At 37.2% G+C, this 144,179-nt stretch overlaps 1 protein-coding gene and 1 pseudogene across 4 annotated transcripts; both read right to left on the reverse strand.

Moving 5' to 3' along the window:
- Positions 1-3,967: 3,967 nt before the first annotated feature.
- ZNF638 (zinc finger protein 638) lies at positions 3,968-76,504 on the reverse strand. Of its 4 annotated transcripts, none has more exons than XM_060168478.1 (27): positions 75,017-76,504; positions 70,321-70,382; positions 64,189-64,227; positions 63,154-63,446; positions 61,747-62,021; positions 60,229-60,375; positions 59,187-59,309; positions 43,278-43,336; positions 43,007-43,059; positions 34,953-35,003; positions 33,003-33,074; positions 32,100-32,186; positions 31,755-31,823; positions 31,305-31,345; positions 29,436-29,567; positions 27,412-27,540; positions 25,469-25,510; positions 24,836-24,970; positions 23,536-23,661; positions 19,155-19,192; positions 13,483-14,707; positions 12,827-12,892; positions 10,009-10,963; positions 9,091-9,195; positions 6,646-6,744; positions 5,786-5,904; positions 3,968-4,283 (listed from the first exon to the last, which is right to left on the reverse strand). In XM_060168478.1, exons 1-27 carry the CDS (start codon positions 76,325-76,327, stop codon positions 4,218-4,220), a joined length of 5,919 nt encoding a protein of 1,972 aa, XP_060024461.1. In that variant the 5' UTR covers positions 76,328-76,504; the 3' UTR covers positions 3,968-4,217. The 4 variants fall into 4 exon arrangements, with proteins under 4 accessions (XP_060024461.1, XP_060024459.1, XP_060024460.1 ...); XM_060168476.1 differs by having other exon boundaries at positions 3,968-4,550; positions 75,017-76,457; XM_060168477.1 differs by lacking the exon at positions 9,091-9,195 and having other exon boundaries at positions 75,017-76,446.
- Positions 76,505-102,941: 26,437 nt separating this feature from the next.
- Positions 102,942-104,657, reverse strand: LOC132531248 (ATP synthase F(0) complex subunit C3, mitochondrial-like; annotated as a pseudogene).
- Positions 104,658-144,179: the final 39,522 nt, after the last annotated feature.

Here is a 144,179-nt window from a genome sequence, read left to right on the forward strand (position 1 = left end):
AAATTCATGAATTCAAATTAATATTTAAATAAAAAGAATTTATCACGACCAGTGAATGCCAACAATACAACTTATTTTTTGGGGGAAAAAGGTAAATAAAGGAAAAGCATCAAATATGTATCATGTCTTTTTTTTTTTTTTTTTTTTTTTTGCGGTACGCGGGCCTCTCACTGTTGTGGCCTCTCCCATTGCGGAGCACAGGCTCTGGACGCACAGGTTCAGCGGCCATGGCTCATGGGCCCAGCCGCTCCATGGCATGTGGGATCCTCCCAGACCGGGGCACAAACCCGTGTCCCCTGCATCGGCAGGTGGACTCTCAACCACTGTGCCACCAAGGAAGCCCCATATCATGTCTTTTTTACATAAACCATACCCACCGAGTAACCAAACAGCAGATGAGGGGAAGTTCTCTTTTCAGACAAGTATCCTAGTTTATACAAGAAGAAATATAGAATTATAGTATCAGTGTTTCACAATCCCTAATGACCAAGTGCATCAAAACTCTAAGCATTAACTGCTACCAAAATCCCGAAGAAAACAGGTATTTTGTGCCTCCTGATCAGGAAGACCACAAGACGGTCTGAAGCAGTCTTGCCAAAAAGAAAGAAAATTCTGATCAACGTTCTGTATTCAACTATCAGTTTATAAGAGGAATGTTAGAATTCCACTGTACAGTTGCAATCAACAAAATCCAGGCTGTGTGAAACCCTTCAGCAGTGCTTCTCAAACTATGTGATGGATCAGTTTATTTTTCACCCCCTAATTTCCAATCTATCACAGACTAATACTTGTAAATATATTTAAAAAAACAAAAAATGCAAAAACATGCAAGCCCAATTTTTAAAATTATTAGATTCAACAAACAGACAAAGTCTCTGTCAAACGGCGATAAGGTTTCTAAACACTTTCAACTTCTGTACTAGTACCAGACAGTTCGTGGACTGGCACTAGATCCAAAGACCTCATTTTGAGTAGCATGGCTTTGCAGAACTGAATATCTCGTTTCTTCATTAAATAAATTACCAGAAGAGAGTCTATATATTAAAAATAGTTTAAAAGACCTACCAAGCCAGCAACAATGTATGGATTTTATTTTGATCTTGATGCAAACATAGTAAAAGAAAACAAAAATCATTTATGAGAGAGTAGAAAATCTGAACTGGATTTTTATTTTTTATTTATTTATTTTGGCTGCACTGGGTCTTTGTTGCTGGGTGCGGGCTTTCTCTAGTTGTGGCGTGACGAGCAGGGGCTACTCTTCGTTGCGGTGCACAGGCTTCTCATTTGTTGTGGCTTCACTTGCTGCAGAGCATGGGCTCTAGGCACATGGGCATCAGTAGTTGTGGCACACGGGCTCAGTAGTTGTAGCGCAAGGGCTTAGTTGCTCCGCAGCATGTGGGATCTTCCCAGACCACTGGTTGAACCCGTGTACCCTGCATTGGCAGGCAGATTTTAACAACTGCACCACCAGGAAAGTCCCTGGATTTTTATCTAAATAAGGAATATTTTTAATGATATTACTGGTTATTTTAAGAAGAATCCTTATCTTTTAGAAATACATAATGAAACATTTATGGGTAAAATGACATGCTGAGATTTACTTTAAAATAATATGAGAAGTGACGGGGCTTCCCTGGTGGTGCAGTGGTTGAGAGTCCGCCTGCCGATGCAGGGGACACAGGTTCGTGCCCAGTCCGGGAAGATCCCACATGCCGTGGAGCGGCTAGGCCCGTGAGCCATGGCCGCTGAGCCTGTGCATCCGGAGCCTGTGCTCCGCAACGGTAGAGGCCACAACAGTGAGGGGCCCGTGTACCACAAAAAACAAAAAAGAACAAAAAAAATGAGAAGTGAAAAAAGTAAATATATAAATTGATAACTGCACTGATAATTACTCAAACTAGATAATTAGTATATATAAATTACCCTATTCTTTTTCAAATGCTTGATACTTTCTACAATCAAACAATAAAATATTAAAATAAAAATTTAACGTTTTAAAACCTGACTCTCAACACATTTTTTTTCTTTTTAAAGAATTCAGAAGGAGCAGTTTTGGAGAGGCAAACTTCCACAGCATTCTATGCCAGAAAGGGTAAAAGAATCTAAATACCTTTATGGAGGTGTAGAACACAACCTTTTCTTGCTTTGGTGTCTAGATAATGACAGAAACTATGCTGAAATGATAAAAGCTGCAATCCAATTATATACCTTAACCAACTAATAAGCAGAAACTGCTATGTAAATGACATTCCATATGTGTAGTGTGAATAAAGGGAGGTAGGTATTTCAAGGTTTTCTGGAAAAGTCTAGAACACTTCTAAGATTATATGCAAAAAAGGTATGTTTATTTAAAAAAACGAAACAAAACAAACCTAAAAATCTTTTGTATTTGGAGTCCTAATTCCCAGTCTGAAGTGCAAGCAGCAGCAGAGAGGAACATTATTTACTACATACAGTGAACCATCAACATCTGTCACTAGGGTAAAACACACAAATCACCTCTACTATACTTTTATGCTTTAAGCAGTTCCTTTTATTTTAATTTAGAATCCCAATGTCCAGATAACTAATTTGAAGGAAGTAAGAGTTTCACATTTAAATTCTTAAGATTAAGGAGTTCCCAGGTGGTCTAGTGGTTAGGACTCGGTGCTTTCACTGCCGTGGTTTGGGTTCAATCCCTGGCTGGGGAACTGAGATCCCACAAGCCACGTGGTGTGGCCAAAAATAAAAAAATAAATAAAAATAAATTCTTAAGATTAAACACCAAGGTTGATCCAGGCAAGATTAAAGAAGTTCCTAACTTCTCTGGTTTTAAAAGCTTCAGAAGCAGCCCCAGGAAAAGATTCTTTAAGAGTCTTATTTACTCTACTGGTGTTTCTTTTTTTTTTGGGGGGGGGGGCGGGCTGCACTGCACAGCTTGTGGGATCTCAGTTCCCAGATAAGGGATTGAACCCGGGCCTTGGCAGTGAAAGTGCCAAATCCTAACCACCAGACCATCATGGAACTTCCCTACTCTGCCACCTTAACTTGCCAGCTCCTTATACTCCAACCTTTTAATAGCTCTTCTCCCTCTTAGTACCTCATTCACCTATATGGTTTTAATTACAACAGACTCTTGGCATTCACAAGCCATCCCTCTCCCCACCCCATTCCTTACTCTGTGGCGTGTAGTATTTTATCATTTTGCTCAGGCTGTGGCTAAGTGTGAACTGAGTGTGCAGTGAGTTTGGTGAGCAACAACAAAAAGATGTTGTGTTCTTCACTCCACTCTTGCTGACTGTGAGCTAACTCTTGTGCTGTGATGGGAGTAAGAGATCTAAAAAAGTAGTTGTTTTTTGTTTCCCTCCATTCACCCTCTATTGTTAATTGGTGCATTCTAATCTAAAGAGATAAAGAATCAGATACTAAAAATTCTCAGTCAGTAGACTTATGTCTGAAGCATGGCCTCATCTAAAACTTTACAGTACAGGGCTGTGTCCAGCACCTAACAATCCAGTGAATTATTTTTTTGTACCTTTACAACTCCCCACAAACATATTAAATAATAATTCAAGTGGTTTAAAAAGCAATTCTTGTGGTCTACAGAAAGTAAAGGCTACTTTGTCTTTGTAGTTTCAAGTTAATATTAAATGACTTGCTAGGAGCTACCTTAAATGGGTCCTGGCAAAAATAGCAGATGTTACCAGATGCAGAAAAAATGTCTTTCTAAGCCATTAAAAAAGTCAAGCAAGGTTTTACTCAAACCTACCTGAGCCAAACATGCTGTAATTGAATTTTACCCAGAAAAATTGAGAGTTTTAAGAAATCTTTGACCTGTACCATTTGAAGCAAAGTCAAACACTGTCACGCCTATGATTTCCAGTAACACAAGAAGAATCACCAAACATCCCAAGTCTCAGTGGTTGTAGAGAAGCCTGTCTGCAGAGGCCAGCAAGTCTTTAATAAATCAGCCACAAACACAACATGGTATTTTAAATATACAGTAGGAACATTTATTTTAACACTTCTAAAAGATATTTCTCCATGCCTGATGATTTGATATAAAAATCAAACCCATCATACTTTCCCCTTCAGTCTCTACATCAAGGGCAATCAAAATTTGTACAACATGAATATTTGCTTCTGAAACAAAAATTACAAATTAAGTGATAACAAAAATACACAAATCAACTGGACCCTAAACGAATTTCTAATGAATTTTTTCCCCTTTCCCCCAATCACCTAGAGCTTCTTTCTTCAGCCTCATTCTGCTCCTTTTCCTTTCTTTGCTTGGCCATGAACTTCTGTTAAAAGCAATTCATAATATAAAATATGTATTAGATGTTGCTTTGCTGTGTTACAAATGTATCTAATATATTTCACTGTATTTATAATTTAAAGAGCTTGATCCTACAGAATAAAGATTAGAAACACAGTGCCTTACATTAACATTCCTTCCTTCCATTTGTGAATCATCTGATATTTATGATATACTTATGCATTATCTTGATGCTTGGGGACTCAGTGGTCAAGAAGATAGATAAGGCCCCTTACCTCATGGAGCTGCCATTCTAGTAGGGGAAGAGAAACAATAAAAGAATAAACAAGATAATTTAGGGGGTGGTGGTAAGTATTATAAAGGAAAGAAAGACTGTAAAGCAAATGAGATTGACTGCTTTTTGGGTTGGGAGGAGTGTTCTACTTTAGCTAGGTCTTTCTTTGTCAAAGGCCTTTCAGGGGAGCTGTTACTTGAGTTGAGACCTAAAAGATGAGGAAGAACCAGCTATACAAGGGGGGCTGGGAGAGGGCAAAGGAACAGCAATATAAAGGTGCAAAGGCAGCAAAGGGGCCTTTCATGTACAAACAACAAGAGAGCCAAAAAAGCTGAAACACAGTGAGCAATAACAGCGAGGTCAGAGAAGTAGGAAAAAAATCAGATCATGTAGGGCCTTACAGACCCACAATAAGAAGTTTGCATATTATTCCAAGTGTAATATGAAGCCAGTGGAAGATTTCAAGTGGAAAAGTGACATGTTAAGAGCATAGGTAGCACAGCACAATGTTTAAGGGCATAAGCTTAGAATAAAACAAAGGTAGGTTCAAATCCTAAATCTGCCACTAACTAGCTATGTGATCTTGGGGATTAGGTACTCTTTAATCCTGTTTCCTCATCTTCAAAATTGGAACTGATAGCATCTACCTCATAAAATTGATTGGGGGACTGAATAAGCTTCCAGCAAATAACAGCTCAATGAATGTTAGATGAGTGTCTGTGCCACAAATTCAATACAGAGGATATATAAAGCAACTCTCAAACATTCAGGAGGAATCAGAACCACTGTTTCAATTATGGCTAATGATGATTCTCTAGAGTTCTAATCTAAATGTGTCCCAAAGCCATGTACAACTAAAAACAGGGGTGGTAGTAGTGAGGAAATGGATTAAATAAAGTTAAGTGGATTCTTTGGCTAGACAAGTCTGAAACTTTAACATGTTATGTGTCCATGACTCTGCAAGAGGGCATCAGAATATACAGTTTCCCACACTTTAATGGAGTGTCACATGGGACTAGTGATATACAAAATCTACTCTGGCAAACGCTGCCAGAGGAAAAAGAATAAAAACTAGGAGTTACTGGCAAGATACAGTGAAGGACATGAATAGTACTTTGAACTTAAGAGGAATAAACAAACCTTAAAAAGTTCTTCCAAAAGGAAAGAATGTACATTTTGTGTGGACACTTCAGTAGTTTGACTATAATACCACCACCTGAAGATTTGATGAGTTAAAAATAAGAAATATCTACCTCTGTATTTTGCTTATGACGTGTACTCCTGCAGTGATTTGTCATTGCTTTTTCACCTGAGTAGAAGAGGGAACAAATTGGACAGAAGAATCCAGCCTTCGGTACAAGAAAGTCTAAATCTAGAGGACAGGAAGAGAGAGGGGGAAGAGGAAGGAAAAAAATTAACGATAATTTATCTAGAGCTGTGTTAATTTATCTGAACATGATAAACATACTAAGCACAGTATACATTTATGTACAAACATAATACACACTGTTATATATCTAGGGATCAAGAGCAATTAAGCCTCTAATCACAAAACAGAAGTCTTTATTTTTAAACAAATTCTGTAATATTCCAGAACCTCCAGGAATGGCAGGGAATTCCTTCAGAATAGCAGTTCACTGGAAAAGAATCTGGTAGTCTTTGAAATAAACCTCTTAGGAATCCACTGTTAAAATAAAACAGGGAGAAGAGGCAAAATGATAGTCAACTGTCTGCGTGAGGAATACAATGGGTAAACAAATAAGGTGCCCCTTAGCTCATCTGAGCTGGCCATGAACAAAGTTTGCTAGCTAAGCTTTTCCATCATGTCCTACTCAACTGGAATTTCTGCCTGGGCAAGTATAACTCAATTCTTACCAGAGCAACAAAGAGAGTACATATCCCAGACTTCACGAGTGCAATAAAAATATCTTTGTCAGGTAAAAACACAGCTTAATAAACTGTTCTCAGAAATGCCAGTGTGCAAAGCTTGCTAATTTCCACTCTAATCATCTAAGCAAGGTCATTGCATTACTCATCTAAACAACAGAACACTTATTACGGTTCTGAATTTTTATTTCACATGGATAAGGAAAAAATGTCATTTTTACTTTACCTTCAGGGACATCAGGTGCCACTGATTTCCCCAAAGAGTCCTCAATCTTCTGGCGTTTTCTTTCTGGTTCTGAATCCATTAATCCAGATTCTTCATCGACTAAAGTCATTAAATTTTTCAAGGAAAAAAAAAGTTATTCAAAATAGATTTATAGATTTTATACTAAGTGATGTTATCTGAAGCTGACATCAGATAATCTCTGCCTTCAAAGATTAATCTATGAAAAAAAAGATTAATTTATGGATCATCTCTCTAAGTAAACCTTTCTTGGTTAATCCCACCCGACTATTCTTCCAAGAGTCTTTATATAAGGAATAAATGGGTAAATCTGTTCAACCTTATTAAATAGATTCAAGGATATGGGACTAAAGTTTAGCAGCATATTTTATTTACACATTGTTCAGGAAAAATTTTAAAGGTAATGGAAGAACTTCAAGTTCTATATTACTGGCAAGAGTTAACGTGTATATGAAAAAGTGCTGGGGTGGGAGAAGAGTGTGGATCGAGGAGAAAAGGACACGAGCAGAGAATAATTCTGCGGTCCTGTATTGAAACCCTTCCAACCAAGAAAAACAAAGCCTAAACTGATGGACTAAGACCCTTGTTAGACTGAATCACAAGTGAAACTACAAACATTCAAACTCAGCAAAGTGAATTAACATGTAAGAAGCACTCAATGTTATCAGCAAAATGCCTAACAGGATCTCGGGGGAAGACAAAAACAAAAACTGGTTCCAAGCAATTCTGGTTACCCTCAGCAGCTGAAATACCTAACTGTTGTAAAGCACTGGACAAATCTCCCTCACATACATATCATTCATTTAGCTTTTATCTCGTGTGAGACAGGCAGGTCAAATCATTATTATCCCTATTTCTTCACAGATGGAGAAAAAAAACCCAAAAGAGGTAAGAAACTGATTATGTCCAAGGATGCATAGCCAGTAAGTGACAGAGACTTGTGATTTCAAGTTCAGTGCTCTCCCCATGTAACTGGGCTACTCTTTCCCTAATCTGAGGGGATGGTTAGAAACTATGAAATCGTTATTTACTGTTCTCTTACTCCTTGCATTCTACCAGTCATCAAGTCCCAAAGAGTCGATTAAAAAGGCTGTCTCGCTTTTCTTGACTTGATGCTTAAAACAGCCTCCAGTGTCTTGCTACAACCCTCAACAGAGTAATACTTTCTCAAACACATTTGCTGCTACCACGCCAAAGGCACCTTTATCTAATAACAACAACAACAATAATACATATTATATATAATTACATAATTAAGAGATTAAAACAAATATTTTAAGTTTAAAATTATTTAAAAAATGACTTTTTCTTAAGCTAGGTTCTTTCATCAAATATATTGTCTATTAATGAAAATAAATGGTTACAAAAGCAGTAAAGAAATGATTCTTTTTCTGTTCTTCTGTTGAGATGAGGCAGTTCTAAGCAAGCTGGTAGCTGAAGTTGCCCTATCACAACAGAAATCCCGAGGGGGGAAAGCCCTCATGAAATTATGCTAGAAGCATTTGTCAGTTAGTAAAACCATTGACTATGGCTTGGTATCAAGGAGAGGTTAATGGAGAACAATAAACAAAGGAGGAGTACCCACTTAGCCAAGGGAGAGAGCATCAAGAAAGAGTACATAATCAACAGTAACAAATGATGCAGAGAAGTCAAATAAGACTAAATTAAGAAGAAAAAAACTTAATCCAGTATGACAACAAGCAGAAGGGTTTTAGGTTTTTATTACACCTGGTTAGGAAATGGGAAAGGAAGGAGGCCTAAATAAACTGTGGAGCAGCACTGAGGACCCAGCTGAGAGCTAGGTCAATGAGATTCCACTGAATCACAGGTGGTAGTTTTTCCTTAGAGAACATAGGATACAAAAGCAGGAGGGCAATGAGGGTGCTGTTTTCAAGAATGGTACTAGGGATTTAGGATTTTGCTATGAATATATGGACACAATGACAAATACTTGTTAAGTAACTGCAGTATTCTAGACACTGTTCCCTATTTCTTTCAACATAAACTGTATTAATGTTATTAAGACATCTTATTTAATTCATGGCTGCCTGCTTGGCAGCATCCACAAAGCAAGGGACCTGGTACACAAATTAAAGCTAGTTAATAAATAATTTTTACTTGATGCTGCAACATGGTCAGAATAACCTTTCACAGATCATTTCCACGAAAATTTGTCACATTCTAATAGGATCACATATTATTCTCTATTATCCCATTCCATTATGTTCCATTATCTCTATAATTGCAAAGATAAAAATCTTTATCCAGATCTAATCATTAATGGGCTGCCTTCCCTCACTCCCTCAACTCCCATCCCTGCTCTGTTGACTCTTTTTCAACTTTTCTTCTTAGACAGTAGATCTTTGGAACTTTAACCACCTCCTCATATTGTGTTACTCTCCCCCACTTCTATCGATCCTGCTTTACCTTCACTAATTTGGAAGGCCTCTTCATCTTTTGCTGGTTCTGCCGTAACAGCTTTTTCTGATGGTGGCGTTTTCCCAATTCTAACTCTCTTGGCTGGCACTTTAGCTTTAAAGAGAAAGTCTAATTTATTGCTACAGTAACAGTGTTTAAATTGCTTTTAACTCTGAATAACAACTTTAACACCTTTTTTGCAAACAAGATAGATATTACTCAAATTTGGGAAGGACACCTATTTCTAATATAAAATAGAAGAATTCTGTTTTTAAAAATTCAGCACTAGTCTAAGCATTCTCCTTTTATTTTCCCACTTATCCTGATCAAAACTCCACCTTCCCACCTGCTTTTCTCAAGGAGCCTACACACATTTTTCTATTTTGTTCAAGACTGTGGGACCTTGCTAGTATTTTTTATTCTTAGTTTGGTTAAATCTTTCAAGATTTTTGTATTTGAAATTATTTTGATCTCCCTAAAGTACTGAAAGTGAGCTGACCTATTATTCTATACCATCAAAATATTACTTAAAAGTGAAATGGTACCTTCACAAATTTTCCCAAATCCTAAGTCTAAGCAAAAACTAGGAGGCAGGCTGGTATAAACAGCCTTCTACTTATCAAAAGCTGTATTTTCTCAAAAATACAAACATATCATTTTCATTCCAATTCTAATCTGGGTATTTTAGTTTGCTTTCTGGCTTTGTTATCTTTTCTTGAGATACAGTAACTTGGGGTAGGGTCTGAACTAAGAGAAATTTGTGAAACTTGAACATATTTCTTTGGAAAGTATCACTTGGCCATAACTATCTGTTGGCTTCTTATGTCAATACACAGTGAAATTATTGGTAATGCTGTAACATATATTTAAAAAAATTTTTAATGTAGTCCCCTCATAAAACAAAAGCTACCACTTCTGAATATCTACCTGCTAAGTGTCTTTCAATCATGGTTTTCAGATCTTCTTCCATAACATTCTCATTTACTGGACCCACTTGGGACAAAGCTTCAAGTTTTGTCTTCTTTGTGTCCATAGCTCTCTTTTTTCTATCCCCTCTTTTATCGGTGGGATGGTCATGTTTGCTTTGTGTTAATTCAACTTTTAAATCATTGTCTCCATCTTCCTCCTCTCCAACTTCATCAACAGTAACAAAATTAAGCTCTTCTTTAAGGTTGTTAAAATCTGCCAGAGAGTCTTCATCCTCTTCAGTTACTTCATCTAATGTCACTAAATGCAGATCACTGCTGTCATCCTGTATTTCATCTACAGTAACTAAAGCAGAAGGGTCTTCAGGCATATGAGAAGAAATGAACCCAATGGAATCCCTTCCAGTATTTTCCTCATCTCCTTTAGTATTTAAAGCAGCAAAACTTATGTCTGCTGACTCATTTAAAGGTAGCTCTTCCACTTCTCCAATTTCATCCACAGTTACCAAGCGTTCCTGTTTGAGAAGATCTTGTTCTTCAGCCACTGACAGTACAGTAACATCTTTAGGTTCGCTGTGGGAAATGCAATCATCTTGATCAATTAACTCATCTAATGTAAGAAGTGAATTTGAATTTTTTACCATTTCTTCCATATTTATTTCTTCTTCATCAATTACTTCATCCACAGTGACTAGAGCTTGTGCTATATGTGCAGCTGCATCTTCTTCTTCCCCAATCTCATCCAATGTTACAAAAGATAATTCTCCCTCAACAACACGAGAAGCAGAGACTTTCCCCTTCTTCTTCTTCAAGTTAAGTTCAGAGGAAGGGGTATTTTTGAGAGCTTCTTTCCTTTTTCCCTTCAGTGGATTCTGCTTGGCTTGAAAAGGATTCACTTCTTCTATAACTTCATCCACAGTAACAAATTCATCCAAATTAAATGGAAATAAGGGTTCCTGTTGGAAAGGTAAAAAAACTCACAGAATTGTGAACAACTACTGATAACTGGCTAGATTCCATACAGTCTCAATAAATGTGCATGACATATCTATCATTTGTGAGAATTTCAGTATAGAGATGTTTCCAAAAGCTGAAATTAGTTATTTTTCAAAGCCCCACAAACAAATCCAAAGAGTGAACAATGCCAAAGGTAAAATCCTAACAATATCAATCTAATTCCACCTTTACTTAATTTCAGTAAGATTACAATTATTTCCTAAATGATGTGCGAATTGGAAATATGATGTACAAAAATACTACATTAAGAGCATTTATCAAACAATTAATATAATATAAAGAATTTACTATTCCATACGTTAAATGATATCTAGCAAGTGTTTTGGAGACTTCATGGACTACTAAAAGCACCTCAAATGCAACTAGAAAGTTAATAGCTAACTAGATTGTTCCATCAATCCATTTATATACATATTTTAAGATGTGTAATACTAAGATACAGGCACATTTTGCTTTATTGCACTTTGCTTTATTGTACTTTGCAGATACTACTTTTTACAAATTGAAGATTTGTGGAAACCCTGTGATAAGTCTAATGGCGCCATTTTTCCAACAGCACTTGCTAACTTCATGTCTCTGTGTCACATTTCAGTAATTCTCACAATATGCAAACTTCTTCATTATTATTATATTTGTTATGGTGATCTCTGGTCAGTGACCTTTGATGTTACTACTGCAAAAAGATTATGATTCACTGAAGACTCAGAAGATGGTTAGCATTTTTTAGCAATAAGGTACTTAATTAAGATATGCACATTTTTTAAAAGACACAATGCTACTGTACACTTAATAGAGTACAGTATAGTATAAACATAACTTTTACATGTACTGGGAAACCAAAAAATACGTGTGACTCACTTTTATTGAGATATTTACTTTACTATTCTGGTCTGGAACAGAACTTGTAGTATCTCTGAGGTATGCCTATATAAGATTTATATTTTGAGAAAGTTATATGGAAAATTTATTACTAAGACTTAATGACAAATATGACTGCACTTGAAAAAAAAACAGTATCTGTAATTTGAAAAATGGTGCCAATTACTAAAGAAAATAAATTCCTGGCAGGCCTCCTACACATTTAGTACACTATCAATGGTCAATTACTAGTAAATATAATAATGGCATTACAATACATACCCAGTAAATTTAGGGCAGGAGGGGGAATCTGTAAGCAACTGTACTATCAATTTATTAAGCCATGGAAGAACCATAATCCTTACTTCTGCTTCTTAAACTACTAACATTTCTCCTTGCCCTAATAAAACAGACCCAAATTTATGCCCTACCAGGGGAAAAAAGTAAAATAACTGAAAAAATATTCTGTGAATAACAGAAATCTAAAATACCAAACAGCCAAATATATTGTAACATGTTTATTTGGCAGCAGAAGTCAGTACCAAGAAAGTAAATCTTAAAGCCCGTCTAGTTAGGATAAATTGAGCCATACCAAAAGGATAACAAAATGGAGAGGACTCAAGTCAAATGTCAACCTCCTTTACATAGATGATTTTATTCTGTGTTACAACCCATTCCTACTGATGTGAGACTGGACGTGTCTTCCTACTCTAATCCCCTTTCCATCCCTGTGTAACTTTTTGCCCCACACCAAGAACAAACTATTTAGCCTAGCTCAAGGTCGGAAAACGAACTGGTGGTGGGGTCAAAAATATACTATCTCATTCCTGTCCCTTGCTCTATATCAAACTAATTATTACAGGAGAGACACAAATTACAAGGTGGACGAACTCTTTCATGGAATGATGGAATAGATGGGTCTGTGTTAGTAGATTGTTTCTTACCTCTTTGGGTTTGGAACTTCTACCAGTGGTGCTTTTAGAAGTCTTAGTGTTCTGCCCAGTCAAAGTCTGAAATATTAAATAAGAAATACAGAAAAACAGAATTTACAACTAGGTTATTAATGTTCTTTAAAACACAAAAAGAATTCAAACAGCAAATATTACCCAAACACATTCAATTATACAAATATTTAACAGGTATACCAAGCTAAGTCAACAATCATTTAACAGTATAGGCATCATCTCCATAAGTTGTAGTTAAATTCAGTTTTACTGTCTAAGTTGGGCCATCAGTAAGCTGATAAAGGGAGCTTCAATTTAAAAGAGAAAATTGTTTCCCACTTCAGGAGCAGAGTGCTAAATCACCTCAGGAGATTCAATGCAGAATTTTTTTTTTTTTAAATACAAAGTTTTATTTCTGACCACACTTTATCCAAATAATGCTTTCACACCTGTTAATAAATTATACACTTAAGCTTATTATTCTAAGTGTCTACTGGCTTAAATCAATGGAGTCATTTAAGAAAGGAAAAAGGGAGCTTGGGGGCAAAGGGAGTGAGGAGATGAAAGCATAAAACAAGATTACATCTCCTACTCCTTAGCTACAACAGAGATAATCACTTCATAGATTCTCTGAACATTCTTCCTACCCTCCTCACCTTATTGTTGCTGTCATCCCGTTTCATGGCAGAAGGTTTAGCCTCTGTTTCCTGAGACTGTTTTGTAATATCCCTGTAATCCAGTTTAGAATCTTTGCCTTGCAGGGCTGAGATCCTTCCACTGCCTCCTCTGGTGACACTGCTCTGAGTGGGTTTCAATTTACTGCTGTTTTCAGCCAAGCCTGATCTGGCACTTGTAGGTTTAAGGAGACCCAATTCCTTGGCTGAAAGTTTCTTTTCAGCATTTATTTGATCTCTGAGTACAGATTTTAGAAAACTTTTCTGGTTTTCAGATTTTGAAGCTGTAGCTTTTGCCTTTAGAGAAGAGACCATACCAGCCTTGATGCTTGATTTACTGCTAGATGCATTTGATGCAGGCAGCATACTAATTTTACTAGTTTCATCAGACTTATTGGCCTGAACCACTCCTTTATTTGGGCATGCCTTGGTCACTGAGTTTTCTGCAGGCTTTTCTTTCATTGCAGCCACAATCTTTTCCAACTTCTCTGCAACCATCTTATCATCATTCTTTTCAGCCTTCTCTATTCGTATTTGCAGATCCATTCTGGTTTCCTTGGTATTTAATTCATTCTCCTCCTTTTCATCCATATTACTTTTTGCAGAAATTCCCTTTGTGCTCACTGCCTGCTCATCCCCAGTGGAAATTCCAGGTACTAAGGCCACAACACAAGTAGCTGGTACTATTTCTGAAACAGTTTCATGTTTGTCTACTTCAGCTACAGCTTCTATCATAGACTGTGTAATCTTAGAAAAGAAATCTTCTGCTTCAGATGGAGAGTCTTCTAGAATTCCTTTGATGTTCCTTTCTTCTATAAATGCACTATCAGATGATGATAATTCTGTTTCAGGGTTAATAATTTCTGCCTCTTCCTTCTCAAAGTCACTGGCATACACCTGCTGATTTAAAACAGACTGCTCTCCATTTTCAGTGAATAAGTCAATACTGGCTGGAGTGGATGCTACAAGAGGAATTTCCACTTTGACCTCCTCTCCCTGAGTTTCAACTTCAAATGTTTCAATAGCAAAGTCAGAGACACATAGTGCTTTTTCTGGTTCTTCCTCACAAGGCTCTTCCTGTTGTATAAAAGTTTCTATTTGAATGCTGGGAATAGATTCTTCTTCAACTTCACTAGGTTTAACAGAGGGACTATCAGCTGCTCTTTGCACCTCACTTTCATCAACTGGACGGTTTTTCAAGTCAGGGCTAAAAGTATTTAAAAACAAAAAGAACACAAACAAAAACACAAACAAAAATCAAACTATGATGAGAATTCAAGCATCATAAATAGTCCTGTCGATGCTAATTGTTAAGACTTCCTGATACAAGAGCAATAAGCATTGGGAAATCCAGTCAATCAGCATTATAATGGTTAAGAAGTTTTGATGTAAATATACAAATAACATAAAATTTTAAAAAGATCCTCCATTGCACTAAAGATTTCTTTTTAGTTCAAAGGAAATTATGGCAATATTATGACCACTGATACAATCATTTTACTCATATAAGTTATAATCTTTTTTTTTTCCTTCTGTGTCAAGTTGCCCCTGAGACCAGAAGGCTGAATGTGAATTTGAGACATCTCAAATTATTATTAGGTCCTATCTCCCCAACAGTGGTAACTGAAATAATAAAATATGTTTATGGTTCGTGAAACTAATGATCCATGCATTAAAATTTACAATTTTATAAGTGAGCCTTACCTAAAAGGAACAGAAACTGATAGGCCACAGTTATCTTAACCACGTCACCTCTTTCTTTTGGATGTGAAACAGATTTGTTTTCAATTTCCCAAGAACTGTATTTATTAGTAATACTTAAAAGAAAACTTTCTTTGGAAATGTCTTTTAACTACTCTGTTGGAGATTTAAAGTTAGAGGCAAAGCTGATACCATCACCTTAACATAAACATGTATTCTTATTATAAAGTATGTGCCTTTGGCTATATCACAAGAAGAAATTTGTTAAAAGAAATCCTTCCAGTTACAGAGACTAATTTAAGATTCTAATATATAGCTTAAAATTTTAAGTAAAATTATTTAGAAGAAATGGAGGAAATACATGGCAAATACATGCAACTGATCTAATTCATCAAGGTCCTCCCAAATCCAACATAAAAATAAAAGTGTGCGATACAACTATTTTCACTGAGACAGAGACAGAATAAACGGTTTTTATATTAATGCTCCACAGATAAGAGATTATCCTGAATAGTAATAAGGAAAATCTTAGCTTCTGAAGACACATCCAGCACGCTGTCAACACAATAATGTTTAACAAATACATCTGCTTAATTACATTAGAAGGTACAGCTTGGAAAAAGACTCCAGAAAGTGATCCTGCCATATCAATATCTCAGTGTTGACTTTTTCCTCCTACTCTTCAAGGAAGGAGGGGATGAGACATCCCTTTTGATATGCTTCTCAAAGGGTGGCTATATACTCTTTAGTTACTGCAAGATGGTGTTCGTGTCCTGAGACATTAATAATATTTCAGAAGTTTGGCAAAAGTGCTACCACATCAGGGTCTAATCATATGAGCCAATAAACTATTCCTCCCTCCTCCAATGATGGTAAGTTTAAACTTCCAGAGGAGAAAACTTTTCTAAGAGATCAGAGAAACACCTCTTAAAGAAAAGCCATTAAGGCAAAGAGTTTGAGGAATTTATTTAAGTTAAAAAGTCAGTAACCATAGACCTTTATCAAATAATATTCTAGTCAACTGTATAAGCTATCCTTTGTATGCTGAAAGGGTTTAAAGGTTTGTATTTGAAATGATTCACATCCCTTATATTAAAAAATACCAATGGGGGCTTCCCTGGTGGCACAGTGGTTGAGGGTCCGCCTGCCGATGCAGGGGACACGGGTTCGTGCCCCGGTCCAGGAAGATCCCACATGCCGCGGAGCGGCTGGGCCCGTAAGCCATGGCCGCTGGGCCTGCGTGTCTGGAGCCTGTGCTCCACAACGGGAGAGGCCACAACAGTGAGAGGCCCGCGTACCGCAAACAAACAAACAAACAAACAAAAAAAACCAATGGCTGATTTTTGGTGTTCCAAATTCTTAGGAAAAGTAAAAAAAAAAACTTGCAGCCAAGCACAAGTATGACAAAGAAAAAGTTGTGATATTCAGTTACAGCAGTTATGTAAATATTATTTCTCAAGAAATAAGCTTTCATTTTTAAGTTACAAGACTCATTTCCAATAATGAACATTAAATTCAAACTCCTGCCTCAGTACAGAACTGCATATTAACCCTAAAGGCTTTACAAACTAGAGCTATACAAAAACACCAATTTACTGGGCTTGAGAAGGAGAACAATGGAGATTTTGATTCCTGGCTCTAGGATATAGCAAGTCCTCCCCCTTTACCGCATTTAAAGTTTGTCAGTAAATTTAAAAAGCTGTTATCTTTTATATAAAATGAATCACTATGCAGTTTCACACTTGAAACAGACAGCATGAACCTACGTAGGAAAATGGCTTAATTCCATATTTGTTCTTGTGTGCCAGTCTTTCCAAATCATAGTGCTTTCTTCATAGGATTTATTTTCCAAAACTTAGTACCTAGTTTTCTGGCTGACATGGTAAAAACCTTCAGTGTTCATCAAGTTAGCTTGGAAAGTCAGTTTGAGATGTCAAATAAATGAAATTATTAACACCAGAATATAAAAAACAGTCTTTTAAAAGAACAAAGAAAACAAAATCATATTCTGGAAACTGGACCGAAAAAGGATTCCAGGAAGGCTGGGTTCAGGATAGGGGTATCTAATTTCCCACTCCCCTGTCCTACCCCACCCCTCCATAAAACCAGGGTTTCAAAATCTTCAGAGAAGGTATATAGTAAAAGCTGGCCATGAGAACAAAGGTTAACACCATACCATACACTTTCTGAGAAACTTTAGACTGAGACATAACACTGAAGATCAGTATTTATTTCAGAGGGCCACTGAGTACTGCCCAACATTATTAATGAACTGGTGAACATTTCCTCTTGCACCCTTATTTGGAGCCTTAATCATATGATAAATAAATAATGTTCACATGGGGTTGGTTAAAACGGAAAATGTAGAATTTTATTAAATTATTAATATATCCATGTGAGATTTCTTTTAAAAAGGAAACAAATACTCTACATTAACTATAAACAAGAGGATCATGTTAACGAATTAGCATCCACAAGTGCTTAAAAAAAAAAAAGGACCAGTATTTTCTCAGGATCAGCTTACTCCAATAAAGAAATGTGACGTATTCAGCCACATCCCATGTCTTTTTTCTCTAATGTCATACAAGTCAGAAAAAAACTGCAAAGTGGGAATTAAGAAATTATTAGTGCTAGAACTTTAAAAATTAATAAGATTAGACTACTTGTAAATTCATTAAGACATATCTGATTTTAAAAGATAAGTGAAAACAATGAAAGAGAAAATGACCAAACACACACAATAACTATTCTTTTGGCCGTGAAAGAAACTGTCAAATGAAACATATAAAATGGATTTTTGGAAGAGCCTGCTTAATTACCAGCCAGAGTTACTACAGCCAAACTGCAGGTCTATCTATACTACTACATGCAGCATTGTTACTTATTCAGCCCTTTGCGGGCTTTTGTAGCAAACACTGCTTGCTGTTGGTTATTACTTCTTAGGCATGTAAATATAATTGGTATGCTGATGTGCAACTTAAAAAAGTCTGTGTGGATACATATAGCCAACCTATTGCTTAAAGTTACCGATATATTTTAATGTACTCATAATCATCTTTATCATTTAAAAGTCTCATTTTATAAAAATTAATTACTGAGAAGAAAAATCTATAAGACATCCTGTTTTTCAGGCATCTTATAATTAGGCAGTGTATCAAATAAAATAAACTTTCCATATTTAAACACTCAAACTCCTCTTTCAAACTGATAAGCTCTTACTCCACTGACTAAGAAATAAGGGTAAACCACTTAGTATGAAAGAGAGAAAGAATTCTCTATCAGTGATTCCCAATGAAGAACAGTAAAAGGGAGGTTATTCATTGGTGGGACAAGGGTGGTGATAAGTGTGGTATTCATCAGGATAAGGAAGTCACTACGAACAGGATATACTATATGTGGTCAAAAAAAGTTGTGAGTTACCAGTTTGTATAGACTCTGAAGAACAAGCTTTCAACCTCTGAAAATATAAAGCAGTGTACATAGTATTTTGTTTTATACCAAAATACACACTAAATATTATCTTTCTGGTTTTAAAAACTCAATGAAAATTTGAAAGGATTATACAAACTTAAAATTTACACTGTGCCTATTTTGGAACAGAAAAATCTAACAAGAATATAATACTGATAACAGAGTTGAGCTGTTCAAGAGTCTTAGCAAAACATATCATAAAGAAGGCAAATTTATATATTTAATTCAAACTGTGTGTACACATTCACTTCTCCTAAAAAAAAAAATCAGTAAATATCTGAAAGAGACCAAAAATAATAACAAAAAAAGCCCCTAGGTCAAACAGAGCCCTCCAAAAACCCCAAAACAAAAAACACCCTCATAACACTCATAAAAGATACAAACTTTTTGTTACTAGTGAACAACTACCATAAAATACAGAAATAATATTCAGTAATTAACTACGTACTATAAAAACTGTTAGCAAACTTAAAGCAACATACCTTTTTTTCCCTAGTTCTGGGTCTTTCTCAGCTTCAGCCTGTAATATAATTCCACATTTTATTAGAGGTTATTCTACTGGATTTAAAATATTTAACTCATCAATGCAGTGTTTTCAGTTCTTAAAATCTAAGCTAAAAAAAAACCCATACCTTAAAAATATATCAAAACAGATAGTTTTCAGTGTCCACATAACCATCAGCTTCTAGAATTTTTTTCCCATTTTTAGATAAAGATCTCTAAATAAGATTACACAGAATAAATGACACACAGAAATTAATGAGAAAAATAAGTTTCCATAATGTTTATAACAAATAAGAAAATTTTAACTTTAAAAGCCTGGAAATACCACCTTTTGCTAAGAATAAAAACAATCAACCTGAAATATCAACATATTTTTTGTGCAATTATTATTTTAAAAGACTTCTATTTATGAGAGACTAGTTGACTTAGAAAGCTTTCTACTCAAAACACATAGAAGTGCTAGACAAAATTTAACAATAATCCTTTTAAACATGAACCTGAACCACCAAGAAAGCAATGTCCTGGGGCCCAAAATGAAAGGAGGAATTAAAATTCAGTGCTTATGTACCAAGCACTGATCCAGGTACTTAGGATACATCACTGAACAAACAGCAAAAATATCTGCCCTTTAGAACTTACATATACTAGCTGAAGGCTTTTTCTGTGGGGAATCGTGTGCTGAGTTGAGAATTATCTTTCTCTAGATTTTCTCAGATTAAAAGCCGAGAATTATATTGTATAGAAACTGAATAATATTTCTAGAGAGGTTCCCGGTGGGGTGCTGGAGTCCCAGAGTAAAGACCTTCTTTACTAGGGTATCTGGTAAGGTATCCAGTCTACATTGTAATGGTATATAAAGAAAATTAAAGATGGCAGTTGATAAGTCCCATCCACAGTGCTTACAAGCGGTCTTCTCATTCACGGGAGAAACTTGTTAGAGGAAACTGAAACCGAAACCAACCTATATGATAGTAGAGAAAATCTATACCAGATACCTGTATTAGCTAACTTGCTTCTTTATTCATAAATTAATAGAAGAGAAAAACAAATGCACAAGAGAGAACAAATTAAGGATACAAAACTGACTCAAGATATTTCAGAGAACTGCTTTAAAAACAACTCTAAAGAATACTCTCTAAAAAATTTTTCTAAAAAAAAATTCAATAGGATATAGCATCCATAATATCAGTACAGGTGCTACTTCCAGAAAGACAGAACATTAAAATTTGAAGAGAAGAAATATTCAAAGATATAAGAGGAAAATTTTCCTCAGGTGAAGAAACACACTAATTTTTAGATTTCATAAATTCAATGAATGATCTAAGCAGGATATAGGAAGTAAGTCCCAAACCAAGTTAAAACCTTGCTCACTGCACTAGCCATACTGATCCTCCTTGGAATTCCCGAACCACCAAATATGTCCTTAAGGCCTTAGCTCTTGTTCTCTCTAAAAACCTCTTCTCTTTGATACGTTAGTAGAGTTCGCTCTCTTACTTCTTTCTTTCAGGTCTCTCAAATAACTCTTTCTCAGAGGGGCCTGACCACTCTAAAATACACATATCCCCCTGTACACCCCGCCATCCAGCACACTCTATCATTTTTTCTTGATTTTTCTCCACAGCACTTCATAGCACTTTTTACCACCTCACACTACGTATATATACGTGTGTGTGTGCATGTGTGTGTGTGTGTGTATATGTATATATATATATATATATATATATATATATATAAAAAATAAGCTCCTTGAAGACTGGGCCATTGACTCCTCTGTTTACCAATGTATTCCAAAGTCTAAAACAGTGCTGGCATAGAGAAGGAATTAGATAACAATTTGCTAAATGAATTAGGAATAAATGCTAAAAGGTTTCAAAGAGAAAAAAAAAATTACATAGAGGTAGGATTGGAATCAGCCTTCTCCTTAACAACACTGGTTAAGAAAAACAAAACAATAAAAGCAAGAACAATCTGAGCACAGAATTCTCCACCTGGACACACCATCAATGAAACATGTAAGAGAAAAATAAAGTCATTTCTAAATATGCAGGGATTTAGAAAGTTTACTGGCCATACATACTTTCTGGGAAAATTATTTGACAATATATTCTGGCAAACAGAAAGTAATCCAAGAGAGTAGGAGATACAGAGTCCAAGAAATAACAGAAGTAACTCAGAAGAGCAATAAAAAGAAAATCAAAGGTATATAGATGCTTTACAAAGCAAATGGCCATAAATTTAGAACAGGGTGTCAGAAGGATAGCTCTAAGAAGAGAGCATATTCTATTCAACAAATAGTAATTAAGTTATGTGACCCGAGTAACATGAAGACAGTCTTCTTTTTTCCTTTCGACAACAAAAAACAACTCCTTAACTGTACAGGAAAGCCATAACCCAAATACTGAACAAAAACACAGCATCATTTTGAGAAAAGACTGCGAGTATAGGAGAGTCCCTTCCAAGTGTGCAAATTACACGTAATTCTTTCTTTATAGAACCACTCTCATTACTAAATTCTGCAGTAAATATCTTCATAATCAAGATATCAAAAATGCAGGTACTGGGTTTCAGTACTTAGAATTATGCCTTCATACTCTGTATGCAAGGTAACTATAGTTATAGAATTAAAGGTTGTAACGTATTACATGTGGAAGTAACATTACAGGTAACAAATATGGGGGGAGGATATTGAACAGAGGGTAACATAGGATACTAATTAACTCATTATAAACATGGTAAATTAAAAACTGTTATTAAAAAAAATCTGGGGGCAGGATTTATTTCCACCTCATAGTCTAGCTTAGGCTTTCATTACCTCTCATATAGACTATTACAACACCTTGAAATTAGTCCACCTGCCTCTACTATCCAATTTATGATTTGTTAAATGGATATAATGGACATTATGTGACATGCTCAAGATTACAAGGCTAGCTTATCAGTGGTTGAGCTAATAAGTCTTTTACAATAAGTTAAATGTGCTCTTCAAGAATGAGGTTGAGTTAGGATGTGGGAAATAAAGCATTAATTTAGGCAGAAGTTTCATATAATTTCCACTTGTTTCATTTTCTTTAAGTCTAAGAATTTGGGACCACAATTCTGGAAGAAAAATTTCTGTGTAGTCTGTGTTTCCTGTAATTCTGAACATAGTTGAAAGTAATAACTTGAAACATACCACAACACAAAGTTTTAAAAATACAATGTTCTGTTAAGAAAAAAGAAAAGTTAAAAACTTCAAAAAATTTTCTTCTGAAATCAGGTTAAACAAGGCACACAAATTTGTGCTTAAGGACTTCCCTGGTGGCCCAGTGGTTAAGAATCCGCCTGCCAATGCAGGGGACACGGGTTCGAGCCCTGGTCTGGGAAGATCCCACATGCCACAGAGCAACTAAGCCTGTGCGCCACAACTACTGAGCCTGCGCTCTACAGCCTGCGAGCCACAACTACGGAGCCCGTGTGCCACAACTACTGAAGCCTGTGTGCCTAGAGCCTGTGCTCTGCAACAAGAGAAGCCACCACAATAAGAAGCCCGCATACCATAACGAAGAGTAGCCCCCGCTCGCTGCAACTAGAGAAAGCCTGCACGCAGCAACGAAGACCCAATGTAGCCAAAAACAAATAAATAAATTTATTTTAAAAAATAAATTTGTGCTTAAATCAGTATCATGATGCATTCATTTACTTATAGGTGATCTATTTAATTTGGATTTAGATGGTGGAATTTTCTCTTTCTTGAGCTAGCACAAGAGTTTGGCAGATTAACAAAAACCTGCAGACACCAAATATAAGGCCCTATTTACCTCTTGCTATTGAGATACAATGAAACTATTAGAAAGAGAAAACATCTGAGTTTCAATTTAATTCTTTCAAAGGTAAACTATTCATAGTTTTCAAAGATTATTACTGTGCAAGCCAAGAACCTGTAAAATCTTCTTTCTTATAAAAGAAGAGAGTATAATAATTTAAACAAGTAAAAGAAAAAAACCAAACTTTTAACAGGAGGAAGTCAAAATGGACTCAATCTAGAGCTGCATTCTGGAGATAACCATGCTATGTATATGGCATCACTCTGCACATATGTCCATAGCAAGCATCAGAATGAATATGCTACATTTTCTAAAATTACCTCAATTTATTCTCATTTATACAAATTTATACTGTTCCATAAACCATGAAAATTGGAATAATGATTGCAAAATAAATTTTTAAAAGAAACAGTATCTAAACTCAGAATGAGTTTGACTACTGTCCAAGAATAATTCTCGAAATCAGCTTCAGAGTGTATCTTCTAGCTTTGGGAGAATGATCTTTATGCTTTCCTCATATTCTAAAAGCACAGAAGTTGATACAAAATAATCTTACCTCTGATGAGTCTAGCTTTGGAGATAATGTGCAGATCAATACATGGTTACCTATGTTCTGTGGATTTTGCTTCAGAAAGCTGTACATTGACTGAGCAGATTCAGGACTATCTAACTGAAGAATTGCCTTTGGAAAAGACAGAAAAGTATTAATTACTAGTTCCTAAAAGAATTAAAAGTAGAATTACCATAAGATCCAGCAATTTCATTTTTTAGTATATACTAAAAGAATTGAAAGCCAGAACTGGAACAAGTATTTGTATACCCATATTCATACCAGTATTATTCACAGTCAAAAGGTAGAAGCAACCCAAGTGTCGATCAACAGACGAGTAGATAAACACATGTGGTACATGCATACAATGGAATATTATTCAGCCTCAAGAAGGAAAATTCTGACATATGCTACAACACATGCTGGAAGACATGCTAAGTGAAATAAGCCAGACACAAAAGGACAAAAATTGTATGATTCCACTTATATGAGGTATCTTTAGATACCACTTATATGAGGTATCTAAAGTAGTTAAATACAGAGACAGAAATTTAAGTTGTAGAATGGTGGTTGCCAGGGGCTAGGAAAAGGGGGGATGGAGAGCTGTTGTTTAATGGACAGGGAGTTTTAGTTTGTGAAAATGAAAAAGTTCTGGAGATGGATAGTGGTGATGGCTGCACAACAACATGAATATATTTAAATGCCACTGAACTGACACTTAAACATAGTTAAAGAAATTTCTTCAAGATGTCAAAGAAATTAGTATCTACTACTTGGTCGATTAGGTATTTTTTATGAAGCAAATACTGTCAACTTTGCTATAAAACCCTTTCTACCTTTCTAGGTAATACATGGTTGACCAAAATCTAATTTTCATGGACACGACTGAATTAAATAGAGAAGATAGAGGGCACAGAAAACGTAAAGGGATTTTAGAAATACCTGGCTGACATCCTTTCATTTTATAAATAAGAACTAAAAGTGTAAACTAACTTAGCTAAGGTCACAAAGGTAGTTAAGGCTAGATGAACACAAGTCTGCACTTCCCCAAAAGATAATGCTCTTTGCACGTATTACCCTTCTCCCTTGTGCAAGTTTTTATTTCCCCTTCAAAGTAAGAGTTCTTCTTCCTGCCAAAGCCCAGGAGAAAATATGATGGTATATCATAATTCTGCTAAGAGGCTGAATAATGTTTATAGGTGCTTCAGTTCAGAAGCTGAATTAAAAGTTACAGACCATAAGAATATAGGGTTCAATTATATATTCTTTACAGAACATACAGCGAAAATAGAAGGGACCTTGTTACCTTGTTTTTATTACTCATGTATACGTGGTGATCCACTTTTCCAAACTGAAGTCCAACACAAAGTACACACTGAAGTCCATCTTCTGGTAAGTTATCAAGATGTACAAATCGATCGTAAATTTTATCTACATTTGCCTGTAGTTTTTGTTTTTTTTAAAGAGACAGCACAGAAAAAGAGAAAAACAGCTAAAGTATCAAAGTGTAAAACACAGATTAACAATTTATTTTTCAGAGGTCAGGTAATGTCCTCTCCCAAGAGTAAGAAAATGACCATATAGGTAAAGATAGTGAGGTCTTAGTACTAGATGTGAATAATCAGTGAAACAATATACTAAAAAAGGAAGTATAATCTTTCTTCTATCAACATAATATGTACCCAAAACACTTAATATACCGAATATTTACCCAAGTCAGTTAACATGGCTCCAGAATCTAAAAAATATTGCACATTAGGACTCCTTTACCCTCTATTTCTTATTTTTACCAAGAGAAGACTCATCTGACATCTCCATCACCTCAATATTTTAAAACTAGTGCTAAGATTTTCTTCAATTCCTGACAGGTGAACAATAAAACAACCAATGTTTCTATCAGTTAAACAAGTGTACAAAAGCATTTAAATGCAAAACTCACCTCTGGGTCATTTTCTCTAATCAAGGTTGTAAATATAGCTTCCTAGAAAGGCAAACAGAGGAAGATTGAAGGTGTAAGCTATTTCTTATTTGTATATTTAATTCGTCAAGATTTACTGATATAATAATCTATATGAATAAGCATTAAGAACTATTTCATAAAATGAGAAGTAAGCAAAATTTCTGTTCCTTCCAATAATCTTTCCCTCTTCCTAAAACAAGTTATCTAAGTCCCACCCTACCCACAGACTTTAATTCTTCCTAATCCCCTAAGTACATTAAAGACTAATAAGGTGGTACCATTTAGGGGAAGACACTCAAATTCATATACAAGGAATAAGAGATTTAATTTAACAGACAGTAAGAGAATTCAAATTACACAACAAAAAGTCAGCTAAGCATAACAGGGGATGAGGAAGAACAGAGATGTAGGCTAGTAAAAAAAACATCACAGGGTATTAAGTGTATAGTGATTTGGTGCTGCTGAATTATATAAAGAGGCCAAGACTGGCACAACACAGGGATGTCAAAGCTGGGAGAAGCTAGCTGATAAAAGGCTTAAATGTCTGGAAAAGGAACTTTATCTTATGAGACTATGGTTCTTAAATTTTTTTTTCTCTTCGACACTACTGTATATAAGACCACCCCAGCAATTACATCACATTAGAATGATTCTCAGTGGAAGGCTTTTTCAAAATACATGCATTTTCAATGTTCATTACAGCACTATTTACAATAGCCAGGACATGGAAGCAACCTAAATTGTCCATCGACAGAGGAATGGATAAAGAAGATGTGGTACATGTATAAAATGAAATATTACTCAGCCATAAAAAGGAACGAAATAGTGACATTTGCAGAGATGAGGATGACCTAGAGATTGTTATACAGAGTGAAGTAAGTCAAAAAGAGAAAAACAAATATCGTATAATATCACTTATATGTGGAATCTAGAGAAATTGTACAGATGAACTTATTTGCAAAGCAGAAACAGAGTCACAGATGTAGAGAACAAACATAGTTACCAAGCAGAGGTCGTGGGGTGGGACGAACTGGGAGACTGGGATTGACATATATACACTACTATGTATAAAACAGATAACTAATGAGAACCTACTGTATATCACAGTGAACTCTACTCAATGCTTTGTGGTGACCTAAGTGGGAAGGAAATCTAAAAAAGAGTGGATATATGTATATGTATAACTAATTCACTTTGCAGTACAGCAGAAACTAACACAATATTGTTAAGCAACTATACTCCAATAAGTATTAATTTTAAAAAATACATGCATTTCCACCTTCCTCTAGAGATTCTAGCATCTCTGTTTCATGCCTCTTAGCAGTAAATGTTTGTAGGCCACACAGAAACAATGAAGGGTTTCTAAATCAGTTTAATTTGAAGAGGTTTGAATTGTATGCCAGTCTCATGACTTTGAGAAAAAGGTTTTGAGGGAGATAAAACTGAAGGTAGAGGATATAAAGAATAACTATTTTAGCTGGCATTTTAAAGAGGTGAGGCAATGGTGAATGGGATGAAGAGGGAACAAATTCCAGAAATATTCAGGAGTTAAAACAGACCAGACCTAGTGACCAGCTGGTTATGAGAAATGAGAGGAAAAAATTATAAAGGTAACCTCTGGAATTCCAATTTGGATGACAGATAATGGCAGTGAGATAAGAATAGGGTTCTTTACAGACTACCGTTTTCAACTTTTTTTTTCCATTCCAACATACATGAGGGATTGGATTCCCTCAATATGGAGGTAACTCTCAAACAATGAGATGGGCAACTATGGAGAAATATAGGAAGATGCTTTCTCAGTGTTTGAGAGAAAATATGTGACCCAAAGAAGAAAACTAGAAAACATAATGGACTATAATAAATCTGTTTTAAAAATTTAATAATATTCTAGTGAATAAGATGGTAAGTCCATTATTTACCTCGTCTTTTAAATTCATGTTGTCAGGAGCCATACTTATTGAGAGTTGATTCCCATCCAGTGATATTGGGAAGCAGGTATAAAATTTTACCATAGAATCTGCAGATTTTCTGTTTATTTCTATAAATGCCTTTTAAAATACAAATTATAAGAATGAAAAAATAAATCTTAAGTTACTTTTTCTTAAAAAAATTTAATACTTAAAGAGTCAAATGAATTGAATAACTTAGTAAATGTTTTTAAGATAAAAAAAGCATTCCTTAGAACATTACGACCATAACCAAGAAATAATGAATGACTGAACTCATAAGGCAATACTAAAGAGAAATAAGAAGGGACATTGTAGTAAATGACACTAGGGAAATTTTATTTATCTTATTCATCACTATACCCTTTGTACCTAGAGCAGTATCTAGCATGTAGCAAACATTTAATGAACATTTACTGAGTAAATAAATTTAATGATTGACAAAATATGAGAAATATGAGGAATGAAAGAATCAAAGAAACATGTAATTGTTACCAAGTTATTTTTTATTTTGTTGTTTTCATAAGTGTCAAATTGTAACTCCATACGTTTTGGTTTTAATTTTCATACCTGGGTAAGTAAAGAGATTGAACATTCTTCCATATGTCTGATAGTTAATGAGGTGGAAATAGTCCATATTTTTATTTATAGTTGTAATTTTTAAAAATAAATTCTCTTTATGTCATTTGCCAATTTATTTATTAAACTTTTAATATTTTATAGCATGTTTATACGAACCGTGTTTCTCATTTTACATAAATATTTTAAATTTTTAATTTCCATTTTGCTTTATGTTAATTTTAGTTTCACAAATGTTTAAAATGTTTATATGACTGAATCTGATATTTTTCCATATAACATCTAGAAAAATATTAAATCTCCAAATAATTAAATTAAATCTCCAAATAATTCTACTCAACTCTAATCAAAACTGGGCACAAATAATCTAGATTTTCTGTATTTGGACTCTATATTTATCTACATACACATCCACTTTGGTATATGATGCAAAGTATGAATTTGAATTATTCACTCCCAGGTTCCCACAATTTCCCCCTATTTTAATGTATCATCACATAAAATTCTTACATTAAAAAATGTATTCTTATTCTTGTCCATCTCTAAACATTACAAATAATGTGCTTTTTAGAAAACAGCTTTATTGAAATACAGTTTACATATCATAAAATTCACCTGTTTAAGTGTACAATTTAATGGGTTTTAATACATTTATAGAGTTGTGCAACCATTCAAATAATCTACTTTTAACATAAGGTAAAACTGCATATGACTACTTACACTTACTCTCCCCTCCTACTTTGTTTTCTTAAGCACACTTGCTTGACTCTCAAAAATCTCTAGTGATCATTAACTCCACTCCTTCCTATAGTAAGAACACTACTCCTCACCACTCTAACGGTGTTGTTTCCATTATTTAAACTTCCCTGAAATTCACCTCCTATAAAATACCTTCCAAAAGTTGTTCATTATTAACAATATTTTGTTTTGTTTTTAAATTACAAAAGCAATATATACTCATTATAGAAAACTGAAGACATACAGATAAATCTAGGTTGTTCTAAATACTGATGACTTCACTAGTCTGAGTCTGAAAATGGTTATTTCCCATTTGAGTATAACGGGTAAAAAAAACAAACAGAAATATTAGTAAAGAGTGCTCAACAAAATTTTATAAGTTGTTTAAAAAACTTTGTATTAACATATTACAGACGTAAAGTATTTTCTGTTAAACTAAACGTTTGAGCAAAACTTCAATGGGGAAATCCATCCTTCCCAACGTAAAACTACATCTGATTAGAATAATGTATTTTTAAAATAAAGGATTATCTGTGTTTTATATTTTAAAAATGCCTTAACTTGAGACAGCTTATTCTGAGGTGCTGCTCTTAAACCCTTTCGTCCTAGTTTTGTAAAGTTAATGTTTTTCAAAATGTGCTTGCGGACAACATGAATTCACAACTATTTTCAACTCTTACCTTTTTATGAGATGATAAAATCAAAATATCCTTTAAACCACCAAATGGTTTTACTAGGTTGTAAACTTCTTCAATAGAATATCCTTTATTAGGCAAATCAGAAATAAGTACCACACACATTTCTTCTGTTTCCTTCAAAACCAATTTAAGAATTGACATTAAAACTTAACTGCTGTTATATTTACTTAAATTTACACTGCAGATCATATGTTATGTTAGTATTTAAATTATATTTAATACTAAATCTGATTAATTCAGAAGGCTGGTCTAAACCACAAATTAAAAACAAAACAAAATGCACTTTTCCACTCTTCAAGTACACAGAATAATTCAGTCATACCATCTGTCATCTAGTCAAGGTCTTCAGTTCTCTTCTGCAACCACTGCTTAAAAATAAATTTAAAAACACAGGTTTGCCTGTCTCTGACTACAGCTCCTTCCTTTCATGTACTGTTGCCATTCCTGTGCCTTGTGATGCTAAGATCCCCATGCTCCAAATTGGTCCATATTCTTTTATCTTACTGAGTAAAATAATCCCTTGTTGGCAATATAAAAAAGCTTACCTAGTCTCTTAGGATCCTTACCCCATAACCCAATCCCCACTACAAAGTAAATACTTTCACTTCTGCCTTCTCTTCTCTCAGATCTATTTTATTCTTCAAGATCACTCTCATAAATGCCAACTTTTCCTTTAGTGGATGTTGGCGAAATCCCCAAAGGCATAAATGTGGCAACTTGCGACTTTTCTTTTGGTGGGGGAAGGTGGGAAATTATAATTTTCATAAGCTAGTTGAGAATGATTTTTAACTAGCAAGTAAATTGTGTTCAAAAATGATTCCTGGGCTTCACTGGTGGCACAATGGTTAAGAATCGGCCTGCCAATGCAGGGTACACGGGTTCGAGCCCTGGTCCAGGAAGATCCCACGTGCCGCAGAGCAACTAAGCCCGTGTGCCACAACTACTAAGCCTGTGCGCCACAACTACTGAGGTTGTGTGCCACAACTACTGAAGCCTGTGTGCCTAGAGCCCGTAGCTCTGCAACAAGAGAAGCCACCGCAATGAGAAGCCTGTGCATTGCAACAAAGAGTAGCCCCCGCTCGCCACAGCTAGAGAAAGCCCGCATGCAACAACGAAGACCCAACGTAGCCAAAAATAAAATAATAAATAAGATGAATAAGTTTATATATGTATAAAAAAAAGATTCTTTCTAAAGTGCAGTAAGTAAATCTAAGATACTCTACTGGTGTTTTACAATATTCTTCTTAAAACAAAACAGTAAGTTAACACATACTACTTACTTAGTTACTACTTGAAGAATGGAGCAACCAGTCTAAAATAAACTTACCCTGAGCACCTGAAGGATCTCAAGATCTTAACCAGTAAAGTCTAAATTAATGAAATCTTAATATATTCATAATAACAGATATAAGCACATGAAAACAATAAAGTGAACTTTATGCCCTTCAAATAGAACTGCAAACTCCACTTGCTCCTCTAAAAACACAAAAAATAAATGGTATTCTAAATACTAACATATCTCCAATTCGCTTCTAAGGAAAAAGAAATTTCACAAAATTCCATTGGTTCTAATTTGACAACCTGTTATCTATTCAAAAACCCAACTGGCCTAACATTTTCTTCTCAGTGAAAAGTAATCCTCAATAACATGTACATTTTTTGATAATCTGCACCTAAATTTTTGTCACTCAAGATTTTTTTTAACTCAATCCATATTTTAGAAGTCTCCAATGACCAGGATTTTTCACCATACCAAATCTGTGTATTTTTTACCTAGGTTTATAGTAAGAAAAATACATTGTGTCAAAATTTCTTAAGCTTTATAAAAATAAGTAAAATATAAAAGCTGACCTTGTTAACTGGTTCATTTTCTGTGGCCTCCAAAGCAGCTTCTTAAGATACAAAATAAAATAAGAATTCATGCAGATATACTTTATTTATCAAGATCCCACTTTATTCCACAATGGATTAAATAGTAGCTACTTGAAAATGTATACAGTGGGCAAAAGACTAGAGAATTTAAGTAGGACATAGCTACATAAGTAACACTGGCTTTTCAATAATACATTCAGCTTTATTCTTTCTGAGAGCACAATTTCAGACTAATCAAGAGACAAGGTGAAGATGTGAATCATAATACTCCTAATTTCACTTAGGTATGACTCTGGTATTGAAATATATATGTGTATATATATATATACACACACACATATATATATATATGACACAAAATTATTTTCCTAAAATTTAATTTTCTATCTTTAAACATAAAAGAACAAAATAAAATTTCTATTAACCTACCTGAAATAGTTTCTTTAGCACCATTTTCAGTGGCTTTGACTTCCACACTCGTCTTTATTTCAGAGTTTTCTGCATGAAATAGTCTGCTTTAATAGTCTAGAAAAATACACTAATATAATTAAACTAATGAATCTAAAGAGGAACTTAAGCTAGTTTATTTTGTTACTTCAAGTCTCCTTGGGCTGACCTGATTTAAGACAAAGCTAATACAAGTTCTCCTTTGAAACACCAAATAATCCTTTTGAAGATTTTTAAGCAAAAAATTTTATTTCAAAATATACCTAGAGTGTATACCAATAGGATTTAATGAAAAGAAAGCACTGCATGACAGCATTTCAAGCTTACCTGGTACAATCACAGGTTTACTGGCGTCTTTGTATTTGACAATTCCAGCCTTTTTGACTTCTAGAGACTTCTTTCCACTAGATTTTGCTTTTAAAAGTAGAGTTGAACCATTATTCTAAGGGTCTATTCAGTCATTTAGCATGTTTCATACTAATATATTAGTAAATAAGTAGTTCAACTTCATTATAAAAGCAGCTCTTTTCCACATATTTATTTCCATTTATTTTCAGTATCTGTTTACCCATAAGATTAAAAGCAAATTTAAACTGAGATACAACTTTTGTTGAGGGCTATTAATGATTCACAAATTATGAAATCCTCATGTGGCAAAAGTACACCATAATCACACACATAAAAATCATTATTTTATAACTTCCACAAAGATTCTTTAAAATTACATTAGTCAATTGGAAAAATATATTAATAAACGGATCATGTTATTTTCAACATGTTACAATTTAGTGTTCCATTTCTTTATTGAGGATACATCCTTGTAACATGGAAAGAAAATCTTTAAAGTAACAAGTATCAGAGGAATTTTACAAGCTGGGGAAGATAATATGAAGTGACAGCTCTAAAAAAATGAGTAAAAAAAAGATTAAACGGGGGGAAAGTGGCAGAGCAACCTATGATTATATGGCTGTCAGAAATGTTTCGTAAACGAAAATGTAACCGCAATGGCAGATACTGTCAAAGACCAAAGCATCAAAAAACACAAGTCATATGTGTGTCAGGTTCTAAATATCAAAGAAAATATCTTTGATATTTAGATATTTACTAAACTTTTCAAGATGTTATTACATACTACAAATTAAAACTTGCTTTTGCTATCATATTTATTACATTCTTTAACGCAGAATTAAGAATAAACTTAATATAACCTCTCTTTTCCAACAGTCTTACCTGTTTTGATTGAAGCTTTATTACCTTTAGCAGCTACTGTTACCACAGATTTTACAGAACCCGCTGATTTCCCTAAATCACAAAAGCTTAGTCAAAACTGATTTATTTAACTAGTATCAACAATTCCCAAAGAACCTCACAAAGAATATAAGAGCAACAAACTATATTTTATTCAAAACAAAATGCTATCATCTTTAGGGACACAGGTCATTTGCTGAATTAGAAATGATAATTTCTTTAGGAAGAAAAATATCATTGAAATAAGAATTCACCTCTCCTTTGGGGTACTTAAAAACAGCGTTCAGGCAAGTTACACAGATCTCTAAATGTGTGTATCAACTTAGTAATTAGAAGCAAAATTACTAACCTCAAGGATATAAACACAATCCCATGATGCCTTTAATGGCTCCAAAAGCAGTTATATTGAGGACCTCCCAGCTCATGCTTCCTTGGCTCCCAGTTGATTAAAAAGCACTTAAGAATACCTACATCATTGTCAGGCCACATAAAGACTATTTTGACTCATTCCTAATGGGCCCTATCTGAACAGGATTATTTAAACTGTCTGAGCCTTCTTTCTACATATGTATATTACTGTTGCTTATATTCCAAAATGATGCTGTTTATAAAGACTGTGATCATCTAAGTGTCACTAAAAAGATTACCAGAGTCAAAAACCTCTGCATTCAGAGAGCAACAGGAGGTTTAGCTCTGAAAATTAGGATGCCCAATGAGCAAGGTAGTATAAGGAAAAAGCCCAGGATCACAAGTCAGTGAATTCAAGTTGAATTCCAAGTCAAGGTGTGAAGGCTGGGGGAATTTACTGATTTCTGTGCACGTTTCCCCATTTATAAACCAGGGTGGTAACTGCCTTAACTACCTAACAGGACCTTCTGTGAGAATATGACCATGCTTTTGAGGTTATTAAACAAAAAGAATTACCGACATCTGCAAAATTTAATCAGAATAGTTTACAAATCCACACTTTATATCCAAAGACAGACCTTAATTACTGCTCATAAAGAGAAATACCAATCTTTATAGATTGTCACTCAACCAGTCATTTCTTAGCAATTCCCAAGTTTTGTCACACTGCAGTAACCTTAGCCCCATGAGCTCTTAAGGTGTTTCTTTCACTATCCTGTGTTACTACCACAAGTCGATTCACTTTACTACTTCTAGTTGGGTACCAGAACTTAAGGAAAAAATATCTAGAATTAATTTCCAACACTCAAGGGGGAAGCTACTGGTTTTAGCACCCACTCCCCCAGATTTCCACCAATGACTCCTATAAACTTACTATTAAAGTAATATCAAACTGTTTGCTAAATAAGTGCATCTTCAAAACATGTTTTCTAGCCACACCTGACTCCCTCAGATTACTGCTTCTAAGAAACTACTATATGATAATTATGGATCTGCCACCAACAGTGGTTCAAGACCGCCTCCTTTCCTTCCTACCATTATAAAGACAATGTAATACATTGATCTCTATCCTCTTAAAAAGATGACTCTGAATTAACCGGCATTTCGCAGAAATGGGAGGAAAAACAGAAATGGGGATAATGCTAGAGGAAGGAGAAAAAAATTAATAATTACTTTAAAATCCACTATAGCCCATAAAAATGCAAAGAGAACATAATTTGCTGTAAGTTTGTTTATAAAAGAAAGTAAACAGAGAAGACCTCAATAAAAGAGAAAGACGGAAATATCGCCAATATTCATCATGAGAAACAGTTTGCCAGTTAAATTATTTTATTTTGATAATCACTGCAAGGAAAGAGCATTATCTACTAAACTTGCTTTCTCAAAACTTCTAGATGACTATAAATTTCACAGATTGGTATATACTCAGCACACACTGTGTCACATGAGATCCAAAACTACTGATAAAGACTGCTTAAATAATTTAAAGTTAACATGTTTAGGATCCTAATATAGAAAACATACCTGAAGATTTATTTACTTTGGCTGCAGATGTCTTGGTTTGTCCAGGTTTGGCTAAAATAACAAGAAAAATATATCAGTATCACATTACAAAAAACATCACTTAGATTTAGGAAAGAGCTAACTTAGCATAATTTTGGTAAAAACACTGCAAGAAACATCCTTACACTCATCTTTGTATGCCCATGGAACTATAACTATAGGCAAATTCTTAGCCATGGACTTGCTGAGACAAAGGGATAGATTTAAATTTTAACAAACATGAAACTGTCCTCCAGAAAGGTTGTACCAATTAATATTCATCAATAGTATACAAGAGTGGGGCTTCCCATTTCCACACAAACACAGTATGTAAAAGAAGTTATTAATCACTCCAATCTGAGCTAGAAACTAGTATGATTTAATCTTTGTTTCTTAAATTTTAAGTAAAGCTGTGTCAATTTTCATATGTGTAAATTTATCTCTATTTCTTTGTGATCTGTCTATTCTTAATATCTGCCAATTTATCTTTTGGGTTTTGAGGATTTTCTTATTAGAGTTCTTTATACATTAAAATTAATTTGTATCATATAGGTAACAACCTTTTAAATAGTTATGAGAAATACTTATACAAAAATATTTTCGTGTAATCAATGTCTTCCTGATAGGGGAGGACTTTCTCATTCTGAAATTAAAAACAAACCAAAAAACCCTCCACATTTTCTTTCAATACTTTTAACTACTGTCTATGTATCATGTTAAATCTCTGATCCAGCTGTAATTTATTTGTTTATTTATTTGGCTGCGCTGGGTCTTCGTTGCTGTGCGCAGGCTTTCTCTAGTCGTCGCGAGCGGGGGCTGCTCTTCGTTGAGGTGCGTAGGCTTCTCATTACGGTGGCTTCTCTTGTTGCGGAGCACAGGCTCTAAGCGTGTGGGCTTCAGTAGTTGTGGCATGCGGGCTGCAGAGCGCAGGCTCAGCAGTTGTGGCGCACGGGCTTAGCTGCTCCACTGCAATGTGGGATCTTCCCGGAGCAGGGCTCGAACTCGTGTCCCCTGCAGTGGCAGGCAGATTCTTAACCACCGCGCCACCAGGGAAGTCCCTTGTAATTTATTTTGATACTATAAACTATATACTTTACAAAGAGGTTAGTCAATTTAATGAATAATTCATCTTTTCCCTGCTTATCTGAAATATTACCATAATGATTTACTGATATTCCATATGCTTGGGGGAGTATTCATGGAATCTATTCTGTCCTACTGATCTTTTGTCTATTTATGCAATTATATGAAACTATATGAATCTTTTAACTTTGTAATATATTTTAATATCTGTTAGTGCTGTTCTGTCCTAATTACTCTTCCTTTGCAGAATTTTCTTGTCTATTCTATGTATAAACTTTATTATCAGCTTATATAAATTCAAAAAATCTTTACTGGTATTAGGTTCCTAATATTTACCTTTTAATATAAGAAAAAAAGGCATATTATAATGGTGAAAGGCTTTCTATCCAAAAATGAGCTGTTTTCTCATTTAAGTCTTATTTTATGCCTCTTAGTATTTAAAAGTTTTCATAGCTTCTACCTTTTTTATTATAAATGGAATATTTTATTAGTATATTAATATTTTATTAGTATATTAGTATGAATGGTTCTTTTTTATGTAATAAAGCAATTAAAACTTTATAGTAATTTAGAGAATTAAGATGGCTAATTATTTAATAGCATTTCAATAGATTCTATTGGGTTTTCCATCATACGTATATATTTGCAAACAATAATGTTTTATCATACGTTCCAATTTTTATGCCTCTTGACTTGTAGTGCACCAGCTAATGGCTATTAGTTTTAAAACAATATTTATTTTAACTCATAGAAGTGATGTTGAGTATCCCTTGTTTTGGTCCCAACTTTAATGGGAATGCTTCTACTGTTTAACTCTTAAGCATATGCTGGCTTTTGACTTGATATATGTGTATTTGTTATGCATATAAATAAATAAAGTATGTACACACAAACACACTATCATATTAAGGAAGTAGTCACCTACTTTAAGAGTTTCTCAGCATTTATCTCCCTCTATTTAATATAGTAAATGGAATTGACAGATTTCCTAATTTTGAACCATCTTTATACTTCTGACATGACCCTCGTCCCCCTCTTGGGCATACTATGTTATTCATTTAATATACTTCCAGACACTAAAATTTTACTTAAAAACTTTACATCAAATATTCAGAAGTGAAACTGTTCTATAATTCCAATTTAGTATGATAGCTTTATCAGCATTTTAAAACATTTCTCTAACTTTTAATTTTGAGATTACTGTATATTCACATGGAGTTGTAAGAAATAATAGGGAGAGATCCCATATACCCTTCACGGACTTTCCTCTAATGGTAATATTTTGCATAACTAAGTATTATATCATAAACAGGAAACTGACATTGATGTAATTTACAAACATTCCAATTTCCCCAGATTGCATGCGCGTAATGTATATTTAGTTCTATGAAATTCTATCATATACGTGTAGATTATGGTGATCATCAGTCAAAACAAAGAGGAGTTCCACCACAAGTATCTTTCCTACTACCCATTATAGAAAGAGCCATCTCCTCCCTCCCCTAGAATCCCTAACAACCACTAATCTGTTCTCTATCTCTTTAATTTTATAATTTCAGGAATGTTATGTAAATAGAAGCTTACAATACATAATTTTTTTAGATTGAGTTTTAAAAATCAGCACAATTGCTCTGTAATCCATCCAAGTTGTTGCATGTATCAATAATTCATTCCTTTTAATTGCTAAGTGGTAGGTATTCCATGCTACAGACATAACACGGTTTATTTAGTCAGCCATTCACCTACTGAAGGACATTAGGGTTGCTCCCGGCTTTTGGCTATTAATAGAGGCTATAAATATTTGTGTACTGGTTTTGTGTGAACAGGTTTTGTGTGAAATGTAATTCACTTGCCTGAAATAAATGCCCAAGAGTGTAACTGCTGGGTCTTATGGTGAGCACATGTTTAGTTTTGCTAAAAAACTACAATACTTTTTTCGAGAATGGCCATACTATTTTACATTCCCACCAGCAATGTTCAAGTTTCTCCACATCTTCAATAGCATTTGGTATTACTATTTTCTTATTTTAGCCATTGTGCTAAGTGTGCAGTGTCTTTGTCAGCATTCGATGTTGGTATTAGCCTGTTTTTTCCTTCCTGTTTCCCCTCCCCCTCCATACTCCCTTTTAAAGAATGTTTTCCTTTCCTCTGCATGCTATGGAATAGTTGAAATCATAACTAGAGTTATTACTTCCTTTAAGGTTTGCTGGAACTCACATGTGGGAACTATTTGGGCAGAGTGCTTTTACTGGGGAAATAACTGACTTAAACAAAAAAAGTCATTTTCATCTGGGAATTGAAAAGATAAAGAGGCATGCACTTAAAAAAAAAAAAAGAGTCCGCCTGCCGATGCAGGGGACACGGGTTCGTGTCCCGGTCCGGGAAGATCCCACATACCACGGAGCGGCTGGGCCCGTGAGCCATGGCCGCTGAGCCTGCGCGTCCAGAGCCTGTGCTCTGCAACGGGAAAGGCCACAACAGTGAGAGGCCCACGTATCGCAAAAAAGAAAAAGGAAACCAATAAAATCTTAGAGAAGAAAAAATTCATTAATTCAAGAATGACAAATCAGAAAATTTTGGTTCACTATGTGTTTTTCCAAGGGTTCAGTTATTTTTTTTATTGAAGTATAGCTGATTTACAATGTTGTGTTAATTACCGCTATAGAGCAAAGTGACTCAGTTATACAAATATATACATTCTTTTTCATATTCTTTTCCATTATGGTTTATCACAGGATACTGAATACAGTTTCCTGTGCCATACAGTAGGACCTTGTTGTTTATCCGTTCTATGTATACCAGTTTGCATCTGCTAATCCCAAACTCCCAATCCATCCCTCTCCTGCCCCCCTCCCCCTTGGCAACCACATATTCTCTATGTCGTGATTCTGTTTAATAAATAGGTTCATTTGTGTCATATTTTTGACTCCACATAAATGATATCATATGGTATTTTTCTCTTTCTGACTTACTTCACTTAGTATGATAATCTCTAGTTGCCTTCCATGGGTTCAGTTATGACACTAATACAAATGTGATTTGAGTATCCCTATACTCTTCCTCCAGCAAATATTTATTCATTAACCCTTACACCACATTAGATATTAGGGTACAGAAAAATAAAACTACAAATATTCCCTTACCCAGCCAAGTGAAAGAGACAGACTTATTAACAACCTATTAATACCAAGTAATTTAACGTACACAATACAGTATTTCTAGAAGGGAGTTGGGAGCATTTAACTGCCTAGGAGTCAGGGAAGGTATCACAAAGAAGCTTCATCTGAGATGGGCCTTGAAAGATAAATTAGAATTTGCCCCACCTCGACCCTCCAAAAGGAGTCTTAATTGACTTTGTATTTTCAATACCTTGCACGAGGCCTGGCACCTACTAAATAGCTACTTCATAAGCGCTTACTAAGTGAAGTTAACTGGAATTTAGACAATGATTCCACACAAATGGATAGCATAAAGACCCGAGAAATGAAATAGCACAGCTGGAAAATAAACCATTCTGAGTAGCTTAAACATAATATACAGTTGCGTGACAAGAGATTGAAAAGTCATCTGGGCCAAAGGGGAAGGGGTCGTTATGAAGAATTTGGGTTTTCCCCTGTGGGTCACTAGGAGTGGAATGATCAGATCTGCTTTAAAGTGACCTCAGGGCAAGAGTGTTAATACCCGAGCGGAGCAGAGTAGAATAAAAATCGCCAGTCGGGAGGCTACCTTCAAAAATTCAAATGTGAGTCTAAACTAAAACATTTACAGCTGTGTTTTAGTTTAGTAAAGTCTAAACTAAAACATTTACAGCTGTGATGTGAGATAATTCGAGGTATATTCAAGAGAGAACTAATTTGAATCAGCCACCTATTGGATGAGAAGAGGAAGGATGTTATTTAAGTTTGAACTGGATGGGACAAAAAAGAAGACAAGACAGGGTAAAGGATTACTAATAGATTCCTACACTGGATAACTAGTGGTGTTGTTAGATAATATAAGAAAATGAGGCATAAACTTGAGGGGGCAGAAGAGGTTTATGTATGTATGGGAGATGTCACTGGTCCTTAAAGATATGGAAAGGAAAGAAATCAACCAGCAAGAGAAGTAGGACATGAGAAGAGGAACAGACATTTAGGGAAACAATGAAGGTAAGATAAAAGAAGAGCAATCAAAGGAGATATAGAACAAGTTTTCATTCTCAGAGAGGTACTTTAGTATAGGTGAAAAGCCTGGGAAGCATACAGTTTTGGGTTTGAATACTAACTCTTCCATGTGACCTTGAGTAAGTCATTTAACCTCTCTGAATCTGTTTCCTCATCTATCAAAGGAGAACAGTATGAACTATACTCATACGGTGGTCTGAAATATTAAGTGAAATAACAAATTGCCTACTATAAATAGTGTAACCATGGCAAGTTTCTTTCCCTTGTTTTCTGTCTTCTGGCACAAGTTAAACTATAAACTACTTAGAAATAACTCTCTGATGTATCCTAACCACTTTATAAAACGCATCTAATTATGGGCATATAGCCGAGTGCTAAGTAAGTAATTAGCACTGGGTAAAAGTTCTAAAGTTTCCCTTTCTGATAAAATTAGGCTTTTGCTCCCTCCCTGTACTTTCCTACATCCTTTTAGATTTGTGCTTATAACCAAAGTTCTCTTTGTTTTTTAAAAGTAAATTTATTTATTTATTCATTTATTTAATTTTTGGCTGCATTGGGTCTTCGCTGGTGCACGCGGGCCCTCTCTAGTTGCAATGAGCGGGGGCCACTCCCCGCTGCGGGGCACAGGCCCCTTACCGCGGTGGCCTCTCCCGCTGCAGAGCACAGGCTCCAGGCACACGGGCCTCAGCTGCCACGGCACACGGGCTTCAGCAGCTGTGGCTCGCGGGCCCCAGAGTGCAGGCTCAGCAGCCGTGGCGCACGGGCCTAGCTGCTCCGTGGCATGTGGGATCCTCCTGCACCAGGGCTCGAACCCGTGTCCCCCGCACTGGCAAGCGGATCCCCAACCACTGCACCACCAGGGAAGCCCCCAGGGAAGCCCCCAAAGTTCTCCTTAAAACTACCCTGACTTCCTATCCCTCTTCAATCTGACATTGCTGATCTCAAAAAGCTATCTTATCTTTCTCACCTGACACTTTCTCAGCCTTGGGCTCCTCTCTTTCTTTCTACATTTATATTAGAAGGGAGGAAGTACTTAACTTGAAGCACTTCTCCCCCTACGCATTACTTTTATTATGTTAGGGCCATTCCCAAAATTCAAACCTTAAACTTAACAAAAAATTTTCCTAAGTATCCCACTTTCAATGCCATGTGATTGACTATATGATATCTCCCATAGATATTCCTTGATACCTGATATTTAGCAATGTTCTCCCCCAGTTCAAAGAAATCACCGCAGTTAAATTTTATTATAATCAACATTACCACATTCGTATAGAAAACTCCATCCGGCCTGAAACCTTGAAATTTTTAAATTATTTTTTTAATTTTTATATATTATCCACTAAAAAATTCTGTATAATAAAAATTCAGATTTTAGCATCCCAGATCATTTTAATTAACCTTTTAATATCAGGTCCTAATTACCTGAAAGTGAATCCCAAATGTTTTCTCAATAGGATTTTTCAATCACTCCATGTATCCAATCTACATGAGAATCCTAAACAACTAGTGGTTCTTTATTCTCTAAGGAAATTTCCCAGAGTTTGTACCAATTATTACTAGGTCTTACACAGAAAAAATGGGGTGCACTTATCCAAGCTTTGGAAACAGTGGGTTAAACAAAGTTAAATAGGTTTCTTTCCTGCAGGATTTCATAAAGTGAATGGGTTTGTGGATTATTTTTTAAAGGAAAAAAAAAGGTATAATACATATCCTAACCTTCACCTGATCCAAAACATGTTCTATGAATAAGTCTTTCACGCAACACATTTTGAGAAATGCTGTTAATGGGGTCAAATTAAAAAACACCCCAGCACTAATCTTCAAGGCCTTTCTGTTACCTTTTTTACGTCATCTGCCTAACTGAAGTAATCTTCTGCCTCTAAATATTATCCGTTTACACGTTCACATTTAAAACTTTAGTAAAAATTTATTGCCTTCCAGAAGCCACTCATAGTCACCTCCACTAACTTCCAATAACTTTAGGACACTATCCAACTAAACATTATGGAAAATTGAGATATTCTACACAATCCAATTTTCCAGTCACTTGAATATTAGTTCTAATACCAAAAACTCTTTTATCTATTCTGAATATAAATCCATAAACTACCTACCTTTCAAAAAGATAACATACAAAACACAATTTAAGTTTCCTAATATATTGTTTATGTCTTGTCCTTCACTATCACACTGTTTACTAGATTCAAGAGTGTATGTTTTGGCAATAACTTTTTTCTCTCGACATTTCCAATCCTAAATGGACTGAGAAAAAAATAAATAAACTGGGTTTAAAATTGTATGCAAAATTCATTTAGCTAGATTCATAATAAAGACCTGAAGTATTTGCCTGTGTGTAAAGAAATAACACATGAGTGTAATATCATCTATTTCTGTTTAGTCTTTTTTGTTTACTTTTTGGTTCTTAGCAGACTTTCAAAATCAAAGGGGACCACACAAGCAATCTCAACATACCTTTATGTTTTGTCTTACCAGTTTACTGGGAGGGAATGGAGACAGACACTGCAAAATTAACCTAAATAGCTATTAACTATGGAACTATGATAGGTACTTTGCATACATTATCTCATTGAGTCCTTATATTTATTCCAGAAGAGATTTCATAATTAAACACTTAACATTAACCATTAGCTTAATACAGGAGCCAGTGTGGGTCCCCCTTCTCCTAAAGCACAATGAATAATGTTTTCCTAGCATCATCTTACAAGAAGTTTCTAGTCATCTGACAAAACATACTCATTTGGAGGAGTACTGAAAGTAACAACTTACTAGCAGAAGCTGAAGTCACAGTTTCAACAGCCTTGGAAGCATCTGTATCTTTTCTATTAAAAGGAGAAAAAAATTTAGCAAAGAATAAAATTCTAACTTCTAAAGATGCAAAGCTTAAATCGAAAAAAGTTTAAAATAATTCAGTTTGAATGATGCCCCATTTAAACTGGAGTCAGGATGATAAAATACATTAAAAATGTCATTGTAAAATTTAAAAATTTTAATTCATATGCATAGTCATTCTCACATAGGAGATGATGGAATTACTTACTTTAAAGTAGATGCAGATGTTTTCTTTGAATCTGATATCTTTTTCTTCACCTCTTTGTTCTATGAAAGAAAAATATTTTGAAAAATTTAGTTTCTTCCCCAATTATAAAAAACCATTTAGAAAATACACAAAAGCATAAGAAACACACATGTACATAAATCTAAAATATTCCTACCCTAAAGTATAAATGTTAATCACCGTTTTCTATTTATAGATAGAAATTCTTCAATTTGTGATCATACAGTGTAATTTTACATCCTGCCTTTTATCACTTATCTACATTTTCCTATCACTACCTTTCAAAAACATTATTTCAAATAGTGCTATACAGGGAGATCAGCTCGGAGCTTTGTGACCACCTGGAGGGGTGGGATAGGGAGGGTGGGAGATGCAAGAGGGAAGAGATATGGGGACATATGTATATGTATAACTGATTCACTTTGTTATAAAGCAGAAACTAACACACCATTGTAAAGCAATTATACTCCAATAAAGATGTAAAAAAAAAAAAATGGCAGTGCCATGAGGGCAGGGCATTTCCTTTTTTGCCAGTACTGAGCGTCCGCGGTCTGGTGCCTAGCATAGGCTAAATACACGGCATTTTTGTGAACAGAAGCCGGGATTCTGGCTGTCATATTTAATGAGGAATTATAGTCTTATTATTGGGGGGGAGGGGGTGTAAAAAAAACACAAAAAACAAACAGTGCTATAATATTTCCGATGTCTAACTGCTATCACTCTGGTCCAATCTTTTCCTTTAATTACCGTAATAGACTCATAATGGTCTCTGCTTCTGTCTTTGCCTTTTCACCCACCCTCACTCCATTTTAAACATAGAACCAGATTGATCTTGCCATTCCTAAACTCAAAACCTTTCATCACACTCAGAGAAAAAGCTAATACTTAAGCGTTTACACCACACATTCCATGCACTCTCTACCCCCAAACTACCACATACTTCTCCCCATCCTCTACTTCCAATCCTAAAGCATCCTTTATACTTCTCAAACAAAACAAACTACATAGGCATGGACCTGAGAAGCCTTTTGCAGTTGCTGTTCCTTCTCTCTGGAATGCCCTCAATCCAAGGAACAGTTTGCTCCTTCACCTCCTTTAGGTGTCTGTTCAAATATCACCTATTCAATGAGAGCTTCTATAACTACCTTATGGAAAGTTGCACGGCTCCTCATTCCCCAAAAAGAGCACTTCTATTTCCCTTTTCTGTTACTTTTCTCCACAGCACTTGCTGTTAATAGACATAGTATATATATATATATATGTTTAATTTCCTTGTGGTCTTTCTCCTCTTCACTATCACTGGTGCCTAAAATCATGCTTGGCAATTAGTGAACATTCAATAAATGTGTTAAACTGATCTGAACTTAACAAAAATTGTTGTCATGTTATTTTATGTTTTCTGTTCTTTTGGGGCAACCTTGCCATTTCCTTTTGTTCTATATGGGATTTTATCCCAAACATCTTCCTCACCCCAATGGTTTAGAAGATAATCATCCTCCTACTTTTATTCTACTAATGGGTATCTTCAGTGTTAAAAGAAACGTGAATCCCCTGATTTCTTCTGTATAAATTTAAAAGCCCTTACACCTTGGCTTACATGCCACTTAAAAAAAAAATTTATTTTAGGCTGCGTGGGGTCTTTGTTGCTGCGCGTGGTCCTTCTCTAGTTGTGGCGAGCAGGGGCTACACTTTGTTGCGGTGTGCAGGTGTGACTTCTTTTGTTGTGAAGCACAGGCTCCAGGCGCACAGGCTTCAGTAGTTGTGGCTTGCGGGCTCTAGAGCGCAGGCTCAGTAGTTGTGGCACGTGGGCTTAGTTGCTCCGTGGCATGTGGGATCTTCCTGGACCAGGGCTTGAACCCGTGTCCCCTGCATTGGCAGGAGGATTCTTAACCAATGCACCACCAGGGAAGTCCCCATGCCAATTTCTGATGACATATTTTAGACCAAAATTATTATTGTTTTTAATTTTAAGTAATTTTTTTTTTTTTTACAATTTATGTTATTTTATAAAGATACGAACGACTATTTGGATCTTACTCTACACTTAAATGGTTTCATTACTCATCACCAATCATTTTATATCATAACTTCTCCATTTCTTAAGTTGTTCATTTTGATAGCAATATTCTCGGAAAGATAGACTGATGAAACGTTCTTCAAGCCCATACGTGTCTGAGAATACGGTCCTAACATACAACTTGGGATTTGACTTGAAATGCATGTACTGCATTACAATCAATCTTTTTTTCCACTCAACCTTGAGAATGTGTTGCTTGGCTATCTAAGGCTAGTCTACTTTTTACGTTTATACTGTTTCTGCCTGGATCACTATAGCTTGCACCTTTATAACTATGAAAATTAACATCTTTACCAGTTTTTAAGTGATGTTCTCTTTCTGAAATTCCAGTTATATGCAGATTGGGTCTCCTAGACGTATCCACCATGCCTTTCCTCTTAATCATTTTAGACTTTTTAACCTTCCTTAATAGACAATAAGTTCTAAGAAGAACGGAAGCACATCTGCCTCGTTCATCACTGCATCTTCTGCATGTACCATAATGCCGGACACATAACAGATGTTCAAGAAATAGTTTCTGAATTAAAGTAAAACTGAACTCTCTTCTGAATTGCTTGTATCTCTGCAGTTTTATCTCTGTTATTCATTAGATTTTCCATAACACTCAAACCACTGTTCACTGCTTCCCAGCACTGCTTTTGTTTCCATTCAGTCTTCTTAAATCTAAGCTGGCTGCTTGCTCTAGGTTTTAGATGTAATGTCCCCGTGAATCTTGCTGAAAACAGTAAATTAAAAATTTTAAAGTCTTGTTTGTTTTGTTTTTGCAAAGGGTTGACCTGCAGCACTATTTTATAATTACAAGGGTACTGTTTGTTGGAAAATCTGATTCTACTTTTTTATCAAGGGCTCCTGCTCCTTTAAGGAAAATTTTCAGTATCAACTTGTGTCCATTTCTCTGGAAAAGAAGAATGCTTGCTTTCAGGAGATTGGTTAAGAATCATTATTAAGGATTGAGGTCTATGCTGGCTTATGATTAAAAACAAGGTTACTGAGTTTGGCAGAGTTGTGCAGACCCATATTTTAATCTTTCAGGCTTAAATACAGGGATGTAGAAAATTTTAACCTTTTCTCTAACATTTCATTATTGACTCCAAAAAGTAGCAAAACGAAGAGAATGTTCTATGAATCACAGCCAGAGTCCAAGGCTATCCTAACATGAAATATCAAACGTGGGCAGAAAAGTTTCATCGTAGTTTTGACTGTTCATGCCAAAATTAAGATGTGGATCAAGAAAACTTTAGGGCTGCCCTTTCTTTTCTAGTTTGAGTTTCAAGCCTATTTTGGGCTTGCTCTATTAGGAAAACTTAATGTCTTCCCCTGTGATAACAGGCCAGGAAGATTGTCCCATATACTTCTAATCTGAAGAAGCCATAACCAGTATTCTGTTGGGGATCCCCTCTGGTCAGTCACAACACAGAAGTCAGGAGTTAGCATTCTAAGGCTTCAGTTCAGCACCATCCAAACCATATTTAATTGAAGAACATCAACGTTTTTGACAGGTAGATGGCATGTTTTCTAGTTTCTAGCGCTGATACTTAGCCCATTCATTACCATGAAAATCAAAACAGTAAAATATGGGGACTTCCCTGATAGCGCAGTGGTTAAGAATCCGCCCGCAGGGGACACCGGTTTGAGCCCTGTTCGGGGAAGATCCCACATGCCGCAGAGCAAGTAAGCCTGTGCACCACAACTACCGAGCCTGTGCTCTACAGCCCGCGAGCCACAACTACTGAAGCCTGCATGCCTAGAGCCCGTACTCTGCAACAAAGAGAAGCCACCACAATGAGATATCCACGCACTGCGACTAAGAGTAGCCCCTGCTCTCCACAACTAGAGAAAGCACGTGCACAACAACAGACCCAAAGCAGCCAAAAATAAATCAATATGATTGGGCTATCTGACTTGCACTGCTGCCTTACCAAACTTATCAATAAGTCACTCTAATACCCTAAATGTATCCTTAGTCACCCATTTTCCCAGATTAAACGTTTTAGAATTAAAGAAGACTATCTCTCCAGTTCTCCAAATTTAATGATCAGCCAGTCTTGCTTGAGAGTCACTGGTATAAGCTACTTCTCCTTTCTATTCTCAAGGTTACTATCTACCCCAAACCGTTACTATTATTAGTAACAGTCTGGCTGGCTAGATGAGCACTCTAACTGGATCAGTGATCTTTCTCTTCTTTCCTTTAATCAATTTGCTAAGCTTTCTTTGCCTTCAGAGTCATTTGCCCAACTAATTCATTCTGCAGATCACTTCCTGATGAACCTTTCTAATCCATCCATTTCATTATGTCATAGCACTGCTGAAAACCTTGAGTAACATTTAACTGTCTACAGGATAAAGTTTAAATTTTTAAATTATGCATTCAATTCTTGATTCCCCTTATTATCCTCTGCAACTAGACATGGCCACGTGTCACAGTTCTGGTAAATCAAATGTAGATTAAAGTTGCTGGGGAACTTGCTCTTCCTGGAGGGGTTGGGGGGGGGATAAAAATCCATTCTGCTCTTGATTTTTATTCCTTTCTTTCTGCTTGGAAGACAGAAACAATACCAGAAGGTACAGCAACCATCTTACAAACCAGAATGAAAGGTACACACTAACGATAGTGGAGGAGAAAACCAAAAAGGCTGGGTTCCTGAAGATAGTATGGAGCTGCTGCACCAGCCATGGACCGCCTGCCTGCAGATTTCCTGTTATGAGATAAATAAACCTCGGATTTGTTTAATAAAACAATGGTGAAGTTTTCTGTTAATTGAAAATGAAAGAAATTCTAAATTGGTAATAACTAGGGTCACCACGTAATTCATTATTCAAATCAGGACAATGGGACAATGGAATGGGCATGTATATAGCGGGTGTTAGTAAACTAGGACGATGCGTTACTCTGGTAGTAACTAACCAGAAAACATAAGAGAAAAAAATAAATAAAAACTCTTTTATCTAATAGCAATTGAAATAATATTTATGATGTATATAAATAAATATAAATAAAAGTTAAGTTTAACACTTCCTCCAAAATGTACATTATGGAAACACTACAAAAGAATGTCATGGAAAACAATGTGGGACTTCCCTTGTGGTGCAGTGGTTAAGAACCCACCTGCCAATGCAGGGGACACAGGTTCGATCCAGGAAGATCCCACATGCCGTGGAGCAACTAAGCCTGTGCACCACAACTACTGAGCCTGCCCTCTAGAACCCACGAGCCACAACTACTGAGCCCTCGTGCCACAGCTACTGAAGACCACACACATAGAGCCCATGCTCTGCAACAAGAGAAGCCACTGCAAGGAGAAGCCCGTGCACCACAACGAAGAGTAGCCACTGCTCACCACAACTAGAGAAAGCCCGCGCACAGCGATGAAGACCCAATGCAGCCAAATATAAATAAATTTATTTAAAAAACATGTAAAACTTGCTGAGGGACACTAGATGAAACCTAAATAAATGGAGAGATAAACCACGTTTCTGACAGAAAGATTTAGTATTGTAAAGACATCAATACAAATTCAATATAGTATCATTTAAACTCTCAATAAGATTGTTCAGAGAACTTAAACTGATTCTGAAACAAATACTGAGGAGTAAATGTTTAAGATTAACCAAAATAAATTTAAATAAAGAACAAAGAAAAAGGATTCTATTAGAAAACTAAGCAAATATTATAAAGTTACAGTTGTTATAATAATTGAAACCATACAGTATTTGTAAAAAATAAACAGACTGAAACAGATCTGTGTGTATAGGATAATTTATACACATAAAGACAGCTTTCCAAATCAATGAGGAAAGACAAATCAGGCATAAATGGTGTTCAGTTAATTGGTTACCCATTTTGGAAACAATATTGATACTATTCACACATTATACCACAAATCACGGATTTAAAACATAATGGAAGCATATCTTTTTGGCACTGGTACAAAGGTCTTCTAAAACAAGATAAAAGAAAGAAAGCAAAAGCCCTTAAGAGGAAAAAAGGTAATAAACTTTAGTACACTGAAATTACTTAAAACTTTATATATGTATACATACAAGCAATAGTCTAAAAGAAAATACTTCTCATTTATAACACAAAGTTAGCGTCTAGGATAATGAACATCTTCAGATGAAATTTTTTTAAAAGACAAATAACCTAAAAACAAAACAAAACAAAAAAGACAACCTAACAGAACAATGTGAGAAGATATATACAACAAGTAATAGAGACAGCTAGTAATTATATTAAAAGATGTTGAAGTTCAATAACAATCAGGAAAATGCAACTTAAAACTAGATACCAGATGGGATCAAACGGTGGAGGAGTTAAGACGTGGAATTCCCACAGGTACATCAAAAATACATCTACTATAGGGCTTCCCTGGTGGCGCAGTGGTTGAGAGTCCGCCTGCCGATACAAGGGACACAGGTTTGTGCCCCGGTCCGGGAGGATCCCGCATGCCGCGGAGCGGCTGGGCCCGTGAGCCATGGCCGCTGGGCCTGTGTGTCCGGAGCCTGTGCTCTGCAGTGGGGGAGGCCATAGCAGTGAGAGGCCCGCGTACCGCAAAAAAACCCCAAAAACCAAAAACCAAAAAACATCTACATGTGGAACAGCTCTCACAGAACATCTACTGAACACTGACAGAAGACCTCTGACTTCCAAAAGGGCAAGAAAATCTCCAGGTAACTGGGTAGGGCAAACGAAAATAGAAAAGAAAGAAAGGAAGAATCTGCCTGCCAATGCAGGGGACAAGGGTTCAAGCCCTGGTCTGGGAAGATCCCACATGCTGCGGAGCAACTAAGCCCGTGTGCCACAACTACTGAAGCCTGCGCACCTAGAGCCCATGCTCTGCAACAAGAGAAGCCACCGCAATGAGAAGCCCGTGTACTGCAACGAAGAGTAGCCCCCGCTCGCTGCTACTAGAGAAAGCCCGCACGCAGCAACAGAGACCCAATGCAGCCATAAATAAATAAACAAACAAACAAACAAATAAATAAAAATTTTAAAAAAAGGAAAGAAAGAAAGAAAGGAAATCGGGACAGGACCTGTGCCTCTGGGAGGGAGCTGTGAAAGAAAAGGTTTCCACACACTGTGAAGTCCCCTCGCTGGCAAGTACATCTTTCAGATGGGTAGGCTTCAGAGGAAAGCACAGCAACAGGTGTGTGGAGTGCAAAGTGCGGAGAGACCTGCACAGAGGCTCATACCGACTGGCACTCCCCAGCCCGAGACGCTTGTCTGCTTGCTCACCTGCTGGGATGGGTGGGGGCTAGGTACTGAGGCTTGGGCTTCAGAGGTCAGACTCTGGGGAGACTACTGGGGTTGGCTGAGTGAAGACAGCCCTGAGGGGGCTACGGTGTAATGCACCACAACTGAGGAAGTCCAGGAAGAAAGCTGGGCCCACCAGAGAGGCAAGGCACCACTGTTGTTGGGGGGTACGCAAGGAGGAGGCTGGCCCACCATAGGAGCTTCTTTCTCTGTGCACTCGCAGGCGGCAGGACACTGCCTACACAAGCTCCAGGGTCGGGTGTGCAAGCCACTGCTGATGCCAAGGGCCCTGTGAGTGGGTGCAGGTCACTGCCCCCACCTTCCCAGAAGCAGGCACAGCCCACCACTGCTGAGGGTCCCATGATCGGGGCCAACTGCCCTGGGAGCGTGCATGGCCCGCCATTGCTGCTGAGGGTCTCACGACCCAGTGCCAACCACTGCCCCCACCTCCCCGGGGGTGTGAAAACCACCACTACCACTGTGGAGTGACCCACAACTGGGAGCCAACCACTGTCCCTGCCTTCCTGGGAGCTTGCAGGAGCTGTGCACCTGTGCAACCCCTATCAAGGGGATAACAGCCAGCACATGCTAAGGAAAGAGACAGCAAGCATCCAAACCAAAAACAGCCCTCATGCCAAAAAAATATTAAACCCACACCAGCTACACAGGGACGCTCCCACTTATAAATAGCTCCCCAAGACTACAGTAGATAATTGTTTCCCCTACACTCACAAACTAAGAGATACATAAACAAAATGAAGAAGCAGAGGAAACACTCTCAGTTAAAAGACCAAGAAAATTCCCCTGAAGGAACCAACAACGAAACAGACCACTTCAGTCTAATAGATACTAAGTTCAAAAAGGAGGTAATGAAAACACTGAAAGAGTTACGAAAGGCTATTGACAGAAATGCATATTACTGTGAAAACGAATGAAACTATACGGAGGAGCCAAGAAAAATGAGAAACTTCATTTGCTAAGACAAAAGCTGAGCTCAAGGCAATGAATAGCAGAATGAATAATGCAGAAGAAAGAATAAGTGACCTGGAAAAAAGACTAACAGAAATTACACAACCAAAACAGCAGACAGAAAGCCAAATGAAAAAGAATGAAAGCAATATACGAGACCTAAGGGATAACATAAAGCGGGTCAATCTACACACAATAGGGATTCCAGAAGGAGAAGAAAGAGAAAGGGAATTGCAAATGTATTTGAAGAAATTATGGCTGAAAATTTCCCAAACTTAAAGGAGGAAACACATATCCAGATACAGGAAACACAGAGGGTCCCAAACAATATGAACCCACAGAGACCTACTCCAAGACATAATAAAAGTGGCAAAAGTTAAAGAGAGGATTCTAAAGGCAGCAAGACAAAAACAAAGAGTTCATTACAAGGGAACCCCCATAAGGCTATGAGCTGATTTCTCTCAGAAACACTGCAGGCCAGAAGGGAGTGGCAAAATACATTCGAAGTCTTGAAAGAGAAAAATCTGCAACCTAAATACTCTACCCAGCAAGACTATCATTTAGAATAGGAGGAGAAATAAAGAATTTCTCAGACAAGCAAAAACTAAAAGAATACAGCAATACTAAACCTATGCTAAAAGAATACTGAAAGGTCATCTCTAAATGGAAAAGAGGCAAGAAGAAATAGGAGGGAGGAAATCACAATTGGAAGGTAAATCACTTAAATTAGCCAGTATACAGATCAAAAAGAAAAAAACAAAACAAAACAAAACACCCCATTTGTGAAAGCAATGATAAACACAAGGAACAGCAAAAGGATAAACATGAAGATATAAAAAGGGACATAACATCATAAAATGTGGGGAAGGAGAGTAAGAAAATGCAGATTTCTTTTTTTTTTACAATGTGTTTGAGCCTATCTGACTATCAGTCTAAAGCAAGCAGACATAGGAGGGGGTTAACATACTTGAAAAACAGGGCAACCACAAATTAAAAACATACAATAGATTCACAAAAACCTAAAAGAAGAGAACACAAGCATAAAATAAAAGGAAATCATCAAACCACAAAAAGAAAAAGAAAGGAACAGAGTAGAAACAAAGAATCAACTGAAAAACACCATTTGTAATGGCAATAAATACATATGTATCAATAATTACCTTAAATGTCAGTGGACTGAATGCTCTGATCAAAAGACATAGAGTGGCAGACTGGATAAAAAAACAAGAGCCTACAATATGCTGCCTTCGAGAGACCCACCTTAGGGCAAAAGACACACATAGATTGAAGGTGAGGGGATGAAAAAAGATATTTCATGCAAACGGAAATGACAAGAGAGCGGGAGTTGTGATACTCATATCAGACAAAATAGACTTTAAAGCAAAGGCTAGAAAGAAAGATAAAGGACACTTATATGATGATAAAAGGATCAATACAGGAAGAGGATTTTACACTTATCAACATATATGGACCTAATATAGAAGTACCCAAATACATAAAACAAATACTAACAGACATAAAGGGAGAAACCAATAGGAATACAATAATACTAGGAGATTTTAACACCCACTCGCATCAATGGACAGATCTTCAAGACAGGATCAATAAGGCAACAAAGGCACTAAATGATACAACAGAACAGTTAGACTTAATTGATATTTTCAGGACACTACATCCAAAAAAACCAGAATATATATTCCTTTCAAGTGCACACGGAACATTCTCTAGGATTGACCACATCCTAGGTCACAAAACTAACCTCAACGAATTTAAGAGTATGGAAATTATTTTGAGAATCTTCTCTGACCACAGTGGCATGAAACTAGAAATCAACCACAGGAAAAGAAACGAGAAAAAAACTATTACGTGGAGACTAAATAACATGCTAGTAAAAAACCAATCAGTCAACAAGGAAATCAAAATGGAAATTAAAAAATGCCATGAGACAAACAACAATGGACAGAAAACACAACCATACAAAATCTATGGGACACAGCAAAAGCAGTTCTTAGAGGGAAGTTCATAGCGATACAGGCCTTCATCAGAAACAAGAAAAATCTGAAGTAAACAACCTAACCTACCACCTGACAGCATTAGAAAAAGAACAAGAAACAAAACCTAAAGTCAACTGAAGGAAGGAAATAATAAAGATCAGGGAGTAAATAAATAAAATAGAGATTAAAAAAAAATCAACAAAAACAAGAGCTGGTTCTCTGAAAGGGTAAACAAAATTGACAAACCTCTGGCCAGGCTCACCAAAAAGAAAAGAGCAAGAACCCAAATAAACAAAAAAAGAAATGAAAAAGGAGAAATCTCAACTGATACCGCATAAATACAAAAAACCATAAGAGAATACTATGAACAACTATATGCCAACACATCTGACAACCTAAGAAGAAATGGACAACTTTCTAGAAACATACAGCCCACCAAAACTGAATCAAGAAGAAATAGATAATTTGAACAGACCGATCACTATAACTGAAACAGAATCTGTAACAAAAAAACTGCCCACAAACAAAAGTCCAGGACGAGATGGCTTCACAGGTGAATTCTACCAAACATGTAAGGAACTTATACCAATTCTTCGCAAACTCTTCCAAAAGACTGAAGAGGAGGGAACACTCCCAAAGACATTCTAAGAAGCCCACCATCACCCTGATACCAAAACCAGACAGACACCACCAAAAAAGAAAATTACAGGCCAATATCTTTGATGAATGTAGATGTAAAAATTCTCAACAAAATATCAGGAAACCAAATTCAACAACACATAAAAAAGATCATACACAACAACCAAGTGGGATTCATCCCAGGTTCATAAGGATGGTTCAACATATGCAAATCAATCAATGTAATACACCACATTAACAAAAGACAAGTCAGAAACCACATGATCATCTCAATAGACGCAGAAAAAGCATCTGACAAAATTCAACATCCATTCATGATAAAAACTCTTACCGAAGTGGGAATAGAGGGAACATATCTCAATATAATAAAAGCCATTTATGACAAACCCAGAGCCAATATAATGCTCAGCAGTGAAAAGCTGAAAGCCTTCCTGCTAAATCTGGAACAAGACAAGGATGCCCACTCTCACTCTCTCTTCAACATCATATTGGAAGTCCTAGACACAGCAATCGGACTAGAAAAAGAAATAAAACATATCTGAATTGGAAGGGAAGAGGTAAAATTGTCACTACATGCAGATGACATGATACTATATATAGAAAACCCTAAGGACTCTACACAAAAACTACTAGATCTAATAAGTGAATTCAGCAAATTAGCAAGATACAAGATTAACATTCAGAAATCGGTTGCATTCCTTTACACTAACAATGAAATATCAGAAAAGGAATGTAAAAAAAAATAGCTTTTAAAAATTGCACACAAAAAATAAAATACCTAGGAATAAACCTGACCAAGGTGAAACACTTATATGCTGAGAACCATAAAACATTAATAAAGGAAATAAAAGAGGATTCAAAGAAATGGAAAACTATACCATGCTCTTGGAATGGAAGAATTAATACTGTTAAAATGGCAATACTACCCAAAGCAATCTACAGATTTAATGCAATCCCTATCAAACTACCCATAACATTTTTCACAGAACTAGAACAAATAATCCAAAAATTTATATGGAACCATAAAAGAGCCAGAATTGCCAGAGCAATCCTGAGGGAAAAAAAGAAAGCAGGAGGCATAACTCTCCCAGACTCAGACAATACTACAAAGCTACAGTAATCAAAACAGTGTGGTACTGGTACAAAAACAGGCATACGGATCAATGGAACAGAATAGAGAGCCCAGAAATAAACCCACACACATACAGTCAATTAATCTTCAACAAAGGAGGCAAGAATATACAATGGGAGAAAGACAGTCTCTTCAGCAAGTGGTGTTGGGAAGTTGGACAGCTGCATGTAAATCAATGAAGTTAGAATACACCCTCACACCGTGGACAAAAATAAACTCAAATGGCTTAAAGACTTAAACATAAGACGTGACACCATAAAACTCCTAGAAGAGAGCACAAGTAAAACATTCTCTGACATAAGTCATACCAATGTTTTCTTAGGTCAGTCTCCAAAGGCAACAGAATAAAAACAAAAATAAACAAATGGGACCTAATCAAACTTACAAGCTTTTCCACAGCAAAGGAAACCAGAAACAAAATGAAAAGACAACCTACAGAATAGGAGAAATATTTGCAAATGATTCGACCGACAAGGGCTTCATTTGCAAAATATACAAACAGGTCATACATCTCAACAACAAAAAAACTAACTGAAAAATGGGCAGAAAACCTAAATAGACATTTCTCCAAAGATGACATACAAATGGCCAATAGGCGCATGAAAAGATACTCAACACTGTTAATTATTAGAGAAATGCAAATCAGAACTATTATTATTAATTATTAATAGAGAATTATTAGAGAAATGCAAATCAGAACTACAATGAGGTACCACCTCACACCGGTCAGAATGGCCATCATTAAAAAGTCTACAAATAATAAATGCTGGAGAGGGTGTGGAGAAAAGGGAACCTTCCTATACTGTTGGTGGGAATGTAATTTGGTGCAGCCACTGTGGAAAACAGTATGGAGGTTCCTCAAAAAACTAAAAATAGAATTACCATATGATCCAGCAATCCCACTCCTGGGCATATATCCAGATAAAACTGTAATTCAAAAAGATACATGCACCACTTTGTTCATAGCTAACTGCTGGACAACGATCATCAAAAAAATGTTGGAAGCTACCAAAAAAGATACCCAACATCCAGAGACTGAGAAGAAGCCACAACGAGGGGGCAGGATGGGTGCAATCGCGATAAAATCAAATCCCATTTGATTTTTTTTTTCTCCCATTTGTGGGAGATCCACAAACTGGAACCTGAGCCCCATGTCAGGCTTCCCAGCCTGGGGGTCCAGCAACAGGAGGAGGAGTCCCCAGAGAAACTGGCTTTGAAGGCCAGCAGGGTTTGATCACAGGAATTCCACAGGGCTGGGGGAAGCAGAAACTCCACTCTTGGAGGGTGCACACAAAGTCATGTGTACACCAGGACCCAGGGGAAAAAAGCAGTGACTCTATAAAAGACTGGGTCAGACCTACCTGCCTAGTATTATAGGATCTCCTGCGGAGGCAGGGGGCAGCTGTGGCTCATTGCGGGAACAAAGACTCTGGCAGCAGCAATTCTGGGAAGTACACACTGGCATGAGCCCTCCCAGAGGCCACCATTAGCTCCACCAAACATCCTGTAGGCTCCAGTGCTGGGTCGCCTCAGGCCAAACAACCAACAGTGCGAGAACACAGCCCCACCCATCAGCAGACAAGTCTCCCTGAACACGGCCCTGCCCAACAGAGAGACAAGACCCAGCTCTACCCACCACTAAGCAGGAACCAGCCCCTCCCATCAGAAAGCCTGCACAAACCTCTTAGATAGCCTCATCCACCAGAGGAGAGCAGAAGCAAGAACTACAATCCTGCAGCCTGCAGAACGGAAACCGCAATCACAGAAAGTTAGAAAAAATGAGACGGAAGAGGAATATGTCCCAGATGAAGGAACAAGATGAAACCCCAGAAGAACAACTAGGTGAAGTGGAGATAGCCAACCTACTAGAAAAAGAATTCAGAATAATGATAGTGAAGATGATCCAAGATCTCGGAAAAAGAATGGAGGCAAGGATCAAGAAGATGCAAGAAATGTTTAACAAAGACCTAGAAGAACTAAGGAACAAACAAACAGAGATGAACAACACAATAACTGAAATTAAAAATACACTAGAAGGAATCAGTGGCAGAAGAAATCATAAATGACCTGAAAGAAAGAATGGTGGAAATCGCTGCCACAGAACAGAATAAAGAATAAAAAGAAATGAAGACAGTCTAAGAGACCTCTGGGACAACATTAAATGCACCAACATTCACATTATAGGGGTCCCAGTAGGAGAAGAGAGACAGAAAGGACCTGAGAAAATGTTTGAAGAGATAATAGCTGAAAAATTCCCTAACGTGGGAAAGGAAACAGTCACCCAAGTCCAGGAAGCGCAGATAGTCCCAGGCAGGATAAACCCAAGGAGGAAAGCTGAGACAAATAGTAATCAAATGGACAAAAATTAAAGACAAAGAAAAAATATTAAAACAAGGGAACACCCATAAGATTATCAGATGATTTCTCTGCAGAAAGTCTGCAGGCCAGAAGGGAGTGGCATGATATATTTAAAGTGATGAAAGGGAAGAACCTATAACCAAGAACACTCCACCCAGCAAGGCTCTCATTCAGATTTGATGGAGAAATCAAAAGCTTAACAGACAAACAAAAGCTAAGAGAATTCGGCACCACCAGACCAGCTTTGCAACAAATGCTAAAGGAACTTCTCAAGCGGGAAAGAGACCAGCAACTTAAAACAACCTTGTACATATATAGACTGCTATATCAAAACCTCATGGGAACAGCAAACCCAAACACTACCACAGATACACACACAAAAAAGAAAAAACAACCCAAATCAAAACTAAAGATGATCATCAAAACTAGATACCATTTTTTACATACTGGATTTTAAAACTGCAAATATTAAGATGTCACTGATAATAGAGAAACACCAGTACTCACATAAATTATTAGACTATAAATTATTAGTCATTTAACAGGCAATCTAATATTATTTCTGTATACCCTATAACCCAGCAATTCCACTGTAGATATCACCTTAAAAAACACTATCATAAATGCATTAAGAAAGGCCTGTGAAAGCCATATACAAGGAAGTTAACTTAAGTCCTATTTATAGCAATTTATAGTAAACTAGAAATAACCTAAATAGCAATCCATAAGGAACTGGTGAAATAACTGTGGTATATTCATAGGAAGTAACACCACATATAACCTTAAAAGAATAAGGAAAATCTATAACGTACTAACATGGTTTGATCTCCAAATCAAATTAGTAATTGAAAAATGTGTGCTCCAACGCAGGCATTCTTCAGTAAATAAGAAAATAAAATAAAAAGAACACATATACACAAAGCAAAACTTACTGGATATTTTAAAGTACTTCTATAGACATTATCTATGGATATATAAACTAAAGCAAAGAAAATGATCTACAAAGACTAAACTCCTAAACGTTGATACTTCTAAGGAAGCAAAAGGCCCAGAAGAATATATACACTATGATTCTGTTTATAGAAACTTCAAAACAGGCAAAACTCAAGTACGGTATTAGAAACCAAGGTGGGGTTACACACTCCCTTCTGCCCCGGAGTCAGTATTCAAAAGAAGTATGCAAGGGGCTTCCAGGGTGTTGTTAGTGTTGTAGTTTGTGACTTAGGTAGAGGTTTCACAGACTTTTGCTAATTCTGTTAAGTATTTTCCCCTAGTCTATTGCTTATCATTCAATACTGTTTACAGTGTGATATATATATGTATGCATAAAGATGTTGCTAAGTTCAATGTATTTGAATTTATACCTAATCTGTGGAGTGAACATTTTTGTTTTATGCCTTTTTCTGTATGTGCCATACTTAAACAAAAAATTAATCAACAATGAATCACATAAGAACTTAATTCAGTTTACCTGTGACTTTTTCTTTCCTGGAACACATACTTTCACACTTTTCCCATTTATCAGAAGTGGTGTTGTTTCAATGTACTTCATGACTGCAGTAATTGCCTCTTTAAATTCCATTTCCAAGTAAGCCTAAAATGAAATGTATTCCACTTTTAGTCAAAAAAATCTACCTTAAATTTCTCTGTATGACCTAATATAATACTTCTTTGTGGAATATAAAACTGAAATTACCTCAAGTCCTGGTTGCTTTCACCTCTTTTTGTTTTGCTGAAGTGTAATGTGATGTTTAGGATGTTTTCACACATGAAATGGACACTTAACCTTATAGAATTTCTATACCATTACCAAGGTAAGAAGGAAGCATGGGTCCATGGCAGGATCATGGAACAATAAGAAATGGGAAGGAGGGCTCACTGAACAATCGAAGAGAAGGCAGGATCTGGTCTAGCTGCTGTAAGTCTGACCTTTTTAAGGGTTCTTGCAACAAAGAAAATAATACCAACTATGTTCCTTTGTCTTACCTCACAATTTTTTACGTTCTGCTTAACCTAGGGTTTGTAGTTCTGGTGAACTCTACTATGTGAGTTATAGGAATACAACTCATATGTAAAAAAATACTGTACAGATAAAATCATTTTTTTAATATGACCTTACTGGTGTACTAAAGCAATGAATGGCAAACTATGGCCGGCCACCTGTTTTTGTAAATAGTTTTTTTGAACACAGCCATGCTCATTCAGTTATATATTATCTAAGACTGTGTTTGTACAACAGAGTTGTATAGCAGAGTTGAATAGCTGAAATCCTATAACATGCAACGCCTAAAATATTATCTGGCCCTTCACGGAAAAAGTGTGCTCTTCTAAGAAAACAGTGTGCTGTTTGAAACGATATAAAGCAGTATTTAGGGACATTGTTCATTCAAATCCGAACATTTACATAATTCAATTAACAATTGTGTATGCAGGAAAAGCAGCTAAAAGATCCAACAACAGTCTTTATAAAATAATGACTTTGTATGAATTTTAGAACAGACTAAATAACTCACTTCCTTTCTATATGGAACAATCAGGACATCATTAACTTTTCCAAATGGCTGAAATATTTTTCTAATATCTTCTTCAGTACAGCCATCCTCTGGTAATTCAGATATAAGAAGAACGGGACCATAATGTGAAGACTGATCTTTCCGAAGCTTTTTTTGGGATGAAAGAAAATTAAACCAAATTAAGTGACAAAGTACAGTAATAATAATTCCCAATATAATTTCTTCTACCATTAATCTTAGTCCTTTAAGCAGTCTTTTCAACATATTTTAGCATATTTAAAAAAATTTTAAAGGCCAAAGAAAAGTAGTAAGAAATATGTTTTACATTTTACCACTCAAACCCAACAGTGGTCAGTTTATGGGTAACCAATCACAGATGCTCTTTTCTGTTTAGAAGCATTTTGTAACAAACAAGACCTATGAAATGAAATGGTCCAAAACTATTAAACAGTATTTTTCTATATGAATCTGCATGGCACATCACTAGTGAAGCTGAAATTATAGCTTTATTTACTGTGTTCTAATAATTAAAAATGTTATCTAGATAGGCATAATATTTTTAAAGATTTATACTACATACAATTTGAATATATTTTATCAAATTTGCCACCTATGTTAAAAATTGACTCAAAAAAAAAACTTTTTAAAAGTTCCACTGCCACCATCTAGAAGTCTAGAAACAAAATGAAAGAACGTTACAGAATAATTAAGCCTCTTTGAGATTAATTCCCTGTACTCAACATTTCTTCCTAATTAATGCTCTTCAAAATCCTGTAATTGCAGGTTGATTATTTTAAGTTTATCCTTCTAAATATAAGCTCTCTGGGGCAGGGAACTGTAGTTGTTGAAAGTTAAGACAATGTTTAGAGAAATGTATACCTAAATACTTGAAGACTTGTTATTATTACAATATAATAAACATTTGAAAATCTGGCCTATCAGGAGTTACTCTGATAGTCTCTTTATATATTATCTGCTATAATAGTAATTTCATTAACATATACAATAAAGCAATACCATCAAAATACACCAGTAAGTTAGTACCCAGAAAAGAGACTAGTATTCTACACTGGATAATGATTTAACTTATGAACTGTACTGCAAAAAGTATAAAACAGATTAAAAATGACCAATTCTCAGCAGAGACTCACTAATAACTTACTAACAAAGATTATAAAACCTCATTAATGCTGCTGATTACATCCATTTCCCCAATAAGGGAGCAAAACTTATCACAAGGATCTGTTTGTATGGTTAGCCAAAAACACCAAACTGTCAAAATGTTCTCACTTTTGATATATCAAATGCCAAACCTCTAGGATTTGTAATCTACAGGACTTTAATTATTGGACTTTTATTATATTCAGAAGAGAAACCAATGAATATTCCATATCAACATAACAAGTCACGATTTCAAACTTTTGGAAATATGAAAATTAAAAATTCTGAAAACTTTGTTTTCTCTTTGTCATATCAACAAATGTATGCACACACTTCCAGTAACAAAGAACTACTGACCTTACGTTGTAGAGAAACAGCTTTATCAGACACCTGTTTACTTTCTGGTGAGGTCTCATCTTCAAGATTCTTTGATTTGTAACGAGTACAATGTCCTATATTTGAATCACTCTTTGTAGAGCTCGTAGATTTAACTGATGGCCTTGCTCCACTGACAGTTTTAAGTTTTTGTGCTGGTGAGTGTCCTTTATCAACTGCTTCAAGATGTTTCTGTTTACTGAATTCTGATCCATGCCCAGACCGTTGTACTACATCTTCTAATGCTTTTTTTCTGTCTAGTAAAAAGGACATAAATACTACTTCAACTGAAAAGAACTTAAGGTAGGAAACATCTCATCACATTATAAAAAAAAAAAGAATCATCTCTCAACTGTCCAAATATTTACCACATTGAGCTACTGTTAGGCCAAACAGGTGGCAAACACACACACACAAAATTATTATTCTTTAATTCTTCACTCAAAAGTGAAGATGTAAAAACATGAAGATCCCTTATTCAGTGAGCTTCTCTTATACCAGTGGTACTCAAACTTTAGTTTCAGTATCCCTTTACACTATTAAAAATTGAGGACTCCAAAGAGCTTTTGTTCAATTTATCAATGTTTACCATATAAGAAACTAAAATAGAATTTTTAAAATATTAATTCATTTAATAATAAACTCCTATGTTAATATAAATAATATATTTTTATAAAAAACTTTAATTTCAAAACAAAAATTAGATGAGTAGCACCACTGTATATTTTCCAAACGCTTTAACGTTGGGCTTAAAAAAAGTCTGAATTCTCGTATCTGCTTCTGCATCCAATCTGCTGGATATATTATTTCAGCTGAAACATTTAAAGAAAAATCCAGCTTCACAAAGACATGTAGTTGGAAAAGGAAAGACCTCACAGACCTCTGCAAAGATCTCAGAAAAGAATTACATAAGAGCTATTTCCAGAAAGGTCACTAAACCAATACAAAGACACAGGTTGAAAATATGAATAATTTTTTAATGTTTTAAATTAATTCACCGAAGAGAAGTCTATAATCAATTACTAAAGCAAACTAAGATGTTTGTATATCCTTGGTTTTTAAGTTTGATGTTGGGTGGATAGATACAGTCTCCCACACTTCTTCTGATACATAATAAAGGGAAGAAGAATGAAATAGGTTGGGATGTGGGTTGGATTTCATATAGAAATTCTAAAATTTAATAAAGTAGAACATTCCATTTCTTAAAAACCTTGAAAGTTTTAAAAAGAGCTGAGCCAAATACCTCAAAATGTCAACATTTAAAAATATCTTGACAGTAGTATATAAGTCACCATTTCAAGCTTAATAGAAATAAAAAATTCAAACAAACAAAAAAGCTAAAAAAATTTAGTCAAAATAAGTACTTATTATTCACAACCATAAGTGTACCTGATGATCTCACTGATCTCCTTGATGTCCTTTCGGGGCTAACTGATCGATAGCATTTTGGACTAGCTCTAAATGGATTTCTCATTCGATACGGTGAACGGGATCTGGATCTGTATCTAGGAACGAAACGATGGCAAATTCTTGGACTTCGACTTCTTGGTCTGTACATATAACGTATTGGGCTTCGGGATCGACGGAATCTGTGACTTGAGCTTGATCTCCTAGAATGTCTAGGACTGGGAGAATGAGATCGTCTTCTTGGAGTTTCGTTTTCTTTTCTATTGCCTTCATTTCTACAAAGTGCAGGAAAAAACCACAAGATTCATCAATTTAACAAAAATTTAAATCTATACTAAATGACAGATTTATCTTCTTAAAAACAGACTATTAACAATGCCAAATTCTGATACCACGTATTTACATAAAGCAAAAACCTGTTTGACATGATGCAATTCAGCCTTGTAGATGAGTAAGAAACAATCAGAGCAGATGATCACCTCTCTCATTGCTTAGATTCCTCTGTTTTGTTAATTTACAAAAGAATATTATCATCCATTTCTTGCATTTTTCCTATACCACTATCATATCCAATTATGTTTTGAAAGTATTATATTACATGAAGAATTTAGGAAATGACTTACATAAACAAATGTTTTTCAACAATTTTTCCTGAAACATTATGCCGTCCACAAATATTTCTTTGACTGTTGTACTTGTGTACCTACACATTGAACCGGGAACCCCATTCCCAGACTTCAAATCTAAGATCCCACAAGCATAAAATAATAATAAAAGTACAAAGTATTTTCAGAACAGACTTAAAAAAAAAAAAAGTTCACAGATGGGAGCTATCACACTTAAACTGGGGTAACTAAAGAAAGATTCATTGAGCTGGTTCCATTTGCCTATTGTTTAAAAGTAAAAATGGTCAAAACAGGACTCTATTCAAAACAGTACCTTTAAAAAAAAAAAGTACTTGTTTACTTTTAAAAGAAAATCAAATTTCAATAATACCACTATTAAAAAAATAACTACCTTCTTGATGGGAGGATCTCAGGATTCCAATCGGGATACCTATTTTGAGAATAAACAATATTAATGAACAGTTAAAATAAGATTATAAGGCTCAATCTTTCCCTGCAATATATCAAGAGGACTGTTCAAAACCAAAGTTAAGGGAATTCCCTGATGGACCAGTGGTTAGGACTCCGTGCTTCACTGCTAAGGGCACGGGTTCAGTCCCTCACTGGGGAACTAAGATCCCACAAGCCATGTGGCGCAACAAATAAATAAAAATTTTAAAAATTTAAAAAACAAAAAAATTTTTAAAAATTTTTAAAAATTTAAAAAGTATTTTTAAAAAGATTAAAAAAGGATAAAAAACAAAGTTAACACAGTGATTTATTAGTATATTAAAATATGAATATTTTCTTCAAAGTAAAATATTTTGAGTGTCTAATTCAATAAATAAGGTATTAAGCAATTCAGGGAAAAGAAACACATTCCCTATACTTCAAAGGCCTCGACGTTTATTTAGGTAAAACAAGCAGTACATATAGAAGTGTTGAGATGTATAGAAGAGGTATAAAACACAAGCTTAGGTTGGGGTTAAAGACAGTTCTCCCACTTTGCAGAACTCCAGGGGACACCACTCTACAGAATAAGACATGAATAGTGCCCCTTACACTGTACCAAGTGCTCCTCAAGAGAGGATCTAGTGGGAGGATTCAGGGGAGAATTCAAAGAAAAAGGTTGCTTTTCAGGGGAACTAAGATCCCACAAGCCGTGTGGCAAAAGGTCTGTTAATAGGCATGGATCAGGTTAGGTTTCATACAGTGGTGATACATAAAAGAAGCACTGGAGGCAAAACATGTGTTCTATTCCAGGAACCGGTATGGCTGCAGCATGGAAGTGATGAAAAGCAATTATGAGGGGGAAAACCTGGAAAGGCAGCTCAGACACAAACTATGAACGTCCTTGAAATCAGGTTAAGGAGGCTGCACATAATTAAAAGGCAACAGGGAACAATAAACATTTCTGAAATGAAGGGAACATAGGAATGTTTTCAGAACAACTGGAAATAAATATCTGGATTAGAGAAAAAGATGAGGGCTGGGATATTTAGAAATCAGGCATCAGCTATACTACTAAGAATGAGTGAGATAAACAGAGAATAGAGTTTGTGGGGAAAAAAGAGGGCTGAGGACAGAATCTTATGCACGCTAACACTTAAGAGTAAAGCAGACAAAGATACACCAATGAAAGAGATTAAGGGTTAATTACAGAAAGAAAAAGTAGGAGGAACAGTAACATCACAGAAGCCTAAAAAAAAGACATCTTTATCCTCATCTTTTCTAGATTTTCTGGACTCTTAAAAGTTAACTGGAAATGGTGATTAAATTAAATTATTGAATCACTGATGTTCAAAAATACAATTTCAGTAACCAAGAGGAGAGCCAGGTAAGGAAATGAAGGCAGCAGACTCAACAAGTCACCTGGCAGGAAAATAAAGTGAGGTCAAAACCTTACTAAAAGTAAAGTGGTTTTTATTTGTTGATATTTATCTCAGACATCATTAGCAGGTTAACTCAAAAGCAATTCTCAACTCTCTTTTCCCATGCCTGCCTCCACAACAAAGGCTTAAAAAAGCTAAATATTTGCTTTCTCAGCCTCCTTAGAAGATAGCCAGTGATAGGTTCAAACCAATGAGACAGACACAGGTACAAAACCACTGGCAGACTTCTGAGAAAGCTTCTGCCCACTTCTTCCTGCTTTAAGAGCAGACATGATGCATCTTATAACTACAGTGTGACAAACTATGAAGGCAAAAAAACTTAACTTTCAATCCAATGTATCTATCACCCAGCATCAACAATTGTTAAAACATGAACAATTTTGTTTCATCTACTACTACATTTTTTAAAACTTTTGTTACTCTGTACCATGTAAGAAGATACATTTCCGGTCTTACGTTACTGTGTTTAAAAGCAAGACCTTTGAGAGTTCCCTGGTGGTCTCCTGGTTAAGATTTGGCACTTTCACTGCTGGGGCCTGGGTTCAATCCCTGGTCGGGGAACTGAGATACTACAAGCCATGTGGTGCGGCCAAAAGAAAAAAAAAAAAAAAAAAACTAAAGCAAGACCTTTGGAATCAAACACAGCTGGGTGTATAAGTGTAGGTACTGCCACTTAATGACCATGTATCTGAAAGCCAGTTACTTACTATGAGTAAGGCTTAGCTTTCTCTTATGTACAATGCTGGAAATACAGCTGGTTGTCAACACACAGAAGTTATTAAATTTCCAGATCTTTCCAGTTCAAGAGTGGGTAACCATGTTTCAGATGTGAAATGATGTTTCAGATCTAGGTTAACTGCTAGAATACATATTCTTGTCTCTGCTGCCCAGAGCAGAAAGATAAAGCATACATACTATTCTGCAAATAGAGTTTGGACTGCCTGTATACTGCCTAACTAGTTTTTGTGGGTTTTTTAAACATCTTTATTGGAGTGTAATTGCTTTACAACAGTGTGTTAGTTTCTGCTTTATAACTAAGTCCATCAGTTATATATACATATATCCTCATATCTCTTCCCTCCTGCGTCTCCCTCCCTCCCACCCTCCCTATCCCACCCCTCTAGGTGATCACAAAGCACCGAGCTGATCTCCCTGTGCTATGCGGCTGCTTCCCACTAGCTATCTATTTTATGTTTGGTACTCACGAGTTTTTTTACATGTGTTTCAGAAGCATGATACATAAGCAATTTAAACATAATGGCTAAGAACAAGGACCTAAGTAAACGACATTATCTGTATCCCAATGTGATGCAGTAAGTATACACATCACCTATAAAGTTTTTGTGACAAAAATGTTCAACCTGAATTTAATGAAGAGGAAAAAAACTAGAAAGGTGCAGAATGTGGAATATTCTACAAGACAACTTTTGTGGACATTTCAGAAGTCAACCATTGTGAAAATATCCTCCTCAAAAGGATATTGGGATTGACATACATACACTATTGATACAATGTATAAAACAGGTAACTAGTGAGAACCTACTGTATAGCACCGGGAACTCTACTCAATGCTCTGTGGTCACCTAAATGAGAAGGAAATCCAAAAAAGAGGGGATATGTGTATACATACAGCTGATTCACTTTGCTGTACAGTAGAAACTAACACAATATTGTAAAGCAACTATACTCCAATAAAAAAAAATTAATGCTAAAAAAAAAGTGTAGGGGCGGGGTAGGCAAAGATAGTTATAAAGGCATTTTGGAAACAAATGGGAAAATTTGAACTTGGCCTATGTATTGGAAGGCATTATGAAATCATTGTTAATCACTGTGTTATACTGTGTTATACTGTGGTTATAACAGATAACCACTGCAGAAAAATGTCCTTATTCTTAAGAGACAGATGTTGAATTAAGGAGTAAAGTGTCATAATGTCTATTTTCAAGTAGTTTTCAAAAACTATAATATTAAAAATGTGCATATAAAGATATAATAGATATGTCAAATGTTAATAATTGGTTAATAAAGACAAAGACTCTATGAATGTTTATTATCCCTTCAACTTTTTTGCAGCTTAGAAACTTTTCAAAATAAAATGCTGAGAGAAAAAAAAGAGCAAAGATCCATTAGTTAGATTAGTTGTGCCAATTATTGGCTGTGTTATAGTAGGGAAGTTGCCTCTCAGTTTCCCCACTGGTAAAATCACAAATAATCATTATACATATATCTCATAGGGTTGCTTTGAAGATTAAAGACACTGTGTAAAGCACTTAGAAGAATGCCCAGCACACAATAAGCATACAGCTCTTATTATTTATTATTTTTAATACTAAAACTTTAATGCACTGTATCTTTTCTCAAGTTAACCAACTACTCTTATGTCATAATCCAGAAAGATCCAAGACAAAGAGAGAGAAGAGATAATCAGCCTTAAGAAAAGGAATAAGAACCTAAATATACACCAGCAGAGGAATGACTAAACAGATTAAGGTTTAGAAACACAACGCAGCTTAAAAAAAAAAAAAAAAATGAAGTAGCATATATTTTGCCATGGAAAGATCCAAAGCACCTAATCAAATCTAACATATTTGTTAAATTTTTTTTTGCAATAGAGAGAAAGCCATAAAGAAACTATTCAAGAGCATATAACCTGAAAAAGATAAAAATGTAAAACAGGCAATGAAGTAGCAGGCATGGAAAGCACATGCTTTAAAATCAGCGTCCTGGAGACTTCCCTGGCAGTGGTTAAGAATCCGCCTGCTAATGCAGGAGACACGGGTTCGAGTCATGGTCCAGGAAGATCCCACATGCCACGGAGCAACTAAGCTCGTGTGCCACAACTACTGAGCCTGTGCTCTAGAGCCCATGGGCCACAACTACTGAGCCTGCGCTCTAGAGCCCATGAGCCACAACTACTGAAGCCCACATGCATAGACCCCGTGCTCCGCAGCAAAAGAAGCCAGCACAATGAGAAGCCCACGCACTGCCACGAAGAGCAGCCCCTGCTCGCCACAACTAGAGAAAGCCCACATGCAACAAAGACCCAACGCAGCCAAAAATAAAAATAAATATATGTATATTAAAAAATCAGGGTCCTGTGTGCATTAAAAAAAAGGCTTATCTACACAAAAGTCTTTAAATAGGCATAAATGCCATGTGATGTAGTAAATTAATGGCAGTGCATGTAGCTAGAATCCTCTTACTAGCATTAATGCCTACCTACAGCAACTAACTAACTCCCACCTAAATCCCTTACCTTCATAAAAACGAGACATCCCACTGGGTATCTGTGGGAAAATTTGTGGCTTAGGAGAGATTTTCCACTTACAGTGGCAGTAAGGCCTATCCAATTCAAGTAACAAATTATCTCCGCATGATAACCAATGTTTGTGTGCACACATCTATACAGGTAAGCAACTCTATTATTAGTCTATACAATTAAGGTAGGACTTATATCACACTCAACACATGACACCAACCGAGGTACAGTACCCTATTCCTGCAACCATTATAACTGGTTTAGAGATGGACAACTAACCCACAGTGAACCAAAAGAGTCAAACCAAGGACTTCTGCAGAATTTATGAGGAAAGAAGTGTTTTTATTTATTTTTTAACTCCTGGAATTGCTAGCTATACATATCACTTAACTCTGGAACTAAGGGGGTCGCTGCTTTGTGGAGAAAGGTGTGCCTTTCTCATGAGGCTAAAGCAGAAGAGAACAGCCAAGAAATGAAAATATTTCTGACACTCTGATTTTTGTTTGAGCATCTAATTCAGCTGTTCACACTCCTTAAGCTTCCCAGTTAAATGAGCTAATAAATTTCCTTACTTTAAAAAATTGGTCTGAGTTAGGTTTATCACATATGACTAGAAGAGTCCTGAATATTCTCAAAAAAATTTTGTTGGTATTTTCATAAAGAACAATAAGAAAAAACCAAAACAGCTGCCACAAATCCATTTGCTCAAGAACATGTTATTATCATCAGTATAGTGACCGGGAATTTGACACACAACTATATCAGCATATTTAATGATGTTAAAAGGAACACAATTTAATTTTATGTAACTCCAGGTGATATTAGAGAATACTGTTAATATCGCACTTTTCACCTTCATAGGTGCCCTGTCTTAAAGAAGGAAAAGGTCAGAGAATTGAAGAACCAATGTTGAGGAAGCACCATATCTAGCTTGTTCATCTCCCACTTAAGGTTTTTTCTGAATATAGGTTCTAAACCTGGAGAGGTTTAGACCTGAAATTAAAGACTACTGTTTGGTTTGGGTGGTTTTTAGTTTTTTATCCTTTGGGAAAGGGGTGGGGATGAGGGGGAAGAAGTATAGGAGAAGGGTAGACTATGTGCTCTGAAAAAGATAAACCATCCCAAGGGAAGGTTAAGCCAGCAGGAATGAACCAATGATACTAAAGTTACCTACTGGGATTAAATTAGGAAGGAGTCAGAAGAAAGGATCATATTTAATTCTCTCCTTTGGGAAAAAGATTAAATATATTTGTATATAAATATTTCAAATAGACAATAGCTTTCTAAAAAAATATTTTTCTCCAAAGTACCACACTAAAGGTATTAAGCAGTCATACCTGAAACATTATTTTGTAAATTTGCTACTTATAAAAAAGGAAAAAATTGTTCTTACTGTTGACGTAACTGTCGGCAGCTCTCAATATGAGTAGATGTATTTTGATGCTGAATCCAATCCTATTGTAAAAGGAGAAAAGTGCACAAATTAGAACATTCCTTATCTGACTAATGAAATTAGGCTTTTTAACATGACACAGCATTCTTTGTTTTATCAAAAATTAACCAAATCTAGTTATAAATACCATTTGGCTACAACAAAATTTTCACAAACAAAAATAAAAGCCCTCCAAATAAAAGCACTTAATACCAACTCACTGATACCATTTTAAAACATTTTAGTATAGAAAACATTTTAAAAATCATACCCATGGATACTCGTTTTGAAGTCAAATATACATGTAAACTTGGAGAAAATAAAAGCATGGATCAGAAATAACTCATCTCAAATATAAAACACTACTACAGAGAACACCAAAAACTCTATAAATAGAATGGTATCATTCTATAAAATATAGTCTAAAATACAGTCTCTAAACTACAGTCTCAATGCCTTACAACTCTAAAATTCAAGCTAACAACATTAACAACAAAAAATCCTACCTCTTAGGCCAACACTATTCCAAACAAGGTACTCACTATGTATTGGCAAAGGATAAGATTAGTAAAAATAAGAAAAAATGCTGCTGATCAAATCTAATTTATTTTCAGGATATAATGGAAAGTAACATCATTTCAAAGACATAATATCCCTTACATATAGAGCTTTACAATGAACAAAATGCTTTCTTTTACATAACTTCATGTGTCACAAAGCTGCCCTAAAATTACATTCCGTATCCATAAAAAGCTCCTGGAAGATACATCTGATTTTTTTTTTTAAAGGCAATACAGTTTTCAAAGATACAGTCCCCCAAATGAAAGTTAGTTAAAAGCAATGTGCATATTACTCAATGTTTTATTGTTTCTCCAACATTTGGAAAGGCAGAAAACTTACTGAACAGTTCCATATTTTAACGCTTTCCTTGAGGAAAATGTTATTCATTTCCATTTCAAAAACATTTTAGTTTGTCATTGCCAAAGACGAACTAGAAACATCCAGAGTTAAAAACAACAGTTGACACTAATTTTGGAATCTGCCTTGTCGAGAACTATTTGAAAATAAGTGCATGCTATTTGCAATGCTCAGCAGCAGGTTATGACAAACCCTAAATTATTTCATTAAGCCATGAAACTCATGGTGGATTGCAAAAAAGAAATGTCTGTATATCCTGCTCAGTGATACAAATATTTAGAAAGCTAGAAGAGATTGGCAGTTAAGAGTCTTTAGTACTGTTAAACCCATGTCTTTGACATTAACTGGATATTGTTTACATCAGACACACTGGCAGGTATCAAGTTGGGCATGATTTATTTGGACCATAAAGTGTTTTATTTGAATAAGTTGCCGATATTTAAAAATCCAGAGATTTCCAGCTTTTCTTGAAAAAATATGAAGATGTAATTAATACTAGACACGTATTTGATATAGCAACCATCAGGTGATGCTGACAGCTAACTTACTTAAGGTATACTCTCTCCAGTTCTACACACACACACACACACACACACACACACACACACACACACCTTTTAACAGGCCCGCTTTACTCACTGACATCACTCGCTTTTAAGCTCAGTAAATATATGTACACCACCCCAATTTCTAGACTCTCCAGTAAGACAAGGGTCCAAGAGCAGTACTCCTCTCCAGAGAAAAAGTGATAATTATCTATCTACTAAGCAGGAGATGCTACAAGGACTGTAGACTTGAGTGGGCCCAGAATCAAACTGTGAAAATACCTACCCCTATCAGAGCTCACTATCCACCAACTATTCCAAAATTCTTTTGTCAGTATTTTCTCAAACTGAATTATTTCAGTCAAAAAGACATGGCTGGGGTTTCCCTGGTGGCACAGCGGTTGAGAGTCCGCCTGCTGATGCAGGAGACACGGGTTTGTGCCCCGGTCCAGGAAGATCCCACATGCCGTGGAGCGGCTGGGCCCGTGAGCCATGGCCGCTGAGCCTGCACGTCCGGAGCCCGTGCTCCGCAACGGGAGAAGCCACATCAGTGAGAGGCCCACGTACCACAAAAAAACAAAACAAAACAAAAAGACATGGTTTCTAAACCCACTGTGACAGTCAAAAAGACGTAACTTCTAAACTAAGGTCGGCTCCTCCTCTGTCTGAAACCCAATTTAGAAAAAACATAATTCCACATTTTCTTGTGGTCTTTTTCAGGCTATAGTTTTAAAGACTCAGAGATGGGGAACATACTCTCAGATATTACTTAGCAAGAAAAAATTTGCAGTTGGTAATTTATATTTATTGGTTACATATTTATAATGTCAAATACATGCACACTTACAAGGCAGCAAGATACATCACAGAAACAAGAGAGGTAGTTTGTACTACCTAAGTCCATGTTCACAAATCCCTATCATTTGTCATCCAGTAGTGAAGAATTCATTAGTTAGGTCCATTGTGTTGTTCTGACTATTAAAAGGTATCTGTTCATTTAAAATGGCAATCAATCTCTGTGAATTCTAATAATCATTAAATGATTTTTCCTCTCTAACTTTTACTTTTATCATAGTAATCCGTACTTTCACCAACTTATACTTGAATAACTAGGGAACCTCGAATTAGGTGCCCTACCCTATCTCTTCTCATTTCTATTCATCTTGTACACGTCAGTCAGATTTATCTCCCTGAAATACATTTTTAATGTGTTACTTCACATATCAAGAACCTTAATTAGCTTCCTAATGCCTCTCACCTCAAGTCTAAACTCCTTAGGCTAGCTTTTCAAGGCCCCTCAAACTTACTGTTGTTGCTCCTATCTGAAATGTCACCCCTCCTCCCCTGGGTATATCTAAGCCTACTCATCATTCAAGACCCATCTTCAACCTACTCCATGAAGTTTTCCCTCCCAGACCACTCTAATCCAGACAGACTTAGCGCAGTAGTCACTCAATTAGTCTTCTTTAACTAGAATACAGAAGTCTTCTGATGTCAGAAAGTATATTATACTTTCTAATTACATACTGCTAAATACACAAGTGTCAGTAAATTGATAATGCTAGCCTGAACTGATATAAGTCTGCAATCAAGATAGAAATATTAAACATCTCTCCCCCTACAGCATATCTAAACAAGTTAATTATGAACCATTTGTTACCCTCCAATTTTTAAAAAATTCTTTAGGTGTATAATTTTTCTCCTCAGTGAGACTGTAAAAACTGCTTAGGAACAACATGTAAACTTTATATAGTTCTTTATTTCCATCCCAGCACCTAATATAGCCATGTACAAAACCAGTAATCAGTAAATAGTTACTGAATAAATGTATACCTTTTCTATTCACCAGATAAAAAATTAAAACATTTAAGATATTTTTCTTGGGTTTATCATGACTAACTGAAAGTTCAAAATAAATGGAATACAGGGGACCTAACACTCAATTCAGTACTTAGCCCAGGACTACTTACAGATTTTAACTAAGTGCTATGAATTATTCTGAGATTTTTCAAGACTTTGCTATTGCTATCCCCTGTGATAGGGCAAGGCAATTATTATTTTATCAGAACTCAGCAAATATGGCTAAAATGAGGTAGAATGCTGATTTCGTTTGCTGGCATTAACCTTTATGACAAAAGCATCAGTTTTAGGTATCAGATTCTTGTTGGCTGAAACCTGGTGAGTGGGTAATAGAAAGACAATAAAAGGGCAGCACTGGAAGGAGAAAAAACAAGAGAATTAACACCAAAAGACTTTTAGGCCTATTCAAAGTATACAACCAATGCTATGGCCTTGAATCAAAGGCCAATCATGGGCCTTTTTCCCATGGGAAGTACATTCCTTCCTGACCACTTGTATTGAATAATATACATCTTCAAATCACATTAGTAAATAGAAGAAACAGTGGTTTCCAAACATATGTAAGTAAATAAAACATACTTGGAAATTTCTGCTCAAATCCACCAATGATTACTATCAAACAGTATAGTCTACATTCCTCTTCGGCACCTCTGTAAAACACTTCATTCTAACTATACTAACCATGAAGACACCTAAGGCTTCTTTGTTTTTTAAAGACTCTTCTCTCTAAAGCTCTATCATTCTATAATCTATGCTCTGAGCCCACAGCTGGTCCGAATAATTCATCCTGACTGAACTTTACTATGGATTAAGTTATTTTAGGAAGCTCCTTCTCATGAAATGCTAAAAATCCTATTTCAGACAGAATCAGAAAATATTTAAATCAACATTAATTGTCTTTAGCTCAAGACCGATAGATACATGCAAGGCTACAATAGACTGTCTCTTAAAAGTGTGCAGTACAAATGTTTTATTCCAAGTTTTTGTTTTTATACTAACAGATTCTCTTATTTAGATAAAGGTAACTCATGTGACATTGTCTTCTAAGTACGGTTCACGTCATATCAATTTTATGTTGCATTTTCTGGGATAACTTCTCAGAAGCTCAAAATAAATGGACAGACCCATGTGGTGTGCCCAGTCACAGGAATACAGAAAGCCTAACACCCAATTCAGTACTTAGGCCAGGCTACTTAAGATTACAACTAAGTGTTGATGTTGCAATCAAAATTTCTGCCTTTTCCTTAATGACTAGTTAACACCAGCATACATGAGAATTTAGAGGAAACTTGGGCGCTGAGTATCATGATACAGTGATCTTTAAAAACACTCACCTTCAAATGACTACATTCTACGTTACACAGAGAACACAAATGTGGAAATATTCTTGGAGACGCTGCATAATAATCATTCATCATAGAAGGAGTTGGAAGTCTCTTCATCTTCTGGGCATCAGCATGTGAAAACTTTGGTAGCCATGATGCTTTCACAATCCCAAAGGGAGACTGAATGGGGATGTCCGCCTCTGACTGGTAATTCTTTTTACTTCCTCCCGATCCATGTACATTAGATGAATTAATGACAGGTTCACGCGGGATCCGATCTTGTTGGCTTACAGCTGAAATTAATTCCGATGAAAACGGTTGCTGGTTCATAGGAGGAATCAGAGACTGACTCATTGTCTGGTTAACTGGCTGGCTAATGGATTGGCTGACAGATTTTACAGGTTCAAGGACTGACTGTCCTCCTGAAATGTGTAAGCCTGACATCTTGCTTCCACTCTCAACTGGGAAAAAGGACTGATTATTGGAGGACTCACTGGGGAAGTCCATCTGTCGAAACACATCTTCAACAGGAAACATAGAATTACATATCACATTTGGAGCGGGAACAGATGCAGAAATGCTTGGCTGTGACCGAAATTCGTTCTTGACCTCATCAGTTGGAATTTCAGGATCGTAAATACGTACTTCAAGTGGATCTTCTGTGTAGCCATATTTGCTTGCATGCCCATAATCAATCACATTACTCGAAACTGCCTCACTACCAAGTGTTTCTTTATTTCTGCTCTGAGAAGGTAAATTAGGTAATCGGCGCCCCATTTTTCGCATTCTTATATCCCTCAAAATTAATGGCATATTTTCAGGAGTTAGTTGTTCATCAGGATAGCGACTGAGCTCTTCTAAGTCTTCATTAGATAATCCAAAACTTGCTAAGATACTTGAGGCACTCTCTTTCGTATAGCGGCTCTGTACTTTAGGACTCTGCTCTGTAACCTGTGTTACAGAACTCTGTTTCACTCCCACTGATGCAGACATATGAGGCTCATCATCCCACCGGCTACCATGAGGCTTCCCCTTCTTTTGTTGTGCTTCATGAAAATCCAATTTTTCTTTGGTCAATCTTGGATCAGTTCGGTGCTGAGTTACCTGAACATTCATTCTCTGTGGTCCCATGTTCTGGTAAGATTCATGGCCAGCAAATCTGTGTGGTATCCCACGGGCTCTCCCTGCTGGGTAAAATCTTGGAAGACCCATAGATCCAGGCCTCATAAATGGTCCTGGAGGCCTCATCCCAGAAGGGTTAGGTGCTCGTGGCCTCTGAAGTGGAAAGTTTCCTCGAGGATTAAACCTGGGTCTCGACATGGCTATTTTCAAGAAAGCCTGATTTAATAAAGTATAAGGTGGTGTTGAACTATGTGAGGCAACGGCATTCAGCTGCTGAAGCGCCAACTGAGTCTTAATCTGAGCAAAGTGCAAAGGAGATGGGCCCAACAGAAGTGGGTTTGCAATGCCCAGGTTCAAGGAATTCACAAGTGGTGCGAAATTTTCCAAGAATAACACAAAGCTGAAAGTTAAAACACAAATATTAGATCATTTTAACTCAAACTACTTCATGAAGTGGGTTCTACAGCCAGTGTAAAACATTTTGAAACAAAGCCATGAAACCATTCTGCATTTCATACACTTTTAGGGTGTTTACGAGGATATTAAACTTCCCCAAAACTTTCTCTTCTTTTCTTTCCCGAATCCAGAACACAAACCCCAAACCTCAAGCCAGAGTTCATGTACACTGTGTTGCACTGGGTGCTGTCCTAGGTGCTGAGCGGTAATTACAACTCCTTTTAAAACTTCTTAGAAGTGTCCAAATCCTGCATGCCATTGGGGGATGGGGTGAGAATATACATTCAGTTGCTGTGGTCAGTAAGTTCTCAGAAGTTGTTTCTTTATCATCATAGATCTTTTTCCCCCTTCTTTTTGATTTTAGTGGAAAGGAATGAGTACAGAATCATTCAATTTATTAAACATTTTTTGTCTAATGTGACGGTCATTATGGAGTTTTCAAGCCAAATAAAACATGATTCCTGCCAAAGTGCAAGCAATCTAACAAGAAAAACAAAATAGAGTTTTTCATTATTACAACAATGCTAAAAAGCATCATAAAAGGATTTACTTCTGGAAGAGGTCATGAATGCTTGAGTTGAGTTTTATGAGTATCTTCTAGAGTTTTGAGGGAACTGGGATAAGAGAGATTTCAGGTAACAAGGTCTTACTAAACATGTGTTTATCAAATTTTTTAAAATGTAGAATAGCCTAGGTTAAAGCTTCTGAACAAAACACTGTAATAAGATGAAACAGCTTGCTGGGATGATTTAAAATTTTTAAACTAATTAAACTTATTAACTGCGTGTTTCTGACAAAGCTATAAAATTCTGGACCAAGACAAAATATAGTTTCAGTTGAGACACGTGATTCTTCATTAACCCCAGGACTATTTAATAAAATTATCTATGAAGACAGAAAAAATAAAAATTGCCAAGAACCTCTCTCCCTTATGCCAACTTTTAGCTACTGTTTTTACTAACTTTGGAACTTTCTCCCAAAACTATCCATTTTCAACCCTCTGTTCTCTACACCAATTCCTTTAGTCAATGAGGCTCAAAAACATTTTATTCTCCATTTCTAACTAAACATAAAATTCTACGTATTCCTGTCAATGTCTCTAACATATACTTTCCTTTTTCCTTTCACCACCACCATCACCCTACTGCAAGCTCTCATCACTCTATACCACAGCTGGCCTCCACCCCAATTCATTCTGTCGTTACTGATTAATATCCCTAAAACACTTTTTATTATCACTCCTCTACATAAAAATCTTCACAACTTTACTGCTTCTCGTAAGATAGTGTCCAAACTTGTCAACCTGGCATTTAGTATATAACCTAATCCCAATCTACCTTTCACACTTTCCTAGCCTATACTTAATGAAAAATTTTTGCTACAGCCAAATTGGTCTATTTGCAATCTCCTGACCACTTTCAACACATTCCATACTTTATTCATACCTCACTACCTAGAATACTCCTAGGTCTCTGAATCAAACTCAATCTTCAAGATTGTTTCCAAGTCCCACCCCACAAGAATCTCTTTGATCATCTCCTATGGCACACATTAAGCTGTTAATCTAATAAGTGCAGTAATACATGCCATGTTCAAATTCATTTCTAAGCTAGTAATGTATCTCTATATGTCAGATGAGAAGGGTTTGAATTCTACCAGATTCACCATTTACTATTAAGATTTTGGGCAAGCTACTTAATCTCCAGAGCATCAGTTTCCTCATCTGTAAAAAAGGAAAGTATCTTCCTCTACAGATTATTGTTAAGGACTAAGATGAAATACAAATATGTACAGTGTCTAACAAATGAGCTGCCCACTAAATGTCAGTTTCACTCTCCCTCCCCTCATTCCACTGAGCAGGGGTCTTTCAGGCAGACAAATCTCACTCCTAAGCATCAATATCTTTTAATCTCTGCCTCTGCAAAGCAGAGGGTAGCTAAATTTAGGGGGGCAAAAAGGGTAAGAGATGAGTAAAAGCAGAAATCATAAAAATAATTTCTATCTCTATTCACATACAACCTCTTTCTATCTTAACAGATTCAGAAGAATTAGAGTTAAATCTCTTGAACACAAAACCTATCCTGGAAGAACTACAATATAATAGATGCTCTGTAAGCCCAAAAGTAAAAGCAATCCAAAAAATCAGCTGTGCTTTATAAAAGTATTTTGAAGCAATTAATTCCTGCTAATGTCAATGTCTTAAAAAAAAAAAAAAAACTCAAAATGCAAAAAGATCAGAAAAAGGCAAGCTTCCCAGCTACACAATAGTATGCTCCAGTCTAAAGTTAACACTTTTTCGTTGGCTGTTATAAACTGAAAATCTACAGTTATCCACATAGATTTGTTGATGCACTGGCATTTAAAGAATCAAATGTTGACTCAAGTATCTAGCAAGTGAAATGATGAATTTGGGATTTTCATTAAAATAATCTAGAAAACAAAGGGTGCATGTCGGCGGGAGTGAGGGGTGGGGTTTGGTGAGTGAGAAGTTAGATGAAGCACAACTGGCAAAAATATTTGTTGTGGAAGCTGAGTGACGGGTCCAAAAGGATTTATCACCTTTCCTCTCTACTTTTTTACATGTTTGAACATTACCAAAATAAAAAATTAAAGTGCTAAATATTAAGTATGACATTTTTAACAAAACAAAAAAGGAGGGTGGGAGAGTATAAAACCAACGTAATTTCATACTTCTCAATCTAATCTAATATTATCACACCAAAGTCTAACAAAAGCCAAAATCAGCTGATTTGCTATGATTAACAGGCAATGTGTAAATAACATGCAGATTTAAGTCTAAAATCTCATTTTAGTTCATTCTCTCCTACATCATTCCTTCCCATCTGACTCAACTGACTTATTAGTTATTAAACAGTTTCATATTTCACTCTTTCTCTGTGTGGAAAAAAAACTATTTGTGAGATGAAAAAAGTAAAATTAAGCAAAACAAGCAAAGGACTCTTGATATGAAACCCCTGATTAAGAATTAGGTTATGCCACACCAAAGAAAATAAACCCTCAGTCTTTTGAGAATGAAACTGATATAACCTAAAAACAATGTGATAAGAAACAAGAACCAGGAAGACAAGGGTAAATTTGGCATTAACACCTGGAAAACAACTGAACAAATAAAGACAACAATTATAAAGCCTTCTTCACTTAACTCTAGGAGTTCTGGCCATAAAGAGGTTCATTCACCTAATGGAATTTACAGAGAGCCAACACATCAAATCATAAAACTAACTTGGAAAAATCTGAGTTGAGATCTGAGTTCTTAATTATTAACTCCACTGAACACAACTGCAATTAAATAATACTTACCCTTTAAAATAAATTTTTATTCCTGATGATATAACAGATGTTTGTTAAAGAAAACAATAAAAAGTAGTAAATGAAATGCTTACCAGTAAAACCATTACCAACACTGAACTAATATTCTTCTAGTTTTGTGTATGTGCATACATACATGGATGGGAAGGGGAAGAGGGTACACCAAACTTTATCGTATGAACTACGCTATTTGCTATTTTCAATCAACATTTTATTTTCCTAAATTTAATGGTTTTCAAAAACAGGATATTTAATGGTCACAAAACATTCTCAACTCCTGAAGGATTATTATTTTGATAAGCAGCAGTTAAAAACTCTTTTCTATGTCCTATCAAGAACTAAAATATGCCACTCTGAAAAGAAATGAAATATTCAACAAAATGTCAACCATACAAATTCTTTTAGAACTATCTAGTAGAAACTGAGTTCTTGAGGCAGACATGAAGAAATGGCTTCACAGATTTTTAAAAAATCGCCATGATATCCCATGAGATATTTCTGTGATGTCCACTACCTATTTTGATACAGTCTTTCAGATGGAAGGGAATCCTTAATTTTCTTTACAGATATTCATAAAGAAATCTGAAATCTAAAAATATAAAAGCATCATCAAAAATTAGTCAGCCAGATCATAATGGCTCCATTAGATTCATAATGAAAAGACTTATCAAACCCCATACTTGAAATTTATAGCACTTCACTGTTTAAAAAGCAATTTGATATCCGTTATCTCATCTGAGCCTTGCAACAACCCAGTGAGCAAGTGAATCCAAGTTTACAGGTTAAGTAAAGCCTTAGAACCAAGTGGCAAGGTCACAAACAGAACCTGTGACTCCTCTCGGTGTTCTTTCCATGCTGTATTCTAGATATATAAAATTTAAATTTTATAGCTTTGTTTTTTCTAATTATTAAAAAAGGCAATACATGCTCATTAACACCCTCCCCCAAAAGAAAGATCATCCTCTTGACAAGCAGAAAAGAATTAAAAGTCTTCTATAATCTTACCATGAAGGGAAAACTACAATTAACATTATTTTCTAGGTATATACCCACATACTTCATTTGATACCCTGTGTTAGAGCAACTGTTTGTCTCAAAATATATAAAATTTACTTTCACACCTAAGAATGCAAGTATTACACTGGCCAGTTAATACAAGAGTACATGTCATTCCGTGCTTTTCTCAGTTTGACTGGTACTCAATCTTCTAATCTCCTCTAGTATATAGGTAGATCCACTCACCCAACTCTTTTCTACCTTTAGTTTTGTCCCCTCATGTCTCACAAAAGGTACACAAGTCATAATTCTGAAGGTGCCACGAGTACCATGCTGGATGTTAAAAATGCCAAAACGTGGTACACCTCAATGAAATCGTCAAAGAAACAGAAAGAAAAAAATAAGCAGAAAACTAGCAACATTGTTTTTATCATGAAGGGCATCATCAAACTTCACTGCTACCTGGAAGGATTGGTAACCATCATGATTTCAGATCTGAAAGAAAACGGAAGATCAACTTGCTAATAATGCACAATACCAGGAACAGATCACCATTAACAACCTTATACAGCAATGATTTAATAGTTATTATTTCCAGGAAGACAACTTTTTTGATAAACAGGATATGTGAGTATAATCAGATGCTTTTTTCTTTTTCAGGAATATGTATACTGCATACATAAATGGGTCTCTACAGACAACACTGTATTCCCACAGTAAATGATGCCCCCCTGAGATGTTCACTGGTGGTCCTGCTTATTACTTTGCCACCCTCAACAAACAACACATTAGTCCAAGAGAAACCACTAGATCCAACTTGGAATAAAGAAATCTTTTCTGAGATTTTTTTTTAAACTAGAAATGAGAAAAATGGTGAATACTGATAAAACTCTGTTGTCAAAATGCTGTTGACGGCATACTCACTGCCTTAGTGAGAAAGCACGAAAACTGAAAAAAGGAAAGCCGGTAAAATAGGTAAGCAGGACCAAGAGGTAAATATAGTACTGAAGACTACCGGTTCCAACTGTTCTTGAAGTCAGACTGCATTCCTACCCTTCCTGCCATTTGGTTGTTCACTTCTTTCATGAAGTGCATGAGCCAGAAAATGTTCCCATCTGCCTAAAATGGGTTTCCAAAATCTTCAATTAAGTGTATGCCAAATGCCTTAAAGTCTTTACAAAGTACAAAAGAGCATATATAATGTTACTTTATATAAAAAATGGAAATGAGAAAACACATGTATCTGCTTATGGTTACAAAAAGATATATAGGTAGGATAACACAGAAAACAGGACTGAAAAGAAATAAATGGGAACCATATTTCATGGAGTATGTCTTACTATATAATTTTGACTTTCAGAAGCATGTCAACAAACTAAAGTTTTAAAAAAATTAAATCAAGGATGGGAAGAAGGAAAAAAGCTAAAACTGAAAGCAAACTAATTCATTTTTCAAATGAATACCATAACTCACTGAAGGGGAAAAAGAAAACTAAACTAAACTAAAAACAAGTAATTTATGAACCCACTATTTGATTTATATGCTCTCAGTTTTGGTGGAGCTAGGAGAAAACTGAGACCTACAAACAAATTCTTACTCTTTTTACTAGTTTGTTTTGTCTTTTGCTTTTTTTTTTGCAGTGGTATGGATGAAACAATTCTTAAATTACTTTAGCTATATCATGGGACTGAGCATATAAGTAAATGTTTTGATAGTACTGGGGACCAGGGTTCTCACTGTGGAAAACAAGATATATACATGGAATAAGATAAAGCAAGAAAGGACTGGGCAGTAACCACTGAGAAAGCCAGGAGTCCGTAACACCATACCAATCAATCACTGTAAATGTGGAGAAAATGCTAAGTTGGAAAATCATTTTATAAGCATCACAGTAATGTAAAGATTGGTTCAGGCAAGAATCATCCGTGCATGTTAAATCCTGAGTGAAATTCTGATGAGGAACAGGACATTTCCATGGTCTTAAAATATCTCTCCACAGATCAATTAGTTCAAGGGAGAAAAAACCTCAAACATTTTGACCAAACATGTGATCAAACATCATATTATCCATGAGGGGCAGATGGACTTCCTGCACCTCCAGATCTGATACCATGGGGGAACAAAGCAATTTGATTTTTCTCTCCAGGGATGCATAATCTGAATCTATTCAAGAGGAAACATCAAAAAAATCCAAAATGAAAAATGTTCTATTAAAAAAAAAAAGAAAGCAAATAGTATTCTTCGAAAATGGCAATTTCACAAAAAGATTAAAAGACTATAGAAATATTCCAAAGCAAGGAAGACTAAAGAAACACAACTAAATGCAATTACCTAATCCTAGACTGATCCTGTACTGGAGGGGAGAAAAAACTGCTATAAGAAACATTATTGGGCCAACAGACAAAATCAGAATATGGTAAAAAATATTATCAATATTAAATTTACTGAGATTGATAACGGCACTATGACTACAAAAGAAAACATCCTATTCTTAGGAAACAAACTATTACGCTAATTAATAAACTAATAAAGGGTAAAGGAACACAATACATGAAACTTAATCTCAAGGTAGTTCAGGAAAAAAATAAGGGTGCATGCAAGCACGCAAAACGATAGATAAAGGGAAGGGAAATACGGAATTCCCCTGTAAGCTAGCAGTTTAATTCATTCAAATAGTAAATGACCCAATACCAGGCTATCTAACACCTTAGTACTAGGTCAAAAAGGGACTATAAGCAAGTATGGCAACAGGCAGAAAGCTGGCAATGATAAAGAGCATCAGTCCTAAGCACATTTTTGGATTTGGCTATTCTTCTTCTGCAACATGTTCACTCCCTAACTATTGACTGTTAGCCCATTATGCAATCCATAATTATCTCATTTTTGGGGAAATTTCCACTTATCTGAAGATATCCACCCTGCTACAAGGAGTGCCAGCAAGTGACTTCATGCAAAATTGGGTAACTCCCATAAGTAAAATTTAACACTAACATAGCATAGCGCTTTTTAAGAACTTAGACCCTGGACTCAGTGCTTTAATTCTGATCCTGTTGCTTGCTAAAAATGTGAGCCTCAGCAAGCTGATTAACCCAAGACTCAGTATAACAGCACAGAATGTTGATGTGAAGAATGATTAAAATTATACCCCGTGACATGCAACAGATGCTCAAAAAATGTTAAGACAGTAAACAAAATGCTTTACCTAAGAAGCAGGTAGTTGTTTGTTCCTTTTATTAAGACATGGGTAATTTCTGAAAATTTCAATATGGTAGTAGAAATAGAAATTAAATTAATACATGTATACACAGACACGTGTGTGGTGTATAAGAAACAATTAGGGAGATTTGAATACTGACTGAATCTCTGACATTAAGGAACTATTATTACTTTAGGTGTGATATGCATGTTTTTTCCTAAATATTTTGGAGAAAAATTCTAAACTATAAATTGATGAATGATATGTTATGGGATTTGCTTAAAAATAACAGGATGGAGGGTAGAGACAAGACTGACCATTAGCTTATAATTGTTGAAGCTGGGTGATAGGTGAATCATTATAAAATACTCTCTGCTTTTGCGTATCTTTAAAATTTTCCCTAATAAAAAAAATTTTTTTTGAAAGAAGTGAAGAAATTCAAAAGAATAGAAAGTTGGCAACATTCACTCATTAGCAAGAACAACAGGGAAATCAGTTGCAAGATTAATAAAATGAAGACTGTGGAAGTAAGGCAAGAAAAAAGTATGAAAACTTAAGAATGACTGTAACAATAAATATACTTTGTTATTTAAGGGGCTCAAAAGAGTAGAAAAATAATCCAAAATGTACGTACCCCAGGGTAAGCACTAAGAAAACATCAAAATATATGCACCTTAAAACCCCTTCTCCTATACTCCCTGAACATTTCTCTTTTCAATACAAAGCCCGTTACTCTTGATCCTCACTGATCATAAGAGCTGTGTTTTATTTCTGTACCTCACCTTTTCCCTACCATTATTTCTTCCTTTCCATTATTCTCTTATTTTCCATATACCTATCTTCCTTCCATTTGCATTTCAATCACAAATTTCAGACTACAGTAAATAAAGTTGAAGCAATGAAAGAGTAAGTAAAGTTGGATACAAAGAAGGCTTATTGGCTTTAGCCACAAGTATAATTACTTTCAGTTTGGAGGATCTCTAAAACCACATTTCAACATTCAGTAGCTTGTTTCCTTGCACAACAGCCCAAAATATATTACTGGGTACCCATACTGGAAGCACTGTTTCTCAGTATATAACGCATTTTATTAATTATTTGGATAGATATTTTCCAAACCTTGACCAGTATACATTAAGTCACAGTAGAAAGAGCACGATTTGCACTCCCAAGGGCCTGTGTTCTTATCCAGACTCTGGCAACCACCACCTGAGTTCATTCACTCAACGTAGGAGCATCTAATACATACCAGGCACTGGGACAGATAAAAGATGAACATAATAATCATATAAATAAACGGATACAATATTATTTTGATAAGTTTATATCAATAGATGAAAATATTTTAATGAAAGATTATATGATGTTTCGGCTCCAAAATTCTATCAATTTAACCTAAATTCCTTTAAGCCTCTTCTTTTTAATTAAGAGGTAGTATCCACAGGTTGCAATTTTCTATTAAAAGATACTGCCTAAGCACTTAAAAATTTGCAACAATAGTAACAGCTAACATTTATTAAGTACCTACTATGTGCCAAAGGATAGGGGCTTTTTATACCTTTTCTAACTTAATCCTCACAATAATCCCAAGTAGGAAGTAGTGGTATCACCATTTTACAGATACGGAAACAAAAGTTCAGAAAGACTAAAATAACTTACCCCAAATCTCACTCATACAGTTAAGAGGAAAACAGGGATTCGAAGCCAGATCTTCTGATTCCAAAGCCTATATTCTCTTTCCACTAAACTATTTGTCTCTCATTTTCTTTCACTACATAAAAAAAATTTCCAGAGATCACCTTCCTAAGAGCACCCAAGAGAAAAATTTTAAGACAGCCATGAAGTACAAAGTGATCACTGATTGTAAGAAGTATTTTTTTAAACCTGAGTATATGCTGTATACGCCCTCCATAACAAAATACAAGAGATTACAAAACTAAAATACAACCATTACTCAAGGTAATAAATATCTGTGACATGAAAACTAGTTAATAAAAACGAACGAGATTCTGTGGTTTCTTCCAACTGTTTTATCTTTACCCTCACTTGGTTCCAACAATCAAGAAGGCCCAGCATTATTTCTGTGTATTAATATGTTAATTGCACATGATTATTTAAGTGTATATTACCGAGTATGAGAATATAGTGTATATGAAATGCTGTCAAATGGAAAAAGAATGCAACATAAGCCTACTATGTCTAGAATACCTAATCATCAACAATATTTAAAGCTATGTTGAAATAATGTAAATTATGTGTTCATTATTCATTATTCACTTTTTTTGTAAATTGTTTTTCAGATTATCAATTTTAATTGCAAATCTGAGCCAGCAAACATCCTTGAAAGATGAGTTAACCCTTTATAACAAATAAAGAAAAAAAAAATTTTGTGCACAATTCCAAAGCTGGTTAGAAAAAGAATCTGAATCAACAGAAGTCGCCGGATCCTGCTAACAAATTTTTCTTCAGAACTCCTCCAGATTAAAATATTACTTTCCCCCCAAATTTTGCCTCAGAGCAAATTTTAAAATTAAGAGAAAATAGCTTGAGGAAGCCTTCGTTGTCTACTTCAACTAAAGATCTTGTAATAATATGTCTCCCTTATTCACAGTTATCCCAAACAACAAAAGATCTGTTTCAGATGTCCTCCAGTATTCTTGTGTGTGGTACACATTCTCCCCCCACCTTGAACAGAACGGGGCCCAAGCTAGGAATCACGCAAACCTAAATCATTAACGATCCGCATTCTGGATTCCTCTGAGTAATTTGGAATTAAGTATCAGAGCAGTTCACGAGCCCTCGGTATCCCGCACAGAGGTGACACTCTCTTTGCTTTCAGGCCCGCACAAGGCAGGGAGAGAAAACCCCGACCAGCAAAAGCCGCTGGATCCTAGTAGGTTCCCTCTTCACCCCAACTCCCCCTTCCCCAGCCCCAAACACAAACACGCTCTTCTCTCCACGCTTCTTGCACAATATTGCTCGCCAAACGGCTCAGCTCGAGCTCCACCGCCTCTCTTCCAGGCCCGACGGGAATGGTTACTCCCTCCGCGACGCTCCCTCACCACCGCTTCCTCCGGCTGTCAGGCCTGGTGCGCTCTCGGCAGGCCCTCCGCGGATGGGGAAGGGGCCGCCACGGCCTTGCCAAAGGGCTGTTTTCGTTCCTCCGCCCAGTGCAAACGGCGTCAGGCGGCTCTTCCTGAAGTAGGGTCCTAGCACGGGCCCCGACCCGGCCCTCCGGGGGCAGTGCGGTGAAACGACGCGGTGGAGAGGCAGCCGAGCTCCCTTCCCATCCCGGGGGTCCCCCAACCTCCTCCCGCCCCCGCCGTCAGCCCGCCGCCATTTTGTGCGCAGCCGCTGCGACACAGATACAATAGTCGGCCCGGATTGCAAAGGAAAGGCTCAGGACCCCCACGCTACGGACTCCCGCCTTCCAGCCCCCTGCTCCCCACAAGGCAGCCGTCCTACCTATGCCTACCCGACTAACAGCCGGATCCCATTTGCGCCCCACACAGTTTAGACTCAGCCTCCAGTCTCGACGCCGAAGAAGCTACCGCCTCCAAAGAGCCGCACGCATGCGCGCCGGTCGAGCCTTTGCGAGCCCTCAGCTGCTCGCGGCGCCTGCGTACCGCCGGCACCGCGCTCGCCCGGAGGCACGAGAAAGGGGCAGGAGGAACTCGGTTCCGGAAGGGGGCGCTCTCTCGTGTGGCGTTCCAGGCCTCCCCGGCAAAACTCGGGCACCGGTATCGGTGCCTCTGCCTGTTATGTGCCTGTCCTCTATTGTCCTGTTCAAATCATGCGCATATGTGAGACCTGCATTGTCTCACCTCCATGAAGTCTTCCCTGATCATTTTTGCCTTCAATAATACATTAAAATACATGGTATTCATCTGGCATTGGATATCGTAATGCTTTGTATGATTAAGATTTCACCTGCCTTTATCCTTTAAACATAGATATAGAAATACTTAATATTTCAATATCAAATCAATAGATATAAATTTACAATGATGCGAGGTATATCATAGCCACTGAAAACGTCAAGAAATTTGAATTCAATTAAAGCTAATTGAGCTGAAATCTTAACACCTGGAAAATCCTTTGAGTCGTTTCATAATAAAAATACCTACCTAATGTGGTAGATATTTTTTACCTTTATTTTACCGATTAAAAACCTTGAGTTAAGAGACTTTGAGTAACTTCTCAAAGTACCTCTACTACACGAACAAAAAAATTCAATCATTGGGCAAAATCTGGTAGAATTCACAAGTCCTGCCCCTTGGATACCATGCAATTCACATCACCTGCGAGCAACTGCTAGTTGTGATGCAACACAAGTAGATGCATTTCTTTTATTCACATTAAGCATAGGAAAGGCTGAAAGAAAAGTCTTTTATAAAATAATCTTACCGGATTTTCTTTTCAAACTTAAAGTCCTGATAGAGGCAACAAGCCAAAAACAACAAAGAAAAAGTCAAGAAGCTCTCCCCAAACTCCAAATAACCAATGTTAAAGTGTGATTATTTCCTTCCATATATTTCTTTATATTCATACAAACATACCCAAACATGTTAATTGCATGTAATGGGAAATGTTCTTCATTCTTTTTTTCCCAAAGATTTACACATTGGCCTGCTATTTACTTTCCTGATTACTGACATTTCTCCAAGTAAATCATATAAATCCTCTTTTTTTAATAGTTGCATAAGACTCACAGTATGACTCTATCATCAATTATTCAACCTGCTGAACACTAAAGTTGTTTTCAGTCTTTTTGATACTTACAAACATTGTTTTATACAAACAGCCTTACCAACTAATATTTTTATTTCCAAAGGCAAGTGAGACAGCTAGATTAAAGGACATGGATAGATAGATATTTAATTTTACTAGATAGTGACAGAATACTTTCCAAAAAGCTTATACAAATTCCCACTGCCACTAAATATGTAAAAGAATGACCATTTCTCCACAACCTTACTTCTTTTTCCAAACTGACGTAGTTTAAAAATCAATGGACCTGTCTGCTTTCTAAGTTTGGTAGAATTCATCTTTGAAATATCTCTTCTGGTGCTTTCTCTAGGGGCTGTTCTTGAACAACTTTCTCTAGATTTTTTTTTTTTTTTTTTTTGCGGTACGTGGGCCTCTCACTGTTGTGGCCTCTCCCGTTGTGGAGCACAGGCTCCAGACGCGCAGGCTCAGCGGCCATGGCTCACGGGCCCAGCCGCTCTGCAGCATGTTGGATCTTCCCAGACCGGGGCACGAACCCGTGTCCCCTGCATCAGCAGGAGGACTCTCAACCACTGCGCCACCAGGGAAGCCCTCTCTAGATATTTTATGATATATAATTTGATTACAATTTTTCTCTCTCCTCCACAATCATTCCTATAATTTACATTCTCCCAGAAAAACATCCATTTTACCTAGGTTTTCTAATTCATTTCCCTAGAGTTGGGCAAACTAATTCATTTCCTTTATGCTTCCCCCTTACATGGCTTTATTTCTATAGCACATATCACCTTCTAACATACCATATAGTTTATCTCTTATTATTTCTTATCTAGCTCCCTCCACTAGAACATGAGCTCTATGTTAGGGATATTTGTCTGTTTTCTTCACTGCTTTATCTCTAATACCTAGAACGATACCTGGCACACAGTAGAAAATCAGTGTATATTTGATGAAAGGGTGAATGACCCTGATGGGTAAAAAAAAAAAAACCTTTAATATTCTTTGCTGGTATTTCTAATGAGCTGATTGTCTCTTTTTTAATCAGGAGATGGTGCTTGTATATAAGGAATATAACCCTTTGTAAAATATGTTGCAATTGGTTTCTCCACATTGATATTTTGTTTCTGAGTGTCTTTTGCCATTATAAAATTTAAATGCAATCAAACTTGTCATCTATTCCTTTATGACTTCTAAATGGTGTGGGTTTTTGTTTTGTTTGTTTCTGGTCTAAGAAGGCTCATCTCACCCCCTCCAGAAGCATATACACCCGGAAATTATACAAAAATTCTTCTAAAATTTCTATATTTTTGCTTACAATTTTATAACTTTATTTTTTACAGTTAGATATTCAATTAATTTAAGATGTATTCTTTTTGTGACATGAAGTAGCAACCTAACTTTGTTTTCTTCCAAATGTATTAGATCCATCATGAAGCTTCCAGATATTAAATAAACAAACAACCATTTTCCCCCTTCACTGAAATGCTCCTTCCCCTTAAAAAACAACCACAAATTATTAAATTCCTGTATATAAAAATGGATTAAAAAAATGGATTTATGGACTCTCTAGTCTATCCTACCAATATGTTTGTCTACCTATGGGCCAGTACCATTTGTTCATTCATTAACTGATCCAACAAATATTACTCGAGGGCCCACTCTATGCCAGAAACCCTTCTGGGTACCAAAGGGTCAGTGGCAAACCAGACAGCAACGCTAACTCCTGCCCTCATGACACCTACAGCCTTGATTGGGGTGACAGACAATAAACAAGTAAGTATGTAGTATGTCAGATGGTGTTAAGTGCTATGGATAAAAAAAAGCATAGGGATCAGGACATAGGGAACCAGGAGGTGACAGAAGCTATAATTTAAATAGGATGTTCAAGGAGGACTTCCGGGAAGATGGCAGAAGAGTAAGACGCGGAGATCACCTTCCTCCCCACAGGTACACCAAAAATACACCTACACGTGGAACAACTCCTACAGAACACCTACTGAACGCTGGCAGAAGACCTCAGACCTCCCAAAAGGCAAGAAACCCCCCATGTACCTGGGTAGGGGAAAAAAAAAAAGAATAAACAGAGACAAAAGGATAGGGACAGGACCTGCACCAGTGGGAGGGAGCTGTGAAGAAGGAACGGTTTCCACACACTAGGAAGCCCCTTCGTGGGCGGAGACTGCGGGTGGCGGAGGGGGAAAGCTTCGGCGCCGCAGAGGAGAGCACAGCAACAGGGGTGCAGCGGACAAAGCGGGGAGATTCCCGCACAGAGAATCGCTGCCAACCGGCACTCACCAGCCCGAGAGGCTTGTCTGCTCACCCGCCGGTGCGGGCGGGGCTGGGAGCGGAGGCTGGGGCTGGGAGTGGAGGCCTGGGCTTCGGTCGGAGCGCAGGGAGAGGGCTGCGGTTGGCGGCGTGAACACAGCCTGCAGTGGGTTAGTGCGCCACGGCTGGCCGGGAGGGAGTCCGGGGAACAGTCTGGAGCTGCCAAAGAGGCAAGAGACTTCTTCTTCCCTCTTTGTTTCCTGGTGCGCGAGGAGAGGGGATTAAGAGCGCTGCTTAAAGGAGCTCCAGAGAAGGGCGTGAGCCGCGGCTAACATGGCGGCATGAGATGCTAAGGCTGCTGCTGCCGCCACCAAGAAGCCTGTGTGCGAGCACAGGTCACTATCCACACCCCCCCTTCCGGGGAGCCTGTGCAGCCCGCCACTGCCAGGGTCCCGGGATCCAGGGACAACTCCCCCTGGAGAACGCATGGGGCGCCTCAGGCTGGTGCAACGTCACGGCGGCCGCTGCCGCCGCAGGCCCGCCCCGCGCTCCGTGCCCCTCCCTCCCCCGGCCTGAGTGAGCCAGAGCCCCCGAATCAGCGGCTCCTTTAACCCCGTCCTGTCTGAGCGAAGAACAGACGCCCTCTTGCGACCTACACGCAGAGGCGGGGCCAAATCCAAAGCTGAGCCCCCGGGAGCTGTGAGAACAAAGAAGAGAAAGGGAAATCTCTCCCAACAGCCTCAGGAGCAGTGGATTAAAGCTCCACAATCAACTTGATATACCCTGCATCTGTGGACTACATGAATAGACAACCAATCATCCCAAATTAAAGAGGTGGACTTTGAGAGCAAGATTTATGATTTTTTCCCCTTTTCCTCTTTTTGTGTGTATGTGTGTGCTTCTGTGTGAGATTTTGTCTGTATAGCTTTGCTTCCACCATTTGTCCGAGGGTTCTATCCGTCCGTTTTTTTCTCTTAATTATTTTTTTATTTTAATAACTTTATTATATTTTATCTTACTTTATTTTACTTTACAACCTAACCTTGCACCTAAAGCAATTAGAGAAAGAAGAACAAAAAACCCCCAAAGTTAGCAGAAGGAAAGAAATCATAAAAATCAGATCAGAAATAAATGAAAAAGAAATGAAGGAAACGATAGCAAAGATCAATAAAACTAAAAGCTGGTTCTTTGAGAAGATAAACAAAATTGATAAACCATTAGCCAGACGCATCAAGAAAAAAAGGGAGAAGACTCAAATCAATAGAATTAGAAATGAAAAAGGAGAAGTAACAATTAACACTGCAGAAATACAAAAGATCATGAGAGATTACTATAAGCAACTTTATGCCAATAAAGTTGTCCAATAAATGGACAACCTGGAAGAAATGGACAAATTCTTAGAAAGGCACAACCTGCCAAGACTGAATCAGGAAGAAATAGAAAATATGAACAGGGCTTCCCTGGTGGCGCAGTGGTTGAGAGTCCGCCTGCCGATGCAGGGGACACGGGTTCGTGCCCCGGTCCGGCAAGATCCCACATGCGGCGGAGCGGCTGGGCCCGTGAGCCATGGCCGCTGAGCCTGTGCATCCGGAGCCTGTGCTCCGCAACGGGAGAGCACAACAGTGAGAGGCCCGCGTACTGCAAAAATAAAAAAAAGAAAATATGAACACACCAATCACAAGCACTGAAATTAAAACTGTGATTAAAAATCTTCCGACAAACAAAAGCCCAGGACCAGATGGCTTCACAGGCGAATTCTATCAAACATTTAGAGAAGAGCTAACACCTATCCTTCTCAAACTCTTCCAAAATATAGCAGAGGGAGGAACACTCCCAAACTCATTCTACGAGGCCACCAGTACCCTGATACCAAAACCAGACAAGGATGTCACAAAGAAAGAAAACTACAGGCCAATATCACTGATGAACATAGATGCAAAAATCCTCAACAAAATACTAGCAAACAGAATCCAACAGCACATTAAACGGATCATACACCATGATCAAGTAGGGTTTATTCCAAGAATGCAAGGATTCTTCAATATACGCAAATCAATCAACATGATACACCATATAAACAAATTGAAGGAGAAAAACCATATGATCATCTCAATAGATGCAGAGAAAGCTTTTGACAAATTTCAACACCCATTTATGATAAAAACCCTGTAGAAAGTAGGCATAGAGGGAACTTTCCTCAACATAATAAAGGCCATATATGACAAACCCACAGCCAACATCGTCCTCAATGGTGAAAAACTGAAAGCATTTCCACTAAGATCAGGAACAAGACAAGGTTGCCCACTCTCACCACTCTTATTCAACATAGATTTGGAAGTTTTAGCCACAGCAATCAGAGAAGAAAAGGAAATAAAAGGAATCCAAATCGGAAAAGAAGAAGTAAAGCTGTCACTGTTTGCAGATGACATGATACTATACATAGAGAATACTAAAGATGCTACCAGAAAACTACTAGGGCTAATCAATGAATTTGGTAAAGTAGCAGGATACAAAATTAATGCACAGAAATCTCTGGCATTCCTATACACTAATGATGAAAAATCTGAAAGTGAAATCAAGAAAACACTCCCATTTACCACTGCAACAAAAAGAATAAAATATCTAGGAATAAACCTACCTAAGGAGACAAAAGACCTGTATGCAGAAAATTATAAGACACTGATGAAAGAAATTAAAGATGATACAAATAGATGGAGAGATATACCATGTTCTTGGATTGGAAGAATCAACATTGTGAAAATGACTCTATTACCCAAAGCAATCTACAGATTCAATGCAATCCCTATCAAACTACCACTGGCAGTTTTCACAGAACTAGAACAAAAAATTTCACCATTTGTATGGAAACACAAAAGACCCCGAATAGCCAAAGCAATCTTGAGAACGAAAAATGGAGCCGGAGGAATCAGGCTCCCTGACTTCAGACTATACTACAAAGCTACAGTAATCAAGACAGTATGGTACTAGCACAAAAACAGAAAGATAGATCAATGGAACAGGATAGAAAGCCCAGAGATAAACCCACGCACATATGGTCACCTTATCTTTGATAAAGGAGGCAGGAATGTACAGTGGAGAAAGGACAGTCTCTTCAATAAGTGGTGCTGGGCAAACTGGACAGGTACACATAAAAGTATGAAATTAGATCACTCCCTAACACCATACACAAAAATAAGCTCAAAATGGATTAAAGACCTAAATGTAAGGCCAGAAACTATCAAACTCTTAGAGGAAAACATAGGCAGGACACTCTATGACATAAATCACAGCAAGATCCTTTTTGACCCACCTCCTAGAGAAATGGAAATAAAAACATAAATAAACAAATGGGACCTAATGAAACTTCAAAGCTTTTGCACAGCAAAGGAAACCATAAACAAGACCAAAAGACAACCCTCAGAATGGGAGAAAATATTTGCAAATGAAGCAACTGACAAAGGATTAATCTCCAAAATTTATAAGCAGCTCATGCATCTTAATAACAAAAACACAAACAACCCAATCCAAAAATGGGCAGAAGACCTAAATAGACATTTCTCCAAAGAAGATATACAGACTGCCAACAAACACATGAAAGAATGCTCAACATCACTAATCATTAGAGAAATACAAGTCAAAACTACAATGAGATATCATCTCACACCAGTCAGAATGGCCATCATCAAAAAATTCAGAAACAATAAATGCTGGAGAGGGTGTGGAGAAAAGGGAACACTCTTGCACTGTTGGTGGGAATGTAAATTGATACAGCCACTGTGGAGAACAGTATGGAGGTTCCTTAAAAAACTACAAATAGAACTACCATATAACCCAGCAATCCCACTACTGGACGTATACCCTGAGAAAACCATAATTCAAAAAGAGTCACGTACCAAAATGTTCATTGCAGCTCTATTTACAATAGCCCGGAGATGGAAACAACCTAAGTGTCCATCATTGGATGAATGGATAAAGAAGGTGTGACACATATATACAATGGAATATTACTCAGCCATAAAAAGAAACGAAACTGAGCTATTTGTAATGAGGTGGATAGACCTAGAGTCTGTCAGAGTGAAGTAAGTCAGAAAGAGAGAGACAAATACTGTATGCTAACACATATATACGGAATTTAAGAAAAAAAAATGTCATGAAGAACCTAGGGGTAAAACAGGAGTAAAAACACAGACCTACTAGAGAATGGACTTGAGGATATGGGGAGGGGGAAGGGTAAGCTGTGACAAAGCGCGAGAGAGGAATGGACATATATACACTACCAAACGTAAGGTAGATAGCTAGTGGGAAGCAGCTGCATAGAACAGGGAGATCAGCTCGGTGCTTTGTGACCGCCTGGAGGGGTGGGATAGGGAGGGTGGGAGGGAGGGAGACGCAAGAGGGAAGAGATATGGGAACATATGTATATATATAACTGATTCATTTTGTTGTAAAGCAGAAACTAACACACCATTGTAAAGCAATTATACTCCAATAAAGATGTTAAAAAAATAAATAAAAATAAAAACCAATAAATAAATAGGATGGTCAAGAAAGGCATCACTAAGAAGGCAGCATGTGAGCAGAAATCTGAATGAAGTGTGGGAATAAGCAGTAGAGATATCCAGGAGGAAGGGTATTACAGGCAGTGTAAATGTAAAACACAAAAGCACTGAGGTGAACGCCAGCTTGGCATATTTGAGAAACAGCAAGAAAGCCAATAAGGCTGCAACAGCATGAGTAAGAGGAGACAGAGGAGGTGAGTGGAGGGGAACAGGGAATACTTACAGCTTGTATTAGTCAGCTTGAGCTGCCATAACAAAATACCACTGGCTGGGTGGCTTAAACCACAGGAACTTAGTTTCTTACAGTTTTGGGGGCTGAAAGTCCAAATCAAGGTGTGGACAGGTTTGGTTTCTCCTCAGCCTTCTCTCCTTGGCAGCTGGCCACCTTCTTGCCACGACCTCACGTGGGCTTTTCTGTATGCCTACACATCCCAGGTGTCTCTCCCTCTTCTTATAAGGACACCAGTCATATTGCATTAGGGCCCACCCATATGATCTCATTTAACTGTAATCACTTCTTTAAAGGAAAATAAAGGATGTAAGGGAAAATGATGAAGCAGGGGCTGGGTAATGCTTTCAATAAGGTAATCAGAGAAGTCCTCCCTGGTGAGGTGACAGCTAAGCAGAGATATAAAGGAAGGGAGGAGGAAAGTCACACAGAGATCTGGAAGAAGAGCTTTCCAATAGAGGACACATCAAGTGCAAAGCCCTGGGACCAGAGCATGTTGGGTGTGTTTGAGGAATAACATGAATGCCAGCTCAGCTGAGGTGAAGTGGTGTAAAGAAAGGACAAGTTGAGGTAGCAAGGAACCCGATAATGCAAAGGCTTATAAACCCCTTAAGGCAATATAGAACACTGAATAAAACCCTAGATTAGGAATCAAAAGAGTTACCTTTCTAGTCCCTGCTCTGATACTAATCTCACTGGATTTCAACTTCTTATAAGGGAGGGGACTAGATTAGCTTGCCTATAAGATGTGAGCCTGGAAATCTGTAAACTGAAAGATGCTCACCAATATTCATGGCATTCCAAAGCAAAATATATTTTTCCCTTAGAGTCTACTGTATTCATGCTTTTATGCCAAGCTTTTATGTCATCTAGTCTCTTTGGACCACTTACAGAATTTCTCATTCCCATCTAAAAATGTCAATTTTCTTAACAGAAAACAATGTATCCTACTCCACATCTTCTCACCATTACTCTATTTTACAATTCCCCATCCTCTACTTTTACCCACTCTGTTTTCTGATTGGCCAGACAAGTCCTGAGCAGCTCTATCCAAAGCTCAGCTTCTGCCTGTTCAGCATAGCCACAGCTCAATGCCTGAACGTATTAGAAAAAGAATAGTCATCACAAACTGTTTCCTGTGATTTGTTAACATAAATGGGGCTTTGTTTCAATGACATAAAGAATCTCATCACCATTTCATCTCAATTGCAACTGTCCTAATAAACAGGATTTGGGGGCAACCATTGCCTTCCTTCTGTCTTTAGAATCCAAATCTAATGACTGGATAGACACAGGGCCATGATGAAAGTTTGAGAAATCCCACAACATTTCATGTCCTGCAATAGAACATAAACATCGAGAATACTTAGTTCTGATACCTGAATTTTGCAGCATTCATGCCAGACTATAAGGTGTGTACCCAGGTGTAACATATGTAGAATTTTAGAAACTAACTCAAGAAAACAAGCAGTTGAGACTTCCCTGATGGCACATTGGATAAGACTCCATGCTCCCAATGCAGGGGGCCTGGGTTCAAATCCCTGGTCAGGGAACTAGATCCCACATGCATGCTGCAACAAAGGAGCTGGCGAGCCGCAACTAAGGAGCCCTCCTGCCACAACTAAGACCTGGTGCAACCAAATAAATAAATATTAAAAAAAAAAAGCAGTTATTTTTCTGAGTTTTTGTCAAAGCTAGTGCAATGGTGACCAGAAATCTGTTTGCCTCTTCTTGTTAAGGTGGTTTCTAAACCTGTCCACAAATTCTTTGATACATTTCACTTCACAAGGTGGAGCCTAATTCCACTTCCTCTGAATGTAGGTCAGACTTACCAGATTGTTTCTAATGAATACAATGTGGTGCAAGTGATACTATGTGACTTCCAAGGCTAGGTCATGAAAAGGGTAGCGTCTGACTGACCCTCCCTTCTCTCCCTTGGATTACTCACACCAGGGAACGCCAGCTGCTATGTCATGAGGACATCCAAACAGCCTTTGAGAAGCCCATAAGGAGAGAAATTAAAGTCTCCAGGCAACAACTACCACGAAATTGGCAGCCATTTCATTGAGTCACTTGGGAGACAGAACCTCCAGCCTCAGTGAAACATAAATGACTGCAGCTTAAATCAACATCCTGAAAGCAATCTCATGACGGACTCTAAGGAGGAACTACCCAGTTATGAATTCCTTATCCATGGAAATGGTAAGGATAAAAAAGTATAGTTTGGGGACTTCCCTGGTCGTCCAGCAGGTAAGACTAAAAGCTCCCTATGCAGGGATCCTCGGTTTGATCCCTGGTCAGAGAACTAGATCCCATATGTATGCCGCAACTAAGAGCTCACATGCCACAACTAAGAAGTCCACGTGTCGCAACACATGCCACAACTAAGAAGCCTGCATGCTGCAACTAAGATCCTGCGTGCTGCAACGAAGACCCAGGCAGCCAAAAATAAATAAATAAATAAATAAAATCGTTTTTAAAAAGTATATTTTTGTTTTGCGCCATTAGGTTTTAGAGTAATTTTTTATGTAGCTGTACATAACTAATGCATTTGTTATCTGAAGATTAGGGTCTCAATTCATTAAAAATACAAATCAAAAGCATGATATATCAATCAGTGAACAAAGACCTGGGATTTAGAAACAATAGAATTTTGACTTGAACTCTAATTTAAGTGATAATAATAGTTTCCACAAGCATAAAATGAGAATAATCCTTTCCCTTCAGGATTTTCATCTTATGAATTCCTTACCCCTATACATTCTGTGTACCCCTATACATTCTGTGTACATTCAGCTACAAAAGCAATTCCAGAAAAAGATCCACTTCAAGAGTGGAAGCATGAAGAGTTCTATAGACATACTCCCCAGTGAACCAAACATACTGGTGAAAATTATTTTTAAAAAAAATCATTTAAAGTGTCTGTAAATTGTCCTAAGTTTAGACGCCAAATGAAGAAATATTTATTTAAGAAAATCTACTAAATTTTGATAAGAAGTGAGCGTTTGTGGCAGTTTACCCATGGCCCACTCACTTGCCACTCCCACCAATCTCAGTGTGATGGAAGCTCTACTCCAGTTGCTACTGATAAGAGGATGGGTCTCCCTCTTCCCCTAACTCCCAAGGGATATGGCATCCCCCCCCCCCCCATCAAGAAGGATGGGCCACCAACATTTCTGTTCCTTCCCAGCTCTGTGTTATAGAGGCTAAATTTCAGGCAAATGCAGCACAGAGGTTTAGGGCTCCCTTCTTAAGCCCAGAACACACTCATAAATTGGAGGCTCAATCCCAGATGAAGCAGGCCAAAAATACTGTGGCCCTAATTGCCCTTGTCCCAGTCTGTTGGTAGGACAGAGATTTTACTCCAGGAGAGGCAAGCCAAGAAGACCAGAGGCTACTGCCCCCACCCAAAGTCCTGTTCATAAGCAGAGTTGTCATTCCAAAAGAAGTGGGCCACTGTCCCCAATACCTGCTCTGGAGCAGTGGCTCAGAGATTTTGCCTAGGGAGGAAGGCAGTCATAACAACAGAGAGCTCTTAAGCTCTCCTCAGAGGAAATGACTTTATTTAATACAGTGTAGGGAACTTCAAACCTACACTGGCAACCTCAGAAATAATGGAGAAATTGGGTAAGAAATTAGGAGGAAGGCTGATAGCTTCATAGTATCAGCAAGCTAAACTGGCAGATCAGCAAGTTTAACAGAGAGAACCAGGGAAAGAAAAAGTTAAAATAGCCTCCTGGGGACAGAAGACATGTCAGAGACTAGTCTCAAAAAGTACACCAGCCAAGGAGCCCAAATTGAATTGGACCAGATTATAAAGAAATTTATGTCTGAAACAATACAGAAATCAGCCTAAAAGCTGGATGTGATACCAACAGAGGCAGACAGTTTAACAGAGAGATCAGGGAAAGAGACAGTCAAAGAGAGCACTGCTAAAACACTGTCATCCCAGAGCAACTTGTGCACATTGAAGGCTATAATCTCTAAGGAGCAAGTACAGAGTCTGCACACTGCAGGGGCAACAGACTTCACTAAAATAGTTAAGTCACTAAACAAATAAATAAAGAACAACAAACAAGTCCCAGGGGAGAGGGATAATCAGTATCAGATTTGCTACAATATATTACCTTAAGTGTCCAGTTTTCAACAACAAAAAATTACAAGACATACAAAGAAATAGGATGTGTGACTGACTCATACATAGGAAAATAGATAGGCAACAGAAACTGGCTGTGAGAGGGTCCAGATATTGGATTTAACAGACAAAGATTTCATAATAACCATTATAAACATATTGAAAGAGCTAAAGAAAACCATGCTAGAAGAAGTAGACAAAGGTATGACAACATTGCAACAAATAGAGAATGTCAATAAAGAGAGAGAAGTAATTTTTAAAAAGAACTACATGAACATTGTGGAGCTAAAAAAGTACAATAACTAAAATGACAAGTTCACTAGAGGGGCTTAACAATAGGTTTGAACTAACAAAAGAAAGAATCAGCTCTCTTGAAGATAGACCAATGGTAATTATGCAACCCAAAGAACAGAGGGAAAAAAAGAATGAAGAAAAGTTAACAGAGCTTCAGAGAAATGCTGGATACCAGTAAGTGCACCAACATATGCATAATGTAAGTACCAGAAGAAGAGGAAAGATGAGACAGAGAAAAGAGCAGAAAAAAAAAAAAAATTGAAGACATAATGTCCAAGTGCTTTCCAAATTTGATGAAAAACATTATTCTACACGTACATGAAGCTCGAGCAAGTCATGTAAACACAAATGTATCCACACACAAACATATCATAGTAAAAATGTTGAAAGACAAAGACAAAAAGAATTTTGAAAGCAGCAGTACAAAAACAATTCATCGCATACTGATTTCTCATCAGAAACAATGGGGGCCAAAAGGCACTGGAATGACATATTCAAAGTATTAAAGGAAAAAAATTGTCAACCAAGAATCTTCTATCCAGCAAATCTTTCAAAAATGAAAGTGAAATAAAGACATTCCAAACAAACAAAAACTGAGAATTTGTTGCAAGAAGACCTATCTTACAAGAAATGCGAAATGAAGTTATTAAGGTGGAAAACAAGAGACTACAGACAGTAATTCAAATCCTTATGAAAAAGCAAAGATACCAGTAAAGATAATTATGAAAGACAATATAAATGCCTATTTATTCTTCTTTCTTCTCTTAAGTGGTTTAAAAATCAACTTTTAAAACAACAGGTATATAATTGTTTTGTTGGCCTACAACATATAGAAATGTAATCTATTTGACAATAATAGAAGGAAATGAATGGAAGCAAATTTGTAGGTAATGACACCAGGTGGTAACTTGAAAACACAGGAACAAATGAGGAGAACCAAAAATGGTAAATAAGAAGATTACTATAACAAACTCTATAAATATACACTTGCTGTCCTTTCTTCTCTCAGCTTCCCTAAAAGACATAAAATTATATAAAATAATACTTATAACAATATATTTTGGGGTTTGTAACATATATAAAGTAATGTTATTTTAAAAGCACCAAAAAGGGGAAGAGGCACTAGAGCTACACAAGAGTAATGCTTTTTAATAATACTACAAATAAGTCAGTATAAATCTGAATGGATTCTGAAAAGTTAAAATGTACATGGTAAACCCTAGAGCAACAACTAAGAAAATAATTCAAAAATATCTATATAATGAAAAAATTATTAAAAGAATTAAGATATTACAGTAGGAAAACATCCACATAATACAAAAGAAAGCAATAAAGGAGGGAAATAGTTATGAGACTAACAGAAAATTAAAAGTAAAACAGCAGACATAAATCCAATCACATAAATAATAACATTGTATGTGAATGGATTAAAGAATCCAATCAAAAGGCAGAGATCATCAAAATAGATAAAAAATATCTCCAAATATATTTTGTCTATGGGACACACACTTTAGACTCAAAGATACAAATAGGTTGAAAGTAAAAGGATGGAAAAACATATATCAAGCAAATAACAATAATAAAAAGCTGAAGTGGCTATATATATATATATATATATATATTTTTTTTTTTTTTTTTTTTTTTTGTGGTACGTGGGCCTCTCACTGTTGTGGCCTCTCCCGTTGCGGAGCACAGGCTCCGGACGCACAGGCTTAGTAGCCATGGCTCACGGGCCCAGCCGCTCCGCAGCATGTGGGATCTTCCCAGACCGGGGCATGAACCCGTGTCCCCTGCATCGGCAGGTGGACTCTCAACCACTGCGCCACCAGGGAAGCCCATGAGGTGGCTATATTAATATTAGATAAAATAGACTTTCTACCAATTCAGTGTTGATTATATTAAAAAACTCTGCTTGTTTACAGCTCCACCCTCCTTATGTTGCTGCTGTCACCAACTATATACAATGTGTGCCCATTAATACAGATTAGTGTTATTGCTTTACACCATATATTTGATTTTTAAATTATATAGGAAGAAAGGTTACAAACCAAACTTGCAATAGTGTTGACTTTTACATTCACCTATGTAGATACTTCTACTATTTTTCTTTATTTCTTCATATAGCATTAAGTTACTGTCTAGTGCTCTTTCATTTCACCCTGAAGGACTTCCATTAGTATTTCTTATGGGGCAGGTCTACTAATAACTAATTCCCTCGGTTTTTGTTTATCTGGGAATATCTTCATTTCTCCTTCATTTGTTTTTTTTTTTAACCTTCAATAAAATAATTTTGGAAATAACATACATTTCCATGACACCAACACTATAGTTTTCAGAGTCACAGTAAGATACACAGAATTCCATCTGTAATTAATACAAATGACAACTTTTTTTTTTTTTGCGGTACGCAGGCCTCTCACTGTTGTGGCCTCTCCTGTTGCGGAGCACAGGCTCCGGACGCGCAGGCTCAGTGGCCATGGCTCACGGGCCTAGATGCTCCGCAGCATGTGGGATGTTCCCGGACCGGGGCACGAACCTGTGTCCCCTGCATTGGCAGGCGGACTGTAAACCACTGCACCACCAGGGAAGCCCACAAATGACAACATTTTAAGCAGTAGTTTTTGTTACAAGGCAAACAAAATCAAGAAAGCAACCACTAAACAAAAGAGAACCAATGCTTCAGAGAAGGCATATCCAAGAATAGCATATGAGAACAGTTATTGTTTCCTGAAGGGTTTCTGACATAACCAATGATAAGGTCACCAAGGACTGTTCCAATACCAGCACCAGACCAGTATACCTACTGTTGCAGCACCTGCATCGATAAATTTGGCTGCAGTATCAATGTCTCTGCTGATTGCACCGGTCGGAAACTCCCACTGGATTAGTTGAGACACCATTCTGGGCCCCATTAAATACTGTAGAGCTCTCTCCAGTCAAAGAGAATATCGATGATGCAGAAATTCTTCTGGATGCAATCCTGGATCCAGCTTGGATCAGAGTTGGGGTGCAGACAAGCTTAGCATAGGTGAACTATATCTTTGGGGTGACATAGTTGGAGGACTTGGGTGACAGGTGACATGGGCTCCTCTCCCACTTTCCCTCTTCCTGGGGGTGGCAGCAGTGGCAGTTGAAGGAGTGAGGCTCTCTTTCATTTTTCAAGGATAGTTTTACCAGATATAGAATTCTTGGTTGACAATTTTTTCTTTTAGCAGTTTAAGTCATCCCATTGCCTGCTAGCCAACATGGTTTCTGAAGAGAAACTGGTTGCCAGTGTTGCCGAGGCTTCCTTGTACAAGATAGGTCCCTTCTCTCGTTCTGCTTTCAAGATTCTCCCTTTGTCTTTTCTAACAATTTGGCTATATTGTGTCTTCATGTGTATCTCTTTGAATTTATCCTGTTTGGAGGCCATTAAACTTTTTGGATATGTAATTTCATGTCTTTCACCAGATCTGGGAAGTCTTTGTATATTATTTCTTCAAAACGTCTTTCTGCCCTATTTTCTCTCTCCTCTCTCTCTAGAAATCCTATAATACGTTGGTACATGTGATGATGTCCCACACACTTCTTAGGATTTGTTCTTTTTTAAAATTTTTATTTTTTCTTTCCTGCCCCTCAGACTGGAAAATCTCAATTAACTATTTTAAAGTGTGTTGATCAAATTAGCTATTGGGCACTTTGTTTTAATTTCCTCCTTAATCACCCATTAGTGAGGGTGGGACACCCATTCTAGGATTAAGGGCATGCCTGAACACATGACAACCAAAACAGGACAAATGAGATTGAGAGCAGTTTGTTACACATATACTTACAGCCTGGGGGAGAAGGACATCACACACCACACAGGACCCCATGGGAGTTGTACTCAAGAACTCCCATGTGGGAGGTAGGCTTTGCAATTTCAAGAAGGTGGGTTGATACCTGGTTCCTGCAGTAAGTTGTGATTGTCTTGTTTGAATACTTTCACAGACTTGCAATGAAAGGAAATCTGTTACTCAGGGATAAGCAGGAACTGTGCCTGGTCCCTATAATAAGAAAGGTTGTTTGGCTATGGGCATGGAGTTTCTTTTTGGAGTGATGAAAATGTTTCTAATATTGATTGTGGTTATGGCTGTATAGCTCTATGAATGTACTCAAAAACAATGAATACTTTCAATGGATGAATTTTATGGTATATTAATTATACCTCAATAAAGCTTTTATATTAAAGGTTCCTTTCATAACTAATGAGAGTTTATCTTAAGGCTACACAGAAAAGAAAAAAAAGTATAAGTTTTCAGCTCAGCTACTGGAAGGCGAGTTTTCAAGGAACAATGGGCTATGAGCTTTTCATCATTCATGATCCGACAGCAGCTCTGCTGACTTCTCTTTTCATTCCCTCTGAAACAGGCAATTGTTGTCCCCTACCTTAATAAGTCTACCACACAGGTGACTCAGTATTTCTAGATTTCTCCTTCACTTCTAATCTTGGCTTTTGCCTCTCTTCTTCTTTTTTTTTTTTTTTTTTTTCGGTACGCAGGCCTCACTGTTGTGGCCTCTCCCGTTGCGGAGCACAGGCTTCGGATGCACAGGCTCAGCGGCCATGGCTCACGGGCCCAGCCACTCCGCAGCATGTGGGATCATCCCGGACCGGGGCACGAACCCGTGTCCCCTGCATCGGTAGGCGGACTCTCAACCACTGTGCCACCAGGGAAGCCCGCCTCTCTTCTTTCTGAGAGTCTCAGATTCAATTTTTTCGTCCCCTTTTCTGCAGAGTTCTCATGCTAGTCCACTCATAAGTCACTGGTCTGGCTAATGTAATATACCTTTTAGCTAAGGCAATTACCCCTGATTTAATTAGCTGTGGCAAGGGCAGTAGGTAATATGATACATTGCTGGTGGGAATGCAAAATGATACAGCCACTCTAGGAAATGGTTTACTCCTTTCTTGTAATGCTAAATGCATTTACTCTATAACCCAGTAATCCCACTCCTGAGTATCTACCCTAGAGAAATAAAATCTTATGTTCACACAAAAACTGTACACAAATGTCCATAGCAGATTTATTTATAATGGTCCCAAACTGAAAACAACCCAAATGTCCTTCAAAGGGTGAATGGATTAAGAAATTGTGGTACATCCATACAGTTAACACTACTCAGCAATAAAAAGGAACAAATTACTGATACATGCAACAACTTGAAAGAATCTCAAAACATTACGCTGGGTGAAAGAATCCAGCCTTAAGAGGTTACACACTATACAATTTCATTTATTTGACATCCTCAAAATTACAAAACTATAGTTATGGAGAGTAGATCAGTAGTTGTCAGAAGTTATGGGTCGAGGGAAAGTATGACTACAAAGGGTTAGCACAAGGGAGATTTTTGGAATGATGAAACCGTTCTTTATTCTGATTATGGTGGTAGTTACATAAATCTATACGTGTTAAAATGCAAAAAAAAAAAAAAAAAAAGAGTACACCAAAAGAAAAAAATCAATTTTTCTATATAGTAAATAAAAAAAACTAAAAACTAATGGGCTTAGAATATTGTTATGGACTGAATGTTTATGCTTTCCTCCCACCAAAATTTCATAAATTTAAATCCTAATCCCAAATGTGATGGTATCAGGAGGTGGGGCTTTTGAGAGGTAATTAGGTCATGAGCGTGGAGCCCTCATGAATGGGATTAGTGCCCGTAGAAAAGAGACCCCAGAGAGCTCTATAGCTCTTTTTCTGCCATGTGAAGGTACAACAAGAAGATGCAACCTAGAAGATGGTTCTCACTAGACCCGACTATGCTGGCACCCTGATCTCGGACTTCCAGACTCCAGAACTGTGAGAAATAAATTTTTTTTGTTTATAAGCCACTCATTCTATGATATTCTGCCAAAGCCCAAACTAAGACAGGTATTAACCAGCAAGATATAGAAGAAATGCAAATAGCCAACAAAGAAAAGATGTTCAGGTGTATTAAGAGTCAAAGGAATGCAAATTAAAACAGCAGCAAGGTATTGTACATTTTTCAGACTGGCAAAAATGAGAAAGATTGATAGTGTCTATAGTGGTGACGAGCATGTGGGGAACTAAGCAGCCTCACATGCTGGTGAATATGTAAACTGGTAGAGCCGTTTTTAGAGGGCATTCTGATGGCATCTTTAAAAATACGCGGGCTTCCCTGGTGGCGCAGTTGTTGAGAATCTGCCTGCCAATGCAGGGACACAGGTTCGAGCCCTGGTCTGGGAAGATCCCACATGCCACGGAGCAACTGGGCCCGTGAGCCACAACTACTGAGCCTGCGCGTCTGGAGCCTGTGCTCCGCAACAAGAGAGGCCGCGACAGTGAGAGGCCCGCGCACCGCGACGAAGAGTGGCCCCCGCTCGCTGCAAGTAGAGAAAGTCCTCGCATAGAAACGAAGACCTACACAGCCAAAAATAAATAAATAAATAAATAATTTTTAAAAATATGCACATAGCCTTTAAACCAGGGAGTATAATTCATTTAAGCAATTCCAGTACTTACCATGGTACTTACCTGGTATATAAGGAAACCATTCTTTATTCTGATTATGGTGGTAGTTACATAAATCTACATGTGTTAAAATGCAAAAAAAAAAAAAAGAGTACACCTTATATACCAGTACCTGGTATATAAGGAAGAATTAAGCATGTGAAAATAGAGATTATCAGGTAAGATTTCCTGGAAAAGACGAAAGTTTGAGCTGAACCTTCAAGGATGGCTAGGGTTTGAATCAGTGAAGAGAAAAAGAAGGATATTCTAGGAGAAAGAAAAGATGAGTCACAGTGGCTCAAAGAGGCAGGATAAATATGGTAAATTGGCATCAGCCAGGCTTCAGTGAAAAAGAAAAGTAGGAAGTTAGAGAGTACGAAATGGAAATTTCCTCACACATGAGGTCCACCTCCTACTTTAGGACCCAAATAGATTCCACCTCCCCTAAGAAATCCCCCCATACCCAGAATTAATTGCTAGCTCCATTGCACTTCCATAGCCCCTGAGGAAAACCTCTTTATCACTGGATCTCAAACTTTATCCTGTATCAGAATCACCTGGTGGGTTTATTAAACACAGATTGCTGAGTTTCTGATTCAGGAGGTCTGGGGACCACAATTTGAGAGCCAATGCTCTAGCCAAATTGACCTCCTTCGAATTGCTAAAATACCATTATAGTGAGCAGCTGTTATTTTTGCCTTCCCAGCATTCATCCTGCCTTCTTCCAGTAACCAAATCTTTTTCCAGAAGGGAACCACTTCTTAATAGTTTAGGTGTGGCTGATCTGCCTCCCCTGACCATAGTAGACACATGACCAGTCAGAATATTCCATTCCCATGGTCACAGTAGTTGATTCAGGAATGAGGACATAGCCAATCAGAATCTTCTCTGGGATTTTTCTGCCAGACTTATCAGAGAAGATGCTCTCTTTCTGCCAAGGTTGCTAAGCTGATAACATGTGAGTCTTGAGCTTCTGGTGGCTCTCATGACTACGAAATGGAGAAAACCTATTAGAGAGAAAAGGAGGACGTAGATGACATCACTTGAGCCCTTATATCCAGGCATGCCCAAATCCAGTCTATTCCACAGCCCTGTCAGTTCCATGTGTAAATAAATTCCCATTTTCTTTAAGCCAGTTTGAGTTGGGTATTTGTCACTTGCAAACCAGAGTCCTAACTAATATATAAATTGATATGGAAAAGGGGAGAGGTGGCAATGATAGGCCTTACAGTATGGAATGCCATGAAGATTCTTCTATCCCTGGCTGGGAAGTAACAAGTCTTATTCTGTGGTTACAAAGGAGCTCGTTAAAACTGCTGTAACTTGGAACACTGACTTTGTGCCTATCACACCTAAAGCTTTAGAGGATTTTAGAAAATTTTAGATGTGAACACGTGACTTAGGTTGTTCCAATCAGACTAAGGGAAAAGATTTCTTTCATTTTAGTTGAAAGACCCTCCCTGCCTCTATTCCAAGAAATCACCAAGGAAGTCTCTGGTGCTCTCCACAGTTACTGGCAGCTTCCCTGCCACCACAAGAAGCCAGTCTTAGGATGAAGCCTCTACTGTAGGATGAAGCCTCTACTGATAATAGCAGATGAAGAGAGGAATAAACCTGGGTCTATAATGACATAAATGAGCCATTGCTGATGTTTAGCAGTTTGAAGCCCACCCTACTGCTGAGAAGTTTCGGTTACATAAGACAATAAATTAGTTTGAATTGTTTTTTTCTGTATCTCAAAGTCAAAAACTATTCTAAGTCATATAATTGGCAACTTCTGGCATATAATTCTTGCAGGAAAGAACAAGCTTCAGTTAAACTGGTCCATCTGAAAGAAAATAGGAAATACGATAGATAGCCCTGCAAAGAGGTACATTAATTGCCTAGACAGAAATCCCAAAATGGTGTGAGTCAGATATAATAACCTTACTAGGGTGCAAAAGCCAAAACTTCTACTGCATGCTAAAGTAAAGAAGGAGACAAAATGGGAGATCTGACCAGGATCCAGGAAGAGCCAAAGAACCAGGACAGCTGAAGGGCCAAGGTCCTTCCTGCCTCCTCCAGCCCACCCCAAAGGGCTCTAGGTGGGACGAAGGTAAATACCACATAGGTGAGCCAGTCTCTGGGATGCAGACTGGGGACAAGTGGAAGATAAGCTGTGCCTCCCCACCTCAAAGCTGCCTGAAGACAGAGGCCAAGACCGAAACAGTCAAATTGATTGAAGGAGCTTAACAGAGAAAGAGGCCTATTCCTAAGGAAGAGAAATGAGCTTTCCCATTCAATATCGATGGGGATGCAGTCTTTTTAGAAGGCAATTTAGCTTAACAAAAACCTTTTTAAAAAAAATATTGTGGGGCTTCCCTGGTGGCACAGTGTTTGAGAGCCCGCCTGCCGATGCAGGGGACACGGGTTCGTGCCCCAGTCCAGGAAGATCCCACATGCCGCGGAGTGGCTGGGCCCGTGAGCCATGGCCGCTGAGCCTGCGCGTCCATAGCCTGTGCTCCGCAACGGGAGAGGCCACAACAGTGAGAGGCCCGTGTACTGCAAAAAAATAAATAAATAAATAATAAATAAATAAATAAATAAATAAATATTGTGGCCACGCCTCGTGTCTTGAGGGATTTTAGTTCCCCAACCAGGAATGGAACCCGGGCCCCCAAAGTAAATGCACTGAGTTCTAACCACTGGACCACCAGGGAATTTCCAAAAAAAAAACCTTTTTAAAAAATGTATCCACCCCTTGGACCTAGAGTCTATCATACAGAGTGAAGTAAGTCAGAAAGAGAAAAACAAATACCATATGCTAACACATATATATGGAATCTAAAAAAAAAAAAAGGTTCTGAAGAACCTAGGGGCAGGACAGGAATAAAGACGCAGACGTAGAGAATGGACTTGAGGACACGGGGAGGGGGAAGGGTAGGCTGGGACGAAGTGAGAGAGTAGCATGGACATATATATACTACCAAATGTAAAACAGATAGCTAGTGGGAAGCAGCTGCATAGCACAGGGAGATCAGCTCGGTGCTTTGTGACCACCTAGAGGGGTGGGATAGGGAGGGTGGGAGGGAGACGCAAGAGGGAGGAGATATGGGGATATATGTATATGTATAACTGATTCACTTTGTTATAAAGCAGAAACTAACACACCATTGCAAAGCAATTATACCCCAATAACAATTTTTAAAAAATGTATCCACCCTGGATATAGCAATTTTATATATAGGAATTGATCCTAAAGAAATGAAGACTTATAAATAACAAATGCTGGAGAGAGTGTGGAGAAAAGGGAACCCTCCTACCCTGTTGGTGGGAATGTACATTGGTGTAGCCACCATGGAGAACACTATGGAGGTTCCTTAAAAAACGGAAAATAGGGGATTTCCTGGTGGCGCAGTGGTTGGGAGTCCGCCTGCTGATGCAGGGGACACGGGTTCGTGCCCCGGTCCGGGAGGATCCCACATGCCGCGGAGCGGCTGGGCCCGTGAGCCATGGCCGCTGGGCCTGCGCATCCAGAGCCTGTGCTCCGCAACGGGAGAGGCCACAACAGTGAGAGGCCCGTGTACTGCAAAAAAAAAAAAAAAAAAACCCTGAAAATAGAGCTGCCATATGATCCAGCAATTCTAATCCTGTGCATATATCCAGAGAAAACCATAATTCGGAGAGATACACGCATCCCAATATTCATTGCAGCACTATTTACAATAGCCAGGACGTGGAAGCAACCTAAGTGTCCATCGACAGATGAATGGATAAAGAAGATGTGGTACATATGTAGAATGCAATATGACTCAATCATAAAAGAGAGTGAAATAATGCCATTTGCAGCAACATGGATGGACCTACAGATTGTCATACTGAGTGAAGTAAGTCAGACACAGAAAGACAAATATATGATATCGCTTATATGTGGAATCTAAAATATGGTACAAACGAACTTATTTACAAAACAGAAATAGAGTCACAGATGGAGAAAACAAACTTATGGTTGCCAGGGTTATTATTTTTTTTTTTTTAGTTTATTTATTTATTTATTTTGGCTGTGCCGTGTGGCCTGAGGGATCTTAATTCCCCACCAGAGATTGAACCCAGGCCCCCTACAGTGGAAGCATAGAGTCCTAACCACTGGACAGCCAGGGAACACCCGTATTTTTTATTTTATTTTATTTTTATTGGAGTATAGTTGATTTACAATGTTGTGTTAGTTTCAGGGGTACAGCAAAGTGAATCAATTATACATATACATATATCCACTCTTTTTTAGATTCTTTTTCCATATAGGTCATTACAGAGAATTGAGTAGAGTTCCCTATGCTATACAGTAGGTCCTTATAAGTTACCTATTTTATATACGGTAGTGTGTACAATATATGTCAATCCCAAGCTCCCAATTTACCAAGTAAGTCAGAAAGAGAAAGACAAATACCATATGATATCACTTATATGTGGAATCTAAAATATGACACAAATGAACTTATCTACGAAACAGAAACAGATTCACAGATATAGAACAGACCTGTGGTTGCCAAGGGGGAAGGGAGTCGGGGGAGGGTTGGATTGGGAGTTTGGGACTAGCAGATGCAAACTACTATATATAGAATGGGAAATACATTCAGTATCCTGTAATAAACCATAATGGAAAAGAATATGAAAAAGAATATATATATATATATGTGTATAACTGAATCACTTTGCTGTACACCAGAAACTAACACAACATTGTAAATCAACTATACTTCAATTAAAAAGAAATGAAGACTTAACTATACTATGAGAACATTCTCATAGTATTCAAAATGGCCAATCACTGGAAACAACTCAAATGTCCCCAAATTGCCGAAGTTATATCTTTAGTTTCACAAATACTTATTAATTTATTTATTCTATATGTCTTCTATATGCCAGGCATTGTGCTAAGCACTGGGGATGCAACACATCAAGTTACGTGCAAACATCAAGAGTGTTCAGAAACTTTTATACCAATTTGACAGAGCAGTTTTATGTCTGTTAAATCTAATAAAATGTGAGGCTTGTACTTTGTATATCTTTGTTAATTATTTCATTTTTTCCAGTAACTTATTTTTATTGTATCTTACAAAAAATACCTGATTGGGTCCAGGAAACCAGCTGGTCTGGCCAAAGATCATAGCAGAGACTAAGACGCTGGCATTGAAAACAGTAAGACAAGAAAGACTTGAGATATTTAAGAGGAAAAATTGGTATGGTTTGGTAATAAAGCAGATAGAGGGGAGAGGTGAAATATGCAGCAATGGTGATTCCTAAGTTTATGCCTTATTCAGTGGGACAGATGATCTTGCTATTCACTTAGACAGGGAACACTGGAAGACAGCCAGGTTTGGGGGAGAGGGGATTCATTAGTTCTGTCTAGCTTGGATACGCAGAGTTTGAGGTGTCTTTGACACAATTAGAAGTGCTAAATAGGCAGTTAGATATCTAGGCTGGGGCTCAGAAGAGGCTTAGGAGATGTAAATTTGGAAGTCACTGGCATGTATCTAATAATTGAAGCTGAAAACCATGGATGAGATTACCTGGGGAGATAATATTGAGTGAGAAGAGCAGATGGCCAAGGCCAAGTGTTGAGAATAGGCAATAATGAATAACTATGAAGAAAAGGATGAGCATGCAGCAATAATTGAGGACAGACCGCATAACTGTTTTATATTCATAGAATAGAATATTATTAACCTATTACATTTCTTAGATTTGTACGATTAGCTGAAAAAGTTTAAAGTATCTATAGTATGTTCCCATTTTTAAACAACAAAATATATATGCAATTATATATCCAAAAGTATATGTCATAAAAAGCCTGGTGTTAACAGTGGAAGAGATTGAGAGAGTTTTTTTCCTGCTTATTTTTATTTCTACTTTTTTTTTTTTTAACAATGACAACAGTTTTTCCCTCGTGCCAAAGCAAACACTGCAAAACTTATGTGTCCATCAAGATACAGTTCTCAGATTTAAAATTTTACCTGAAACACAGAATAAGAGCCCTCAAGTTTTAACTAAAGATTGCCGAAGTCACATAAGGATTCTTTGAAAATACAATCTCTCAGGCAGGCTAAATTTCTATTTTTTTCTGGCTTGACACCTATCACAACTACATACTAGCACCAAGGGAAAAAAAACAATTTACAAAAAAATTCACAAAATCAGAAAGTGTGGAAAACGTTATTAAAGAGTAAATTATCAAGGAAAATATTTGTAAAGCATATTTCGAACAAAGGACTAGTTTCCCAACACAGCACCTATAAATCAAAAAGGAAAAAATAACTCATTGCTATTGTTATCAGATTAGCATAGATCAAAAAGCATGACTTACGTTGGTTAGAGTGTGGGTGATCAGCACCCCCATATATATATTTTTTTTCTTCAGCTAAGATAGCAAGAGAGAGAATTTATTGTACACATGTTACATCAGTCACAACTGAGAACAGAACTAGTCCAGAATGTCCCGGGTCCAGGGCAGAGGACCAAAAGAGGCTGTTTTGATAAGAGCAAGGTGGGACTCTCAAAGGTGGTCAAGGCCATCAGAATGGCCATAGATGTTTCAGATCCATTGAGACAAGTTCTAGACAGTAGGCATGCAGTCCAACAATGTGTACCAGCGTCCCTGGCCTCTGGCTTCCCTTGCTTCTGCTCCTGTGGCTTCCATGGGTGTAAGAGTTTACTCTGACATCCGCTTCATCTTACTTTTGCGCTTCGGCATGCGCATTCGCATCTTCCTCCACTCCGGTCCTATGGTGCGGAGGTTTATCAGAAGATGGCGCTAAGGCCGAGAGCAGCACCCCCATATATTTCTATTTGGAGTGTAAACTGTTGTGATCTCTATGGAGGACAATTTGGCGATATCTATCAAAATTACAAAAGCACATGCTCTTTGAAACAACAATTCCTAGGAATTACTAGGAATTCTACTACTAGGAATTTATCCTGGAGATGTACTCATAATTGTACAAACATATAAGATTATTCACTGAGCAATAGTTGTAATTGCAAAAAAACTGAGAACATCCTAAATATCCACCAGTAAGGAATTAGTTTAAAAACTACGGTACATTCAACAAATAAAAATACTGTGAAATTGTAGAAATGACCAAGGAATCTGTAGAATAATCAAGAATAATCACTGAGCTATATTTAGTGACAAGCAAAAAATAAGAGGCAGAACAGTGTGTGCAGTGGGTGGCCGGAGTATAGCCTTTTATACCTTTTAAATTTGAACCATTTAAATACATTGCCTATTCAAAATAATTTTTTAAAAGAATGTAATTTTTAAAAGTTCTCTCAGATTTAAAGCTAACACACACACACACGCACATGCACACGCACACGCACACACACACAGACAGAAATTAAATAAATAAATACAGTAGTAATGCCAGAAAAAAGATAAAGATGCCCATTGCACTAGTTTCCTGGGCTGTAATAATAAATCACAAAATGGGTGGCTTAAAACACAGAAATGTATTCTCACACTTCACACACGAAAAGCAAGGTATTGGCAGGGTTGGTTACTCCTGAAAGCTCTGAGGGAGAAACAGGGACATGACCCTCTTTCCTAACTTTCTGTGGTCGCTGGCAATCCTTGACTTGTAAATACATCACTACAACCTCTGTCTTCATCTTCACATCACCTTCTTTTCTTTGTGGCTGTGTGTGTCCTTTCTGCCCTTATCAGAATGCTTTCCTTGGAATTTGGGCCCACTCTAATCCCAATTATCTCATCTGGATCCTTGGTTACAGCCTCAAAGACTCAATCTCCAAATGAATTCACATTCTAAGCTTCCAGGCAGACATGAATTTTGAGGAATGCCATTCAATCACTATACCCATTTTCCCTGCTTTTTTTTAGCATTACATTGCAGGTCCTAGCTAATGAGGTAAGACAAGAAAAAAAAAAACAGTATAAATCGTAGCAATTTTTTTTTTTTTTTGGATCTCTCTCCTGAGGCAAAGAAAACAAAAACAAAAATAAACAAATGGGACCTATTTAAACTTAAAAGCTTTTGCACAGCAAAAGAACCATTGACAAAATGAAAAGACAACCTATTGAATGGGAGAAGATATTTGCAAATGATATGACTGATAAAGGGTTAATATCCAAAATATATAAACAGCTCATACAACTCAATATTAAAAAAAAAAAAACAACCAAACAACTTGATTTAAAAATGGGCAGAAGAGGGCTTCCCTGGTGGCGCAGTGGTTGGGAGTCCACCTGCCGATGCAGGGGACATGGGTTCATGCCCCGGTCCGGGAAGATCCCACGTGCCGCGGAGCGGCTGGCCGCTTGAGCCATGGCCGCTGAGCCTGCGCGTCCGGAGCCTGTGCTCCACAACGGGAGAGGCCACAACAGTGACAGGCCCGCGTACCGCAAAAAAAAAAAAAAAAAAAAAAAAGGGCAGAAGAACTGAATAGACATTTTTCCAAAGAACACAAACAGACGACCAACACGCGCATGAAAATATGCTCAACATCACTAATCATCAGAAAACGCAAATCCACAATGAGATAGCACCTCATACCTGTCAGAAAGGCTATCATCAAAAAGACCACAATAACAAATGTTGGTGAGGATTTGGAGAAAAGGGAACCACTGTATACTGTTGGTGGGAATGTAAATTGGTGCAGCAACTGTGGGAAACAGTATGGAGGTTCTTCAAAAAACTAAAAATAGAACTACCATATGATCCAGCAATTCCGCTCCAGGGTATGTATCTGAAGAAAACAAAGACATTAATTTGAAAAGATACATGTACCCCAATGTTCACAGCAGCATTATTTTTTTTAACATCTTTATTGGAGTATAACTGCTTTAAAATGGTGTGTTAGTATAACAAAGTGACTCAGCTATACATATACATATATCCCCATATCTCCTCCCTCTTGTGTCTTCCTCCCACCCTCCCTATCCCACCCCTCTAGGTGGTCACAAAGCACCGAGCTGATCTCCCTGTGCTGTGCGACTGCTTCTCACTAGCTATCTATTTTACATTTGGTAGTGTATATATGTCCACGCCACTCTCTCACTTCGTCCCAGCGTACACTTCTCCCTCCCTGTGTCCTCAAGTCCATTCTCTACATCTGCGTCTTTATTCCTGTCCCACAGCGCATTATTAGCAATAGCCAAGACAAGGAAGCAACCTAAGTGTCCATCAATAGATGAATGGATAAAGAAGATATATATGTACACAATGGTATGCTACACAGCCATAAAAAAGAATGAAATTTTGCCATTTGCAACAACATGGATGGACCTGGAAGGTATGTTTAGTAAAATGAGTCAGAGAAAGACAAATACTGGATGTTTTCACTTATATGTGGAATCTAAAGAAGAAAACAAACAAATGAATTTAACAAAAAAGAAACAGATTCACAGATATAGAAAACAAACTAGTGGTTACCAGAGGGGAGAGGGAAGGGGAAGGGGCAAGATAGGGGTATGGGATTAAGAGGTGCAAACTACTCTGTATAAAATAAGGGGACTTCCCTGGTGGCACAGTGGTTAAGAATCTAGGTTTGAGCCCTGGTCCGGGAAGATCCCACATAACGCGGAGCAACTAAGCCCGTGTGCCACAACTACTGAGCCTGCGCTCTAGAGCCCGTGAGCCACAACTAGTGAGCCCGCGTGCCACAACTACTGAAGCCCGCGAGCCTAGAGCCCGTGCTCTGCAACAAGAGAAGCCACCGTGATGAGAAGCCTGCTTACTGCAACGAAGAGTAGCCTCCGCTCACTGCAACCAGAGAAAACCCGCACACAGTAACAAAGACCCAACGCAGCCAAAAATAAGTTTAAAAAAAAGTAAAATAAAATAAATAAGCTACAAGGATATATTGTACAGCATAGGGAATATATCCAATATTTTATAACAACTATAAGTGGAGTATAATCTATAAAAATTTTAAATCACTATGTATTTCAATTTTTAAAAACCCTAAAAAAATATTATCCTGAAATGGTTAAATAAGTAAGTATAGTATCCTTTAAAAAAAAAAAACCTTCTGGATTATTGAAAATGTCTTTCCTCTATACAGATAGCAAATATCTATAAAATAAAAATCTATTCTGCTTTAATCTGTCTTTTTATTTTCTTGTTTCACTTTCTGGAATATAACAACCCTAAACCCTTTAATAAAAGCCTTCCATATAAATAAACAAAATTCATGCCATCGTCTCTTCAGTGACTTATCTAAGGGTGGAAAATAGGAAAACATGACAGACAGAAAAAAAAAAAAGCTATTAAATGCCACCTACACCAAAAGCTACTATTTGATTTAAAAGTTTGGTTTTTGGTGTGTTTTTGTTTTTGCTGCACCACGTGGCTTGCAGGATCTTAGTTCCCCGATCAGGGGTCCAACCGATGCCTCCTGAAGTGGAAGTGTAGAGTGCTAACCACTGGACCACCAGGGAATTCCCTAAAAGTTTTTTTGTTTTTTGTTTTTAATGAGAAAATCCTCAAACAGTTAACTCATCTGCTTAATAAATTAAAACAATGTAACTCTATAAATGAGTAGAAAAATTTGAAACCTTAATTCCATAAAGATTTAACATTTTTCTACGCCAGGCATTGTTTTAAGTGCTTTTACACATATCAATTCATTTAATCCTGAGAATAAGCCAATGAAGTGGGCACTATTATTATCCCTATTTTACAGACAAAGGAACCAAGGCACAGAGTTAAGCAATTTGCTGAATGTCACACAGTTAATAACTGGTGGTCTCTAATTGAACTCAAGCAGTAGGGCTCCATAACCCATGCCCTTCACCACTTTGTTATATTGTTTTCCTCTGGTAACGTCTTGGTGGAAGCAGAGAAAGGGTCAGAGGTCAGAAAAGAGAGAAAAAGAGGGCAGAAAGCTAAGGAGGCAATACTGACACCTGTTAAAGTCTGAGAAACAAATCTCTAACTCATTTAACAATATTGCTTTTTTTCTTCTCAGCTTTGTTGAGGTAACTTGACAAATAAAATTGTGTAAGACTTTTAAAGTGTACATCATGATGATTTGACATAGATATAATTGTGAGGCTTCCTCCCACCTAGTTAATTAACAGCATCCATCACCATATAACATCCATCATCATATATGTGTGTGTATATATACATATATATTGATATATTTAAATTAACACAACAAAGTTTATTTTTTGCTTGTGCTACCTGTCCAATGCAGTTTGGTAGAGGGTTCTGTTCCAAGTAGTCACACAGTGTCCATGTCCATGGAACCAAGAAATGGTTCCATCTTCTTGTGACACTGTCATCTCAACATGTGGCTTTACATATATATTTTTTACTAAGATCCTTATGTATATATATTTTTATATATTATATATATTATACTCTATATAGTGATGGATATATTAATTAACTCTATATATTGTATATATCTATATAAATGATATATATACTAGATTCACACACATATATATTATGAGAATATTTGTTTCACTCTTGGTAAATTTCAATTATACAATACAGTGTTATCAACTATAGTTACGTTTTATATTAGATCCTTAGAACTTATTCCTCTTATAGCTAAAAGTTTGTACCCTTTTACCAGCCTCTCCCTATTTCCCTCACCCCCCAGTCCCTGGAAACTACTTTTCTACTCTCTGTTTCTATGAGTTTGAGGTGTTTTTTTAGATTCATATATAAGTGATACCACAATATTGTTCTTTAACATGTATGAAATCCTTCGCCTAAACAATAAGCAAGCATTGCAAAAATTTACCACAGCAAGTATTTTGATCATTTCATAAGTTTTAAAATATAGACATTCTTTTTTTTAAAATTTAATTTTATTTAGTTTTTTATACAGCAGGTTCTTATTCGTCATCAGTTTTATACACATCAGTGTATACATGTCAATCCCAATCGCCCAATTCATCACACCACCTAAAATATAGACATTCTTAAACTCTTTTTCTTGTTTTCATCAAGGAACATCTGATCTGATAATCGCCTCTCCCAAATCTAGCTTTAAAAAAAAAAAAAGTGGCATGTTAGAGTTCTTTTGTTGCCATCTTGTGGTCTTTTATAGTATCACTACTGAAAACTTTAAACCTTTGGGCTGGGCTCTGATCACCTTTCCACCGGCTCCTGAATTTATCTACATCATTTTAAAAGTGTAGAAACCAAAACTGGGCATAATCCAGTCTATCACTGAAGTGCTAGATGAAGGATTGCCATGCCCAAAACCATAAGCCCCTTCTGAGGGGAAGTCTGTGTGACTTTTCACAGGTATAAGAGTCTCAAGACAGTTCTTTATGCAGAATTCATTCGGGGTTTCCTTAGTTAACACGAGTAACACATTGTATCAAATTAGAAATCTTAAATTAGTCTCCCCCTCAAGGGTATTTCCCCTTCCCTTCCTCTGGGAGGGAGGAGGGACCGGCTGGCACTGGGGAGACAAGGCAAGTGCAGGTCTCAGGGGAACACTTCTGAGTGAGGGTCAGGAGGGAAGACTGATGAGTCCCTTAGGCACAAGTCCATTTCCTGGCAGCTCCCTGGTGTTGGCAACTGAGAGCCCAACTTAAGCCCCAGAGAGAACTTGAATGAACCCACCTTACCTGCTTTTCTGCCTTGCTTATGGTCGAAATAATCTTTGAAAATTGCTTATTCAAATACAGCATTCACGGTTTTGTGCAACCAATGCTAAAGACCAGGTGGTCAGTTCCTCTAATTCTTCTTCACTCAGCTTTCTTTCTCTATGACCTTATACTCTTTCTTCTTTTGTTCTTCTAGTGTTCTCAACCTGAGACAGTATGCTCCTAACCCCTGCCCTACCCACTAATGTTTGAAGATCTGTAAGGGTGGTTCTTTGACCCAATAACTCAGGAACTACTGGCATTTAATAGTTGAGGGTCAGATGTACTAAAAATCCTGCAATGAAAGAATGTATATATATATGTATAACTGAATCACTTTGCTGAACAGCAGAAATTAACACAACATTGTAAATCAACTATACTTCAATTAAAAAAAATAAATAAAAATCCTGCAATGGGCGAGACACTCTCTTAAAATTAATAATCCAGCACGATAGTTAAGGAAACCACTACCGTTCATTTGTCTGGCCTCTCAAATCATGCATAACTCTTCTTTATAAATGGTTAGTAAAACCCTTAAAATTATTCACACACTATTTCCAGAGACTGTTATAGAGTGGACTATATATTCAAAAAGTGGGAAAAAGGCAACGGCAGTCCCCTTGGCCCTCTCTAATAATATATTATTTTTCTTTCACCTCCATGAATTGGTTGATTTTGAGTAACTTAAATGAATTTTGATGAAATTCCACTATATCAACCCATTTTTAAACACTGTTCTGCACCTTCTTTTTGACTTAATTCTTTTTTTTTTTTTTTTTTTTGCGGTACGCAGGCCTCTCACTGTTGTGGCCTCTCCCATTGCGGAGCACAGGCTCCGGACGCACAGGCTCAGCAGCCATGGCCCATGGGCCCAGCCGCTCTGCAGCACGTGGGATCCTCCCGGACCGGGGCACGAACCCACGTCCCCTGCATCGGCAGGCAGACTCTCAACCACTGCGCCACCAGGGAAGCCCCTGACTTAATTCTTTGAAATTATTCTATATTAATACAAAGGGCTCTACCTCATCCTTTTTAATGACTGCAGAATATTTCATTTTATGGAGGTATCCTAGAATATACTTAACCAGTCTTTGTGGAAGGATTTTAAGCCAAAGAGCATAATCAGATGTCTGTTTTGAAACGGTCATTATTCTGACTGATAAATGCCAGGTATCAGTGTGGAGAATGGTTTGAAGGTTTGCAATAGTTTATGTGACAATACCTGTGAGAGGATACTATCATCATATTCCTGGTGAGCAATGATTTCTTTTTATTTTTGCTCTCTAATATTTCCCCAGCAAGGCTAAACCTTGGAAGGAAGGAAGGAAGGAAGGAAGGAAGGGAGGGAGGGAGGGAGGGAAGGAGGGAGGAAAAGAGGGAGGGGGGCTCTTTGAGAAATGTGACATATATACACGAAAAAAAGACAAAACAGAAATGTATAACTTAATAATTCATGACAAAGTAAATACCCATATAACTGTTACCAAGGTCAAGAAATTAAACATTGCAAAGATGGTCCTTGCCCCTTCTCAATAATATCCCTTCCCTCCCCTTCAGAGGCCCACTATTATGGGCCTGGCAATTATGATAATCACTTCCTTGCTTTTCATTATAGTTTTGCCACCTAATCTTGCATTCCTAAACATTTTAATTTCATTTCTTTATTTTTAAACTTTATATAATTAAAATCATGCAGCATGTATTCTCTTGTATATAGCTTCTTTCACTCAATGTTATGTTTGTGAATTTCACCTATATGGTTACATTTTCATTGTTCATTTTTATTGCTGCATAATATCTCATTATTTGAACATATTATAACTTAACTGTTCCACTGTTGGAGGGCATTTGGGTTTGTTAAAAACAAGACAACAGGCTCAAAATGGAGTTACTTACGCTAAGCCCCACATCACCAAACCAATACTTGATTATACTTTCAGTTTTTCCGGAAACAGAATCTTAAACCGGTCAATCTGGAATTACCTGGTCAAGGCTAGTGAGGTAATCTGTCACAGAGACCCCCACCATCCCCTAAAGGAAAGCAACCTTGACACAGTCAATCCACTTTTTGCTAGAAGTTCCTTGTCCTGCTCTCTTCTGCCTATAAAAATCTTTCATTTTGTACAGCTTCTCGGAGCTCATTTCTATCTGCTGGATGGGATGCTGCCCGATTCATGAATCATCGAATAAAATCAATAAGGTTTTTAAAATTTACTCATTTGAATTTTGTTTTTGAACAGTTTGTTTGCAGTTTGGAACTATTCTAAATAATGATACGATGAACATCCTTTGAATGCTTCCTGGTGCACATGTGTATGCATATCTCTTGATTATACACTAGGAGACCAAATGTCCTGGGGGGCCTAGAACTCTCACAGTTTTAGCACTGAAAGTCTTATGTCCAGGGAACATTTCCCTTCATCCCAGGCAAACTGGGATGGTTGATTACCCTAATATAAACCAAGGGAGTAAAAATTCTCGGTCAACTTTAGTAGATAATGCCAAATAGTTTTTCCAAAGTACTTTCTACCAATTTACACGATGGGGTTCAGGACATGCCACCCCAAAATGTGGATCTTAAGCTGAAGGAGTTTGAGAAGACGGCAGAAGCAAGATCACTCTGACCACCCCCTCAGCCCCCACCCCTGCCCTTCTTCCCTGAAAGCAAGAGATAAATCTTTTTATGTGAAAGGTATCCTCCCTGTACCAGGAGGAAGGGAGAAATCCCTGTCAACCAGAGTCAAGGAATATAGGGACCAGAAGGCTGCAGAAACCTTACTTCTTCACCATTTACTGTCCCTAGCCCAAACCTCTGCCTTGTCAATTCTTCACAAATGTACTGTTTCTTTGTCTAAATGTATAAAAGCTTCCTCTTGCTCTGGTCACTTCTTTGAGACTCATATCTTTGAGTAGCATATTGCAGAATTTCCTTCCTTTTTAAGGCTAAATAATATTTCACTGTATGTACATATCACATTTTGTTTATCCCTTCATCCGTTGATGAACAATAGGGTTGCTTCCACATTTTAGCTATTGTGCATAATTCTGCTATGAACATGTGTTTACAAATATATCTTGAGACCCTGCTTTTTAAAATTTATTTATTTTATTTTTGGCTGCGTGGGGTCTTTGTTGCTGCACGCAGGCTTTCTCTAGTTGCAGCGAGCGGGGGCTACTCTCATTGTGGTGGCTTTTCTTGTTGCAGAGCACAGGCTCTAGGGCACGCGGGCTTCAGTAGTTGTGGCGCAGGGGCTCAGTAGTTGTGGCTCGTTGGCTCTAGAGTGCAGGCTCAGTAGTTGTGGCGCACTGGCTTAGTTGCTCCACAGCATGTGGGATCTTCCTGGACCAGGGCTCAAACCCATGTCCCCTGCATTGGCAGGCAGATTCTTAACCACTGCACCGCCAGGGAAGTCCTTTGCCCAGTTTTGAATTGGGCCATTTTTGTTGTTGAGTTTTAGTTCTGTATAGTTTCTGGATATTAATACCTTATCAAATATATAATCTGTAAATATTTTCTTACATTCTGTGGGTTACATTTTTACTCTGCTGATAGTGTCTTTTGATGCACAGAATTCTTAAATTTTCATTAAGTCCATTTGTCTATTTTTTTCTTTTGTTACCTATGCTTTTGGTGTCATATTCAAGAAATCATCGCCAAATTCAATGTCGTGAAGATTTTGCCATATGTTTTCTTCTAAGAGTTTTATTGCTTTAGGTCTTACATTTAGATCCTTGATCCATTTTGAGGTTTTTTTTTTTCTTTTCTTTTTTTTTTTGCTGTATGTGGGCCTCTTACTGTTGTGGCCTCTCCCGTTGCAGAGCACAGGCTCCGGACGCACAGGCTCAGCGGCCATGGCTCACAGGACCAGCAGCTCCGCGGCATGTGGGATCTTCCCAGACCGGGGCACGAACCCGTGTCCCCTGCATCGGCAGGCGGACTTGAGTTATTTTTTTATATGGTGTTTGGTAAAGGTCCAACTTCATTCTTTTGCAATGTGGATATCTAGTTTTCCTGACACCATTTGTTGAAAAAACTATCCTTTCTCCATTGAATGGTCGTGGCACCCTTAGCAAAAATCATTTGATCATATATGCAAGGGTTTATTTCTGAGTTCTCTATTCTATTCCATTGGTCTATATGTTTGGCTTTATGCCAATATCACACTTTTGATTACTGTAGCTTTGTACTAAATTTTGAAATCGGGAAGTCTGAATCCTCCAGTTTTGTTCTTCTTTTTCAAAATTATTTTGGCTATTTGGGGTTCCCTTGAGAGTCTGTATGAATTTTAGAATGGGTTTATCTATTTCTGCAAAAAAAAAGTCATTGGCATTTTGATATGAATTGCATTGAATGTGTAGATCATTTTGGGTAGTATTGACATTTTTAAAATAGTAAGTCTTCCAACCCATGAACATGGAATATGTACTCATTTATTTATATCTTCTTTAATTTCTTTCAGTCATGTTTTATAGTTTTCATTGTACAAGTCTTTTGCCTCCTTGGTTAAGTTAACTCCTAAGTATTTTATTCTTTTTGATGCTTTTGTAAATGGAATTGTTTTTGAAATTTCCTTTTCAGATTGTTTATTGTTTGTGTGTAGAAATGCAACTGATTTTTGTGTGTTGACTTTGGAACCTGCTACTTTGCTGAATTTGTCTACATACAATTTTTAAATTAAACTTTTCATAATTGTAGATGCATATGCAGTTGTAAGAAATAATACTGAGAGGTGCTTTGTATCCTTTATTTCATTTTTCTTAAGGTAACACCTTGTAGAACTATAGTACAATATCACAGCCAGGATACTGACATTGATAGAGCCTAGATACAGAGCACGTCCATCACGAGGATCCCTCTTATTGCCCTTTTATACCCACATCTACTTCCCTCTCACAATCACCTTCTTCCATGTAAGGGACAATCACTAATTTGTTCACCATTTTTGTATTCAAGAATGTTATATAGGGGCCTCCCTGGTGGCGCAGTGGTTGGGAATCCGCCTGCCAGTGCAGGGGACACGGGTTCGAGCCCTGGTCCAGGAGGATCCCACATGCTGCAGAGCAGCTGAGCCCATGCGCCACAACTACTGAGCCTGTGTGCCACAGCTACTGAAGCCTGTGCGCCTAGAGCCCGTGCTCTGCAACAAGAGAATCCACTGCAATGAGAGGCCTGCACACCGCAGCGAGGAGTAGCCCCCACTCACTGCAACTAGAGAAAGCCCGCGCGCAGCAACGAAGACCCATGCAGGCAAAAATAAATTAATTAATTAATTAAAAAATAAATAAAAATTAAAAACAGAATGTTATATAAATGCAGTCATATGGTGTGTAACTTTTTGGGATTGGATTTTTCCATTTAGCATCATTGTCTGGAGATCTACCTAGGTTGTTGCACATATCAATAATTCAGTCCTTTTTATTGCCCAATAGTTTTCCATAGTATGGATGTACCATAATTTAAATATTTACCCTTCAAAGAACATCTAGGTTGATTCCAATCTTTGTTTATTATGAATACAGCTGCTAGGAACATTGGTGTACAGGATTGTGTGTAAACAAAAGTTTTCAGTTCTCTAGGATAAGTAAATGCCCAAGTGCTACTGCTGGGTTGTATGGTAATTGCATGGTTGGTTTTATAAGAAATTGGCAAATTGTTTTCCAGAATGAGTGTACCATTTTATAGTCTCACCAGCAAAGCATGAGTGATCCAGTTTCTTGGCATCCTTGCTAGTATTTGGTGTTTTCACTATTTTTTATTTCAGCCATTCTAATAATTGTATAGTGATATCTCTCTGTGGTTTTAATTTGCACTTCCCTAATGGCTAATGATGTTGAACATCTTTTTCATGTTCTTACTTGCCATCTGCATATCCTCTTTGTTGAAATGTCTCCTCATGTCCTTTACCCATTTTCTAATTTGACTGATTTTTGTTTAACTATTGAGTTTTGAGAGTTCTTTATATATTCTAAATATTAGTCCTTTGTCAGACATGTGGTTTGCAAATGTTTTCTCCCACTCTGTAGCTCGTTTTCATCCCCTAACAAGGTCCTCTGTCGAGCAGAAGTTTTTACTTTTGATGGATTCCAATTTATCAATGTTTCCTTTTCTAGACTGTGCTTTTGGTATTAATTCTAAGAACTTTTTGTCTAGCCCTGGATCTTGACATTTTCTACTATGTTTTTCTTTTCCTAAAAGTTTCAGAGTTTTACATTTTACATTTAAGTCAGTAATTCATTTTGAGTTAATTTTTGCATAAGATGTGAAATTTGGGTCAAAGTCCATATTTTTGCCTGTGGATATCTACTTGCAGTAGCACTATTTGCTGAAAAAGCTATCTCCCCCATTAAATTGCTTTTGCATCTTGTCAAAAATCAGTTAGACATATTTGTGTAGGTCTATAACTGGGTTCTCTATTCTGTGCCATTAATCTATGTGTTTCTCCTACCATCAATACCAACAGTCTTGCGTACTGTAGCTAAAGATAGTAAGTCTTGAAGTCAGGTAGCCTGACTTCTCCCATTTTATTCTTATTCTTCAAAATTGTAGTTATTCTAGGTTCTTTGCCTTTCCATATAAACTTTAGAATAAACTTATCTAGATTTTCCGCAAAAAAAAAGCTGCTGATATTTTTATAGGAATTGCATTAAACCTGTATATCAATTTGGGGAGAATCAACATCTTCACTACGTAGAGTCTTCCAATCCACAGTACTTCTTTCCAAAGAAGTATTTAGATCATTTTTGATTTCTTTCATCAGTGTTGTATAGTTTTTGGCAAACAAGTCCTGTACATTTTTTGGTAGATTTACACCTAAGTATTTCAGATTTTTGGAGCAATTGTAAATGGCACTATATTTTTAATTTTGGTGTCCATGTGTTCACTGCTGGCATTTAGAAATACAATCGAGTTTTGTATGTTTTTCTTGTATCCTGCAACCTTGCTGAACTCAGATATTGTTCTAGTTTTTCTTTTGATTCCTTGGGGTTTTCTATGAAGACAATTATGTCATCTGCAAATAGAGACAAATATTTCTTCCTCTCTGATCTGTATGTCTTTTATTCTCTGCTATAACTCCCAGACCATTCTTGTTCCCAATCTTAAAGAGGAAGCATTCAGTCTTTCGCCATTAAGTATTGATATGATTTTTGCTGTAGGCTTTTTGTAGATTCTCTTTACGAAGTTGAGAAAGTTCTCCTCTCTTCCTATTTTTTGAGAGTGTTTATCATGAATGTATTTTACATTTTGTCAAATGCTTTTTCTACATCGATTAATATGACCATGTGATTTTTCTTCTTAACTTGTTAATATGATTGATTACATTGGTTAATTTTCAGGTGTTAAACCATCCTTGCATCCCCAGAATAAACTCTACTTGATCATGGTGTATAATTCTTTTTATATCTTGTTGAATTCTAATGCTAATATTTTGCTAAGAATTTTGCATCTTCAATATCACGAGGGATGTTGGTCTGTACTTTTTTTTAAATTCTTTGTCTAGTTTTGATACCAGGGTAATACTAGCTTCATAAAATGAATTCGAGGGGGAAAAACCACATGATCATCTCAATTGACACAGAAAAAGCACTTGACAAAATTCAGCATCCTTTCACGATAAAAATACTCAACAAATAAATGTATTGGAAGAATTAAAATTGTTAAAATCTCAATAATACCCAAAGGGATCTACACATTCGATGCACAGGTCATAAAAGATAAAAACATATAAACTGGACTTCATCAAAATTAAAACTTTTGTGCGTCAAAGGACAGTATAAAAAGTAAAAAGGCAACCGACAGGATGGAAGAAAATATTTGCAAAATGTGTATCTGATAAAGTATTAATATCCAGAATACATAAAGAACTCCTACAACTCAAAAACAAACAAACAAAAAATAACCCAATTAAAATAATGGGCAAAAGACTTGAAGAAACATTTCTCCATAGAAGATATCCACATGACCAATAAGCACAAGAAATCAATATTACTAATCATTAGGGAAATACAATCCAAACCACAATAAGGTACGACTTCACACACATTAGGGGGGCCATTATAAAAAAAAGAAAAAAGAAAAAATTTGGAAAAACTGGAACCTTTGTGCCTTGCTGGTGGGAATGTAAAATAGTGCAGTCACTATGGAGAACAATGTGAGTCCCTCAAAAACTAAACATAGAATTACCATATGATCTAACAGTTCCACTTCTAGGTAAATACTCAAAAGAACCGAAAGCAGGGGCTTGAACAGGTATTTGTACACCAGTTTTCATAGCAGCATTATTCACAAGAGCCAAAAGGTAGAAACAACCCAAATGTTTACCCACAGGTGAATGGATAAACACAATGTGGTATATACACACAGTGGAATTCAGCCTTTAAAAAGTATGAAATTCAGACATGCTACTGTACATGAAAGAACCTTGGAGACATTATGCTAAGTGAAATAAGCCCGACACAAAAGTACAAAAATTGTACGATTCCCCTTATATAAGGAACTTAGAATAGTGAAATTCATAGGAAAGAAAGTAGAATAGTGGTTACCTGGGGCTCCAGGGAGGGAGGAATGGGTAGTTATTGCTTAATAGGTACTGAATTTCGGTTTGGGTTGATGGAAAAGTCCTGGAGATAGATAGTGATGATAGGTGCACAACAATGTGAATGTACTTAATGCCACTGAACTGTACACTTAAAAATGATTAAAATGGTAAATTTCATGTTATGTATATTTTACCACAATAAAAAGAAATTAGGCTTCCCTGGTGGCACAGTGGTTGAGAGTCTGCCTGCTGATGCAGGGGACACGGGTTCGTGCCCTGGTCCGGGAGGATCCCACATGCCGCTGAGCGGCTGGGCCCGTGAGCCACGGCCGCTGAGCCTGCGCGTCCGGAGCCTGTGCTCCGCAACGGGAGAGGCACAGCAGTGAGACGCTCGCGTACTGCAAAAAAAAAAAAAGAAATTAAACACACGATTTTGCATGCAAAGTCATATACTCAGACTTTCTTTTTTCTCTAGTGAATTACATACACTAACTAATCAGGATGAGAATAATTGGTCTTGGCCATGTCTCAAAACTAGGTTCCCTTCTGGTCAATAGTTCCTGGGATGCCAGACCTAACTGACTTCTGGAAGTACCCATGGCATCTCTGTCTCATCCACTACCTCACCAATCAGTTTTATCATTCAAGGCAGTTCACTGAATGCAGGGACCACAAAGTCCCAGCCAGCTAGGATAAAGGTCCCCGGCTTACCGTTATATATATACTTTATCTCAGACTCCCAAAGCAATGAGAGGAAAGCACAAAGACACTAAAGAAGTTTGAAAACTTTTCTAGGTTTCCATGTACAAAGCTAAGAGAGGTATAATTCAAGTCATATAGCACGGTGCTTCTCAAACTTTAGTGTAAGCCACAATCACCACACATTGCTGCCCACATACACCCCAACAGTTTTTCATTCAGTAGGTTTGGGATGGCCCCCAAGATTTTGCATTTTCAGTTAGTATTCGCACAGGGACCACACTTGAGAACCACTGAAGAACAGATTCAGAAACATAACTCCCGTTTTACCTATCTGACCCCAAAGAAGGATCAAAAGGGAGCGAGGAGAAATGTGAAGAGCGGAGAGCTGTCATTTTACCCCTTGATATTGTCATTTCTTTAAATAAACGTATTTTTTCTAATCAGTCAGCAAAGTTAAAATTTAAACACCCAAATAGACACTGAACTTTAGGGAAGAACAAAGGAAATATGAATAGTGACAATTCAGTACCTACAAATTACATAAGATTTAGAAAAACTTTTTCCATTGTCCTCTTTTTCTGTTTTCATTGGACCAGTTTAGAAACTAGACAAAACCTTTTTCTTCTGTGGTCAAAAGTTTTACTACACTCTTTAAAGTCTATAATTCTATGAAAAGGCAACACACAGCAAGCAATTGAGAAGGCAGAGCCATAGCTGCATTGGAGCCAAGGCAAGGATAGTGCTGCCAGGGAGAGAGGAGTACCAGGCAGCTTCTCACAGACGGCATACGACTGATCCCAAACCAAAGAATTTCAATCAGGCAACGACAGAAACTCGGGAGTTATTACAAAACGTAGCACAGCCTCTGGTTCCTCACCTGAACAGAATTACCCATCTAAACAGTCTGGGTGGAGTCTCTGATCCTATCACAGCTTATGGGTGTTATTTTTCAATGCTTTGCCCAGAAGTTTTCACAGGGAATTTTCCCTGAAGATTCTACAGGGGGTGAGAGAAGGGTGAAGGGAAAAGCTCTTGTCCCATGATACTGAGTTGTCTAATATGTACTTACAATGTTGAAATAAATAAGCATAAATGCTCAATTTTCAGTTCCTAAAACTGCCACCATGAAACAAACCACCATGAAAATACATTTAATGCCTAAGTGAAGGAAAAGTGGTAACAGTGTAAAATTAATTAGAATGATGTGATCACCATGTTTTCACAGGCATCTTCCCCAAGGACACAGCTAAGATTTTACCTTTCAACTATGACAAAGGTCACAAACTCAAATACCTACAGGGGACAAGCTAGTAACATAAATAATTGAAGTGATCAAGATAACAGAAAATTCAATGCCAGAAATAGAATCAAACATTATTTTTAATGAACTATGATTTAGGCATGTAACATTATGCAAGCATTTATGATATAAGAGATCATAAATTTGAAACTCAAAAAATACAAATTAAAAAATAGGAACTTAATTATTAAATTTTTCTTGTAGCTCATATATTTTTGATATAAAACTGTAGCAAGATGTCAATGTAGTTAGCATGCAATGTATAATATAGAATTCAGCCCTGAATCCTTGAACTAAGAGCAGTATGTTTTTTAAAACTGAGTTTCATAAGAGAAAAAAACTCTTCTTAAACACAGGTACTTTCAAACAAAGATGAAGTTCTTGCATAGTTCTTTAAATTTAGGATAATTCAAAGCTATTTGCAGAGTTCTGTGCTCCGATGTTATAATATTTAGTTTTTAATACTTTCATTTGTAGCTATCCATTCACCTTATTGCTATTAATTGAAAAACGTTCATTTTCATAAAGTGTAAAATCAAAAAGCCTGCTTGCAATTCAGTCTTAAATTCCATAATTTGGGGAATGAAGTTAAGGCCATAATTTTCATTTCTGGAAACCAACTTCAGCATATGAAAGTGATCCAGATTGTTCCTTAAAAAACTGTTTGCCAGGGACTTCCCTGGTGGCCCAGTAGATAAGACTCCGCATCCACTGCAGGAGGTGCGGGTTCGACCCCTGGTGGGGGAACTAAGATCCCACGTGCTGCGCAGAGCAGCCAAAAAAAAAAAAAGTTTGCCAGAAAGGCATATATATTTACTACATAGGGGAGAACTGAATCATATAAATGCTGCACTCCTTGTGAATGCCCCTGTATTTGCGGTAGTTAGATGAGCTGTAATGTCAACCAAACGAGCCAAATCATTGAGCCATTCATCACTGGTAAACTGAGGGCAAAGATTTTCCCTTGAATGACAAGTACAGATTGATTTCTTTGTTTTTTATCCTTTTTCATCCTTGCATTTTATTTTATTTTTTATTATTATTTGGCTGCACTGTGCTGCATGTGGGATGTGGGATCTTATTTCCCTGGCCAGGGATCGAACTGGTGCCCCCTGCGTTGAGAGCGCAGAGTGTTAATCACTGGACCACTGGGAAGTCCCCAGATTGATTTCTTATAACAGTTAAAAAAGCACTATGAGTTCTAAACTACATATTGGAAACTAGAGCTGTGCATACCATAAATCCTGCAAAGTCTTGAAATATCTTAAGTTCAGGAATCAATATCCAATTTATGGTGATAATTACTATATTGGTTGCATTTTTAAGCTTTTGGTCTAAAATTATTCCTAGTAAAATCTGCAATAAACAAATTATTAAATCTATGACTTCTCTTTCCAACATGGTCCAGTATTAACCCCAACTATTCACTATTCCAGGAGCACTACCTGTAATCAAGTTAATATATTTTTACCCATTTACATTAAATTTCCTTTTTAATGTGTGGGTTTTTTTTCTTTTTTATAAATTTATTTATGTTATTTTATTTTTGGCTCCTTTGGGTCTTCATTGCTGCATGCGGGTTATCTCTAGTTAGGGTGAGTGGGCGCTACTCTTTGTTGCAGAGCGTGGACTTCTCATTGTGGTGGCTTCTCTTGTTGCGGAGCAGAGGCTCTAGGCACACAGGCTTCAGTAGTTGTGGCACGCAGGATCAGTAGTTGTGGCTTGCCGGCTCTAGAGCACAGGCTCAGTAGTCGTGGCGCATGGGCTTAGTTGCTCCGTGGCATGTGGGATCTTCCCGGACCAGGGCTCGAACTTGTGTCCCCTGCATTAGCAGGCGGATACTTTTTTTTTTTTTTTTTTTTGCGGTATGCGGGCCTCTCACTGTTGTGGCCTCTCCCGTTGCGGACACAGGCTCCAGATGCGCAGGCTCAGCGGCCATGGCTCACGGGCCCAGCAGCTCCGTGGCATGTGGGATCTTCCCGGACCGGGGCACAAACCTGTGTCCCCTGCATCGGCAGGCAGACTCTCAACCACTGCGCCATCAGGGAAGCCCAGTTTTTCTCTTTTGAAGTAATTCATCTAATCAAATTTTCTATTATTTCATGAGTCAATTTTTATAATTTATATTTTGCTGAGAAGTCATTTGTTTTCTTTTGGTTTTCAGATTTGTCGTCATGGAGTTGCACATGATATTTTCTTGCTGTTTATTTTAAGCTCTTTAACGTCTTCTTTCTGGTCCTATGCATTTTCGTTCAGCCCTCCCCCTCTTCCCCACTATTTACTGAAATCAGGTTTTTGGTTTTTGTTCTTCCAAAGAACAAGCTTTTGGATTTATATATCCTTGCTATTTTTTTAAATTTACTCTTAGCTTTATCTGTATCAATTCTTTCTTCCTACTGTATTCTGCTTTTTATCCTTTTTCCTTACTTTGCATAATAATTTCCTTACATTTTTTAAAAACCTTATTTAATGATGAAGGCATTTAAGGCTCTAAAATTTCCTCTGAGGACTGTTTTAGTTCCTAGAGTGGTATCTCATGGGTCTAAATTTTTCTCCTTTTCATCATCTTCAAAATGGTTTGAAATTTCACTTCTGATTTCTTTGATCGAAACATTATTTACTAGTATGTTTGTTAATTTTCAAATATTTATGAGTTTAAAAAATCTTTTTTACTGGGCTTCCCTGGTGGCACAGTGGTTAAGAATCCACCTGCTGGGCTTCCCTGGTGGCGCAGTGGTTGAGAGTCCGCCTGCCGATGCAGGGGACACAGGTTCGTGCCCCGGTCCGGGAAGATCCCACATGCCGCGGAGCGGCTGGGCCCATGAGCCATGGCCGCTGAGCCTGCGCATCCGGAGCCTGTGCTCTGCAACGGGAGAGGCCACAACAGTGAGAGGCCCGCGTACCGGAAAAAAAAAAAAAAAAAAAAAGAGAAAAACTTGTGTTGTGTCTATGATATATATACGAGCATAAAGAAAAGTGTAGCTATATACAAAATATATACATTGCTGAAATATACATATTATTTTGCTAATATAAGATTACATTGCTAAGATGTGGAACGTAAGAAGGGAAAGATTAACCAAAAAGTGACTATTAAAAAATATCAATATGATTTCATATGTGTAAAATTAAACATATGCACATGTATATACATACAGAGATGCATGAAAGGATGATAACCAGAATGTTAATGGTGGCCACCTCAAGATGAAAGGATACCCTTGCTTACACACCTCATTCCCATCTTCTGTGGCCCCTGGTGCCAACAAATACTGAGCATGGAGGGTGAGGGAAGGACAGTGGTCAACTGGCTTACTTTTCAAGGGAATCTCCATTCTCTGAAGGAAGCACTGCTCAAACTTGAACACACATCAGAATCACTTAGAGAGCTTGTTAAAACAGATTATTGGGCCCCATCCTTAGGGTTTCTGATTTAGTAAGTCTGAGATGAGGCCCCAGGATTTGCATTTCCAGTAAGTTCCCAGATGATACTGATGCTGCTGCCCCAGGGGCCACACTTTGGGGATCACTGCCCTAAAAGATGCTTGAAATTACTGTGGTCTCATGTTCCCCTCTCTTTTGCCTTTTTTATTCCTTCTATTATCATTTTATTGAAGTTTGGGAAATTAAATTCTCAAATACTATCTTTTCAAGTTTCTGAAATGTACCTTAAAATGTTCATGAAGATCCTGTAACATGCTCCAAGTACACTCTACTGCTTCAAAACTAATGGTTAAAAAAACCCAGCAGGGCTTCCCTGGTGGCACAGTGGTTGAGAGTCCGCCTGCCGATGCAGGGGACACGGGTTCGTGCCCCGGTCCGGGAAGATCCCACATGCTGCAGAGTGGCTAGGCCCGTGAGCCATGGCCACTGAGCCTGTGCGTCTGGAGCCTGTGCCTGTGCTCCGCAACAGGAGAGGCCACAACAGTGAGAGGCCCGCGTACCACAAAACAAAACAAAACAAAACAAAAAAACCACGAGCAAAACAAAACTACAGCAAATTAGTAATATACGCTATGAGATAAAGCATGGTAACACCTTGGTTTAATGATTATGAGATATCACTGAGAGGGGCCCAAATTTTGAATAAAATAATGTTAACATGTATATAATTTGCAGCACTGGTAATCATAAGGTGCTTGCAAATGGCAGAAGGGTTAATAATGTTTCTGTATCATGGGTAAGCAGATCTGGGTGACATGGACTAATAGAAGAGACATTTTTTAAATTTCTAAAACAATTTTGAAAAAATGGGGGGCATTTTTGTTAGTATACAGACTAAGTTGCTGTAATAAAGGCCCCCAAATAAAATGGGTCAAATGAGATCAGGGTAGGTTTCTTTCTCAGTTAACTGTCTAGACATAGGCTAGCAGCTTTGTTCTGTGATGACGTCTAAGCACCCAGGTTCCTTCTATCTTGTTGCTTGCATTCTCTTTTTGTCTGCCTAGTTGAAGTTAGCTCACTGCACAATTCTGCCCATGAGAAGGAAGAAAGAGAAGAAGGGGAGAACAAACCCAGCCCATTAAAGCATGCATTCTCCGAAAGGACATATTGCCCCCAAGGGGCAAAATCTGGTTCACGGCAGTGGAAGGGCAAAAAATCTTTAGTCTTTTTATGGCTAAAGCACAGATATTTACATACAGTGCATAAATAGATATACATCTGTGATATTAAAATTTCATGGGGGCAATTAGGGAAAAAAAGTCTAAGAAGGCTCCTTATGGAAGTGATAATGAAAAACATTGCAAAACTATGTTTTAAAGGCAAGTAACAGAAGTTGCACACCTCTCTTCTGCTCCCAAGAACTTAAGTCACAAAGATAAAACTAGATTCCAGGGAAGCTAGGAAATACTCTTTGGCTGGGTAGCTGTTGGCCGAGGGTAAACTTGGTTTCTTCCCATAGGAGCCTCTTCATAGGACTGCTTAAGTGTTCCCACAACGTGATAGTTGGTTACGCTCAGAGCAAGAAAGCCAAGAGATACTCTAATAAAGATGTAAAAAAAAAAAAAAAAAGAGACCACGATGGAAGCAGCAATGGATTTTATGACCAAGTCTTGGAATCCATACACTGCCACTTCCACCACTATGTATGTAAGTATACAAAGCAATCCTGATACAATGCTGAAGGAGCCCACACAGGCTGCGACTACCCCGAGGCCAGGTCTGGGGATCATCTAGGAGATGGGCTTTTTATTTGGAAGTACAACTGGAAGTTCTCATATATGTATGAATGGAAAAATCATTCTGGTTAAATTCTAGGTGTCCTCCAAGGCCCTGACAAAATGTTGACTCCCTAGCCAGATTTCATTGCTTCCTTGTTCGTAATTCTATCACACTATTCCCACTTCTGGCGCAGTACCTATCACACTGTACAATGGTTTGCTATGTATACGGCTGTCTCTCCAATGAAACTATAGGACTGAGACTTACTAAGTTTGATGCCCCCCCAAGCTCCAGGCAGTGTTGAACTTAAAAAAAACCTGCTAGTCACTCTCAGTACTGTATCAGTAAGGAAACCTATCTGGGACCCAAGCGAGAAACCTTCTAAATTATCTACTCAGCTCATCACTGATTTGCCTTAGAAACCTAAACAACTTGCTTAAAACGAGCAAGTAACCTAGCAAACAAAACGAACCCAGAACACAAATTTATTCAACGCCAGATGTAACTTCTCTGTTAACCAGAATTCTCATTTAGATAATTTTACAAGGACAGGCAAATTAAAATCCAAAATTTGCTGGATGAGTTTTGTAACAGGTGTGTGCTTCAGTGGAAAACTATGCTGCATTTAGATCACGCCCTCCCAGGTTATCTGATTCTAGCCTCTGATTGCTGTTGAGCTATTTTACTTTATTAGTTTCTACGGAAGAAAACTGATAGTGATGCAAAATAACTCTTGCCTTTAGGCGTGTGAATTCTGTCTGGTGGAGGTTCAACTGACTTCCCTCTACAATGGAAGAGGCCAGTTCTGCCTTCTGGGCACATTCATTTCAATAGTCCTGATCTATAAACATGTCCGTTCTTTGGACTCTCCCTTTGAACTCTCCCTTTGAACTGGCTGTAACATCTTACTGGTTCCCTCATTTAATCTGTGAGTTAAATAAAATGTTTAACACTTGTTCATTTTATATCTGTATAAAAACCATGATTTTACCCTTTTTTTTTTTTTTTTCCAGTACGCGGGCCTCTCACTGTTGTGGCCTCTCCCGTCGTGGAGCACAGGCTCCGGACGCGCAGGCTCAGTGGCCATGGCTCACGGGCCCAGCCGCTCCGCGGCATGTGGGATCTTCCCAGACCGGGGCACGAACCCGCGTCCCCTGCATCGGCAGGCGGACTCCCAACCACTGCACCACCAGGGAAGCCCGATTTTACCCATTTTTGCAAGTTTCCCTCCAAGACCACATATATTTAGGACAAGAGGGATTGATTGCGTGATCTTAACCAAAGTTTTTAAAAAGCACAGACTGTAGAATTACACAAACCTGGATTCAAATCCTGGCTCTTTGAGGCACTCAGGGCCCCTGCACTGCGTACCTCCAGTGGGAGCCATTCACATTGCAGTTTTTGTGAATGTGCTTCACTGCATAGTGCTTTGCACAGGTCTGCACTGCATATATGGCAACACCACCTCCACTTCACAAGTGTGCATGGGTGTGTGCACTAGGAAAGACTGTCCTGTCCCTTTGCCTTGGTGGTGATGAAATGTTTTATGAACCAATAATATATGTATATGGGCTCAGCTATCATAATGTAAGCAGAGCATGAGGGTAGAAAAGAATAAGGGGAAGAGATAACAGCTTCTAAATGTTAACAGCTTTGATCAGCACTGTCCAACAGAACTTTTTGCAATGATGAAAATGGTCTAGATCGGTGCTGCCCAATACAGTAGCCACTACCCACATGTGGTTACTGAACACTTGAAATTTGGTTAGTATGACTGAGAAACTGAATTTTTTATTTTATTTCATTTTAATTAACTTATATTTAAATAGCTACATGTGGCTAATGGCTACCATACTGGACACACAGGTACAGATAGACAACGAGTAAAAGGACAAATTGCTAGACTCAGAAGAATGGGAAATGTAGGTTTCTCAAGCTTTTGGGTCCAAGGATCTACGTATTTAAAAAGCATTAAGACTCCAAAGAACTTTTGTTTATGTGGGTTATATCTATCTAGATTTATTATCTTAAGAAAAACTGAGAAATTCAAATTATTTTAAATTTTTACTCCATTTAAAAATACTAAGCTAATGATTTTTATGAAAAAACCCCGTATTTTCCAAAACAAAAAATAAATTAGTTAGAAGAGTGGCATTGCTTATAATTCTGTATTCAGTCTACTGTAACACTCTATAGCCTCTAGAAAACTCCATTGTATGCTTATAAGAAAAAAGCAAACATCATGTAAGTATTATTATGAAAAGGGTCTCAGGAGCCCCCTGAGACCACACTTTGAGAACCAGTCACATAGTTATAGGACAAGTAAACAGCAAAATGTTGGATATTCACTCACCCAGGGCCACTCTCTTACCCTGCTGCAAACAGGTGACTTTGTCACCTACAGCAGGTGAAAGGCTCTGGCCACCAGGTTACCAGTAGAGGCCAAGGATAGGGCACCAGGCAAAGATAAGGAGGTTAAGAGAGAGCCTATACATTTGACCCTTGAACAATGTGGGGTTAGGGGCACCAACCTCCCGGATGCAGCAGAAAATCAACCTATAACTTTTGACTCCCCCAAAACTTAACTATCAATACTACTAGCCTACTGTTGACTAGAAGCCTTACCAATAACACAGTCAATTAACACATATTTTGTATGTTATATGTATTATATACTGTAGTTTTACAATAAAGTACCTAGAGAAAAGAAAACGTTATTAAGAAAATTATAAGGGAGGGAAAATACATTTACAGTACTGGACTGTATTTGCTGATACTGTAAGTTTACAACTGTTTATAAGTATCTACATCATATTGTCTTATAAGATACAAAACACTGTAGATATTATATGTGTTACTAACACCAGACATCAAAAATGAAAAGATAATGTGAAAAAGAAATTTATATTTATTTACAGGTATAACGATTCATGCATTGATAATGAAGAAGCAACATGATTGTTTTATGGTAGCCTAGTGTAATCAATGTGATTATTTCATGGTAAGCCTAGTCTATACACTAATAAATAAGTCATTATAAAATTTTTATGGCATACAGTAATACAGTCATATTCATAATACAGTACTGGAAACATTGTTACCTTTTTAAAGAAACCACTTACCTGTGATGATAGGCTGATACACAATTTCTCCAATTAGGAGAGAGGAAGAAAGAGAGGCATACTGTATGGTAATGTAATTCTTTGAAATCAAAGTTATAAAACAGTAAGAAAACTAACACATTATTAATTTTATATTAAATATCAATCACCTTATGCCTAGTAGCTACATATATTTTATGCATACATAACATACATTTTTCTTAATTTTTTCCATGTTTCTAGTCTACAGAGTTTGTCTGCAAGTTTTTCAAATTGTCATAAATCTCCAAAAATTTTTCCAATATATTTATTGAAAAAAACACGTGTACAAGTGGACCTGCGCAGTTCAAACCCGTATTGTTCAAGTGTCAACTGTATATTAAACTGTGGGGCCCTCAGTTCCTATTCAGGAAAGAATTCACATAGCAGGCCTAAGACTGCTATTCTTTGAAAGGCCTGTTTGCAAGGCTAGCCTTTGGCTGGTATCTGGAGACTCTGATTTCAAGAAGGTTCCCACCATTCCCTAACTGACAGAAGCGGTTTAATGTGCCTAAACACAAACAATGTGGTTTGTGCCGAACACCTGCTTTCCTTCTGGGAGTCTAGGATTTTGGTGCATAAAATTCAGCACAGCCTGTGTGACTCCAGTGGGAGAGGACTCTGGAAGCTGGTGCCTGCTTTCCTCTGGACTTTGCCCCACCTACATTTTTCCTTTGCTAATTTTGTGTTGTATCCTTTCACTGTATTAAATCATAGCTGTGAGTATGACTACATGCCAAGTCCTGTGGGTCCTCTTAGTGAATCACTGAACTTGGGGGTAGTCTTAGGTAATCTCGACATATTCCACTTCATTGGCCCTGCTCCCAGAATGTCGACACTTAGGATTATATCCCACACTACAGAGGACAGGAGGCTTCTCCCTGAAGAAACTGAAAAGCCAAACAAACAGGAAAAAGGACCACAAAGGGCAGAAACAATGAAAAAAGCAAAACTCCAAAAATAAAACTACAATTTATATCTTTAAAAAGATAAGAAAATATATTGCATCTATAAAATGCAAAGAAGCAATCAGAACAAGAAAGGTTAAAATTTTAAATATGATAATCAAAAATAAATACTGAATAGAAGTGGAAGTGCTAGAAGAGTTGAAAAAAAATTGCCTTGAGAAGTTTAAAAAAAAAAAGGAGAAGGATAAAAAACAGAAGACAGAAGAAAACTAAAGGATCAATCCAGGAGGTCTAAAATACTTAAGTAAGGAAAAAGAACGGGAGTTCTCTGGTGGCCTAGTGGTTATTTCTGGGCTTTCACTGCTATGGCCCCAATTCAATCCCTGTTCCAGATCACGCAAGCCACGTGGTGTGGCAAAACAAAAACAAAAACAAACAAACAAACAAAAAGAACAGGAAAAAAAAGAGAGAGGGCTTCCCTGGTGGTGCAGTGGTTAAGAATCCGCCTGTCAATGCAGGGGACACGGGTTTGAGCCCTGGTCCGGGAAGATCCCACATGCCGCAGAGCAACTAAGCCTGTATGCCACAACTACTGAGCCTGCGCTCTAGAACCCGCGAGCCACAACTACTGAAGCCTGTGCACCTAGAGTTTGTGCTCCACAACAGAAGAAGCCACTGCAATGAGAAGTCCATGCACCAAAACGAAGAGTAGCCCCCACTCACTGCAACTAGAGAAAGCCCGCACGCAGCAACAAAGACCCAATGGAGCCAAAAATAAAATAAATAAATTTATTTTTAAAAAGAGAGAGAGAGAGAGAACATTTTAAATGGAAAGAAAAAAACTTATTGAAATAAATTTCACCAGACTAGGAAAAAACAGGCCTCAGGTTGAAAGAGCCAAAACACAATAAATGGAAAAAAAGAACCACAGTAAGGTCACATAACCATAAAATTTCAGAATACCAGAGAGGAGTGTACCAGAAAAAGCATGCCAGAGAAATCAAGTGTAAGGGTAGAATAAAGACATTTCTGAGACACACAAGGACTTAGAAAATTTATCCTTTCTTAGAAAGTAACTGGACTAAGTGCTTCACCAAAGTGACTGAGTAAACCAAACCAGGATCCAAATAAAGGATCCAAACTAGGAGAGACGTGAAGGAAAGTCCCAGCTATGCACCAAATTGAGAGAACTTTATCTTCTCCCTTCAGTTCAAAATTCCATCTTGGCTATCATATTTTTAATTTTATAGAGCACTTTCCCCTTCTCTGATTGTTCCTTTCCATTGTATCCAATTCTTATTTCATGGGTGCAATCTCCTTTCTTATCTCTTTAAAGATCCTACTCTTTAGGTTGGTGCAAACCTAGGACCAGACCAGATCAGAGTATGAAGAATGAGATCTAACAAAAGTAAAGGCAAAAACCACATGATCATCTCAATAGACACAGAAAACACATTTGACAAAATTCAACATCCATTCATGATAAAAACTCTCATCAAAGTGGGTATAGAGGGTACATATCTCAACATCATAAAGGTCATTTACGACAAGCTCACAGCCAGCAAAATACTCAATGCTGAAGAGCTGAAAGTCTCCCTGCTGAATTCAAGAACAAAATAAAGATGCCCACTCTCTCCGCTTTTATTTAACAAAGTATTGGAAGTCCCAGCTATGGCCATCAGACAGAAAAAAAAAAAAAGAAATAAAACGTATCCAAATTGTAAGAGAAGGGGTAAAACTCACTATCTTCAGATGACATGATACTCTGTAGAGAACCCTAAAGTCTCCACACAAAAACTACTAGAACTAATAAATGATTTCAGCAAGGTAACAGGATACAAGATTAATATACAGAAATCTGTTGCATTTCTATATACCAGTGATGAAATATCAGGAGAAAGTAAAAAACAATCCCACTTAAAATCACATCAAGGGAAGAGATACGGGGATATATGTATATGTATAGCTGATTCACTTTGTTATAAAGAAGAAATTAACACACCATTGTAAAGCAATTATACTCCAATAAAGATGTTAAAAAATTAATTAATTAATTAATTAAAATCACATCAAAAAAAAAAAAACCTAGGAATAAACTTAACCAAGGAGGTAAAAGACCTATACACTGAAAACTACAAAACACTGATAAAAGAAATTGAAGATGATTCAAAGAAATGGAAAAATATCTCATGCTTTTGAATTGAAAGAATTAATATTGTTAAAATGGCCATATAATCCAAAGAAATCTACAAATTTAATGCAATCCCTATCAAAATACCCATGACATTTTCCACAGAACTAGAATAAATAATCCTAAAATTTATATGGGGACTTCCCTGGTGGCACAGTGGTTTAGAATCTGCCTGCCAATGCAGGGGACACAGTTTTGAGCCCTGGTCCAGGAAGATCCCACATGCCATGGAGCAACTAAGCCCATAAGCCACAACTACTGAGCCCGCATGCCACAACTACTGAAGCCCGCACACTTAGAGCCATGCTTCTCAACAAGAGAAGCCACTGCAATGAGAAGCCCATGCACCTCAATGAAGAGTAGCCCCCCACTCGTCGCAACTAGAGAAAGCCCGTGTGCCACAACAGAGATCCAATGCAGCCATAAATAAATAAATAAATAAATTTATATTAAAAAATTTATATGGAATAACAAAATACCGAGAATTGCCAAAGCAAACCTGAGAAAAAAGAAAAAAGTTGGAGGCATAACCCTTCCAGACCTCAGACTACACACAACAAAGCTACAGTAATCAAAACAGTATGGTACTGGTACAAAAACAGAAACATAAATCAATGGAACAGAATAGAGAGCCAAGAAATAAGCCCATGCTCAATTAATCCATGACAACTAAGGCAAGAATATACAATGGAGAAAAGAGAGTCTCTTTAACAAGTGGTGCTGGGAAAGCTGTACAGCTATATGTAAAACAATGAAATTAGAACATATTCTCATATACAAAAATAAACTCAGAATGGTTTAAAGACCTAAATGTAAGACATGACACCATAAAACTCCTAGAAGAGAACATAGATGAAACATTCTTTGACATAAATCACAGCAGTATTTTCATAGATTATATGAAATCTATCTATATAGTCTCCCAAGGCAAAAGAAATAAAATAAAAAATAAAAAAAATTGGACCTAATCAAACTTAAAAGCTTTTGCACAGTGAAAGAAACCATTAACAAAATGAAAAGATAAACTACGGAATGGGAGAAAATATTTGCAAATGATGCAACTAACAAGGGGTTAATATCCAAAATACATAAACACCTCATATAGCTCAATATCAAAAAAACCCAAACAATCCAATAAAAAAACGGGCAGAAGACCTAAATAGACATTTTTCCAAAGAAGATATACAGATGGCTGACAGGCACATGAAAAGATGCTCAACATTGCTAATTATTAGAGAAATGAAAATCAAAACCACAATGAGGTATCACCTCACATGGGTCAAAATGACTACCATCAAAAAGTCTACGAAAAAATGCCAAAGAGAATGTGGAGAAAAGGGAACACTTGCATACTGTTCATGGGAATGTAAATTAGTGTAGCCACTATGGAAAACGGTACGGAGGTCCTTTAAAACCTAAAAATAGAACTACCATAAGATCCAGCAGTTTCACTCCTGGGTATGTATCTGGAAAAAAAAAGTGAACACTCTAACTCAAAAAGATACATGCACCCAATGTTCACAGTAGCATTATTTACAGTAGCCAAGATATGGAAGCAACCTAAGTGCCCATCAACAGCCTACTGGCTTAAGAAGATGTGATATATATATATATATATATATATATATATATATATATATATATATGTATTATTCAGCCATAAAACAGAATGAAATTTTGCCATTTGCAGCAATATGGATGGACCTAGAGAATATTATGTTTAGTGAAATAAGTCAGACAGAGAAACACAAATACTATATGTTATCACTTATATGTGGAAGTAATACAAATGAATCTATATACAAAACAGAAACAGACTCACAGACATAGAAAACAAATTTATGAGTATGGGATTAACAGATACAAACTACTATACATAAAATATATAAAAACAAGGATTTACTGCATAGCACAGGAATTATACCCAACAGTTTGTAATAAGCTATAATGGAATGTAATCTGCTAAATAAATAAAAAACAGGAAAAAAAGAATGAGGTCTAGAGAAAGGAAGTCTTAAGGAAAAAATGAAATTGACAGATTTCTGCATTTGTTTAACTTATCTGAGTAACTGGAAAAAATCAACCATACATTAATAAAAAATTAAGTAAGTGAAAGAAACAATCTTAGTTTATCTTAGTCATAATAATATAAAACCTCACTACTGATTTAACTAAATATTGAGATAAAAATCTCAATTGAGAGGATGGAAGAAGTCAAAATAGAATACAGAGAAAAGGAGCTAAATCCTCATCTTCATTTATTAGTTCTCAATTTATCAAAAAAGCCATTAAATCATTTAAATCAAGAAGTAGTTATAAAGTATACTTTTTAGAAAGACAGAGGTAAATACTACTAGGAAAACTTGCAAGAGTTGAAAGTAGTTGCCTCCCAGGAAATAAACAAGCCCTCAAGAGGAATGTGTCCCACATTTCTGTAGTAAAATTTTAAGAATCGATTTATTTTTTCAATGATGTATATTATTACTTCAATGTTGAAGTAACATTTAAAAAATAATTTATTGGCTAACTAAACTGGAAGGTTTTACAATTCCTTACATCAGTACTCAGAGCGATTTCCTCTTCACTAAGCAAGGGAGTCTTGTACTCAATACCCCAACAACCATGAAGAAAACTCTTCTTTTAACTGTTTTTTCAATTTTTTGATCGAGGTGGGACTTCCCTGGTGGTCCAGTTGGTAAGACTCCATGCTCTCAATGCAGGGGGCCCAGGTTCGATTCCTCATTGGGGAACTAGATCCCACATGTGTGCCGCAGCTAAGGAGTCTGCATGCCACAACTAAGAAGTCCGCATGCCTCA

Source organism: Lagenorhynchus albirostris, chromosome 13 (genome assembly GCF_949774975.1).
Source record: "Lagenorhynchus albirostris chromosome 13, mLagAlb1.1, whole genome shotgun sequence".
Classification (NCBI taxonomy): domain Eukaryota; kingdom Metazoa; phylum Chordata; class Mammalia; order Artiodactyla; family Delphinidae; genus Lagenorhynchus; species Lagenorhynchus albirostris.

Excerpts from the sequence above, each read along its gene's own strand:
- ZNF638 (XM_060168478.1), bottom strand. The coding sequence starts at position 76,327 with ATGTCGAGACCCAGGTTTAATCCTCGAGGAAACTTTCCACTTCAGAGG. Across the intron at positions 43,337-59,186 it reads CAGGAAAGAAAAAGTCACAG|AACAAAGAGGTGAAGAAAAA; the intron begins GTAAACTGAATT and ends TTTCTTTCATAG. Across the intron at positions 33,075-34,952 it reads CAAAGTAAATAAATCTTCAG|GGAAATCAGCGGGTTCTGTA; the intron begins GTATGTTTTCTA and ends TTTGTGATTTAG.